At 28.0% G+C, this 144,179-nt stretch overlaps 4 protein-coding genes across 5 annotated transcripts; all 4 read right to left on the minus strand.

Moving 5' to 3' along the window:
• Window positions 1–26,322: 26,322 nt before the first annotated feature.
• LOC107455840 (splicing factor C9orf78) lies at window positions 26,323–44,431 on the minus strand. The gene is made up of 11 exons (XM_087159580.1): window positions 44,055–44,431; window positions 39,766–39,825; window positions 37,305–37,359; window positions 36,051–36,115; window positions 33,693–33,776; window positions 32,080–32,154; window positions 31,450–31,506; window positions 29,263–29,391; window positions 27,815–27,948; window positions 27,639–27,737; window positions 26,323–27,428 (listed from the first exon to the last, which is right to left on the minus strand). The coding sequence occupies exons 1-11, from the start codon at window positions 44,165–44,167 to the stop codon at window positions 27,340–27,342; spliced, it is 960 nt and encodes a 319-aa protein (XP_087015706.1). The 5' UTR covers window positions 44,168–44,431; the 3' UTR covers window positions 26,323–27,339.
• A 1,156-nt stretch (window positions 44,432–45,587) lies between these two features.
• On the minus strand, window positions 45,588–50,846 carry LOC147813897 (uncharacterized). Its single transcript, XM_087160145.1, has one exon. The coding sequence runs from the start codon at window positions 50,844–50,846 to the stop codon at window positions 45,588–45,590; it is 5,259 nt and encodes a 1,752-aa protein (XP_087016271.1).
• A 1,621-nt stretch (window positions 50,847–52,467) lies between these two features.
• On the minus strand, window positions 52,468–87,499 carry Ctl2 (Choline transporter-like 2). Of its 2 annotated transcripts, none has more exons than XM_087159581.1 (23): window positions 87,310–87,499; window positions 87,012–87,065; window positions 84,217–84,265; window positions 83,737–83,810; window positions 81,951–82,029; window positions 81,180–81,261; window positions 80,248–80,367; window positions 80,110–80,170; window positions 77,455–77,581; window positions 76,810–76,893; window positions 74,402–74,514; window positions 73,679–73,801; window positions 72,553–72,652; window positions 70,431–70,523; window positions 70,105–70,195; window positions 66,406–66,638; window positions 65,234–65,362; window positions 65,081–65,150; window positions 64,448–64,521; window positions 64,277–64,347; window positions 63,697–63,776; window positions 58,862–58,946; window positions 52,468–56,102 (listed from the first exon to the last, which is right to left on the minus strand). In XM_087159581.1, the coding sequence occupies exons 2-23, from the start codon at window positions 87,046–87,048 to the stop codon at window positions 55,978–55,980; spliced, it is 2,100 nt and encodes a 699-aa protein (XP_087015707.1). In that variant the 5' UTR covers window positions 87,049–87,065; window positions 87,310–87,499; the 3' UTR covers window positions 52,468–55,977. The 2 variants fall into 2 exon arrangements, with proteins under 2 accessions (XP_087015707.1, XP_087015708.1); XM_087159582.1 differs by having other exon boundaries at window positions 87,317–87,484.
• Window positions 87,500–96,476: 8,977 nt separating this feature from the next.
• On the minus strand, window positions 96,477–113,893 carry LOC107455858 (protein obstructor-E). The gene is made up of 5 exons (XM_016073578.4): window positions 113,673–113,893; window positions 104,164–104,382; window positions 101,958–102,146; window positions 101,711–101,873; window positions 96,477–97,736 (listed from the first exon to the last, which is right to left on the minus strand). The coding sequence occupies exons 1-5, from the start codon at window positions 113,722–113,724 to the stop codon at window positions 97,592–97,594; spliced, it is 768 nt and encodes a 255-aa protein (XP_015929064.3). The 5' UTR covers window positions 113,725–113,893; the 3' UTR covers window positions 96,477–97,591.
• Window positions 113,894–144,179: the final 30,286 nt, after the last annotated feature.

Raw genomic sequence — 144,179 nt, forward strand, 5'->3', positions numbered from 1 at the left:
GTTGCCAATTTTCTCCACCTTCCTGAGGAGAAGAATATTGAAGACTGGTTATCCTTTGTCAGACACCAAAAATATTCAGAATTCCTAAGAGGATTTATCGAAAAATTTATTCACTGTATTTTTATGAATTTAACAAAAAATCGATGGAGAGTCCATCAGAAAAGGTAATGCATTTGGTGGTATATATTTTGTTAGATATTTTGTTCCATAATCTATCCGCCTGTATTTACTACAAATTTTAAGAACATTTTTAACAATAAGATACAATCTTTTTTACAACCTACACAAACCAACCACAAAAAATAGTGTTTCCTGATATTGCAATAATATCACCATGAAATAATGTAAATTACAGCATATATAGACTAGCTATATATACTTAATCTACAATCTATATGAAACCGGGTGATTACTTTCTTTTTAATTACGTTTTTTAAAGTTGTTCCTTTAAGGATAAATAAAGGAAAAACCAACGTTAATTGTAAGAAAAAAATATTTATCAATTCAGCATTCCAATCTTGATTATGGAAAATCCAGACTAGCATGTGTTTACCACAATCAATAATATTCGAGTAATAATGTGCATAGTAAATTCTTATTTTAATCTTTATTTATTTATGTTCACCTTCTAAAAATGCTTTTTGCTTAACCTAATAACGTAAAGGCACCAAGGAATGACACAAATAATAATAAAAAGATGTAGGAATTATTTTCACAGATTTAATTGAGTCAGTGTATTATTTTTAGTTTTATACATTATTGCGTAGTGAAGATTCATATCGAGTTGTAATTCATGATTCTTGACTTTCTTTATGACCTCTGTGGAGGAAGTGATCAGTTCAATTTTAGTGGTTCGTTTAGGTAGCATCACTGTAATATTAAGCATATTTTAGGCCGTGTGAGATACATTTCAATTTGAATATAAAAAGTTAGCAGTTACACTGACTGTTAAGAAAAGAATAAAATATTCTATATTCGCTTTTTAAAAATTGCAATAGAAATTTAATAATTGGTTTAATTTAATTAAAGTTCGATTAAGAATGATTTTAAAAAATAAATTAAGACAATAATAAATAAAAATAATTTAAGAAATTCTATAAACTTTAAAAGCTAGGAAATATGTAATGCCGATTGTGGCATCACAACCCCGTACGAAAAACGTGTATTCAAATAGTAAAAAAAAAAAATTTCATATTTGTGTAACTTTCATAATTGAGTGTTGTCCCTCAATGTTAAAAAATAGATGAATTCCACAGTTGACATTTTCTATAAGAAACAAACTGCATAAAATTCCGAAATTTAACAAAATCGTAACACTATAATAGTAAAACTGTTGATCACTAATAGCTTTTTATAATTTTTTTTTATTCAAGTTCGAAATTTGAAAATCCCAAGGTATTAATTCCGGAATCTAAGAGTAGACGGCACTTTTTAGAAAATTTTATCGCAAATAACAAAAAAAAATCTGAAAAAACTAATTTCAAATTTATTTTTAAACGCTTTTTACTATTTAAAATTTTATAACTTAAAAATTTATTATTTGCAAAATAATTAAACTTATTTGAAAATTTTTCTGTGGGATAAGATGACTTCTCAAATTTTTGTTATTTTAATATTTTGTAGAGTCAGCATTCAGAACAAATTCTCTATTATAAACTGAAATATGCCTGTATGTTTATTAGTTTTTAAATATTTCAAAACAATGCAACTAATAATTATTAATAATGATTATAACTTCTTAGAAGATTTTTGAATCATTATTGAATATTAATCATTATCATATCGTTATAAATCATTAATCACATTTTGAATCATTATAAAGTTACGTTCCTGAGACAAATCTTTGCGACCGAAGAAAACATTTTATGAATATTTCAAATGCTTATCACGTTAAAGTTTAGAAACATCAACAAACACAAAATTCTAAAGTATAATGACATAATAAGAAGTAATTTTATAATTTTTATGTACCTAAATAATCTGTTGAATACCTATTATTTTCCCGATAGATATAAAAATTGCTTCACAATAATTCTTTATCTGAAGAAAAATTCTAACCAACATACCAACTCAACATCTGTTGCATAACATGTCATGATACATAGCAGAAACATTTCTAAAAGCACATAAGTTATGTAAGGTTCATGAGGAAGCGAAATATTTCTGAAACAAGTCTGACACTTTACATGATGTCATAATATTCCCGACAAATGTAATTTATCCAAATGCAGAAAGGGTATACTTTGTGCTTTATATAAAAATAACGAAAGAAAATGTGAATAAAATACAAGTAAAGCCACAAAAACAGACATACTATAGTTTCGATTCTATGTAATATAAACATTTTCTACTGCGCATTATAGTTTTCATAAAACCATTTGAGCGTTTCCTGTTTTCCTAAAAGACCTATCAACAATATTCCTTCAAAATTTAAGTTCATATCAGCTACAATCTATTGTTTTCTATCTCTCACGTTATTATTATTTATTGATAGATTTTATAACCGGTGGTTAGTTCTTTATACATTTTATAACCGGCGTTGAACAGCTGACCCAATTTTGAGTTTACGACAACCAATGTACAACTCCGTATCTTTTTAATTTTGAACCCAAGCCAGAAGACAAAGGAACTCCTCAACCAACCATTTGGACAAACTAGACTTTGAGGAGTACTTTTTTTGATGGAACTCCCCCGCATTTGAAAAACGTGGACGAAAACCTCCCACTGTCAGTCCGACGGCAAGGGGATACTAAACCATGATCCGTCAATCACTAAGGATATTTTTATCAGCACTGTGGTGCTTAAGAGTCAGAAGCTGAATTCGTATCTACGAGCCAACTCTGGGATTCGAACCTGGGTCTCTTCATTTGGAACCTATCTCATGGAGTTAATCATCGACATCGTCCACAAAATACTTAAGTACGTAACTGTAAAAAATCACAGGCAAGGAAACATACTGCTCAATGGCATTGCTTTATTTAATATATTTTTTAAGAAAAGTGATAATCTCACAGAAAAGCCGTCTGATAACGACTCTTTTTAACATTCCATCGAATGAAACAAATTAATTCTCTCTGCCATTTTGGAGTGTTTAAATGCTCTTATTTTCCTTCCATTGCAATAAAACGAGACAATAAAAAAACGATACTCTCTTGTTAGTTTATTTTTATGTTAAATAAATATCACGCTTTACTACCTATTTTTCGTATTCCATCAACAATATCGAAGGTCCGTGACTATTTATTGAACGTATTTCCCACCATAGCGCTTTTCGTGCGGTATCGGACATAGAGAGCTTTGAATCAGCTTTTAAAATACGGACCTTTTGAAAATTCTGACTGACATTTAAGGCTCGAGAGAAAATTTCAGTCACTTACATTTTTCATGGTATCTATTCTATTTTTATCACTCAAGAGTAAAATACGAACGAAGATTTCCGGATCGGTGTCTGTTGAATTCAATGGCATCTCTTTTCACAGTCACTTCCCATAAATATACGGAAAAAAAGTTCTCAGACTGTATTCCAAACATCCACTTTCGACAATCTTGAAAGGAAAATTCCAAAGAAATGGTATAAACATTCTCCACCGATGCATGCGAGATAAAAGAAATGTTTTTATAAAAATGATTCTGTTTTCATTGGAGAATATTTTTGATCAAAAGCGTTACGTCGCAAATTTTCACCTTATAAAAATAAAGGATTTTTCAGTGTTTAACTATGAGAATTTCAATTTAATTTCGTAAACTTCAGGTGTTCCGTATTGACCACTCTTAATATTTAGTTAATGTTTGTTTTCTTCAAAGGAAAATTCGGAAGAAATAGTAAAAACTTTCTCCACCGATGCATGTAAGGTAGAAGAAATGTTTTAATAAAAGTGATTCTGTTTACATTGGAGAATATTTTTGATCGAAAATGCGTTACGTCTTAAATTTCTACCTTAAGTGCATTTCAGCCAGCTACAGATCGACCACACATGCTATTTTTTGTTTAACTGTTAGTAATTCTCTAACTAATAGTCAAACTTTAACCTTTTTTATAGCGTCGTTCTCCCTGCAGACATTGATATATATATATATATATATATATATATATATATATATATATATATATATATCAGGGGCGTACGCAAGGGGGGGTTTAGGGGTTTAAACCCCCCCTTGAGCTCAGACAAAGGGAATTTACAAAATAATACAGACAAAAATAAAAATTTAAGTAGAAATTATGCGGGTTATTATTTTTTAAGACTATATATTTTTATTTGCCTTATGCCTACTTTTTTTTTCTCACGGTATTTCTCAGAATACTGATAAAACATTTACTATAATAGGGTTGTATTTTTGAAACCAAATTCACGTGATACTGTTACGGGCGAGCCCCGATCACTGGTTCCTTTCTGACCTGCCAGTCGCGATAGTTTTCGAGACTGGCTGGCATTCGCGAGGTCTGGAATCCTAGACGTTCTATGTCTTTGAGACAATTCGAGAATTTTGTAGATGCGGTTAAAAAAAATTATATGAAAGGGGGTTACATTTATTTTCGATTTTAGTCAGACTAAGATTTATCTCTGCCGCTTGTCCTTCGGAGCTTGTTTCCAAAGATGTTTTGTTTTGGAGACTCTGTGCTCGTTGAAGTTATTCATTCCAGCTCGAAACTTTGAGATCGTAGCTTAGTGGATATTTCTGTGTCAATATGTATGTATATATTTTTGCTGTTCTTGGATCTTTAGGATGTCTAAACGCAAGAATTTAACAATTTTTAATTACTTTGAGAAAAAATCACGACCTGAAATTAGTGAGGTGACAGCATCTAGTACCAATGTAAGTTTTTCTGTTGAACAGAAATGTGATACTTCCGTTGAAGAAAACGTTTCTAGCGTAACAGAATCTGATGAATGTGAAAGCGGCCCTCAAAGTGTTACTTCCCAACCCATATGACATTGGACTTTTTTCAGAAGATAATACATGCGAGGATAAAAAACTGGATATACTTAAAAATGTTTGGGAACCCAATCCAGCATTTTTTTTCCTGAAAAAGGAAAAAGAAAATTGAAATTTCAGTACAAATGGCTTTATCGCTGGAAATGGCTTGCATATTCAGAGGTTAAGGGTAGTGCTTTTTGCAAATTTTGTGTACTTTTCGCCCCAAGTGGTGCCGGTTCTGGAAAGCAACCTTTAGGCCAACTGTGCAATGTAAAATTTGACAACTGGAAAAATGCTGTAGAGCGATTTTCTGAACACGAGAAATGTCTTTATCACAAAAAATCGATCGAAACTGCTGGGACATTAAACGATATTTTATTTGGAAAGATGAAACCTGTGGATGAACAAGTTGACAGTGCAGCAAGCAGAAAAAAATTAGAAAATAGAAAAAACATTACTCCAATCATTGAAACCATCCTATTTTGTGGAAATCAAGGTCTCGCTCTAAGAGGACATAAGGATTCGGGAATAATTGCTGAACAACCAGGTGAGGAGAACGACGGAAATTTTCGGGCATTGCTTCGTTTCCGGAGTAAGAACGATTCGACTCTTAAGAACATTTTAGGGTCAAGCAGAAAAAATGCTCAGTATACCAGCCCTCGATTTCAGAACGAAGTTATTGAGGTTTGCAATATTTTAATCCTGCAAAAACTAGTCAGCAAGATTAATGATGCAACTTGCTTTTCCATTCTTGCAGATGAAACAACTGATATTGCAGGTATAGAGCAATTATCGTTATGCGTTCGATATGTCGATAAAGAAAATTTTAACATCACCGAACAGTTTTTGCAATTCATTCCGGTGCATGACTTAACCGGAAAAGCAATAGCAACAACAATATTAGACCAATTACAGTCTATGAAAGTTGATATAAAAAAGTTACGTGGACAGGGGTACGATGGTGCTGCATCAATGAGTGGAAAAGTTAATGGTGTACAAGCCCACGTAAGAAGTATTGTCCCATCAGCACTCTATGTACATTGCTCTGCTCATAGCCTCAATTTGGCTGTATCAAATGCATGCGAAATAACTGGCATTAGAAATTGCTTAGGGACAATTAAAACATTATACGACTTTTTAAATACGCCAAAAAGACAGTATGCCCTATCTTCAGCAATAGAGGAGATGGAAACCAGCTCTAAGAGGGAGAAAATTAAACAGCTATGTGCAACCCGTTGGATGGAAAGATACGACTCAGTAACCGCTGTGGTGGAACTTTTCGAGCCTATCGCCGAAACACTACAAAAATATCAGAATGGAAGGATAAGGAATCAGCTACCCAAGCTAATTCTTTACTGTGCACAGTATCTAATTGCCAGTTCGTAATATCTCTTTTGTGCATTTACAATGGTTTCACCATAACAATCCATCTCTGTAGATACCTACAAAAAACAAACATAGATTTGATAGAGGCAGTGAGTCTTGCAGAAGATGTCATTAAAGATCTAAAATTAATGCGTGAAAATGCCACTGAAACATTCTCTGAAATATTCAGCTCTTCTTCTCTTATGCTAACAAGCATTGGATCTTCCACTTCCATGCAAATCCCTAGAATAACAGGAAGACAGAAAAATCGCGATAATTTTCCCTCATCGACACCGGAAACATATTTCAGAGTTAGTGTTTTTATTCCATTTATTCCATTTTATAACACAATTAAACTTAAGATTTGTATCGCATCGTGATATTTTGAGAGGATTTCACTGTGTTCTACCTGCCGATCCTTATTTCATCCCGATTTCATTTGCCAACCTTCAAACATAAAGGCTTTTGAAGCATTAGTGGAATTTTACGCTGGAGATTTGGATACCTGTAAAGAAAGCCTTAAGTCTGAACTAAAACTCTGGTATAAAAGATTAAAAAGGATTAGTGAAGACGGAGGTAGTGTTCCAAAAACTGCGGCGGATGCTCTTGGAATGTGCAATAAAGATATAACACCAAACATTTTCAAACTCCTAGAAATATTGGTCGTTCTACCTGTTTCAACGAGTGCAAACGAAAGATCCTTTTCGACTTTGCGCCGTTTGAAGACTTATTTACGCAACTCAACGGGAAATAATAGAATGAATGGATTGGCGCTCTTAAGCATTCATAGAAAATTTACCCCAGCTGTCGAAGACATTTTAAACGAACTTGCAAAAAAAAACCCGTCGTTTGGATATTACAGCATAAATCAATAAATTTTTAGCGTGTTTGTATACTGGTTTAACTCCCTATTTGTTGGTAAGTCATTTTTTAGTTAAATTCATTGGTTTTCTATGGAATATTCACATTTATATGGTTATTATTTAGGTAGCTGTTACAGTATGAGTAGTTTTTTCTGGCTTGATTTATTCCTACTTTTTAATAAAAATAAAATATTTTACCTCTTATTATAAAAAAAATTATTTTCTTGAACTTAAAAAATAAAAACAAAATTTAACTAAACAATGTTGTCGAAATAAAAAGTCAAAATTGTCAAGCTGTCTAAATTAGGGAAGTAATAGTGCTTTATTACATACTCGAATTTCTTTTAGTAATTTCTGAAAATTATGAAAAAATTCCCACTTGAAAAAATTCTGCGTACGCCACTGATATATATATCAATGTCTTGAACAAGAACATTAGACTACAATATTTCAGCATTTGGTGAATGAACTGAGTATGGGTCACGATGGGATACAAAAAGAACTGCAAGTCGGAGTTATGCAAAATATTTCGACTACACTGTTAAACATTTCTCAGAAAAAATGGCTAAATAGCAATTTATTTAAGTGTTATTGTACCATATATTCAAAGAAAATAGTCAAATAACCATAAATAAGGTGGTATTCTGACTGCTGACTGTGAGAAGAACAGTTTATTTCAGACCATGCACTATTAGAATACGATACTCTTACTCACGCACTGATGACAGCACCATAAAGCTACTTAACACAAAAAAGTCTAGTTTTTTCCCATGTTTTACAACTAGGAAAAAAAAACAAATAAACTAATTAAACTATATTCCGCTGTTCATTGGATAAAACACAACTCAACCGCAACCTGAATTCAATGCCCAAATTCTAACGTAAAGCCTAGTGCCACGGCCCAGTTAAATTTCTCTTTTTACGGTTTGTAACCATACCAGTGATAAATGGATTAAAAAAAACAGTATAGTTTTGTATGTATGTTTTTTTAACTATACTAGCTGTAAACGGTTTCGAAACCATTAAAGTAAAAATTGTTCTTTACCATAAAATATACGATTAATTGGATGGACAGACTACTGCTGGTTATTTTACCATAATTGTTAATGAAAGTTCTAACAGTGTACGGCTTTTGCAAAATTGCCTTCAACTCCTCTACACTGGCTCCAAAGTTCTAATTTAATGGCTAAATTATAACATAAAAAGAAGGTAAATCATATGGAATTTGTTTATGTGTGAAACAAATGGAAAGAAAATTAAATAAGAATTAGAAAATTAAATAAAAAAAAATATCACGTTTTTTTACCATGACAAAGTAAAAAGAAACAAAAAAAAAGGTTTTTAAAATCAATTCGGATGAGAAAGACCAAACTTCTATCTCAAGGTTGACAATTTATGGCTCAGTAAGAAAGTTGCGCATAATAATTGCCTAATCATCCGATAATGAGATGAAACCCCGTAACGACGCCCTACATTGCAATTTCTGACGAAAACTTAAAAACAACACTTATATTCGCAATACTGCTAAAGTTTTACCTCGAATTATTAACGACAATTTTCTAGATCTTGCACAATTTATTATTAATTTATTTCTCAATTTTAGAAATAAGCTAGGACTCATGTTCCAAAGTAATATATTTATGATACTTTGCACAACAAGTAATATTCAAACTTTTAAACGTAACTCATTTAATTTTCAACCCGCATTTCTTATAAATATGTGTTAAAAATTCTTTACAAAAAAACTTGTACAACAAAATGTTAATTCGCATTTTTAATAGTTTAAAGCTTTATTTCAATTTAAAACCTCACTAATAAAATATTCAAAAAATCATATAGTAAATCTTAGGCTTGTGAATAACCGACATAGAAATCAATTTGCACGGCATGACAAATTCTCCATTCCTTCAGAATTCAATACTTTAACCCAAACTAAAGTATCTAAATGGCTAGATACGATATCTAAATGCAATATTAAAAATTATAGCCACCTTAGGTGACTAACTTGGTCACCTTTCAAAATTATCTTGTGCAACAAATAAACCTTAATTATAACCACCTGAATGCAAAACACCACTGTGTTTAACAAAAATAGATAAGATATCTAGATGCAATATCAAAAATTATAGCCACCTTAGGTGACTAACTTTGTCACCTTTCAAAATTATCTTGTGCAACAAACAAACCTTAATTATAACCCAGCCGAATGCACAACACCACTGTATTTAACAAAAATAGATAAGATATCTAGATGCAACCAAAAAAATTATAGCCACCTTAGGTGACTAACTTGGTCACCTTTCAAAATTATCTTGTGCAACAAATAAACCTTAATTATAACCCAGCCGAATGCACAACACCACTGTATTTAACAAAAATAGATAAGATATCTAGATGCAATATCAAAAATTATAGCCACCTTAGGTGACTAACTTTGTCACCTTTCAAAATTATCTTGTGCAACAAACAAACCTTAATTATAACCCAGCCGAATGCACAACACCACTGTATTTAACAAAAATAGATAAGATATCTAGATGCAACCTAAAAACTTATAGCCACCTTAGGTGACTAACTTGGTCACCTTTCAAAATTATCTTGTGCAACAAATAAACCTTAATTATAACCACCTGAATGCAAAACACCACTGTATTTAACAAAAATAGATAAGATATCTAGATGCAACCTAAAAAATTATAGCCACCTTAGGTGACTGACTAACTTGGTCACCTTTCACAATTATCTTGTGCAACAAATAAACCTTAATTATAACCCAGCCGAATGCACAACACCACTGTATTTAAATATTCTAATTCTTCAATTCCTCCTTTAATTCTAGCATCTTAATTGGTTTTAAACAGTACATTACCGAATTGCTTTCACCGTCTAGCTGTTGCCCACGTACTTTGATTTCAATTCTGTTTTCACAACAGATGTCAACGATATTGTCTAAGTTCTTTGTGTATTGAATTTTAGTAACAATTTAAAATCTGCTGGGCAACCATTCAATTCAGGCAAACCACTGTAAGTATAATTTCGCGGCATTTCACTATAGTAGACATCATAAGTATAAAATTTATTTCCATCTCCGTCATGAAATAAGATAAAAAAACTTATCCCAATGCTTCATTTCATATTCTATCACGCATTATACAGTTAGTCTGACGTCAAGGGTACGTCAGCACTGTGGTTGGTGTGAGCCGTGTGCCTTATTCGTATCGACCAGCTATCGATGGGAATCGAACCCGGTTCATCTTATTGGGAGGCGAACGCTCTATCCCCTGAACCACCATAACTACTATTGCTTGGAAAAAGTAAGCTCCGTCACCAATAGATAGTATGATAGAAAGCCGTTTATGTGAGAAAAAAATTTCAGCCGTATTTGAAGGATGATAGTGCTAATGATGATGGTGGTGCTAAAAAATAAAGCTAAGAAAAAGCATTTGACCATTGGACAACCAATGATCATAATAAGGAGATCACAACTTTTATTTAATGTTTGAAAATAATATAGTAGTTACATGCAAGTCCACGTGCGTGGTACGTATAGCGAAATTTATGACAGCGTTTAATAGTCGAGTCAAATCTCATAACACTATGAGTATTTAGTTCTTTAAGTTTTAAAAGTACTTTTATTTAAATAAGTATTAAACTAAATGGGTATAAATGAAATTTGTTTATTAAACAGCAAATTATCTTACATAAACCTCATTAAAAATAAATTTTAAAATTTTCATGCCACTACTATGACACATTCAATCTCTCTTTATTTATTCTATCTAATAATTATTTATTTTTCGCTATCTAAAAAATCAAGTTTATACAATCAAACAATCAACATATTAATTTAACGAATCAATCAGTTTTAAATATTATTATAATTATTTTATTTTTTTCAATATCTAAAGAATCAACAAATTAGTTGATAGAATGGAGAAAAAAAATTGAGCTTTAATCATACCGAAACCATTAATGCTCACGTTACCTAGGTAAATCGAGAAAAATTCTTGATTCCGCACTTCACTGGGCTACCCTAGTTAATCTGCAGACTAACTATTGCGTATATTAACGGCTTTCGAGCTTTAGCGGTAACAAATAAACCGACATATAAATCATAAATACGTATGTTATAATTTTACTGTATAAATGTTTAAATTTTATTGTAAGCCTTCAGAATTTTGAATTTTAATTTAAAGTATATTCTTGATTAAATTACTACGCACATGATACGTGATACAAGAATGTACAAAAGTCAAAACTATCCTTCGGCAGCAATTTTATTAATCATTCAAAGAGCATTATAATACTTTGTTCAACGCAAATTGTTCACTAGCACGCACAAATAAAGAACAAGAAAGGAAATTATACATTTAAGGCAATATATACAAATCTTCGACATTTCTCAATTTGTAACGGAGGCAGTTTTCGAACTTCTAAACTTTATGGCTTCAGATGTATAACGCAATCATGTACCTGGTTTCCATTTTTTATCTTCTTCCTTCGTCCGTTACGTTGCGATTTCTTTTATTTTCTTTCTGGAATCACGTGCACTGTTGTAGATAATGATGCCAGATATCGATCTGGACATATCGAGGGTAATCGTCATCGTAGAACATCTCTGACTTTTGAGCTCCGTGGTATTCGTAATTAGATTGGCTCTTTTACGTTTTGCAGGAAAGTGTCATTATTTATATCGATATAATTGCAATTTTCGATTCAATATTTAATAACTGTTCCATCGCGAGGAAATTAACCCAAATAAATCAGACATCTTTAATTTGAGTGGGGAATTTTCGATCGCATTTTAAATGCTCCTCGTTTGTAAAATCAACGTCTTTGGAGAATTAAAGTATCATCAAGACGTTCTCTTTAAGTGACAAGAGTATATTTTAAAATTGAAAAGTGAAGTGATCAAAATTGATGATATGGAAAAATGATTTAGTATTCCGATAAACCGATGAAGATTAAACTTTCACTTTTGTTAAGCCTAAATAATGTCAAGATTATCTTTTTTATCTGTCTTCTTTATCGATTTTTAAATTGAAAAGCGTTTAGGTTGAAAAGCATTTGGCAGAATTTCAAATACGAATCAAGATATTTAACGATTTTTTAAATTAAATACACTTTTAAAAAAATTCTTTAATAACATTCAAAGACTAGAACGTAAATTCGATTCTAATAAATAAAAATAATGTATGTTTAATAAAATATTTATGATAATAGTTTGGATAAAGCTCTTCTTTGATATATGATATAATTCAATAAAAATTAAAAGTTCCAATTGTATGTCTGATAGAACATAAACAAACTTATTTTTATCCTCAGACATTATTAAAAAATATATAGCTAACTATGAAAAGAGTCAGAGCTTTTTTTTATTTTCTTGATTTAACTTTTTAAAACCCGATATTTTGATAAACCGAACAGCTATCTGAGCAGAAGCAGCAAGGTATATTTTATAATTCACAGAAATGAAATTGATTTCATATGTTTAGTTTAATAATTAAATCTAAAATTAGACAATATTTAGTTTATTTATAAATGTCGTCTTAAGTTACGAGAGAGCACGGTACGTAAAAATTTATTAAAGTGTAATTTTTTGAAAATTTTTATAGCAGCAATTAAAAAGCAAATCAATAGCAGCAATTCTTTTTTTTATTGATTTATGCGGTTCATTTGAGTAATAAAAAACTACACTATCGGGTTAGTAATATGCTGATAGTCGCCAGAAGTGAATTAGTGTACAGTGTACAAAATAAAAAACGGACCATCCGGAATAACTTTCGATCTAATGATCAGATATTCACATTCTGGAAACTTCAGGAATTCAATCAAATTCAGGAATTTAAGAATTACATGAAATTTTGAAAAAGTCGTACTATTAAAATTCGATTTCTCAGGTACCATTCAATCGAATTTAGCTCAAATTTTGTACTTAGCTATTTAAAATTACAGTCTCTAAAATGAAGTAAAAATATGCATACCTTACACTTCAAACTTTTTCAGACTATTATTAAATAAAATTATAAAAAGTAATAAGTATTAACTTAAAATTATATTTTGCATGGATTTGTCTTTAGATAAGTGAATTTTTAAAGTAAACTTAACATTACAGTGGTCCAAACTGTGGATCGCTCTCCTAAATAAACTATAGAAACAATATTTATGTAGAAACAATATTGAAACGAATTTATATTGAAACGAATTTATATAGAAACAATATTGAAACAATATTGCGGCTACCCCTATATTTAAAGGATAAGAAATCCGAATTCATCGAAAAACCATATGTTTAATCAGAGAAAGTACGTTTTTGTGTCTGATTTTGTAACTTAAAATATTGTCAACACTAATCGTCAACACTCATAATTAAAATATCGTCAGCACTCATGAACTATTAAGATTGCGTCCCAGAACTTTTCCAACCATAATTTTGCTATAACCTAAGCAATTTTACCTGAACTTTGCACATAGGCTCATAGTAAAGCATAGAAAAGAACTAGGCGCATAGCAAAGCATATAAGGAGAATTAAAATTTAATAACACGCCTCCTTTGTGACACCGAAATATGCATCCTCAGATAAGTAAAATTCACAATAAGGGGACAAACTTTTCAAATGCTCTTTTTGATTAAGCTATAGTCTAGACTATTTTTTCCTAAACTTTGCCCAGATTGTAAATAACCCATTCATATTTTTAGAGTAAAGATTTGAAATCCTTTAAAAAAAAATGAAAAGAGAATGACATAAAAAGGATGTTAATTTAGCACGTTTTGGGGTTTGATTCGTGGGCTTGAAATATCGTCTACAAAAATTAATAGCCAATACAAGGATTCCGTAACTTTTCTTGGCGAAAACTATGCTGACGTATACATGAGACTCGTATTTTTGATTTCTTGATAAACGGAGGTGTCCTGTGGGACTCATCCCTGCAGCCACACTGTACGGACCATTTTCCAAATTTATAATTTGATAATGTATATTCATATTAAAAATAGAGGGTAATATTTAATTTGGAGTTCTACATAAATTATAAAAATAAAGCATTTTTATTTATTATACTTTATTTTTCACTAAGCAATTTATGATTTTTTATAAATAATTGCTTGCCTGCATCACTCTGGAATAAAATATGGACAATTGGAAATACACCATTCATATTTGCCATTATTCATCATTCATAATTCGTCATTCACCATTCATAATTGCTTGCCTACATCACTCTGGAATAAAATATGAACAATTGGAAATACACTATTCATAATTGCCATTGTTCATCATTCCATTCATAATTACTTGCCTACATCACTCTGGAATAAAATATGGACAATTGGAAGTACGCCATTCATAAATGCCATTATTCACCATTCATAATTCACCATTCATAATTGCTTGTCTACATCACTCTGGAATAAAATATGGACAATTGGAAATACACCATTAAAATTGCCATTATTCACCATTCATAATTGCTTGCCTACATCACTCGGGAATAAAATATGGACAATTGGAAATGCACCTTTTATTATTTTCAACTAATGGTAATTCATCGAACCTCATCAATAAATAGTAATTTCTTTAAGCACCAAAAATATTCCTAGATAATAACAATATTCAAACCCGATTGACAGTTTTATGATACATATATTTCAAAAATTAGCGGCAAAAACCAAAGTTGGCACTGTTATGTCCATTTCTATGCTTTATTTGGAAAGTTCATTATATACTTTGTTAACTGAGATTTTTTTTTTCCAATGACAAAATCAATTATCATGGAAAGTTAATGAGAAACTTTTTTTTAAGCACAAATTTTTACGTCTTAACAAACATCAGGATGAGCAAACAAAAAAATTTATAAATGTCGAGTACAAGTAGAATGTTTTTTTTTCTTTAATTTTATTTTTTAAGCTAGTTTTATTCGTAAAAGTACATCAATTTCTTAGTTCTGCTTGATTTACGGCAAAAATATTCCTTAACTCCCTATTCAGAAAAAACTCCAAAAATTTAAACTGAAATGAAAAGTTTTTTTAGCCCAAAGTTTTTTTTTCTTTTAATGAGCTCCAAAATTACGTCGCATATAAAATAATTAAATACAGAACTTCTATGCGACGAAGCGTAACAGGTGATGGAACTCTTTTTCAAATTTTGTCGACACTTTAAAAAAATCATTAAAAACAGAAAAAAAAGTCAATACAAGACAGCAGAACAAAAAGCCCTTGATTAAAACCACATTTTTTTTGTTAGTTTTTCTCCACCTAAAAAATGTAGTTACTCTCTAAAGTAATTAGATTACGTGATAGCGTTCATTTTTCTTCCAGTGTGATTTTTAACACACTAGAATTTGCCTTAACGTTTTTTTTTTATTCGGGTTCTCTTTTTTTTCCCTCTTAGAAAATGCTTATTATTAATGAACATCAGATGAAGCGAATTTGAAAATTATATTTTCTTAAGTTTTTTTTTTTTTTTTTTTTTGAAATTAAACTACATAAATATATTAGTTTATCTCATGAAAGATTGCGTTAAATTTTATTTCATTAACACTTTTAACTTAATTTTAAAAAAAAGAATTTTTAACTTCTTATCAATAAGTGGCAAAGGGAATGATAAATAAGAATAGCTGAATTTTATTCTAAAATTTATATTGAGCACCCAATCTTCAAATGTAACACCTAATAATAACAGGCATAATAAGTGCAGAAAAATAAATAAATTCTAAGTACATTTTTACTTATTAATAACCCTAATGATTTGACTACAAATCAGTAAAAACAACAATTTGCTAAAATAGCTGGCATATTTTATGGCTGATTGTTTTGCTTTTTGTATAAAATATACAATTTTGTTAGATTTTTGAAATCAACAATAGTGAAAGTAAAAATTTTACAAATAAACCAAAAGTACATACAATCATTTTTTATGGAGAAACACTTCATGAATTTATTAATATTTTTAAAAATGGTTTTAATCAAAATATCTAGGCTGGAAAAATAAATGAACAAATTATATGAGATTTTATAGGATGGGTAAAATAAATTAATTTATAAAATAAAAGTTCTCCAAATTTAACAAAGATCGAAGAATTTTCGACCGAGGGGAAAATTTACTTAACTAAAAAGATTTTCTAATTTTTTTTTTTTTTTTTTTTGGACTTATCATTTACAACATCAAATATTTTTTAACCTACTATATATAGTTGAGACCGAATTCGAAATATCATTTTTCACCAAATGTCAGAATGGACAAGAGCGTAAGTAATCCCATGGTAATCACGTATTTAAATATTTTAAAACTACGTAATCTACCTATCGCCACTTTATTACAGCTAAATGATATTTATATATTTACCTTTGGTATGGATTCCTTTCAATGTAAATACGTAAAATGCGTTATGCTTAAATTCAGATGATACTTTTTTGTAGTTACTTTTGTGATGTTATTTCTAGTATTCATTCAAAAAAATTCTCGGAGCGAGTATTTTTTTGTTGTCCAAGAAATTTCTGTAGTGTGTTGTTTCTAAGTACCACTTGCCAACCAGCAAGCTTGTTTGGTGTTGTCAAGCGAATTTAAGACAGAGGGAGCCTTTCTTGTTTTTCAGTGGGGCCATCTATGGTCAAGAATACGACTTCAGCCACAGACACGTCACAGCCAGTTTATAGGGTGGAACCATTCATACATCCATTTATTCATCAACAGATTGTAATTTTGACCTGCACCAGAGAACGATCAATCTCTATTTCAATACCCGCAGGGGTATTGATTTGTTATGTGAACATGGAGGACTTGGTGATCAGAAAGATTTAATGTGCTCCAGTCACCATTTATTTTTATGTTAAAACATGTCTTCGGCAGGCGGAAATCGAACTCACGACCCCTTGGATATGTGCCCAGCAAAACCTAATATGTAACATTATGAAGCTAATAACAACATGAAATTTGCTATATATAAACATTTAGGCTCTTTTGAATTTACAATAAAAATCGTTTAAATAGTATCTAATTTGTAAAACTAGATTTTTTTTTCTCCCGAAAAGGAGAAAATTCTTGCTTAGATGTCTCTTAAAAAAAGTACGTTTAAGAAAACCACCAAGTAAAATTTTTGCGTAATTCAGTGCAAACAAAAAATTTGTATAGTATTTTTGATTATACTTTCTTGGAAAAACAATAGCTAAACTTGGCAATTTCTTGTACAGACATTAGTTTCCTGTTTAACTAAAGCATAATAAAAATATTTTCATTCAGAAAAATGTACCTAAAAGTTCTCATCCATCTTTATTTGCATCATAAATAGTCATTTAATAACAGTTTGATTATGCTTTTATCTTTGTTTAACCGCATGAATGTCGATAATATAATTTCGTTATTTTCAGGCATGTTTCTCAATTTTACATAAGAATTCTCGTCGGCAAGTAGCCTTTTTTTATTAATTTTTTTAAGGTACAACCCAAATTTAACTATTAATTTTTTTATGTTTCAATTGTTTTATTCTGGACAAAATTGCACATTTTCTTTAAAATCCTTTTCGAAGCTAAAATTATAGCTAACAAGATATAATCCTGATAATTGTTTCAAATTCAATAATTTTCTAAAACAATGGATAGTTTAGAAATCGCAATGAGCCACAGGAAGCTGCCTGAGATCGCTCCATCGCTTCTTAGATCAAAAACTAATTAAAGAGTGAGTGATGAAACATCATCGTAGGTGAATCGTGGCATTTGTCGATTTAGAAACCAATCAGGTTCGACATACGCGCGTGACGTCGCTTACAGGTATCCAATTAAATATGATTTACATTACATGGTTAAGCTTCTTCTCAAGTTGCAAGTACCCAATTGCCACTAATCATAAAGAGAAATCCATTATTTATGAAAAAACAAACCAAACCTGATGAATTAGTAGCAATTAAAATGTTTCGGAGAAAGATAAAACATAACGAACAATTTTATACGCCAAACATATTACCGCAAACTCAGTTTTCAACGTTCATTGAAAAAATCTGATTTGAAAGGTGCGTATGAATTATAGATAAATATTTTTTGAAATGTGAGGCATGGATGCGGCAATTTTTTCTATTACATTGAGAGGTTAAAAATGTCGAGGAAAACATCCAAAACAGAAGATAAACTTCATTTGAAAAAACAATACACCTTTCATTTTATTATTTTTTTTCTTCTTTTTTTTACAAAATTTCAATTATTACAATAAAGTTTTTAACTAAGTTACCTAAATATATCCCTCAGTGATTCTTTAAGTAACGTTGAGTTGATTTTAGAAACTGAATAATCCATTAAATTTGTCTTTGTTTTGTAAAAATTTAGCAGGAACAGAATACGGCTCTTTTCGAGTCTAATGAATTAAGGGATAATCAAGTATTAGCTGCTAACATAATTCTCTGAATTGAAAAAACAGGCAAAGTTGCATGGGAAAAAACAGTAGAGATAATTTAATCTAGATGAAAATATATAAATTATATGGTTTTCCGCATATTTGCACAATTTGCTGGGTACTACTCATTATTATACAATATCTATTTCAAGAATAACAATTCACGCAAAATGTTTTTGCGAGAAAATATTAGAAATATATTATTGAGCATAGGATTAGAGGATTAAATATAAATTTAAGAGTTAAATCAAGCTGAAAGGCTAAAAAATATGTTATGCTCATTAACTACATGACATTAGTAATAAATGTAACTTATAGTAGGAAAACAAAAGGATTGGCATGTAAGAATTATAATAGCATGTAAGAATATACTTAAGTATGAAAATATCTTTTTAACACGTGAAGAGAGATCTAAATGTATATACATATTCCCCAAATTAATTTCTATCAATGAAAAAGAGTGAATATTTTCAATTTGATAGTTAAAAGCTTGTAGTAAGATAATGTTGCCAAGACATTAAAGTAATTTAATTTTTTTTTTTTGGATGACTGCCAATTTTATCAGATAGGTCATAAAAATGGAAGGAATATTAATTACATGTAGAAAAAATTAACTCAGTATAGCAAATTCATTACTAATAAAAAATCTTAAAAATTTTGAATTGAATTCTATCATCAATTAAAATAATTAGATTTTATTCTTGGTTTAATGTAGAAGCATTAATTTAATAGTATTCCGGTTAATTCTCTACAACACTTACTAATGTTGATGAGGGTCGCACATTTATATAAAATTTTCTAAATGAAAAATCTTTAAATATAATTTAAAGCTTTAAATGAATCCATTAGCGTAATGAAAGAATCATCAGGCATACAACTCATTTAATAATAGTTTTCTTAATTGTTGATAAAATCAATGAATTTGTTTGAAAGCCTTTACGTAAGAAAACTAAATGCGAATCATGCATATGAACACAATTAATAATCATAAACTACATTAGCTGCCCAGCTTAAAACAATATTTTGATCATTCTAACATAGAAAATTATTTTTAAAAAACAGCTCTTAAAGGCAAAATTAATGAAGATGATTATACATAAAAAAGAATCACATAAAACTTCGTTCTACAATATATATATATATATATATATATATATGAAAAGTTCTTATTCAAACGAACAAAACAAATGAAAAGATCTTACCAGCAGTCAGTGTTGCTTATTTTAAAACTAGTAGTGTCAGGCTTTTATAATCAAATGCATTTTCTTGGAAATATTAAAGATTAGAAAGTTTCCATCGATGAATAACGGTGTGGTATAAAAGCAAAAATGCTTACATTTAAGAAAAAAGCTTCGATGGATGCTATATTTCAGATAGATATTATTTCAATCTTGACTGAAATCTCATACGAAAGAAAAATGGTATTTCAAGAAGAATTTATTCAGAAACGCAAACTTATGTTTATGTAAACACTCATGCTAAAATAGTTTATTCTTTTAAAAACAATTTCATAAAGTTGAAAAGTCAGCAAATTTTCAGCAAAAGAATACATACAACTGGTAAGTTCCAAATATGTTTCTTCTTTTAAGGATGTTGTTTCCTATTGTTAGGCAAACTTTGTATTCATATTTTCAATAAAACAAATGTTAAATTATATTTCAAATTTTGTAGAGCTTAAAATACACTTCATCATTTATCATAAATCGTCGAATTATCTGTTACTCAAGATGTCGTTTGTCTTCTTCAAAACTAAAAGATTTAATTTGAAATTTAGAAAACGATTACTAAAATCTTATGATTTGTCAATTCGTTTTCAAAAATGTGGTTTTCTTTTTTCTCTCTTTAAATAGAGATCTAGACTAGCATTTACGAAAAATAGACACTACCAGTCATAGAAAATGGCCTCCTTTGCACTTTTGGTAACCAATTTTATGTAAGTATTCGCACAGCACTAAGGAGGTTGATTTAATATATTCTTTGAGAGGGTGCGGGAATCGATTTATTTGAAAGAAATCAGTTTTTTCTTACTTTAATCATCATTTTTTAATATTTTAATGATTTTTTAAAGATACTAAATTTATGTTTTACAGATTAATGGTAATTAGTTTATGTTTCTTTTTCATCGCAAATCTAGTCTATCTAAAAGTAAAAGTGACTTGATATTTCCATGTCATATTATCACATTAAGACATTAGGATTTTAAAAAAAGTGCAATTTTGAAGAAAAAAAAAAGTTCCGAAACAACGATGGAAATAGGGCATGAAACTACGATGGAATTGTCACAAACAGAGCGTATTTTATTTTTTCGTATTAAATCTGTAACCTGGTCACCACTTTTATCAACTAGGAATTGATATTCTTGCATTATTTACCTAGCATTATTTTGATAGTCATTTTATATGTATTGATCACCCGTTGGCAACAAGTTACCGCTGATCTAGAGCTCTACCTTTAAAGTATTACTTTTGAATAAAACAAAGTATATTGAGATGGGAGATACACTTTTCAATCTCAATAATTTGTAAGTTGAGCAAAATTTAAATCCTGATCCAAGCTTATTTTTATTAACAAAAAATAGGATGAAAATATTTACCAACAAATTATAAGATTTAAATATTTTTCTTTGAGACTTAAGAACAGATTCGTGAAAATAACTATGTTTATTAACTAATTCATTACTGTTGAAAGTAGAACAAAAATAAATTTCGAACTTAGAAAAACCAGCGAATAAGAAAATGGTTAAGTAGAAATTTTTAAATAGTTATCCTTAAAATAAATCTACAATAAATATTCATAACAGGGAAAGATAATCTATAATAAAATAATTAATTCATTGAATAATAACAGAATTAACAAATTAAATTTTAGGTTTTCTTATTTGCTAAGTGCTTAACATGTAAAAATTGGAAAAATATGTAAAAAACGAAAAAAATATATAGTTTATTTTCTATTTTCTGAAAAACTGTGTCAATACACTACAGCAGCATTTCGATTTAACTAGATCGCATCCCGTAGTAAGAAAACATCTGATGAAAGAAACTTGTAAATTAAAAAGACTGCATCGAATTTAAACGTTAGTTTCCTATTTTACATTTCAGTAGAGTTTAAATTATATTTTATGATGAAACTGAATTTAATCTTCTTAACAGTATAAAACACATTTTAATAAATTTTTTTTACTCGAATTAAAAAATATATTTCCAATTTAGACAAAGGACAACTGAAAAACTATTTCTGATTGGTTTTCTCATTTTAATAACACAATATAACTACTGGAGTATGTAACGAACAGTATTAGTTCACTTTTACGTTATTAAAATATTTGGAAATTTTTAAATAATGAGATATAATATAGCTTAAACCTATATTAACCATTATTTTTTTTATTTATTTATTTATTATAACTCTAAGATTTGTTCTTTATATCATAGAGTCAAGAAATTTTCGTTTGTGTTCTCATTTCCTTAAAATCCTCAACACAAAACTCCCTAATACTAAATTAATGAAATTGTTTTCTCTTCGTCATTTTATGTCTCATTAAGAGGTTTTGTCCCCTGCTCACTACACTCACCAGCCGCCGTGGTTGCATTATCATTTCTTTTTTTTTAAATCAATATTTTTCAAAAAAAAATAATTTTGTATATAAAATATATTATTATAATTTTATGTTGAAACAGCTTGTTAATATGCTAATTGTAACGAAACTCTAAGATAGCTGGATTTGAAAAATGATCAACTCTACTTGAAAATAATACTTAAACTTTGAAATATAGATTGCATACAATACGAAGTAATAAATGAGTAATAAGTAATATTATTCGTAAATGATATAAAACGATTAACTTTATCATTATAACACTTCGTATAGGCAACGGTTTTTTTCTCACGTGGGTTATTGATTTTTTTTTTTTTTTTAAATTAGGTTTTATATCTGGTAACATGTAATCTCTCTCTCATTAATTTTTTTCTTCTTAATTAATTTATGTCTTGTTACTATTGAAAACAAGTTAAGTCCGAGCTTAAAAAATTAATATCTTGTGAGAGATGACTAAAAAATTTTCTCCCACAATGAATGAATAGTCTTTTTTAAAGCAAAAAAAGCAAGAAAACGAGAATAAAGCATTTAAACCTGTAATACCTGCCGATAAATCCGTTAAGATATTTTTTACTTACAAGTTTAATAGTTTATAATTCTTAAACTAATTATTGAATGCTAATTTATTTTATTTCATCGTACTTTCTATACACTTTTCTGATTTCGAGCTTCGAAGTCTTACACAGTTTGCACGACAATGCAAAATATATCGTAAAGTTGAGCACCCAAAACAGCGATGGCGGCGCTTACGATTTTTTTAATTTTTAGAGATTTGCAAATGAATAAAATAATTCGAAGGACTACTACACTTATTTTATCTAAACTTAACCCGAGCCGCAATGGCTCAGGGGATAGAGTGTTCGCCTTCCAATGAGGTGAACCGGGTTCGAATCCCAGTCGATACGAATCTCGCGTCGACTTGCGCAGGCTTATCGTGGGAGGTTCTCGTGGTCTTCCTCTCCGTGTAACGCAAATGCGGGTTAGCTCCATCTAAAAGTCCTCCACGAAGGCAAATTTCTCCTAATACTCGATCCAGGAGTTCCCTTGTCTTCTGGATTGGGTTCAAAATTACAAGGCTACAGAGAGGAACATTTATAATCGTAAACCCGTAAAATTGGGTCGGCTGTTCAACGACGGTTATAAAAAAAATAATTAAAAAAAATTAACCTGCATTACCTTCATCAAAGAAAATAAGTTTTAAACTAAAATATAACTATCATACTCTGCAAAGAGCTTCCAGAAGAAAAAAAAAATTCTTTATTTTTACACCATTTGTTCCCAAATCCAAGACTTGAAAAAAACTTTTAAGTAACCTTTTAATGTTAAATAATCTTCTAAATTTAAACCTGAAATTAAACTTAATAATCTTATAAATCAGAAAACCTGTAAAGAGCAATCGATTAGTTCGAACTAACTTTTGATGATGTTAAACATGTTCTAATGGATCCGATTTCTGGGGCTACGTACAGAAAGTTCTCAAGAGCGACACTCATTCTCTTCTTTCTAGTTTTGAATTTATATCTAGAATTCTTAGACTCTTATTCCCAGGAATCTAGAATTAGACTCTCATTCCCAGAGTTTGTCCTCCTTTGGCATTTATGTCTTTGTAATTAGAAAAATAATTTTTCTCTCAGCAATGTATTTTTTATTAAATTAAACAATTATAGTGACGGATGTTTAATTTATTGCCTAGTTTATATATTTTTGCTACGCTTTCTTTACCTTTGTTTATTTATTTCATTCATGTATGTCTGATGCTTTGTGCGCTATTATATTCTACATACTCTGACCGGATGTCCCAAAACTAAGCGATGTTTTAATACGGAGAGAGTATTATTGTTTGCTGCATTCTGCTTAAGAAACCAATTGTTAATTCATTTTAAGTTCTAAAATTATTCACATATATTGATAACGAAAACTATAAATCAATGATTTTTACTGTTTGTCAGACCTTCCCAACAGAAAATATTTGCAACGACGTACGTTAATTTTGTCCACATGTTGAATCACGTTGTCTTTATAAATGAGTTATTTTGAAAATAGTGGTTTATGGTACTCACCAGTCGGCAGCTTTATCAGTTGAAGAAATTTGTAATGAATTTTAAAAATTAGTGAAAATAAACTATTTTGTTTCTAAAGCAGAATGCAGCTAACCATACACTTTTAACTTTTTCTATTTTTTTAGATAATTTTTCAAATCGTCAGGCTTTTTATAAGACACACTACTAATATAAATTGTTTTATTGATGATGTAAAACTTTGAGAAACTTTAAAGAAGCTCCCTGCTATAAATTATATGCAATCAGATGGCATATATATTTTAATTAAAAACAAATTTGTTATTGTATTCGTTATTTTTAAATCAGTTCTTCCTTTGGCATATCACAAACTCACAATATGGTCTTTAAATTTGTTTTAACCCAAAAATATATTAATTAACACAATAGTGTTTACTTATTTTAAACTTTTATTATTTAATTCATACTAATATATTTTTTTCTTTTCATTTATTAGGTATGCAAACTTAACTGTTGAATTACAATAATAAAATTTGATTCAAATTAATGAAATATAGTTTGGAAGAAATTATAAATAAAAAGTGCTCCAAATCCTTAATAATAATAAAATGTCATTTTTTAAAGCATTATACTGCAGAAGCTATTAAATTGACTCATTTCATATTATGTAAAATTGCATAGTTGAAAAGTTTTGTTTACCATACATATTAAAATATTTGCTGATCATTATTAAAACAAATTACTTTTTGTTTTAAACACAGATTACACAGGTTTAAGCTGTGCCAGTGAATACTGAATCGATTTAGACTCCATCTGGAGTATGATTTTAGATGTATTAATAGTTTTACTTTATAAGGTCTACTTTTAGAGATTCATTTCATAGCTAAGTTGCAAAATATAGGATTTTCACAATGCAGATTTAAAAATGCAAAACTGGTATTCATTCAAGTTTGGGACGTGATTTGAAAACAAATAATTTCTTTACTAACTCTATCTTTAAAGACTTGTAGTGAGTCTGAAATTTAAGAACTTTTTGATCAGATTCAGGAAGCATAAATATAATAAAATTCTGAAATAAAAATAATTTTTACATTTGATATAACCATATCAAATATAGTCGAAATCAGTTAAAATTATCTAAGAGCAGTTCTATTTTTTTTTCTCGTTTGTAGAACAACCTGAGATGATGGATGGTCATAAAAAGTAATAGCCTATAATGGCTTGAACAACTAATTTAAACTGACAACACAAACCCTGTGAAAAAGCTTATATTTATGAGTGTAGGATGCAGAGGCACACTTTTTGTTTTAAGAAAACTGTTCGTTTATTTTAAGTGTTATATATATAAAAGCATGTTCATTTTTTAGATGTATTACGCATATATTTATGCATAAATGCATTTATGAAACTTAAAGTAAACTAACAGTTTTCAAAAAAAAAAAAAAAAAAATTGTGCTCTACCCCCCCCCCCTCACACTGTCCATTGCTCATACTTATTAATCGTATGAAAATTATAAAAAAAAGAAAGACTACCTGTCAGTTGCTTCGACTCTGTAGAAAAAGATTTGAGGATCATCCATTTGGAAAATGGGCAAACCTTGGTATAGAATGGATTGCATTGACCAGTGACAATGACCTTAGAAGAAGATTCTCCAAAAGTATAACTGACAAAAGAAAACTCATTGCATAGTTGAAATCAGTGTAACACACATGATCAGAATAAGTTTCAAGATTTTAAGAACCGAACAGAAGAAAAAAAACGATAGGCCATTGTTTTAAGGGTATATGAGGTTTGATTGCATGTAAAATTAATGTGTTTTGTGCACTAAGTTCCAAATATATTAAGTAAAATGCAAAAAAGTGAAAGAATCAGAATGCATTTCAACATGAAATGCACAGTCTTCTCTTTTACTGAGAACTTATAAATGATAAGATCCAAAAAAAGATTTTAAAAAGTAACGACAAAACAATAAAATCCCAATAATAATGAGCTGGCTGAGTTAACCAACAAGATATTAGGTACAAAAACAATAAAACACATTATGATACAAAAAGGCTATTATTTTACATAAATATTTTTTCCCCTTTATTCTCTATAAATTTATTGATTTCTAACATATTATTTAACTTCTTAATAGATAAAATACAGTTAATATGCATTTTAAACACAAAAGCATAACTTTAAAAACAACAATATAACTTTTATTTCTTCACAAAGTGAATACATACATTTTAATACACAAATGAATTAATATACATATGTTTCTTCCACCTGATGATTATTGTAATATGCAATAAAATTAATATTTTCATACTTTCCAGTTACAATTCCATTTGCACTTTCAGAATACATTTCAGGAAATTTTGAAATGCCTCATATAAAAAATAAATACATCAACGTTACATCATGCATCCAAAAAATAAAGAATAGTTTCAGAAACCAACTAATAAAAAATAAATAAAAATTATAAAAATCAGGAGGAGGCAAAATTGTACAGTTTTCAACACTAAAGAAATTCAAGAACATATTCTTTTCCAGCTTCAAAACAGATGAAGTGTGATATAGCAGCTGACCAGAAAAACAAAAACAAAAAAAACAATGTTTTCTATTGCATGACTCTTTTAACTGAAAATTTGTAGTCAGACTGACTATGCCATATCGTTTCGGCTATGAGTGATTATTTTGAAACTTTGTTCTACACTTTTCTCAGTTAACAGCGGACAGTTAAGTTTCTCAGCTAAACGTTTGGAGATAATTTTGAAAATTACTGGCAATAAATTAGTTAACGTTCTAAACAGCACACACCAAACTGTAAATTTCTATCCCTTTCTATTTTCCTCAGTTAACTTTTTTAAATATTTAGTCTTTTTTTTACAACGAACCAAATAAGACAGTGACTTTTTTAAACGAGTTGGTGATCCTAAGAGATGCCGACCACCCATTAGGTGGCCAGACAGAGGTATAATAGATCTCCAAATGATCAGTGTTGGAAGATGGAGGGCAATGGTGACTATTAGGGCAAGACAACGAAAACTTTTTGAGGCAGCCTTGACCTGTGCCAGGCTGTAGTGCCGAAGAAGTCTTTTTTTGGTACATCTGCTATCCTGATCAAATTAATTTAATTGATTTTCAAACAAAACTTTTGAAAAAATTAAAATTAAATAAAAACAACGCTTCCATTTGTTTACATGAAATATTAAAACCGTCTAAATTGCTTCTTAAATTTTTCAAAGTGAAAATCATCCGTTGCTTTCTCTTCATCTTCTTGTTTCCCCTTAGTAGAACCTGAAAATAAAATAAATGAATTCGTGATACAAAAAGCAATTAAAAAAAATAAAATTAGAGATTCCTCTAATCAAAACCAGTGTGAAACAAGAAAAAAAATCTATTATTTGACCACCATATTTATGAAATTCAATTTTTCGCAACTGCATTATGAATGAAACGATTATAAATGAAATTGAATCCAAATAAAATTTGTTTAATGAAACTAACCTGATGGAGCAATAATCTTAGGAGGGCTGTGTCGATCTGTAGAGGTGACTTCTTTTTTCATTTTTTTATGCTTTGGATTGTCTGTCTCATCAACATTGACTAAAGAAAAAATAACAATTAGCCAGAAATAACATGTTTATGATTGCCAACAAAACAAAGATAAACCAAGCACTTACATCGGTTGTGTTGTACAAAATTCACAGCCATATTTGTGGGGACAAAAGACATGCTCTTTTCTTTTTTTTTCATTCTCTCTCTTAACACTTGAAGTTTAGCTTCTTCAGTAGCCTCAATGTTTCGTATCCGCTCCCTTAAACAATTTCAATTGGATAAGTCAAGGCTTACTTTTTAAACTGTAGCAATATTTAAGCCAGTTTATGAAAAAAAAATACTGGTAACTAAACATTGATTGAAACTTTTACAACAAAAATGATACACTTTTAACAAAAATGTCAAATGAATAATAAGGTTTTTTAAACTATTTTCATAAATGCTGTTTTTTGTTCAATCAGAGCAATAAATAACACATCAAAGAAGAAAATTTAATAAATGTTAATAAGAAGTTTCGTTTTTTTAATAAGAAAGAAAAGTTAGAATCATTCCATATTAACTTAATTTTTAACTCATTAAAACAACATGTATAAATGAAATAGAAATTTGCAGAAAGAGATTCTTAGGAGTTTTTAGGATATATTTTAAAACATACGGTTAAATAGTTCAACTTCAACTTTTTAAAATTTGTAATCAAACTTTTACAAAATCTGTTAGTTATGAGACTACTAACAAAATTACTACAAAAACTAATAACAAAATGAGAAACCTCAAAGTGTATTGTTGAATTAGAGAATTTCTATTTTTTAGAAAATGATTCAAGAAAATGAACATATTTCTCTTAGAGTTCTGATCAAAAGTAATTTCTTTAATTTTTATTTTGTTCAAATTGTATAAATAAATTTTTAAACAATATGTGAAATTTTAAGACAATTACTGAAACTAGAAGTAAGAATACTAACTATACAAGTACTCAAAACCTAAATACTACAGATTGTTGCAATGAAAAATCTAATGCAATTAATTAAGAATTTTAATTTTTAAAAATTCATTTATTAAACACAGATTTATGCTTAGACTCAAAGGCTATTAAATTTCTATACTCAAAAAGGTTTTTTTCCTTCTTAAACAAGTGCAAAATAGCAGATAACGTAAAGAATTTGAACAATTGCTACAAATAAACATATCATTATACAAAGCATTTCATATTCCTAAATCCAATATTCTCTGATAAAAAACTCTCTCTCTTACTACAAACATAATTTTTGCAAAAAGAATATAGAGGTAAGCCAAAAGAAGCAATAATGAATTTTGACTCATATAGTTTAAAATTAACTGTTTAAAAATTCATTTCTAAAATACTATTGTTACAAAGAATTAGTAATTTAATAATAATAACTCTGCGTGTAATATGTAAACTTTTTGTAAAAATTCAAATCATATCATTAGATTAAAAATAATTTAAAATACTTTTTCATGATGTACATTAAAATTAAAACAGTACTTAAAATTACATAAAAAGCAAATAAAATTTAAAAGAAAAATATAATTAGGATTTATCCTAGATACTAACTCAATCCCTAAATCTACTTCAGGAATTCCAGAAAGCATCTGATTCGATAACATTTCTTCTGATTTCTTTGTCGTTGAATGTCGTAAATGTTCAGGTACTTCAAACAAGACATCCACATCCTTAAGAGGACTACACATTGGAAAAAACGTAATATTGTTATACCTAGCATTGTAATAAAATTGTAACATTGTAAACATATTTGTTATTAAGTGTTTTAATCAGGTATCAAAAATTAACATAAAACGTGTAAATCCTCTACTTAATACATTTTTGACCAATAATAAAAACGTACAAAATTTAAAATACATATAGTTTTTAAAATACACGAAGATCTACACACATTTCTCTTATGTGGTACTATGAATTGAGTTGTATTTCATAGTCGATGTTGTCAATACTAAAATGTTTTGCACTCTGTTTCAATTGCTGAAATTTCGAAACGGAAATGAGCTCATAGAGAAAATAATATGCTAGTCATATTATAATATTTCGAATATACATGATATATTTTAAGTAAAATAAACGCTGATGCAAATAATATTAATATCGGTACTTTTCAATCAGCCGGGAGCATGCAAAAAGTTTCCAAAAAACTTAGACCCAACCAAATTTTTTCATTTTGTTTATTTTTTAAACACATAAAAATTAAATGAAATAAGAAAATTAAACAAAATAAAAAAATAATTGAATTTCCTTTTTTCTAACCGAAAAGTACTCTAATAGAACCGATACCCTAATAGTACTTAATATAACCGAAAAGTACTGATAAAAAGAAGTGGAAAATAATTCTGTGTGTTTATGATACTTACAAATTACATAAACATTAATATAACATAATTTGTTTGGCACATAATTAGTTATGTGCATCATGCTAACAGTTATTATCAAACTATAACTATAAAAAAATTGTGATCATACTTAGAAGTAAAATCCTAAATAAAAACAATAGAATATGTTTACAAGAAATAGTGGTTTGTGCTTCTTCCACAAGGAACAGCACACATCATATCTTAAATAATGAAACCTAATTTGGATCACAAATAATATTTTATTGATGTCAACAATTAACTTGTCTGTAACAACTGACAAAGATTTAGCAACAGCATGAAAATATTTCAGTTAAGTTATATTATCGCTCAGGGGATTTAACTGCGTTTACAATATTCATTGCACAAATTGCTAACTGGTTGAAATTGTTTGGAAATAGGAAAAATCAAACTCAGCAATGCTTAAGTTACACTTTTTGAATTAATTTAAATATCAGGAAAAGTCATCTAACAATTATTTCTGTTTTAATTTAGTTATTCCAAATTATTACCTATGATACATCTCAACTAGATTAACTCAGCAAGATTAACTTACTAATGAGCAAAGCTAGCTTGATTAGCAAAATGAAACACCTGTAACAACTGACAAAGATTTAGCAACAGCATGAAAATATTTCATTTAAGTTATATTATCGCTCAGGGGATTTAACTGCGTTTACAATATTCCTTGCACAAATTGCTAACTGGTTGAAATTGTTTAGAAATAGGAAAAACCAAACTCAGCAATGCTTAAGTTACACTTTTTGAATTAATTTAAATATCAGGAAAAGTCATCTAACAATTATTTCTGTTTTAATTTAGTTATTCCAAATTATTACCTATGATACATCTCAACTAGATTAACTCAGCAAGATTAACTTACTAATGAGCAAAGCTAGCTTGATTAGCAAAATGAAACACCTGTAACAACTGACAAAGATTTAGCAACAGCATGAAAATATTTCATTTAAGTTATATTATCGCTCAGGGGATTTAACTGCGTTTACAATATTCCTTGCACAAATTGCTAACTGGTTGAAATTGTTTAGAAATAGGAAAAACCAAACTCAGCAATGCTTAAGTTACACTTTTTGAATTAATTTAAATATCAGGAAAAGTCATCTAACAATTATTTCTGTTTTAATTTAGTTATTCCAAATTATTACCTATGATACATCTCAACTAGATTAACTCAGCAAGATTAACTTACTAATGAGCAAAATGAAACATAAAAAGAGATGTTATCTTTTAAGTTGGTGAGTGTTAGCAGGCAAAAGACGAAAGCCCACAAGATTTTAATAATAAATATCTATAATGTATAGTTAATTAAAATAAAAATTATTGCAGAATAACTCTTAATTGATAAATCAATGATAATTACCCATCACTATCTACACTCTCTTCACTTTCATGAGCCCTTTCATTTTCAGCTATTTTTCTAAAATAAAATTTTAAATTATTTTACTTTTTTTTCGTTGAATAATACACATTTTACATGCACAAAGGCAGATTAATAATTAAAATTGGGATAAGTTTTTATATAAACTTATAGAACTTAAAAACGTTCTGAGCACTTAATTCATTTTTCAATACATATTTTAAAAATAAGGAAAACAAAAAAAATTTATTCAGTCATTATTAAGAAATAATGTTGCCATTTGGCTTAGATTTTTCAGTTATTAATAAATATTCAATTATAAATAATTATATTCATTTAAAATTATATATTTTAAATGACAAAATAAATCGTAAAAGTGCATTGTTAAAAACTCCTATTAGTATTTTTCTAGCAAAGGCTTTTAAGAAAATATTCGATAAGTTAAAACATTGAATTTCTAAAAAGTAACAAACTTCATTTATTATCATTTTCCCACAAACATTTTCAAAAAAAGTTTGTTTTTATAAATACACCATTCTGATGAAATTTTTAGTAGGTCCTCAAAAAGCAAAATCATTACAGGGGCAAATTTTAAGAACTTAAAAAAATATGAACAGATATATAAGTACTTACGATGCTATATTTGTTAATGCAGGAGTACTAGAAACTCCTTTTCTTTTATTCAATTCCTCATCAATATATTTCATCCTGCAAATAAATAAATAAAATAAATATACTAAAGCATTCTAAATAAGTATATATTTTGATTTTTAAACAAACTAAATAAATTTTGTTTCTAAAATTTTCCAATATGGAGTTAATTTCAAATATGGAGTGATAAAATGCAAAATAATAGTATCTTCTCAGTATCAAGAAAAATTAAAATAATTCTATTAAATTCAAAAAAATAAATAATTCAATTAATTAATTCAAAATGACAACTAACATAAAATAATACTGCAGAGTTCTTTTAGTTTGGAACTATGAATTTTACTTTTTAATATCAAGAAAATTATTTAAAAAAAATTTGATCCATATAGTCTGTACCTCATTTTCATGAAAACCCAATTTATTATTTGACATCATATGAATTCAAAGTGAGCATCACATCACCTTACTTCTAAAGCTATTCAGCTGTAATTTAAAGTGTGTTTAAACCTACTAAGGATAGGTAATCATTTACAAAAGTCATTTTTTTTAGATTCAGCAAAGTTAAAAAATTTCATGGTTTTATAAAAAAAATAAAAATATTTAAACTTTTGACAATGCATTGGAATAAAAATTAATAAAGCATTTATATAATTAAAAACAATTTAATGAAAACTAATTAGCTAAAAATAATAAAATATTAAATATAGTCAATTCTAAAAGAGCAAAAAATATTATTTCATTGATGAAAAATTAAACTGAAAATACATGAATACAAAGCACAGCACATGTAAATTTGAAACTTCAAAATGTAACTTTTAAAAAAAATTTTACCAGACACTTTTAGTTATTCCATTTTAATAACACGTATTTGAATTTCATACCACGAGTAAAACAATAAAATTAGTACAACAAATTCCTTTAAATGCTTGGAATTCGATACCAAAAAAAACTAATTTTCGTTATCATTTTGTAAATTCCAAACATATTTCAAGGCGACAAATTTGTCGCCCATGTCTATGATTTTAGCGACATTTATAGAACATTTGGTGACAATTGTCATCATACTGGCATATAATCTACATATAAATACAGTTTTGATCAAAAACAATTTTTTTTTTTACTCTTAACATTTTTAAGAAGTAAAAGTTATAACTATTAGTCTTAAAATTGTGGTGATTTTTAATGTGACAATAATAGTTAGTTCACATAAAAAAAGAAATCAAAATAACAAAATACACAAAAGATAAATTTGTAAAAGAGAAAAATAACAGTAAAAAATTTCTAAGAATTTGTAGAAGAGACTGCATTAATATTTATAAACACTTCTAGAGCAAAAAAAATTAATGTGTAAATATTAAAATAAAATTAATGCAAAACCGTACTGAAAATAAAGTTAAAACTTTTAACAAAACAATAAAAAAAAATTCATTTTTTAAAATTAATAAAAATTGTATGAATATATATTAAATTAAAAATGAAATTTGCAAACAAATTATTTTTAGCTAAAATATATATATATATTTAAAATAAACTGAACTATATTGTATATAAATCTACCCACACTGAAAAGTGTAAGCAATGTTATATGCACTTACATGTCAGCATCCTCATCTCTTCGATTAGTCTCTGCAGAAAAGACACTACCTAAATGAACTGCATCCAATTCCTCCACACCAGATCTAAAATATAAATATTGTTTTAAAAAAATCATTACCGAATCATTATTTAAATTTTGTAACAAGAAAGTGAATAACAAATATAAATTAAAGAGATATTTAGTCATCAACTGAATAAATAGATGATTAAACAGCACAGTCAATTCTTTTTTTGTATTGTTTTATAAAAAACAAACTTTTTAAATACTGTAGAAAAAACAGTGTAGTAAAACTTTCAATTAGTAATTTAAATATCAAACAACTTAATAAGTTTGATATAAAACTTTTCTTATAGAAACTTTGAATAAAAAATAAATTAATGAATTAAATGACCTCATTTTTTGTAATTTTTAAAAAGCAAAAACAAGAAAAAGGCATCTTTTTATGAACATTTTAACAACACAAAGCTGAACTAGGATCTTTAAGCCAAGGTGAATGTTTAAGTGTGTAGATTTTGCATTCTGTTATAGTTAAGATAAGGAAATAAACTATTGCAGCACAAATAATTTTAAAATGATTTATATACTATTCGAAACTATCTCTGTGAAGTTTTCATCAGAAGAAAATAAGGTGCACTATTCTACTTTATTAAACAAACATATATCTTAGTCAGGGTTGGGTTTTTGACGTCAAAAAATGGTTTTTGACATGACAAGGGTATAATACTGGTTTAAACCGTCAAAAACTGAAGTTCGTCAAGAAAATATATAAACTTCAAAACTACCAACAGTTGCCATGCATTATATTGAAATTTAATTATACTATAGGTAATCAGCAGGCTTTAAAATATTTTTTAATTAAAATTAAGATAATATAACAGATTTAAAATCTCAGAAATTTATATTCAAATGCATGTGCAGAAAAATTTTGCACAAAAATTTTTTAAATATATTTTGAAAAAAATTTTTTTTTCTTTTGATATTCAAGAAAATTAAAAGTTTATTACTATGCATTTTTGACATATAAGGAACATATAACTAATATTTATAAGGAACTTACAAGTTATGTTGTATAAATACAAACTTGATACAAATGTATGAAAAAAAAATTTTAATGTTATACCGAATATCTTTATTATCCAGTATGTTAATTTGAATTTAAAAGTAGTTATATTTATGAATAATGATAAATATAATTTATATTGTTTATTATATTTATTTATAATTATTACACTTATCATTTTAAAATAATTTTTATCTTTTAATTTTTTTTCTCCACTTGTATTAAGAATACAAATAATGTATATCTTGAAAGCAAGCAGTAATTATTCAACAGCTGAATATTTAGATATTCAACAAAACTATATATTATTCAGCAAAATGAAATTCACAAGTATTTGGATAAACTAAATTTTCAGCAAAGTAAATGAACAGGCTGAATATACTGTAAATCGACACTAACTATTCTGTATATTTAACAGAAAGCACTTAAATTTGTATTGTCTTACGTTAACTATGAATAAAAAAATTGAAGATTTAAAATTCAGAATTACTGATTTTTCTGAAAAACTAACAACCAATCGCAAAAGTCAAACTAAACAGATGAACATTACAGTCACTGATCCATGAAATATTTAAACAAATTATTATGGAAATTTTTTAATTATCCTAATTAAATACATAATTTTAAAAATTAGAACATGCATCACATTAAATAATCAAAAAGAAAATGATGGAAGTAGAAATTTAATTCAAAATTAAATATCTATCTTTATCAAAATTAAATATCTATCTTTAATTCAAAATTAATAAAAGATTTTTCTTTAAAAGATGTCTAATGTACAAAACTGCTAATGTTTATCTTTAAAAATGTCTAATTTTTAGTATAATCTATACTATACACTAAATTTGGTTATAAATAAATTTCTTAATAATATCACTGCAGATTTTCAATAACACATGAAAATGAATACATAATATTACAAACGATGTGAGTTTTCAAAAGTACAAGATTTTGGTTACTATTCAAAATATAAGTGTTTCTTCAAAATTTTAAATTTATTTTTTCTAGAACATATTTAGAAACACTATCCTTTATAAAAAATATATAAATTTTATGTATTAATTAAATTTCACATATAAATATAGGTTTTTGACATTTTTGACAGTGAGGTTTTTGATGTGACGGTTTAAACCATGGTTTAAACCGTCAAAAACTGTCACATGTCAAAACCCTGCCAACCCTGATCTTAGTCCATCCATAGTATTTTATAACTTTATTTACTATGACAAATTGCAAATTTGATTTTAGCTAAAAAAATTCTTAAAAATAACAAAATGGAGAAAAGCATTTACTTACTTCCCTTTTCCTTTCAATGCTTTCATATCAATAAAACCGCCAGTTTTTAACTTAAAAGGATCACTCTGAAATTAAGAAGAAGAAAATTAAATAATGCACTATTAATAACACAACAAACCAATCTAATCAATAGGTAGCTATAGGTAACGTTTAGAACATAAGCTTAATATTATTGTAGTACAAATTTATACACAAAGATAATACAATTTTTTTAAAAATTCAGTAGAACTAGAACAAAAGTTGGGTATAACAACAAAGTTGGTATAAACAACATTAGAAAAATAATTTAATATATTTAAAATTTGTGGCATTAAACACTGTCACACTTGTATTCAATCAAATTAATATTGATAACTTCTGAGAATTGAACTGAAAAAAAGGGAAAAAAGGAATTGTAGGCATACTTTGGGATCGATTATTCTAACTGCTAATATGCAACAAGACAGCTTTATAATGCATTCAACTGCATTTCAATGAAATTAATAATTTAAAGCAAGAGTATTTTATAAGTAACAAAACATTATTAAAACTAAACAAACAAATAGCTAATAATCTAAAACTCTAAAATGAGACTGTTAGATGTAATAAAACTCACTTAAGGTAATCAATATATTTAATACAATTATGAGTATTACACATTTAATTAACTATTAAATTACACATACACATTTAATTAACTATTAAAATTTTGTTCTCTACAAGGTAATATACTAACTATATGTCCTATTTTCAGTTCAATTGTTTCATTCAAAACTTTTTGTTCAGAAATATTAGAAGAAATATAATTCATGAGAATCATGAAATTACATTAATGAAATTATCATGAAATCCTGATATTATGATGAAATTACTTTTTTAAAATATGAAATAACAAAAAATTTTACACCAAAGAATCAAAAAATCTGAAGTTTTTTCAATCAATATATTAGACGAAACAATAAATGTCAAAAAATAATTTTGATACCAAATAATCTTAGAGAAAAATGAATTTTATAACTGTGTGCAAAACATCTAGATTTACAAAATTTGCTTCACAGACATATAGTAAAACCCTAAAAAAAAAAGAGGTCTGAACTTTGAAATATTTTTTTCACTAAATAAGTGCATCCAGATATCTTCCTATTTTGAGAGTTTACAGTCAGAATTCATCGAAAAATTCATAATAAGTAGCATATTTTAGATGTAGTAGCATATTTCTTAAACCATTTTAAAACAAATACTTGAGAAAATATTTAGTATAAAACTCATACTTACTACAATTAATTCTTCTTCAGTAGTTAACTTCTTACCAAGTGCTAGTCCAATAACACTAAACGTAATAATTATAACAATAAGTGACAAGATAAAAATTTTAAAAAGTATAAATTGTATTTACAAAAATATCTGTTAAAAAAACATGTTTACAGTTTAATTATGATGTATATTCCTATACTATTATGATATAGGCTTCGATAATAGATTGTTTATCACAACAAAATTTAGCAATTTTCATTTTAATTTTTGCTCAAGCAACAAACAACAAAATACTTTGGATTATGAAAAAAATTCTAAAATTTTCTATGAATACCTTCATTTCAAACTGAAATTAAAAAAATTTGTGTTGATTTAAATATAATCTTTTAAAATTTAAAAATACTGTGAATTTTTATAAAAATGTATAGATTTTCACAGAGGATAACACATAAAGCTGCTTGCAATTTAAATAAAAAAAAAACTATTCTATTGTCTCTTGAGACTATAGAATACATATTTCTTAAAAAAGGAGAAAAAACTGAATAAATGAATAATCACTCAAAAATCTCTATATGCAGCCAAACCTTGATATCTTAAACTTGAAAGACTTGAAATGCTTTTTGAAATGAAAATTAAAACAGTTGAAATGCCAAAAATTTATGTTGTCTAAAAGTGCATGTAATCCACAATAGAGAAAGGGAAAACACTGAGCAAATGAATAAATTATTCGAAATGTCTATATAAAGTCCAACATTGATACTTTATTTTTGTAGAGTGAGAGAAAAAATAATTCCAAATACAAAAAATTAAAACCCTCAAAAATCACATGTAATCTAAAAAAAAATTTTTTTTTAATTCTTTTTTATATGAATATTATATACACTAGTGTTCTTCCTAAGCGTTTTTAGAAGGGCAGTCTGCCTTTCTTTCCCTTTGATCCCAATAAATGTGCCCTCTTTGTCTTTTTTTATAAAAAAAAAAAGCCACCATTCCTCAAAAACACTGAATTTTTATTAATACAGTTTTATTAATTTTTACTAACAATATATAATAATAATTTCATTTTTACGGTGTTAAGTGATTGCTGTTTCAAAACTCAAAGTGCCCTTTTCAAAGAGAAACCACTCTGCCCTTTTTTATTCCAAGGTAGAATTGCAAGGCAATCAGCTTTTTCTTTAATTAAATGTCCATATATAGTAAGATTTTAATTTCCACTTAGCCCGATTCACATCACTTAGTACTCCTTCACAGTAATTTTACCAGTTTTAAGTTTTTTCCTCTCCTGACGTCACTGAACTTTTCTACTTTACTTTTAAAAATTTAATTTCAAACTCTCAAACAATTTCTGTTTCTCCAACATTGAAAATTTGCTTCTCAAATATAAACCTAATTCAATCTTGATTAAAAAAATAACCATTTTGAATTGATTATTCGCTGAAGATCTCACCTTCTCATAATGATGGTTTCAAATGATTTTTAACTTTTTCTGGAGATGTACTAAATAGCTAAAAAGCAAAGCACCATGGGTATTCATATTCAATCATAAGTTGTTTCTATCACCTATATTTTACAGTCATTAAAAATGATAAGAAATTCTTCTTCAAATCCTACCAGGATGAACATTGAACATTTCAACAAGCATTGAAAGAATTTAAAATCATACACTGTTCATGTCTTCATTACTTATTTGGTTATTGCCCCGTCACCTCTACAATAACCTTGAAGAATAAAAAGACAATAGAAAGGATATGTGGTCACTGCAAATGCTTTGCAACTAACTCAAAAAAGAAAAGAGAAGCAGTAAATAATAATTTTTAACTTTCCTCTAACACATAACAATAATAATGAATTTTTCATTGTGTAGTTTTCAGTTATTACATCCTTTCATTTTACAGTATATGGTGGGTTTTCCCGACCTAGTTTTGAATGGCTTTTCCATTACTTTTTTTTTTTTAAATTTCAGTATTAGAATGTGTTTTTAATTAAGGCATTTATTTAATTTATTTGCGAAAAATTCAAATTTTAAAGAAGAAAAAAAAACAAGTTGTTTAATTTAAGCATAAATTGAATTAAAATTAAAAGCATAAGAAATTTGTAGGAAATTCTATTCTCAAAGGTATTTTAACTAAGGAATTTATTTAATTTATTTATAAAAAATTCAAATTTAGAAAAAATAATAAAAAAAATTCTAAAACAAGCCAAATAAATTAAAAGTTTTGTTAAAATTAAAAGCATAGGAAATTCGCAGGAATCTCTTTTTTTCGAGTTATTGAAAAATTTGGGAAACAGATTTAGCCATACTACTAATCTTCAGTTACTGATGTTACAAATATTTTCACTACATTTTACAAATCAATGTTAAATAACTGCTTGTCTTACCAAAGATAAAGAGTGTTTGCAATACATAAAACTTAGAAAAGTACTTATCAGAAGAAAAAAATTTTCGACTCCACCACCCAATTTCAATGAAATAAGAGCTTACCTAACACCGTTTGGTCGTTTTCGCAGTTTTCTTATTTCTTTGGCATCTTCTAAAACTGAACTGAAAGATACAAATAATTAAACTATGTTTTTAAAATAAACTTATTAGAACAAAAGTAATGGTGCTCCTTAAGTCTGGAAACTATAAAATAATAGATTAAAAAAATATAAATAAATAAAAAACATCATAATGGGATGCATTGGAATTAAGATTTATAATAATAGAATACACCAAACATATTGGGATAGTCAAGTAAAGGTTTGAAGCAAAAAAACTTTCTTAATATGGTCATTTTTTAATTGAAATGTTCTTTACAAATTAATTTACATATTAAAAATTGTTCTTCACATATTAAAAATTGAAATCAAACTCATTGGTCTCTTAAAGTAAAATTCACAAGATCAATTGATGAGAGATAAGTGTTAAGCCTTTTTCCACAATAATAGTTGTTTTATTTTTAAACAGGAAATTTTTTTAAAGGATTCAGAATCAAATTTGCAATTTGAAATTAAAAAAAGAAACAAAAAAAACTATTAGTGAGATTTTATTGCATAAAAGTTGCTATGTTTAGTAAACACTAGGTAGAAACCACTGCTTCAGATAATTCACAATTTGAGAATTTTATAATGAGCCTCATACAGGGTATCTGCTACATTTTAGATTTTCAAATTCATGACTTTTCATGATTTTCCATGACTAATTCCAAGAATTTTTTATGACTTAATGAAGTTACTATTTTCTCCGACAAAAACGCAACAATGCATTTAAAAAAGCATTATAATAACATAATAAAAGGCATAACCAAAACTATACTCTGCATCTTCATATTTATAGATTTTAAATTTAAAAAACAGAGTAAAGAAAGAATTGAAACAATAAAATAGCTAGAAAAAAATGCAAAAGCAAATAATTTTTTTTCTGTAGAATTATATTCTAAAGATACTTTTCTTGTTCATCTGAAAGGAAAGAAATACTCCTAATTTTTCTGTTCTCATTTAGGAATTAAAAAAAATTTGCAATGACTGGTTTGCTTCAACTAGAATTTTAAATTGATAAAATTAAATAAAATAAATAATAAGAATTTTTAAATGACCAAAGAGTTTAAAAGATAATTCGATCTAGAAATTACTGTTGCCAGATATCTTATTACCTTAATAGAATTCCATTCTCATCACAGGATGCAACAATTTAAGATGGTATAGTAACCTATTTTTAAGAGGCAATGCTTTTAATAACTTTTTTGCACGTGCCATAGACCTGGCACCTAAATACATAGAATTTCTTACTGAAGAAGATAATGATGTCATCGTATTTGTGGTATCTAGTCCAACATCTATTAAATTTGAATTTTGCCAAATTTCTGCGTTTTCTACATCCAAAAATTTTAAGTCCTTTCCTGTCAAACTAAGAAAAGCAGAACTCTTTTAAAAAACGCCCTAACAATGCTTAAACTAGAGACACCATTTTATAATACAGCAAATGAATCAATGGTGTCTCAGTTTGGAAAAAACCTAAACATTTATTTAATATAGGTGAAATATTACTTAAAAAAGAGCTTTTGGCAAAAGCAATTTAAATAAATTCAATATTGAGTGGCTCATACTATTTTTTAAATTAATAATTACTTTATTTAATTCTGTAAAAGGTAATTTAAAACTCTAATTAATTTAACTATTATTTAACGTTATTGAGTATATTTTTCTTAAAATTTAAAATTTTTTTATTTGTAATAGTATATTCAATAAAACATTAACAAGATTAATATTGATCATACGGAATTTATAAAAATATGTAAAGAATTAAGCAAACTTTAATAAATTTATATTACAAATGTAAATTAGTGAATGACCCCTAATTTTTTAAAATTAAAATTGGTTACCCAGTACAGTATTTCATTAATGAAATGATTAAAAAAAATAATTTTTAAATGCAAATTCAATAGTATTGAAGCTATAATAAAATGCAATAAGTATAAAAAAAAATATTAGTAAAAAAAAGTAATAAATGTTTAAAAACAATATGCAATTAGTGGATGGTCCCTCAGAAAAAAATTTACACTTAAGAAACTCAATTAATTTTTATCTTTATTAAATTAAATGAATAAAAGGGAGATGGAAATTTTGAGGTTATGAAGCTTTTTGATTCTTGACTGCTCTGAGGATCAACATGAAAATATGTACTTAGTGAATGGTTCCCAAGATAATTCCAAGAGTACTATTCTATAAATAGAATAGAGCAAGAAGGCCATAAGCTTGCCATTGACGAAGACGATGGCACTTCAATAACAATGAAATTAAACAAGAGAAATAAAATTTTCGTTTGCTATTAAACTTTGGCAATGTTTAGTCGGTCCCCGAAAATTCCTGGGAAGTTTCGGTTCCATTTCAGAGAGTGGAAAATGAAACCTGAAATTGAGAATATCTTGTAAAATGAAGCAGAGTTGCACATGAGAGTGCAAGAATCCTTCCCACTGAATCCAGAGCAACCCATCACATAGCAGTAGCTTGGTTGCCGCAAAATTGTGACTTCTAGGGATACCCAGGGGAACCAGGATACCCAGGGGAAAATATCCCTTTTGGCTCAGATCGGGGCAATTTAAGCCTACTACTTCAATTTGGAGCATATAGGCTCAGGTTTCCACAATTGGCGCAGTACTTGCAACACTGGAATACCAAAATCCATGACTTTCCATGATTTTTTTCAAAAAAACAGCAAAAATCATGACTTTTCATGACAAATTTTGTTCGATACTGAAATTCATGACTTTCCATGATTTTTCATGACTTTCCAGGTGCGCGGATACCCTGCTCATAGCATAAAATATGTTTACTAAATTTTTCAGCATACAGTGAAACCTTTGTTAAATGGACACTCTTGAGAGCAATAAAATTGTCTGCTTACGAGAGTAGTCCGTTTATGAGAAGGGTACCCTAATAACAAAGCTTAACACCGTAAATTGTTATTAGAATAGCCACAATGATATATAAAAAATAAAATAATTCACAATAAATAAATATCATAGTAAATAGTTAACTTTAAAAAATAAGTTTTTCAATACAAAAAAAATATATGAAAACATTTGATATACATTTATACATAATTCTAGATGCAGTTACAGAGAAATGAGTATGTTTTTCCTATTTACACAGACACTCAAGTTAGTTATATGATACTGAATAGGAGCTTTTAGTCTGTCACTTCCTCAGGCGGTTTGATTATAAAGGTTCACACCCCCTAACACCTCCCTATCACGTGATAGAAAATGTGGTAATACCTCCTTGTAAGTAAACTTCCAACTATGTACAGAAAAAAATAGTACCGATGCATACCTCTAAGGCACAAGGCTTTATGGAATTGCTATATTCACAATTGATCATCTGACGAATGTCTCAATAAATGTTTCATTTATATGAACATCTCAATGACTAAATTTCTGTTCTCTTTTTTAACTCAGTTGTGTTAAATATAGTCGTAGAAGTAGAAAGGAATTTTAAGATGGGTAGAGAAATTGAGAGCATTTAAGGCTTTACATCAGCTTGTGGGGGTCTCATAACCAGAAACATCCAGATGAAAAGAAAGATCAAAAGATGCCACTGTCTGAAATATTTTAATACAAACTATCTTGGTGTGAATGCAGCAGCTAAATTAGTAATGTGAAGTGGACCAATTGAACTTGATTACTGATTAATCTTCCTTTGTTTAATGTTTAAATTGAAGAATTGAACAATATTAATAAAACATTAAGCTTTTAAAATCAAATATTCTCTAGTATATTTACTTATATCTTATAAGTTCTATGCTTATTTTACCTTTTAAATATTGTTCAGACAAAATTGTGACATAATTTGAGTAAAAGGGTTTTGGACAGTTTAGGACAAAGGGGTTGTGGACAGGACGGTTTAAACCATGGATTAATCCATTCCGTCCTAAACCTTGCCAACCCTGCGAGAGACTTCAATATACTTGAGAAAAAAATGTATGAAATTTATTGTTTGGTCAGAAAAAAAATAGCTATTTAAAAAAAATTATCAAGGTTTCAAAGAATGCAAATTCAAGAAGTCAGCAAATACAAATTACTTTTTACTAATAAAGTTTATACCGTAAAGCATTTAACTTCACTACACCAACTAGTAAAAACGATTTCAACTACAATATCTTTCATAAATAGAAACAAAGCCTACTTTTTTATTCATAGGCTTCATTTCATTCTTATAATCATTTTTTTAAAAAAAAACTAACTTATTCTTATAACGATTTAAACTGATACTAAGTAAAAAATATCTCTTTACCTCATATCATCATCTTTATCGTCTTCACTATCGGATAATCTTTTAGTTCTTAAGCATTTATTTTTTCGTTTAGATTTAAACACAACTTTCCCACTGGATTCCTCTTTTTCCATTCTGATTTTAATAGAACAAGATAAAGTAAGATATAAGTTTAAGAAGTAATATTAATTGACTCAAGCATTTATTTACAATCGCGATTAATTTATATTTGTCAGGGTTGAAGCTGCCTACATTTGTACGCTTTATAACTAACTCTTAACTGAAACTCTCAGCCTAAAATTTAGCTTGTAGCTTTATCTAGTATTTTCTATAAATATTGATGGCGCTTAAGACGTTGTTGTTGCTGTTGTTGCTAATTCACGTCGCACTGGAGCTGCACAATGGGCTATTGGCGACAATGGGCTATTGGTCTGGGAAAAATCCCGGAGGATGATCCGAAGACATGCCATCACAATTTTGATCCTCTGCGGAGGGGATGGCACCCCCGCTTCGGTAGCCCGACGACCTGCGCGCGAAGTCGAGCACTTTACGGTAGCACAGTTTAACGAGGACCAATACCGCACACCCTCGGTCCCTACGCAGACTGACCCAAGTGGTCACCCACCCGCACACTGACCGTAGCCAGTGATGCTTGACTTCAGTGATCTGCTGGGAACGGTGTCTTAACGATCAGTCCACTGCGGGACCAAGACGAAAGGCAAATGCTTTTTGGTTTCATGATTGGCGATCGGTAGGTAGGTACTTTATTTACGTCGCACTCGATCTACACAATGGGCAATTGGCGACGGTTTGGGAAACATCCCTGAGGATGATCCGAAGACATATCATAGCAATTTTGATACTCTTCAGAGGAGATGGATTCCCTGCTTCGGTAGTCCAACGATCTGCGTGCGAAATCGAGCAATTTACGGAAGAACAGTTTAAAGAGGACCATGCACCCTCAGTCCCTAAGCATGCAGATCAAAGTGGTCACCCTTCCGCTGTCATGACCACAGTCATGTTCACCTGGGAACCGCGTCTTTGTGATCAGTCCACTGCGTGACGATTGGCGATCGCAACTCTCGAATACGCCATCTGGGGAGAGATCGGTTTCATGCCATTGCCCCTTTTTCTCCTCTTTTCAGTTGTATAGGAATGTACTACGATATTTTCCCTTTTCTTAATATATGTCATTTTCATTCAATAAAAATATTTTTTATTTCCGAGATGCTTTTCTTTAGAACTTTAACAATACTATTTTTAAATATAAAAGATGGGGTTATCCGATAAAATCTACCCGATTTAATTATATTCGAGACTGGGAAAAATGGCATATTATACACTCATTGTAAAATAACAAATGAGACAAGCACACAAGGGCTTAATAACAAAACAGAACTTTTAATAACAAAGAGCAAATAATTTTACATCCGCCGTTGGAGGTTTCCAGAAAAGTTATAGAATAATAATAATGGTAGTTGAAAATATTTTCCTCAGATGGCGCTAGCTGTATCGCAACATCCTCCCCCCCGTTTTGAGAAGGCTGTGACCAACTCAAAACGAGGTTAAAAATCTTTTGGGCACTTTAATCGAACGTCCAAAGCGGGTAACTTGGGCAGAAGACTGTTCAGGTTTTACATCAGCAGGAACAGAAGGCAACATCTTATCAGCATTTTGGTCTTTCATATTCTGATTAACTGCTAAAGAAATGGGTATTTTGGCCCTTTTCTGTAAAAGGCAATTTAATTTGTTAGCAGAAGGGAGTTCTAAAGAATAAATTCTTTGAATGGGCCTCAACATTTCTCCATTTTGAGCTTTCAGTCTTACAGTTCGAACTTTCCCATCTTTACCAGGGATAAGCTCTATCACCCTGGCTAATGGCCAATTCAAACGCTTCTTAAAGTCATCGCCAATGAGAACGACCTCACCAACCGAAATATCAATATTTTTGCCCTTTAAATTTTGTTTCAAAATTAACTGTCCCAAGTACTCCTTTCGGAAACGTTTTCTTAAGGATTCTATAAGCTGGACTCTATATCGAATTCGCTTGCGACAATGCTGAGCATCGACCATATCGATATCAATTACTTTAGTTTCTGAGTTATCTAAAAGAAACATAGCTGGTGTAAGAGGTTTTAAATCGGTTGAGTCTTCGGACAGATAGGTGAGCGGTCTAGAGTTCATAATTGACTCGATGTCGCATAATACCGTTTGAAACTCTTCATAGGTCAAAACAGCTCTTCCTAGCGTGCGTTTCAAAAGATCTTTAAGTGTCCGAATCAGGCGTTCCCAAAAACCTCCCCACCAGGCTGCTGACGGAGGGTTAAATTTCCAATTTATATGGTGTAACTCTGCCTCTCTCAAAACTTTATCCCAATCAATTTCATTCAAATCATTGTATGCCCCCTTGAAGTTAGTGCCATTATCTGAATACATTTTTCTGGGACGACCTCTTCTGGCGACAAAATGTCGAAAAGCCAAAAGAAATGAATCTGTACTTAAAGAGGTCACTAACTCTAAGTGTACAGCGCGGTATATTGCGCAAGTAAACAAAACAACCCATGTTTTGCTACCTTTCTTAATGTAGAGGGGTCCCGCAAGATCCACTCCTACAACCTCAAAAACATATGCATCCTTCACACGGTCCTCGGGAAGAGAAACAGGCTCGGTGAAATGAGCTTTAGCGGTATACCTTTTGCACTTTATACAGCTCTTTACAATATTGCGAATTGCTTTTCTACCTCTCACAATCCAAAATTTTTCGCGAATGATGCTCAACAATATTTGAGTACCAGCATGATAGTTAACACAATGATAATACTCGATTAATCTCTGTGTAAAAATACATTTTTCGGGCAAAATTATAGGAGATTTAAAATAAGGGGTGTCGATTCTTTCAGTTATGCGAGTTTTTACTCTGATCATACCCTCTGAATCTTTGTAAACATTATATACAGGTATTTCATTAGGAAAAGGAAAAAACTTTGATTGAACAATGTTGATTAAACTCTTTTCCGCTGATTCAGTTTCTGCTAGGGTCAGGTTGCCTACAATTCTAGATTTCTTTTGAACGCGACAATTGTTAACGAAGCGCAATACCCAAGCAACAAGTCTGATTATTGATGGATAGCTAGAAAACTGTTTTGCGTACCAAGGTGTTTCCTCCTCAACCGAATTAAAATTACTAAGCACTACCTTTCTTCTCTCTAAATCTACTTCCTTTTCGCAAAAAATCTCATTGCAAGGCCAGTTACTCGAAGTTTTTAACAACCATGACGGTCCTCGCCACCACTGTAACCTTGCCAACTTTTTGGGAGAACATCCACGTGAAACGAGGTCAGCAGGATTAATATCTCCCGGGACATGCCGCCAATCATTAGGAGAAGTAATTTGCCTAATCTCTTTAACTCGATTAGAAACGAAAATGGACCACTCCCCCTGCTCTTTTATCCACCACAACGCAACCATTGAGTCGCACCAAAAATACGTTTTCATAGTAGGGATATCAAGAGCTAAGCGAATGGAAAGGGCCATTCTTGCTCCGATACAACAAGACATAAGTTCGAGTTTAGGAATAGACATTTCTTTTACGGGTGCGACTCTAGCTTTAGCGCGTAACAATTGAATTTTAACATTACCAGAATTTTCAGTTTTCATAAATACACATGCACCGTATGAAGTTTTGCACGCATCCACAAATACATGTAATTCCGAAGAATCATTAATTTCGACATAACGAGGTATTTCGATGTGCTCTAAAAAGGATATTTCACCTATCCACGTAGAAAATTCTTTATTCATTTCTGGCGGTATTAAGGAATCCCAACTAAGCTTATCCTTCCACATCTTCTGTAATAATAATTTAGGCTGCAATGTACTCGGACACAATGTACCTATAGGATCAAAAAACCGCTGCACATACGATAATACAGTTCTTTTTGTAAATGTTTCGTTACGATCTAAATCATTAGTAAAGTTGCATCGTAAAGCATCTCGATCCAAATTCCACTTAATACCCAGTAAGGAAGTATCACTAGAAGACTTGGATAAAAGAGGATTTGCTATATTACCTTCCCAACCTCGCAAATTAAAACAAGCTGTTTTCATTAATTTTTGAGTCTTAATAATAAAGTTTTCTAATTCTGTGACAGTGTTAACTCCCGTGACGCAATTGTCGACGTAAAAAGCATGTCGGAGCTTGGGAACAACATCGGAAAATTCATTGGAAGCGTTCTCCAGGAGATGACTTAAAGAAGCCATTAGTAAAAAGGGACTCGTGGTTACACCAAACACAACTCTACAGTGTCTATAAGCAATGGGATCACCTGTCTCAGATGGAAAGAAAAATCGTAAAAAATCTCGGTGCTGAGGGGATATGCTTAGCTGCAAAAAGGCTTTTTCTATATCAGAAGAAAGACCTATAGGAAATAATCTAAACCTGTCAATAATATCAGGAATCAATTCGATCAAATTTGGGCCTTTGACCAAACAGTCATTTAAAGATGGTTGATTGCACTGTTTGGCTGAGGCATCAAATACTGGACGCAATTTAAATGTCTCGCTAGATTGTTTGATGACAGGACGATGGGGCAAATAATGGCAAGGTTCATTAATTTCACTTTCAGGAACCTTTTCTATAATATTTATCTCCTGCCAGTTTTTAAAAACATTGATATAATCATTCAAATAACCATTTGCTAAAGAGCGTTTACACATATTCAAGTGACGCTTTAAAGTTAACTGTTTGTTATCAAGCAAAGTAGTTTCACTTTTAAATGGAAGTAAAAGTTCATATCTTCCATTCGGAAGAATAGTTAAGTTATCTTTATACTGCTCAATAGCTTCCGAAAACATTAGTCTCTGTTTAGAATTATCATATGGGTCTCTAATACCTATTACATCGAGATCCCAAAGCTTATTTACATTTAAAGTTACTGAATGCAATACACATACATTATCACATAGGATACAATTGGAATCAACAGATATTGATTTACCATTATTTATATCTGCATAAACATTATTTATTTTACCAGTAAGAGTATTACCAAGTTTTGTCTGAACAACCATTAAACCTGATTTTAATGCTATTGATTTACCAGTAAACAATTTAGAGGTAATGTCTGCTCCAAGAAGCAGATCTATTTCAGAATCATTAAAATTAACATCGTGAATATCTATGTTTCTTTGTTGCAATTCTTTTAGCGTAACAGAATCGTTAGCTCGAGGAACAAAACCACAAATTTTTTCTTCAGAGAGGACTTCTAGTTTAAAACAAAAAGTGTTTTCCAAATTATAAACTTTAATCATGAACCACTCATGGTCTTTAGGTTTGGTTTCGTTACCTCCAAATAAACCATGAATAAGTGTTTGTTTACCCTTGGGTTTCAAACACAATTTTTTAACAATTTTAGTATTCAAATATGAGCGCTGCGAGCCAGTATCTAAAATGGCTCGTATATTACACTCACTTTTCTTATTTTTAACTTTTACTATCAGAGTCATAAGAAAAACAGTTTTAAAATCATAAGCAGGGGCACTGCTATTGGCTAAAGATGACACTTCCTCAGTTTTAGGTTCATTGTTCTTCATTTCTCGATCAGGACACATCAAAATAAAATGATTTTTATTACAAATAATGCATCTAATCTTCATCCTACATGTACGAGCAGTATGTCCCAATTTAAGACAGGAGACGCAAGCTTTTTTGTTGTAAATTACCTTTCTCCTTTCTTCTAAACTTAGCTTTCGAGCAAAATAGCAATCTTGGGAAAGGTGCTTTTTCCCGCAAAAGAGACAGATAAAATTGATCTTACCTGTATTATCAGGCGTAGTGCTTACCAATGCAGCTGTGGTAGATAAATCCATTTTCTCTATAACAGGCTCTTTCTTCTTAGTAGAGGTTCCAAATCCAGCCCGAGCGAGGACGACAAGCTCCTCACCCTTCACCTCTTGCTGTAAAAAGTTCATTAATTTTTGCAAAGATCTTTCCCCTTGGTCAGAAGAACGACTTCTTTCGTATGCAATCAAAACAGTCTCCGGCAAAGAAGATTCTACTAGTGGCATTAGAAAATCTCCGTAATTGCTCTGTGTACGCCCTAGGCTTTCCAAGGCCCGTATCTTTCCTTCCAATTCATCGTACAATGCAGGTAAATCAGTTTTGGATCGACCAGATATAGCATTTTTCATTACAAGTGATAATAAGTCCCGGACATAAACTTGCACCAGTAAATCTGTCCGTCCGAAACGCTCTTTTAACTGTTCAATGGCTTTATCGTAGTTCTTAGCCGTTGCAGGGAAGCTGCCGACAACCCGGGCCGCTTTTGACTGCGGCTCTAAAGACGACAACAAATACTGAAACTTATCCTCCTTCGACAAAGTTTCGTCGGAATGAATTTTTTCATATTGGCTCCAAAAGCCTAAGAAATCTTTTAATTCACCACTAAATTTACGTAGCTCAATCTGTGGGAGTTTATATTTTCTTTGAACTACATCTGTTTTACTTAAATGTTCAGTTAATTTGGAACAAATTTCGTGATATTTGTCACGATATTCCTCCGCTTTTTCAAAGTCCGACTCATATTCTGTGTCGGCATTTTCCAAGAGAAGAATACAATTAGAAACTTCCTCTTGGCAGTTTGCCAACCGCTCAAATTTGTCCTTCAATTGTAGCTCGTAAATCGAAAGCGTTTTTATATTACTTTCCTTAGTATCCAATTCAGCAACATTGAGCACGTCTTCAATATTTTTCACACATAGCGAAAAAGAAGTTCTTAGTCCTTTTCTTTTCGCTTTTAATTGAATTAGTTCCATATTAGCACAGTTCAGAAAAATTCAGTCTCGAAATTAATATATCAAATATCGGGTCCCTGTTCGGGCGCCAGTTATTTAACAATACTATTTTTAAATATAAAAGATGGGGTTATCCGATAAAATCTACCCGATTTAATTATATTCGAGACTGGGAAAAATGGCATATTATACACTCATTGTAAAATAACAAATGAGACAAGCACACAAGGGCTTAATAACAAAACAGAACTTTTAATAACAAAGAGCAAATAATTTTACATCCGCCGTTGGCGGTTTCCAGAAAAGTTATAGAATAATAATAATGGTAGTTGAAAATATTTTCCTCAGATGGCGCTAGCTGTATCGCAACAAGAACTAAGTTGAATGTAGTTTTCAGTTCCATATAGTTTTCTAACTTAAAAGATTTTAATCTATATGAAAATCAAGAGAGAAACTAACGTACTTCCGTCTTCTATGACTCTCCACACGCTAATGGGGAAAGCATGCGAAGTGTTGCCATAAGTAGAGAGTTCTGCTTTACACCACCTGCAACCCATTTTGATAGCCAGTAAAGATCATAGAAGAAAGTACGTTAGTTTCTGTCTTGATTTTCAAATAAATAAAAAACTTTTAAGTTAAGAAACTAAAAATTGCATTAAACATAGATCTAAAAGAAAATGTCCTGGAAATTTTAAAAAATACTTTTGACAAGTAAATATGAAAAGTATTAAAATATCATAGTACATTCCTTTACACCTGAAAAGAGGAGGGTCAAGAAATGAAACTGGCCTTTTCCCCAGAAGGCTAATTCAAGCGTTGCTATCGCGAATTGTAGACTCTTGTTTTTTTCGTTTGGCAAAGGAAAGCCTTTCCTATGCGAAAACATATTTTATTTTTCAATATAAATCAGAATTAAAGGCTTATTAATTTCTGGGTGAAACAACTAGATTTCTTTTTTAAAAAATTTGATTGATTTGAAACACAAGTTAATTACTGTATTCAACTAGTAGTAAATTATTAATTCTAACTTGCATTTTTCGGTGCAGTGTGGCAGTGAAAGTCAAATAAATAATCTTTAATATACCTCTTTTTTAAATCTAACATAACTGACAAATAAACTGCAATGCAGTAGTTTCAGTAAGTTTATGTATCAGCTTGAGGAGGCAAAAAAACTGCTGTTTCCCATGTTTTATTCGCTGTTCCAGGGTCCGTTGTAGCCCAGTGGTTGGCGAATCAGACTCCGGTCGCGGATCGATTCTCAACCCCCGAGTACGTGCAATATACGTGCTCGTAAAATCGAAAGTTCCGAGCTTAGTCACCGAGCAGTATCATGGGGTACAGGAATCTGGAGAAAATTCAGATCTGTCTAAATTGAGGAAGCGGCCTCATGAACGAGTGGTGCTGCCATTGTGGTGTGTTCTTGTCAAACGATAGGTACATCTTCCTCACGTAATTCGTAAAAAACCAATAGCTGGTGAGCTTTGTTTTGAAAGATTTGGATTATTTTAATTAAAAATATTTTTTGTTGTATGTTTTTATTGGGGAAAGAGCTAGGAGGGGACTCCAACCTGGCTTGGAACTTAAATTAAGTAACAAATTCATGAAATGTAAGACTTAAATTATAATGTGTTAAATGAAATAATTCTTTATTACTTTGATGAACATTTATTAAAAGAGCTAAAGTGAAAATACATAGACATTTTCTACGAATTTTGATTTAACAAGTGTCACATGAATAGTAAATATGTTAAAATTTAGCAAGCAAAATATCAACAGCCCAATATTTAAAAAGTAAACAACAGGAATATCTTACAATCCAATAATACAGAGTCGCCACCAATACTTAGATAAAAAATTTCCCTGATTTTTGAACACTAATTTTATTAAATTTCCCTAGTTTTTTAACTGGAGAACTATTTTTCAGAGAAACCTTATTCTTAAAAATAAAATATATAACAAAACACTATTTGTACATTTCGGGTTGAAAATATATTTTAAAAAAAAATTTAATTATTAAAATACCAATTTTTTTTTCAAAAAAAATTTTGAACATTTCAGGACCTCAAACAAATTTATTCCTTTCTCTAGGCATTTTGGTTAAATTCTCTGACATTTCCCTGATTTTTTTAGATAGATAAAATTTCCTAAGCATTTTGGTTTCTTCTGATTATTCTGTTGTGTGGCCACCCTGCATTAGGACAATGTTTCTTTCATTTCAATGTACACAAATTCAATGTTGACAGTAATAGCTTTAGAAGAAATAAAATATTCATAGGAAAAATAAAAACATATGCATATAAATAAATCTGAAATTCACAGAAAAATTATATAAACTTTTAACAAAAATCTAACATTAAAAATTCTCCCAACATAAATACAGTATCAAAATTACATAAAAGTGATATAAACATTTTCTCTGGATTGATAAATGTAATCATACAACCCATGTATTTAAGCACCAATAATAAAACCAGTATTTATCCTTCAAACTTGAATTAAATATAAAAAAAATGCAAAATAGGAAAGAACATCTTCATTGAATTACTTTAAAACAGAAAGATTTTTGTATAATTCAATTCCATCGATAATTTATAATAACCATGCATAATATGGTTTTAAATAGATTTTCCCCCATATTTTAGTTTTTTAAAAAAGGGGTAAAAATATTACATACACAGTTTAAAAATTATGTCTTGCTATTTATGAAATTTTTTTAATTAATTTGCAAAGTTAATCACAAAATACTGGACTATTTATAAAATATAATTCATTTTTTTAAATTTATATAAAAAGCTTAGGTGCTAAAAAAAACATTAAAAAAAAAACAATTGCTCTTTTAATTAGGATATTTTGAGGTAACTATATTCAAAAGCGAAACAATTTTATGATATATAAATTGGGATGATGAATGCCCTTTTATAAAAAATATATAATTAAGAAGTAGTAACATTTGGAGCTATATTTGTCACAAGTGAAATCAAAAAGCAACCTGATTCCAATGGAAATCTAATTTCATCAATGAAAAATGTGCTGCTAACTAGTTTGCATAAAATATATATATTCATATTTTATAAAAATTAAGGCCTCATTTATATATTTTATAAATATAGTAAATTGAGAATTCTTAAGATGCACAGTACAATGATATTTACAAAAAACTTTCAGATATAAAATTTAATACTAGTATTTTAGTTTTAATTCAAATTTTGAAATCACTATCTTATCACAAAAAAAATCAAAAGCAAGCAAGTTAAAAGGAATTAAAATGCATTTAATAATATTTTCATTTTACTGAAATTTATTAAATAAACCTAAATAAAATATTGCTATTAAAGTAGCATACATTAAAATTTTATTTTAAGGGAAAAAAACTGTTTTATACATTTTAGTTATTAGAATTGATCGCTGTCAGATGTAACAATTTTGCTCGTTTGGCATTACTAAACAATGTAGTTTAAGGAAAAGTTCAAAAATAAAATATATTAGCTTTTAAGTTTAAGAAAAAGCAATAAATTTTATATTTTGTATTTAAGGATGCCAATATGCGATAATTTTCTTTAATAATGGAGTTATTTTTCCGCAGCAACAAGGATAATTTATAATACTACTTTCAAAATCAATAATAAAAAGCAAATTTGAAATTTAAAAAAAAACATTTAATTGATATTTTTTAAAGTTATACAAACATAAAATAAATTTTCAAGCTCTTGATATATAAAGATTGCTTTGAATTAAATAAACTAATAATTTTATTAGTAAAATATGCATCATTCAAATACAAAATCAAGAGATTACTAAAATAAACATGTTCTCCACAAACAGAAATGAAAAAAAATATGTACCAAAAAATTTAATGCATCTGAAATTTTTGAAAAATTTCTAAAATTCGATAAAAGTTGGCATCCTTGGGTAAAACATAATTTGAATATGTTATTAAGTGCTGATTTAGAAATAAGATTTAAAAAAATAAGTATATTTTGTGCAAATTTTAAAAAAATGATGTCACCCAAACATCTTAGAACAACCTAACTCTACTGAAAATGATAAATAAGTATCTTTAACAGACAAATGGGTCAAAGTATTTTCTAAAACAGTTATAATTTCTATTTAATGATCACATAGAGATATACTACTCATATGGAAGCATCTGAATAAAAATATCATAGTAAAGTTTAAATTCTACATTTAAAATAATTTTTGTTCAGAAATAATGGCATAACACAGATTTTACGAAGAGTTTTTAAATATAAAAACTTAATTGGGTACAAAAAAACTAGAAAAACTTATTAAAAAGACTTCCCTATATAAATAAATAAAATATTTAAAAAAAAATTAACACTATGATAGTTTAAACAATTTCTACTACTTTAAAATGAAACATATAAACGAATTTGAAAAAACAACTGAACACATTTATTAATACTGTTTATCACATGCTCTTTGTAAATCCATAACTAAGCATTATGGGTCAGATTCGAAAAATGTTGAGTACATAAGATAATTAATCGAAACAAAATGAGAAAAATTAGCACAAAGTATTTGTATCACACAAAAACAAAATTTAAGTTACTGCACTGTGCATATGAGGAAAAAATTGAGATGGTTTAGGTCATAGAAACAACGTTTAAAATAAAATTAAAATACAAATCGAAAAATGGAAGAAAAAATATGCAGTTCAGAACAAGGTTGGCCTTTTGACATAAAAAACTATTTCAACGGTCCAATCAAAAAATCTAGGGTGGGGAAAGACATGTGAAAATTGCTAAGCAAATTTACAGCATAAACTCTCAAATACTTTAAACTGAACATATAGTTTACATTAATTTTGTTACAAATATAAATTTAAGATACTTATACAGTTGCAAAATTATTATACCTGAGGTTTTTGACATAGGTAGAAATTTACGAGAAATTTTTGACACAATAGATATATTCTGGTTAAAACAGTCAAAATCTTGCCAATCCTAGTTCTGCAGGTACATATGTGATGAGCAAATATAGATCACACTAAGAAACTGAAAATGATACTTCAAAATATTTTAATATAAAAAAACAGATCTGCTAGCAGAGGAAGACACATCAAAGATGAAGAGGAAAAAGAAAACTTGGCTGTAAATCTTTGACAAAGGCATTAGTAATATTTTTTAATCACTTATTTGGATGAGGTAGGAGATTGAAGCTCTCGAAATTTGTTTTTCTTATGCAAAAGCTTCATTAAATCTTTGGACATGTAGTACGGCTTTTCTGGAGATCCATCATTTCTTTCACAGTCCTCCACTAAAATAGTTTAATCATAAACACTATAATCTGCAGTATTAAGTGAATATTTCATCACAAAGCAGACAAAGATACTGAATCATAGCTGCCAACGTAAAAAGAAAAAAAAATACTAGCAAATTTCATGAAATATACATTGGGAACTTTTTTCTCATTTAAATACAAAAACTAAACATTAAAAAATATAAATTAACAGAATATTTTCCATTTTTGATTCATATTAAATGGACTTAAAAAGTAAAATAGTGTTAGGTTTTAATTATATTAATTATACTATTAAATGCTTTTAAGATGATTTATAACATATTTACTTAATTAAAAATAAAAATTTCTGAATAAAAAAAGTAGAACATTTAAAAAAATTAAAGCTTCACACTGAGAACAATAAATGAGGCATATTACTTCATCATTTAGCTGCAATACTTATCTAAATACTCATGCCAGCAATAAACTGCAAAAAATCTATTTAGATGAGGGTTTGTTTTCCAAAAACATTTTTAAGACATTTTCTTAAATATACAAAAAAAAAAAAAAAAAAAGCTTATGATTAAACTAGGAGAAGCAGTCAAAATCTAGTACAGTTTGCAGCTATGACTGAATATATTTCACACATTTCAACAATGCATTTTAAATTAAAAAAAATTATATTGATAAATTTTTGTTAAAATTAAGTTTTTAATCATGATTAAACCAATAGTTTGTTTTTGCATGCACATTTGTTAAATTAGATTTTAAATGCAGACACTATCGATTTTTCCAGCAAATAGCTATTTTTATTCTTTAGTATACAAGTAGAAAATTTTTAGAAAAAAGAGAAATCATAGCTTTGAAACTTCAAATGTCGCAAAAATTATAGATTAAATGAAAAATCCAAGATTTTCTTTTAATTATATAAAAAACTTCTGTTAGCTTAAAAAATATATCAAAGATTATGTGAAAATTCAGGCTAAAAAAAATTAACAAATATTGATTAAAAAATTTGGATTAACAAATATAAATAAAAAAAACTTCTCAAAATTTTTGACACATTCAAGATTAATTTATATTTTTTTATTTTTTGCTTTGTGCAACAGCCTCATTAAATCTCTGGACATGTCCTTCCGAAGATCCCTCTTACCTTTCACAATCTTCCATTAAAATAATTTTGTTATAAATATTGCTAAACATAATTTGCCAGGTGTTCCAAAATTTCCAAAATTAGACCAATCAACTAAAAAAAGAAAAGTACAATTTACTATGTTCTGCAGGGGTTACCAGTGTATTTTTATCACTAGGTTTTAAAATTAGTTACCAAAGACTGCCAGCAGATGGAATGCTGATGTGAGTCCAACATTCAACTAAAAATATTTGTATGAGTATTTATAGTTATTTCCCCTCCAGAATACGCCACATTGTTTCAGGAAATAGTGGTAATTTTTAAAACAATGCTTTATGACTTTTCTTAGTTAGCAGCAACATCTAATCACAAAATTTGTTAACAGTTCCGAAAACTGTTTTTAAAAAAACCTTGCCATTCTTAGCAAAAGTTCCTCAGCTCAGACATCCAATCAACAACACTCTATAAATGATTAAGAGCAATGGGATTGAAAATATTATAGAGAATGCACCTAACAATAAAGCCAGAAAAAAATATGAAATTTTCTTTTTTTTTTTTAAATTTAGATTTAAACAGTTGCTTTATAACTCTCTTTGGAATCACTTAATTTGTAACAATAATAAAATATTATTCATTTTATTTCAATAAATTATGAATTTTAGTAGTATTTGTCCAGACAAAGCTTGAGGGTTTTATTATATTTTTCCCCACTAACACAGCCTATTATGTTTATAGTTATAATTATAATAGCTATAATTTACTAAATTCTTCTGATTATTTTTTAAATGATAAAATTCAGCTTATATTCTTACTTTATTATTGAATTTTAAAAAAAAGCTGTATTTTAATCATTTTCGCATTTCAATTAATATTTCGTATTTACATTTTACTTTTTCTTAGTAAGAATAGGGATATATTTTTGTTTTTATATCTCTTTCACTTTCTGCTCACTAATATGTGTGTGCAATGCATTTCCCCCTTGCAAATCAAAGAGAAAACGAAATCAGCATGCTCTCCTTTAAGTTTGATTGATGGAAGCTTTAAGAAAACAACCAATTCTTTCGGACAAAGAGGTGAAAATAAAAAACTTGTTTCTTTCCCTGCCCCCTCTTAACCTAAAGATCTTCAAGGTTACGGAAGAAGTACTAAAGTTTTCTAATGACAAATAGGGAGAAAAATAACCCCCCTTCCTCTACTTAACTTCAAGGATGAGTAAAATTTCTGGTTTTTCCTCAATTGTTCCAAGCTTAAAATGGCAGGAAAACAAACCACACTTTTTTCCAGGTTTCTGGATACAGGACAAATGATTCTGTACTGTATAAGCAGTAGGTTTAATTTTAGATGAATTCTCCAGAATTTATTAGTTAAGCACTTTATAAAATGAGAGAAAGTTAATCAATCACAAGAAAATCACTTAAAATACCATCATATCTGTATTTTTATAGCACACATTTAAATTTGCAGTAACTATTAAAAATTAATATAAGCTTATTTAATAGCGCAAATACATCAAGTAACTGCAAAAGTGCATATAATTAAGCAAAAGAAGCAAACAATCATCTTTACGCCTGCTTCATTGTTACTCAGTATCAAAAAGTATATGCTTAATAATAAAATGTAAATATTTTAAGATACAAAAATTAAAAGATTTGAATTTACTTACAGAAACATAAAAATAAAGTATCTACAGCCATTCCATAGACACTGAAGAAAGCAGAAGCAATAATATAAGCTCCAACTGTAATAACCTATGCAAAGAAATAGAAAGTTATTTTTTTAATAAGTGCTGAAAATGACAATCTTATTAGACAACTAAGAGACTTCTCATTAAAACATAGCATTTTTATACATAGTTTGTAATATATTAAAGTAAAACTTACAAGCTTAAGAAAAATTAGAAATTAAAATTTTAAGTCACTAGAACTTGAAAAGAGTTCTCCATAATTATCATAAAGAGAGAGAGCACAGCTTGGGATCAAGTCATCATAGTACATGGTAAAGATGCTCACCTCCTTATAATAAAATACACTGGACAGCCCATTTCAAGAAACACACATTTGTTTGTTATTTAAGTCTCTATTTCGCTAACAATCAGTCTTAGATAAAATGAATATTTAATAAATTTTATTTTATTTATTGTCATTAATCTATTGTTTATAAATATAAGTAATTTGACTTATACATTATATTTAATTCATTAGATATTTAAATTACAGTAATTATCTACTCTTTCAGTAAATAAATAATAGGCAGAATCGCGAAAGTGATCACAATTGTTGGAGTGTCTTCCTTTGAAATTACTTTTTAAAATCCAGAACAAGTATAAAGGTGTCATCGGTACTGATCAAACTGCTTCTAAAGAAATTGTTGAATAAGGTTTTGAGTAACATCAGAAAAACGGGAATGAGTCTTGCTATGAAACACACAATGTCTTAACTGAGCATTCCCAGTCATTTTTTTTGTTTTTGAATTGTACACTATATCTCGAAACTATATAGATGATTTCACCTCTAAGAAAGAAAACAGGCAGAATACTGTTCCAAAATACAGTGCACATGATTTTGTGAGCTTATAACATTTTCTTTTTTCGTAGAAGCAGTGAGTTCCTTCACTCCATTAGCAGTAGTTTTGATTCTGGAGTGACATAACAAACCTGAGTTTTATCAAGGGTCATAACCTTGTTTAGGAAATCACTGCCCTCTTCAGTGCATTAGATAAAAAATGTCAAAGCACTGCCAACTTGCTTTGTTTTATGGATATTCACAAGCATTTTTTAAACCCTATGGTAACACAATTTGCAAAAATTAAAGCTATTTGTGACAATCACATTCAGTTTTTGAGATTAAAGAAAACTTATTGCAAATTCGCAATCTCATCGTGCCTATTTTCAAAACTTTTTGCACTGACTTTTACAACCAAATCCTTATTGAATTTTTTAATCCACTTTCTCTCCATTTCATCATTATATTTTCTTCATAATTCTCTACAAGTCGACAATGAATTTCAGCAGGCTAAATTTCCTTTGCTTTCAAAAACTGTATTTTTTAAACCCTAATAAACACATGTAAACAAAACACAATCTGGTTGTAATAGCATCAAACAATCTAACAATAACACATATGCTCATGCACAAAACTGTAATACTACCACTATAATTATGATCGAACAAAAGGGTACTATCCAGATATGGCCTCATACATTTAGCTTTTATTTATAGGGTGCGTTCTGAAAGTAATGTGGATTTTCTAGGAAAATTAGATTTATTGATCCTATGGGTACAAATGGTTAAAATTCTTCAAAATAGTTCCCTTGTGCATCAATACACTTGCAGAGACGATTCTGCCACGTTTGGAAGGTACCCTGGAACTCCTCGTCAGGAATGCCTCTCAGGAACCTTGTAACATGAGCTCGGATGTTCTCCACCGCTTCCCAGTGCTTTTTCTTCAGTTCTCTTTTCAGTCGGGGGAGCAAAAAAAAGTCACACGGCGCCAAGTCAGGGCTATAGGGAGGCTGAGGCACCAACTCATCAATTCCAGCAATTCTTCACTGCGCAAAACTCGAACTTCTTTTTGCTCCTCCGTCAACACCTTTGGCACAAGCTTCGCACAGACCTTTTGCATTTGCAAATCCTCCATCACAATCCCATGTACCACACATTTTGACAAGTTTAGGGTGTTAGCGATTACCTGAATACTTTACCGACTGTCTGACTTCAAAACTTCACGCACATGCTCGACGTTTTCATCGGGTCGGGCGTCCAGAACAAGGCTCGTCGGTGACCTTCTCCCAACTCTCCTTGGAGGCCTTGTGCCACCTTCCACACTTAGATCTCGAAATGCATTCCTCCTTAAAGTCGTCTTGCAGCATGTGATGAGTTTCCGTCGCATTCTTCCCAAGTCACACACAAAACTTTATCGCGTACCGCTGCTCCAGCGAACGAACACTCCATCACGTTGTGACTCGCGCGAAGACACATCCTACCGCTCCTACTGCTCAAAGCCACCTGAGACCAGGCTTGTTTGGAAGGAAAAATCCCCCACCACATTTTTTGACCAATCTGAGTGCGCTGCGATCAATAGTCGCGTCTAGGACTGGGCTATAAATCGATATATCGCGACATATCGATTTAACGCCTATATCGGCAAACCGATACAGCAACTTTCATTCCGAGCGATGCATCAGAAATCTGATTTAAGCCGTCGAGTGAAGAAGACGATATAACGATATAGCGATACACGCAAGGACTTTCTCTTACGTTCCGATGCCAACTCGCGCTGTGGAAGACGATATTGTTTCGTTATGTTGAGACGGCCTTGACTGATGAGCGGTAGAATCAGAATCACTTTTGAGACCTTATATCGTTATATCACATGTTCGTTTTCGCACCTTCGCGATTTGAAATCGTTTCTTGTAGATAATTTTCAATGGGATTAACTTCGTGATCGCCGTCGTAACCTTGTTCTGAACGCAATCTATTATTGAAAAGAATTTATAAAGAAAAGTTTCTTCATTAATTAGGTAAGTTTTTTATTTATTATCTGACAAAACTTTTTTTATATTTTTAAATGTGAAAATTATCGGAAATCTAATTTAAGGCATCCATAAGGAATTAAATTACAAAGTAAATAAATTTGTTAGGTTATTTTTTTACTTTCTTTTAATTTATTAAAAACCTTTCGGATAAAACTTCTAATAATTTAATGGGCTTCTATTACTGATTTTAAATTTATAAATCTTGAGTTGTTTTTATTTTTAGAAATAAAGTTAAAACAAAACTTATTTTTTGGACATAAGTAACAACAATAAGTTTCTTCATTAATTAGGTAAGTTTTTTATTTATTATCTGACAAAACTTTTTTTATATTTTTAAATGTGAAAATTATCGGAAATCTAATTTAAGGCATCCATAAGGAATTAAATTACAAAGTAAATAAATTTGTTAGGTTATTTTTTTACTTTCTTTTAATTTATTAAAAACCTTTCGGATAAAACTTCTAATAATTTAATGGGCTTCTATTACTGATTTTAAATTTATAAATCTTGAGTTGTTTTTATTTTTAGAAATAAAGTTAAAACAAAACTTATTTTTTGGACATACGTCAATAAACTTTATTTGCTCAAAAGAATTTGAAAAGTTTGCGAATTTTATTAATTTCTTTTTTTTTTTTTTTATCAATTACTACTTCGTTTTATTAGAGAGTAAAATCATTATTTTTTTTTAATTTTCGTTTTATATTATTAGTTAATTAGCTAAATATATTACCGAATATCACAATTCTTTTGTTTCTATTTTTAAGAATTTAATTAAGAAACTTTGCCTTACTTTGTTTTTCGTTCATAATTCGGTCATTATTTAATTTAATTTAATTATTTATATGAAATAATAATAAAAATAGTGTTTAAGAAGCATTTTTTTTCTAAAATTTATTTAGCTCTTTGTTTTAAGCATACAAATAATTTTTTAACGAACTTATTTTTTAAATTTAGTTCCTATGCTGTTAGGTAAATATATTGATAAATTTCACTTTTATTTATTTTTTTATTTTTAAACTAAGAAATCTTTTGTTATTTGCGTGATCATTTTTAGAAAATATAACAAAACTTGTGTTTACTTCTTCATTAAGAATTTGAACATTACGATTGAACTTAATAATTCTGTAATTATTTACGCATAATAGTACAAGCAAATATTGATTTGTTAAAAAAAGTTTCTTTTTTAAAAAAAAATATATATATTTTTAACACTTTGTTTTAAGTGTATAATGAATTTCTTAACAAACTTTTTTTTAAATTTTCTTTCAATAATTTCAGCTAGATATCTTTATAAAATTCCCTTTTTATTTTTAAACTGAGAAATCTTTCAGAGAACGAAAATTTTAAGAAATTATTACAAATCTTATGTTTACTTTTTAGTTTAAAATTCGAACATTTTTAATTTTAAACTTCGGCTTTTAGTCAATCTAACTTTTATTTTAATTAAAATATATTTTGAAATTTTAAAATCAGCTTTTGTTTAATAACAATATTTTTTTCATTAAGGGTGTTTTAGGGGTTAACTTAAATTAAGGCTGCTTATACCTTATAAACGATAAAGAAGTGCAAATATTTCATTCTGTATCTACACACATTTTTTCAATAAATATTTTAAGTAAGATTTGTACATCTTAGTCAATTTATTTAATACCTTTCTTTAGCAAAACATATATATTTTCAAATTTATAAATTGATTTAAATCAATATGCGTATGAAGTCTTGATAGAAATCTGACTTTCTGTGCCTTAAAGTAAATGAAATTCAAAAATACTATATTGCGATACATTGCTATACCGCGATGCAAAACCGACGATATATCACGATATATAATTTCTGATATCGCCCAGTCCTAGTCGCGTCACAATAAAATCATGTGCATTACTTTCATAAAGCACCCTGTATATTATACAGTAAAATAATTGATATTTAAATGCAATAGCAGGGTGTTTAAGATAAAGTACTTACAATTGGTGGTGTAATCTTATAATTCAGTTGATCTTTGGTACTGCCAGAATATGTGGTAAAATAATAAAATGATAGCACACCTAAAAGGAAAACAAAGATTAAACACAAATAATAAAAAAATTTAAAACATAAATAATAGAAATTTTTTTTAAAATTTTTACAACACAATCACATGAGATCTGTTGCAACACTTTAAAAAAAATGCTCTAACAATTAAAATTACATACTTATCAAAGATCTCTTATATTCACAATTATTGCCTTTTAGTAAAAATAGATATCTTTTAACAAAAAATGAATATACATCTTTTTATTAAAAAAGTAAATTTCAGTATTTTCAACAGGCAAAAATTCAGGAAAGATTTTATTAAAAAGTAAAGGCAACGATGAAAAAAAATTAGTAAAATTTTAATCAAAAGTCTAAGAGTGGACTAATAAGCCACTGTAAGTAATACTGGTCAAAAGACATGAAAGATTATCTGTAGGTCATACATACTTATATAAATGAAACGAAAATACATTAATTATTTAAAAAAAATAGTATGTTATATTATATCAATAAATAATAAAAATTAATTTACCAACTGTAACAACAACTACCAATTTTCCCAAGAAGAGCAAAAAGTCTGTCAATTTATCAATTACTATGACCCTAAAAAAATTTAAGAAACATTTTAAGTATCATAATATAAGGCATTTGTTTTATAATAATTGAATTGTTTTAAAATCAGTTTTAATTGAATAAAACATACCTTAAGACATTCCTCATGAGTAGCATAAATGCCTTTCTAGCTGATCTGCAAAAATTTTTACCATACACAGCAATCTGAAAAATAGTTTATATTTATAACTAATAATTAAAATATATTCTGAAGATTTGAACAGAAAATCATCCACACACAATCACAATGCACGACAAAACTAATTACAGCATAAAAAATATTAGTAGTTGAAAAATATGCAAAATAAAACAAATATTTTCACCTTTTTTTATTTAAATCAATACATTTGTTTTACTTTTTTAAATTAATCTAATTTAAATCCAATTATAAATTAACTTTATAGTAACTAATGTTAAAAAAATTCAAATTAAATAAATAGACATTAATAATTTTGATAAGAAAAAAATTCTTACAACCAAGTGATGCGGATGAAAGCTAAAATTTCTAGCATGATGTAATGAATTGATTAAAAAATTAATCATTTAATTTAGTTTTCGTTCTAATTTTCTGATGTATAAGACCTATAGCAAGATTTATAATTATTTAACATTATGATTTTCTTACCAAGAAAATATATATTCTTCCTTAGTGGGAGTGTGATTTGTTCAAAATTCAGTAAACATAAATTATGATTTTTAAACAGTTTAAAGTATTTATATTTACCATTATGTAAGCATTTTTGCTGATAAATCTCAAAAACTTCTCCAAACAATAAAAACAGCATTTCATGCACCTACAGAAAAAAATTTAAAAAAAAGTTTCATATAATGAAAATCAAAATTACATTTGTTATAGTACTTTCGAGCAAAAACTTACCAAATGATACATTTAGTGAAGGCATTATCATATTTTTTACATTTTCGATCAATATACTCCAGCATGACACGAATCATTCGCACACAAGCAATTAAAAGAGACCCAAAAGCAACCGATCCCAGATGGTATCTAGGTAAAAATGAAAGATATGACAAGTTTAATAATATCTATCACAAATAATAAGCCTATCTAACATCGGTTTGAAATTTCTTAATTCAAAATGTTTCATCGTATAGGACAAACAAATTAAAAAGCATAGCAAGAAATCATAGTTTTAAAAATTATGCAAATAGAAATTATTACTATTTTAGAAACTTTTTTAAAGAAAAAATTAAATTACTATTTTAGAAAAAAAATGCAGCAAAGACATAATTTAACAAATATAGCATATTACTAAAATCTTGAAGTATGCATGATTTGGGAGTTTTTTCAAGCCAGCTGATGATCAAAATATAAGAATCAACAGTTATAGAACAATTCAAAAATAACTAAAAATTTGATATGACATCAAAATTTTCAAGAAGTAAATGAAATATCATCACCTTAAAATCATTATTTTTCAATTTTATGACTAAAAGGCATATTCATATATATAAACACTATATTATAAATAAAAACCATCAGATGCTTTGGTTTTCAATATTTTTTTCAAATTTCTAAAGAAATACTGGTATGTTATAGACTTTATGTTAACATCAAGAGATAATTAAAATTTGTTACATAAAATAACTTTTTAAATATTAACAATTAAAAGTGCAACAAAAAAAATTATTAGTGTCGATAAACATAGAAAAAATATATCATTTGCACCCTTCTCACCCCCCTCCAAAAATGCTTTTAAACAATATATCACATTGAATTGAATTAAATATGATTTTTAAGATTCGGTTTAAAAATTAAATTGGACTAAAATATAAAATACAGCTTCACTAAGCCAAACTAAAACATTAGTTATTCAAAGTAAAGGAATATATAAAGGTAAATGTAGAAAATATAACATCAAATGGTTATATAAACTGATTTTAATAAAAAAATAATAAATGGAAGAAAAAAAGATAGCTATTAGTGGAACCTATATGGTTTTGCATATATTCATGTGTAAAACTATTCCCCAGCCAAATTTGTAAGAGCAATTAGTAAGATCAAAACTTTAAAAATTGAAAACTACTTGCCTGCAGGTACGACCCAAGCTTGTTCCAACAGCAAAAAATGGAACATCTTTTTTGTTATGTGTCCAATAATAGGATGCAAAAGCTCCAGCAAGAGAAAGTTGTCCAAGACCAATAACAAAAAATTGACTCCAGAATAAACCAAATAGGTTATAAACATGTGCACTAAAAAGATTATCTCTCAAGCCATAAGACTGGAATAAACATTTAATTCCCTCTCCGGTGGAATTATATTTCTAGAAAAAAAACATTATGCAAGATTCTTTTAGTTGTTCTGAAAAAACACTTTTGTAACATTTTGTAATACGATGATTCACAAGATATATTAATCAAATGTATACCCAAAATGGTGTATACATTAGTTCTTAACAAATGAAGTGAAAATGTTTATAGATCTTAAAGAAAATTGCATTGCTGCGAATAATCAACACAAAATTGTGAGTTAAATTAAATACATACAACTTAACACATAATTGACTTCTAGTTTAATTTTACAAATCAATCTCAACATTATTTCATTAAAAGTAAAAGGAAAGAAAGGGGAAAAATACTGAATTGAAAAGCTTATAACTGTCAAAATCATGTTCTTGTTTAAAAATTTCTTATTAAGGATGCAAAATACTACACTTGCCGTAACCCAAAAAAGACAGAACTCATCAATACTTTCACTTATTAAAATTTAATTCTCATTAAAATTTAATTCTTATCAGAAAACTTAAAAGAATACATCTAGCTATGATTTCATTACCGTAATGCTATTTTAATGTCCCTTAAAACATCTGAGATTAATAATTTATTCTAATATGTAGAACAAATTTTTTTCTTCGCATTCCTATGAAAAATCACCTCAAAAACAAAAAAATTCTTTTAATAATTATTCTCAACAACAAACTTTCTAAAATATGATTTGAACTATTATTTCTTAGGATGCATTAAATATAAAATAACTTGAATTCCTTTTGATTGAAGGGGAAAAAAAGACAAAACTTTCTACATTTTTATCCTAGATGGTTAAAAAGTTAGTCAAATCTTTCTTGCTTATCGATGACAAAAAGAGGACATTGCACTTTCATAAGGAAATGGGAAAGATACAATAAATGTATTTGGCAGATTTCAAAAGATGTATTCGAAATCTTGGTAAACTTCTTTTTAAAAGGTACAGTAAACTTATATCCTATTTTTTAAGGTTGAAAAAGTTTCAAAGTTCTCCTTGGCAATTTATTTTACTGTTTAGAAATGTAATAATTTTTTGAACATATGTTATTTAATAGAAATGGCTGCTTGTAATGGGCATGCTTCATTTTGAATAGTATCTGCATGTGTATTAATATAAAATGAAAACGTGTTACATTATCATCAATAATACAACTGTTTTTCCAAAATTTTGTTAAAGTTAGTCCAATACTTATTAATGATAAAATATGTATAATATTATTGTACAATCAGGATACATGAACCTTAGGGCGCTTTTTCATTACACGACACGATACCGACAAAATCGGACAACAAATATGTGAACGACAATGCCGTTGCCGGATCGTTCAAGCAATTGTTTTTTCACTTGTCCGATATCGTTCGTCCGAGAAGTAGAAATTCTTGTTCATTCAATGTTTTGAGCTTGAGTTGCTTGTGTTCTGTTTTGATTTTTTTCTGCAAACTTTAAATATGCCGGATGATAATCGTCTCCTCAAACTTTTTACTTTATTTTAGAAGAAGAAGGCTAGCAGTGCAAAAACGTTTTTGGGTGCGCGAAATGGTACTTACGTATTAACGCCACCGCAGTTACAGATTTGGCGGTTTTTAAGTGCCGCCAATCTACACCTAAAATTTTTGCGACAAATCATGAAATAAAACACTCTATTTAAAATTTAAAAATTCAAAGCATTTTATTTAAAATCTAAGTAGTCAATCGGATTCCGGTGGAAAATGGGCCGATATAGAGTTTTAGATATATTCAAAACAGTGTCTTTTCTTTCACCAGATGTTGTCGCTATATGAACTCTGATAAATAAGATTCCAAATGATGTCTCGCTGTTCCCCTATGTCTTTTGTTCCTCCATTTAGCACTGCCCCTTATTCTCTCAACTGTTTGTGTATGATGAACTCCTGTATCAGGATCAATAAAGTTGTATTTATGATAAACTTTTACAAGTAGGAATCCTTCTATTCTCTTTGTTTGGTAACCTTTCCAACTGTCAGAATAAATTGTGCTACCATCTAAGTCCCACTTGCTGATCACACTATCTTAAATTACATTTCCAAAACATACGTTTACCAAAATAAAGTTTCATGTCATGGAAATTGGTACATTTTCGTTTTTTTTTCGTTCGTTTCGTTTTCTTGAAAAAATAAAATTGCATCTTATTCTGTTTTTGGCAAATCCCAAAGATGCATTTTCGTAGCACTAAAAAATGGCGTCAAAAATCAGAAAACAAGGCAACAACGAATCCAAAAGATAGCTGCGTGTAAAAACGGTGCTGCTGTGTGCGAACAACAGGAATGCTCTTTATTGGCGCATTAGCACAACTTCTGCAAGAACATAAGTACCCACGAAACAAATGAGGCAAGATATGTTGAAGAAGGTTTTTATGCGCTTTTCCATAAGCTACAAAAAGTTCCAAATAATTTTTTTTAATTACGTCCGAGTGAAAGAAACCGAGAACAAGAGTGATGTTAATTAGGAATAATTTTTATATGGTTTTTGAATTAGCGTCTGCTCGGTAATTTAAGTCTGTAATCACTTAACATTACTTAAATTCTTTAAATGTTTTAAAGTATTAACGTTTCTTTAAATCGAATTAAAATATTAGTTTTATTTAGAACAATATTTTTATATGATTTTTTAAGTGAGTTTTATCAAATTTATCTTATGAAGCCGCTCTTTCATGTTTAAAAAAAAAGTGTCAGTTGAATCCGGGAGCAGACTTTTTATTATTCAATCAAGCAGAAACCAGTAGTTAGATTGAGTTCTGTTTGAAATACATAAGGGTCTTTATTTGCCTTCTTATCAAACCATTACTATTACAAAAAATATTATCTCTTCATTAAAGCATATAATGAATTTATAAAAATTTTCAATAAAACTTTTATAATTGTTTAAGTCTTTTAACCTCATTATAATATAAAAAATGCAACATCATAAAATTAAAAATTTATAACCAGATATGAGAATAAATTATATAAAACCTTTATTTTCAAATTTTACATCTGACATGATCAAATGAACGATTAAAATTGATTAAAAGAATAAAATAATGATATCAAAAGAGGAGATAAAACAGGAAAGATGCGTAACAACAAATAAAATCGCCACGATTTGAGGAGAAACTTGCTTGCCTAACCGACATTTGATTCCGACAAACGATATCACCTTGTCGGATACGACATAATCGTTATCGTATTGGTGAGTGAAAAAGCGCTCCGTTGCTGACCATGTATTTTACTTGACTCTATGTCGTTCGTCGACAATCGGATCCGTTTTGTCGCTATCGTGTCGTGTAATGAAAAAGCGCCCTTACATTATGACGTCTGTCTTTGCTTGGGCCACAGGAATTATTATGTAAAGTGGTGACTAAAAGTTTGACAAGTGACTTAAGTTCTATCAATACCTCAACATTTTCATGTAAGCAATATATAAAGATTTAAGTCAATGCATTAAAAAATAATTAATATCATCTATGAAAAATTTTAAATAATTAAAACCTTTGGATTGCAGTGAGAACCATTTGCGTGAGATGAACCTGCTGGAGCATCAGCAATGACGAATGAAGCTTTTCCTGATGATGCAATGTATCTAATGATGGTTAAGGCTTAAAGGTAAGTAACAGTATTATTCAAGCAAATCTATAGAAAACTCTGTTTCGGTAAAAAAAAATTTTTAATGGTTAGGTTTTAATTATTTTATTACCAAAACAGTAGATTCCTTTCCTTAACAGCAAAGAAATTAAAAGATAAAACATGTGCATTTAATTAAATAAAGCATTTATATTATATTAATTGGACAAAATATAGTACATTTAGAAGGATACAAGGCTATGGCTATCCAAAATGCAAAGAACGCAAACTGCAAAATGTAAGGAAATATTGGGAAGAATAATGTAGATGACATACAGCCAACAGCCCTAGAAAATAGTTTTAAATATATAAAGTAATATACAGAAAAAAAACTTAGAACAGTAAGAATTTTAATAAAGAGAAAAGATTAAAACTTTAAAAATATTATTCTTGCTTGATCCTCAAGTGATCATCACATTAAAATCTAATTTAAAGGAAAAAGAAAAACACCATCTTGTCCTTTAAAGAATAAGCATAATGCATGCTTATAATCGTACAGATAAAATTGTCATCTAAAAGAACTTTTTTGACAAAGAAGGCAATTTATAAATCATGATTTATTTTTTATATTTTTTTCTAGAAACCAATATCATTAACCTGTTTTGTCCACAAAAGTTCAATATACTTATCTATTGAAAATTTAAAAATTAACTGACTAATGTGATAATGTTTAAGAGGAAAGATTTATTTGCAACAAATAAAAAATTTATTAAACAAACAACTATAGAATGATTAGCGATAATGTGCACGTTGACCTTCACTAGTACAAGTCGATATTGTTCAAATTTTGGTCTTTCATGGTCACATGCATAAATGGCCACCAACCAAATTTTTCAGATAAGTGACAAAAAAGTTTTTTTTAAAAAATAGGGGTGATAGAAATAAAAAATTCCCTTAAATCAATCAACTTTATCAATTTCATTAATTTTTATTTCAAAACGTACAAAATAATGACTTAAAAGTAACAGTCAAAATGATTAATGAGATTAGAACAAGACATAACCAAAATAATAATTGCTTTATTATTATCAATTTATGAAGTTTATTTGAATATTTGGAAGCCTTTCCTTATTATATTGTTCAGTTTAAAAAAATTATTTTAGAATTCTAGCCACTTATACCAGATTGAAGAGTTTTTGGCTTTTGTTAAGCATCACTAACTTTTTTCTTGTTTGTAAGTTCTGTTATTTTTTAGTAGAAGCTTCATTCCTCCTTGAAATAATTCTCAAAATACTAAAGCTTTTTCCATCTTTCAAAACTCTACGAAATCATTAATTTCTTTCTGTTAAATGAATTTTGATTTGTTAAATGAATCTATTTCTTCAGTAGCAGTTTTTAACAATTCATTGACATATACATCTTTCAAATACAGTAGAACCTTAATTTAATGTTGCTCAATGTAGCATCTGTTGTGAGTGATAGATATGAGAAAATGGTGAATGTAGGCGAACATAAAATATCAAATAATGACTTGAAAATGCATGAAAAGTTAATTGAACTTTGAAATTGTTAATTGTAAAAAAAAATTTAATTAAAAAGAAGTATGCCCATGATTTAAAAATAATTACTACTACTCATAAAAAGTAATCTGTAAAAGTAAATATTACTTGTGAAAAGTAATCTGAATACACATATTTATTCAACATATTTGTAAATCCTAATTTGCACACGCTCTTCTCTTCTAATTGCAAACAATAAATTTTTGACGTTTGTAATAAATTGCTCTTCATTATTTGCTAGTTCAAGTGATTACAGAAAGTTCCTTATTTCTTCAAAGGCTTTGGGACCTTCCGAAAATCTTGGCGTGGTTCTGTGTCTTTATCTTCATCGACATGACTTTGCATTTCAGCTTTTGCAATCATTTCTTAAACATGCAACATCACAAGCTTCAACATTTTCATCTACTGATATATAATCCTGTAATGAGCAGTTTAAAGCATTTTCTGCTGTGTTCCACTGTCTGCATCATTCGCATCAGAATTATAATTTTTCTTCTCAAAATAAAATAACTTTGATATTGATGGTAGAATTTCTGACAATGGACACGAGAATATGCTGAAAAATAATCTAAACGGGTATTATTAGCATTATAAATACCCAAATAATAAGAATTAAAATAAAAGACAAGGGCATCCAAATAAAAAAGAATAACAGAAAAATATGAGGTCGGTGGAACCCTGTGAACATATAAATATGTGAAGTGTCGTTTCATAATGTGAAAGATATTTTGCATAATGAAAAAACACCTTTAGAAAAATATGAAATACTTTAAAGAATTAAAAGTTAAAAAAAATTTCAAACATAATTTATACATACTTGCTAGATTGTACAATTAGAGCAATTGCTATGTAGATTCTCTTTCTTAGAAATACAACAACCAAAAATAAAATACCAAATATTACTCCACAAATAATAGCTGTAAGATAAAATTTGTGTGTAAGGATGGGGAAAATATAAGTTAAAATGCTATAGGAAAAATGAAACATTAAGAAAATATTAATACATAATCATCTACATTTTATAATATTAAAAATAAAAGCGACAAATCATAAGCACTAAATTGTGATTAATAAATTTCTAATATTAATAGTACGAAAGAAAAAAAGAAATAACAGAAAAAACAAATTATCTTGTTTTTGTATTCAAAAAATAATACAATAAAAATTCTATAATTAATTTTAATTAGATGTCTGGTGTAATCCCATTACAAAAACATCAAAATATTCAATATTCATCAAATAATCCATGATATCTGGATACTTTTCAAAAAAAGAGTGAAATAAACTTTACCTAAATTTTAAAACTAAATAGAAATTTTTCATTTTAATTCTTTAAATAATACTCGCAACTTAAGTTCTAAGGTTAAAAAAAAAATCTCAACAATGAGGCTTTCAAAAATATCTAAAATTATTACGAAAAGTAACATGTGAGCCAAAATTGGAAAAGACACAGATAAAGTAAAATTTAACAAAATATACCAAAAAAGCTATAACAATTATTGTGAATGGAATAAAATATTAAGAATTGAGAATTGACTACTAGCAGCATTACAAGATGAAAAATGCAAAAAAAAGTATTTAAACTATAAAAAGTTCATCCAAGTTAAGTGGTGGGAATTTTCCTTTCTGGACTTTTTAGCGCTGTTACACCAGAAATTTGTGGTCTTCTTCAAGAATAAAAAATTGGTGGTCAAAGACTATTTCTCCACATTTATTTTTCTTTTTTGCATTTTAGAGCTTTACAGAACATAAATTAGGAATTTTTGCTTCAGAGAGAGATTTCATAACTTTAATCATGATCATTAAGAAACCAATAATAACGAATTTTAGTGCCCTACAGAAAAAGAATGATAATTAGAAAACGAAAAGTTGCGTCAACATGTGAGATAAAAAGAAAGTGAACTGTGCTACACTTCTGAAGAATAATGTAAAAATAAACTTACCTAAGGCAAGCCAAGTTTTACGTAGTTCTAGATAACTTTTAAGGTTCAATGTAACCTCAAACTTTCTCTCCGAACCAGCCACATCTTTTAGTTTAATATATCTATCAGTACTATAATAACATCCTAAGGATAAAAAAATACTCAGTTTATTTTTGTTATAAAAACAACTACCAATATCATTTCTTAATTTAGCCTTCAAATGAGAAATAAGATATTTTTCTTATTATCACTTATTGTATCAACATACTGTTGTATAGAAAAAAATAAAGAATTTTTTTTTCTGTATCTGTTAAAAGAGATTATCCATAAACATTGCTAGATAAAACAATATAAAAATTAACTACACCTTCTATCAAAACATTTTGCTACATTTCATATTGCCCTTTATGTAAAGGATATTAAATGTTACTAAAATACTTTCGCCGAAAATTTTTTAACTAGTAAAATGCATATGATTTCTACTTACCCATAAAATATGATAGTTAAGAAAATAATTGTAAACTTATATTTTATATGTAATACTTAATACTTTATTATAATACTTTATGAAAATTATATATAATAAACGATTGTGTTGTTTTTGTTGAAACAGTAAGACTAAGAAAAATTAAAACTACATTCCTTTTGTAAAACAATTCACACTTTTCCAACAAAATGTACACTCTTTTTAATATGTTTAAAACTACTTTAAAGTAAGATTTCATAAAAAGAACAAATGCTTACCAAAAACACAAAATGCCAGTATAAGAATAATGCTTAAATATGTCATAGGACCAGCAAGCCATCGCATTAAGACAATCCATATTAAAGATAGAACCATGGCAGCAACTAAACCACTGAAAAATATATTAACAAGTTTTAAATAAAAATAGTAATATACACATCAATCAACATTCACTTTCTCAAGATTTTATGAATCAATGTTGAAAATTATCTTAACATTATAAAGAACCTTGGAATTTATAACTTACAGCTACAGGTTCATATCCTTATGATCGTATCAAAGCCTGGATGTAAGATGCTTTTTGTTTCTCAGATAGAATTTCTTAAAATGGATTGATGTGAATTTGGCAACAAATATTTAGTTTCCCTATTTTTCACTCATACATTGAATTAATTTAAGCTTTAAAGGACTGCATATTTCTTTTTTTTTATTTTAATATATATATACACTACCGGTCAAAAGTTTGAGAAAATTTTGAAATCTAAAAAAAAAAGGTCCAAATTCAAATGTTCATAGAACTGCGAAAAATCATTCAAATTACATGAAAATTTGATATGTTCTAAAGTGAACCCTCTACAGTTAGTTACATATGATCAAATTGCAATACTTTGCTTTTTGAGAAATGAATCCAGCTTTTCATCGCCGATTGTTATTATCGTGAAAAAATTTGCAAAGTTTGAGCACTTGCCAAACTTGCAAAAAAAATTTCCGTACTTTCTGTTAATAGGAAATAGTTATTTGAACCGTTATATGTAAGCCCTCAAAATTTCAGATCGACTCTATTTTTTTTGACGAAGTTATAGAATTTTGAAAAACATGTGTACATTTCTCACTTTTTTGAGCATTCCACATATGCGGTCTTTCGATCAAGACATCGTCTACCAAAGAGCTTTTTAATTTTAATGTTTTCTATATTTTCAAATAATTAATATTTATTATAAAACAAATACTCTTATTCATTATTGTAATTATTATTGTTTATATTTATTGCTTTTATATATTAGTTTTGTTGTGATATTTTTACTTTACATTAAATTAAAATGAAAAGTTATAAAAATAATTACATAAATAATTCTAAAAAAATAATAGCAATAGTATAAAAAATTTGCATTTTAACTAAACTATTTTACTTACAACAGGTCAAATATTTAACATATTCTTATTCGTATTTTGTAATTAAATAAATTAACATTTAAATCTTAGATTCCTCGAACCATCCACCTTTTGCTTTTATTATAACCTTACATATGCGTAGCTTTCGTTATAACAAACCATTAATCACTTCAAGTGATATAGAGTTCCATTCCTGTTGCAAAATGTTCCATAACTGATTTCAATTCAAAATATCAGAGCATCGTTTGCAAGAACAAACAAATTTTCGATGAAATGTGACATCCATGAGATATTGTTTTAATTATATTCATAATAAATTCTTTGTAATAACAATAATTACACTAATGAATAAGAATATTTGTTTTATAATCAATATTAATTATATGAAAATATAGAAAGCATTAAAATTAAGAAGTTCTTTTTTAGAAAATGTATAGACCAAAAGACCGCATATGTGGAATGCTCAAAAATCGAGAAAAGTACACATGTTTTTCAAAATTCTATAACTTCGTCAAAAAACATCAAATCGATCTGAAATTTTGAGGACTTCCATAGAACGGTTCAAATAACTATTTTCTATTAACAAAAAGTACAAAAAAATTGTTTTGCAAGTTTGGCAAGTATTTAAACTTAACAACTTTTTTCACCATAAAAACAACCCATGATGAAAAGCTGGATTCAGTTTGCAAAAAACGAAGTATTGCGATTTGATCATATGTAACTAACTGTAGAGGGTTCACTTTAGAATATACCAAATTGTCATGCAATTTGAATGATTTTTCGCAGTTCTATGAACATTTGAACTTAGATCTTTTTTTTGCAAAATTCAAAATTTTCGCAAACTTTTGACCGGTAGTGTATGTATGTATGTATGTATGTATATATATATATATATACAAAATTTTAAATTCTTTTAAAAATAAAAGCTAATATTTTGAGAGCAAAGGTCAATATATTGGTCCCCAAACGTCAGTTAAAATACAACTATAACTGTAAAATCAGCAGTTCAAAAATAAAAATTTATACACAAGCTTATTTATATATATAAAAAAATTATTTACTTACTAATTCTAATCTAACTTTGGTTAATTAACTAATTAACCGAGCATGAGAGGTTTTCTGTTAAATCTTTCATTTACATTGCATTTAGTTCTAGCTTTTCTTTATAAATAATTATATAATAATCCAGGACACTGGCAAGTAATAATACCAGGAATAGAATCTTTTATTTTAAAAGTTTGAAATTTAAACAAAATTTTTTTAAAGAACAAGAAATTAAAGCATATATACTTACACTAGCATTTCTTTCCATGCTATTACAAAGTCTCCAAACACTTTCGCACCAATTTCAGTTAACTTTAAGAATTTTTCAATATTGCTATAAAAGGAAAATTAATACTTCACAAATTGTATTCAAAACTAATACTTTGCAAATGATTAAAAATATATAAAATAAAAGTTAAATATTTAAGTTGGTAAAATATAAATAATAAATAAACCTTCAATTAAATTATGCATTATTAAACCCAGACTTTAAAATAAATATTGTATGTAAGGAATAATAATATAATTACAGATATAAAATATAAATAAAAGTCATAAAAGATAGACATTTTACTTTACAATATAATTTTTTATCTTATTTAGGTCTAAAAAAAATTATAAATTAAAATCTTATTTTAAAGTATTTATTTAGTAATGTTAAACAAAAGTCTTTAATCTTAAAGTGCTTAATCTTTTGTATGCTATTTATGAGATAATAGACATTATTTAATACACATTTATGTTTGAAATATAACATTCTTATTTGATGGTGCGTATTTTAACAAGCAAAGTCGTAGAGAAAGAAATAATAATTATGATGTGACAATAAATGAATAAATCTATGTAATCAATAAGTGAAATCAAAGAGAAGGTTAAAGTAACTATAATTACTTACGCAGTGGCGTTCTTGATTTGTTCAGCAGTAATTTTATCACCTTCATCTTGCATAACTTTCCCATGTTTATCTGTTAAGTATTTATCTATGCCCTGTTTGAAAATATCAGGAATGCACCGCCCAAGTACTAAAAACAAAAATAAAATTTGAGCTAAAATATTTTTTCATTAAAAAAAAGTAGAAATTATCAAAAACTAAATGAAATTTTAATCTGTCTTCACTACTTTTATAAAAGAAATAGTTGTCTACCATGTCTTTTAAATGCAGACAAAGTAGAAAGGATTAAAGAAAAATTTGAAATACATAAGTTCTCTAAAACAGATGAGAAAAATAAAAACATCATCTCGCAGATACGAGAATAAACACGAACTTTTTATAAGAATATTAATATTTTTCACTTCATTAAGTTAAAGACAGCTAAAAAAGTTTTGAAAAATTTGTATCATCCAAAGTATATTTATAGTGAGTTCAAAGAACTGAGTAAATAATTTGAGTTTGATTAGAATAAAATTATAAATTTTGAACAATTATACACACTAAAAAATACATATAAACATATAAACACACTCAATAATTCTATGTTAAGGAAAATATTATTTTTATTTAATGGAAATATTGCACTTGATTTCATATAAGTTTTATTGATATTTTTAAAAAAAGTAAAAATATTTAAAAAATTGCAAAGTTAAACAGGTTTTCATGGCACATTTTTGTATCAGGTGACACAAGTTTGAATATGTGCTATGAACTCAAGATAACACTGACATATAAAAATAAAAAATGATAAACTTCAGTATCATCAAGATCATGAAGTGAAGTATTGAGGTTCTCTTCTCCATGCAGCAAATATGTGGATTAGTTTCGTTATAAAGAACCTCCAGGAGGGATAAAAAACTTGAGCTCAGAATTTCAGTTGAGCTTAATTCATGGTCAGTTCAGCTCAAAATTACAGGGGTAGGGACTTTAAGAAAGCATTAAAACTATGTAAATTGGTCATTCAATTCACTGTTACAGAAATTGAATGGCCAATTTCAGTGACAGTAAAAAATAGCAATTAAAGTCAGAATAGAAATTAAATATGGAGGACATCAATGTTAAAAGAACCAACAAGTTAAAATTTTATTCAGCTTACACTTTACTAAATCATTTAAAAGATGTTAGAGAAGTACATAATTACGAAATTATTATTATTAAATAGATCTAAACTATTTAATTACTTCTAAGTTTTATTACTTCTTTTAAAATTAAAATAAACTAGCTTACATAAAAAACATTAAGTAAAACAACAAATAATAAATATCTACTAAACATAAGTAACTCAAAAATTTCAGATAAAAGTACATAATGGCTACATTATATTAAGAACATAAAAAAGTACAAATTGAATACATATATATATATATATTACTATCATTAAAATGAAACAATTAATAAAAAGTATTACTAAATGAAAATAATTTTAAGCAATCCAAACATAAAAATTAATAAAAATTATATGTAAATCAAATCACATGCAACTTCAACTAAATATAGTTTGTAACTTCAAAGTTTGAACATTTTAGCATTCAAACTGTAGTTAAACATTCCACAAACAGTCAAACGCTTAACAACTTAATGAAATCATAATACATTCCAAAAAGAATATATTTAATTACTAATGGTTAAATAAAACTAGTTATAGAACATTTTTTTCTGTCTAGATCAGAAAAAATCATGCTTAAAGATTAACATTATTGGTGTAAATGCAAATTGGAAATAAAACACTGAATTCATGCAGAACTGCAGTATAATACTACTCACAGACTTTTACTTTAGGTACCAAATGCTTATCTTCAAAGTTTGTTGCTCCAACTGATATGCAGTAACACAAGAAGAAAATAATTAATTAAAACTGATTTGATTTCTCATGAAATGATAATCAAATCAATTTACTCAGTGTGACAGAAAAAATATCTAAGAATAACGTATATCAATTTATTCCGTATGGCAGAAAGACAATATCAATCCCCAAGTGGAATATAAATAAATATGGATTTAAAATATAAATAAATATCAAATGGGAAAAAGGAAAAAAGAAACAATTACTATACTAATATAATTTTAGAAGACATTTAAAGAAGTCAATAGCATTAAAATCAATAGCTCATAAAGAAGACAACAGCTTGAAACATTATGGCAAGTTTATGCATAATTCCAGTTTGAGACAGGAAAAATTTGAAGTGAATACGAAATTGAGGATCAAACAATTTTATTATAAGTTTTTCTTCATTCTCTTTCAGATTAGTTTAATAGGATGAAATGACATTTTTCATAATTTGATACACTTTATAATTTACACAATTTTTTAAAATAAAGTAGCATTAGAACATCTGATCTTATAAAATGTTTCAAAAGATTTAAATTATTCATCAAATTTTTCATCAAAATTTATTTTTAAATCTAATTTTGAAATTTAATAAATAATGATACTATACATATTATATAACTATTCATAAAGAAAAAAACACAAATAATTGGAAAAAATTTTGATTTTTTTTTCATCAGCAACATATTTTTAAAAAATATCATCAGCATTCGTATACATTGATAAAAAAATTCAACAGATATTTTTTTAAACTTAAGAAAAAGTTAAATTTACTTTAGGAAGAAACTTACATGGAGAGCTTTTAAGATATAAAGTAGCACAATGTCCTTCATCGAGTAATTCTTGCAAAGTCTAAGAGAGATAGAAAAAAGTCTTATTTAGATAGCCAACTAAGTGTAAAAAATTTAAAAAAATAAAACAGTTTTTACCTTTGAATCCTTATTAACATCGTACTCACAAATTAATTTTTCCTTTGTTCGTTTATCTTTTTCTGGATCACCTGATACAGTGGGAATAAAATTTTCTGTTGGGCATGTAGAAACACAAACCTAATACATAAACGTAAAATATCTTTAATACAAAATGAGAAGCTTGATTTTTTTCTTCATTCAAATGTTTAACAATATCAATTTAAATTAAAAAGATTCAACAAATCTTGTTATTTCTTTGTCTTATTTTACTTCTTTATTTGTAACAAAATGCATTCGCATAATTAATATTTATATCTGGCATTTACATCTTTACTAGAGTGACAAACTGACTAATTCTTCCACTTATCTAATGGACCTAATTTAATTACTTCTTCTCTTTCACCATGAGGTATAACATATGAAAGGGAAAAACTTAAGAACTTGTGATACTTTCCGTAAGATAAAATTCAAGCATACCGATTTTAGAGTGCAATTTGTAACTCTTCTAATCCTCTAAAATATAAAATAAAGTTATCTAGCCATGTTGCCTGATTCCTGTGAGCTAGAACATCCACAGTTGTAATAATATATATATCAAAGACACTTTTATATTAAATACCTGAATATTTACATAATTATTTTATTTCTTAGTATATAATGAAAAAGTTAAACTTTTGAAGAAACATTCCAATCTAAGATTGAAAAAAATACAAAATATAGTCTGAGAATGTTTTAACTTGATTTAGTTCAGAGAGATGTAAAGCAAGAAGAAAAAAAAGGACTCTTTCCTTCTCAGGAAAAAACATGCAGAAAGAGAAACCTAAACTTTGAAATTCTGTGTAAATTATGTATGGTATATTCACTACTAATGCAAAAAAGAATTTGAAAAAAAAATTTTTTTTTAATGTTAAAATAGCATTAAAATGGTATGATAGCATAATTAAAAATACCTGTGGAGTAGGGCAACCAGAATATATCACTTTAGGGCTGGCACACTTTCGTAAATCAAAAAAGAGTAGGTATGATTTATTTCTGAAAAAAAAAAGAAAAAAGAAATTTAAAATTTTACAAAAAAAAATTTTTCACACTAATATGCGCATTATTTTCATAAATTTCAAACTAGAAAATAACTATAGTTTAAAGGTAAAATTGGGAAACTAGTTTCACGTAATGCAAAGAATTATGTCAATATTGTTCCTTTGAAAAAGAATAAAAAATTATTGAAATAATTCTTTGGATTATACAATATGTAGGCAGGCGTTGTAGCGGTTTAAAATAAAAATTGGAACAATTATTGTGCAATACATAGATTTTAGTAGAGCTAAAGAACAAACAACAAAGAGCTAAACAAATAACTTGATCGACTGCCTTTAAAATTTGGTATTGCGTGACATATTTCTTTTAGTCTTCACAACAATGAAAAAAGAACACATGGGCAACACGGAACATTTTCAAATAAAAAATTAAGACAGGAACAAGATGATCAGAGGTGATTTTGAAAAAATAAAAAGAATAAGCATTCCAACATGACTAAGTTTTAATATGTATCAATACTATACAATCAAATATAAACTAAACTAAGTAACTCAATGCACGAACCAAAATTATTTAAGTTAATTTAAAATTCATCAAACAACAAAAAACTGTACCTAAACTAATATTAAATCTGTCAAAAAGTTATTAATTTTAGCAAGTTATAAAAATGTTCATAAATAACATACTTAAGTTCATCCACACCACACATATTTCCTTCGGAATCCGTGGGATAAAAAAGCACTTTTAAGTCCCCTGCTCGAAATGCTATGATGAATTAAAAAAGGACATTTTAACAAAAATTTAAAATAATAATAAAAATCTTAGAAGGAAAAATCTTACAATGCTGAAAATATAAATGTGGATTAAAAAATCATTAAAAAAAATTATACAACATGATTCAAGTTTGAAAAAAAGCCTTCAATGCCATTAATGAGATTTTAAAATGGAATGTAATCAAGTAAGGAACTTAGGAAAATCATACTTTTAAACTTCAAACACTAGGACAAAATTTACTTAATCGTTAATCGTTCTGTTCAGCAAGGGAAAAAAAGGCACTGCACATTTACATACTTATATATAAGTCATGTAAATGTGCAGTGTCCTTAAACATACATACTTATATATACACATATCAATGAAGACAAAAAGGATTTTAAAAAAAATGCGAGAAAAACGAAGAGCATTAATAAGTTTTATTTACTGCACATAAGCTGCAAGTATATAGAACTCATAAAATAAGTTTAAATATTGAGAAAATATAGAAAATAACAAAGATTTATTAAAAGAGTAGAAGAAAAATTATAAAAAAAAAATTATTTTTTGAAAACATTTTTAAAAAATTTTCTTTATGTATCTTGAAAAAAAGAAGAACATTCAAATTGTAGAAAACAAAATAAAGAAAGAAAGATACGTTTTCATCAGCTCGCACGGTAATATCCAGACTATTGTATTGATATATTTTGCTTTGGCTACATTGATACAATACTAGAAAGCACTCTTTTTTGTGGATATAACCGTGTGAGCTGATGAAGAAGTTATATTTCTTTTTCCCTTTATTTTGTTTTCTGGAATTTGAAAATTTTTTTTTTTCCTTTGAGATACATAAAAAAATTTTTTTTAAATGTTTTTGAAAAATAATTTTATTTTTATAATTTTTCTTCTCCTTTAATTAATTTTAATTATTTTCCATGTTTTCTCAATATTTAAACTTATATATACTTAATATATATATATGTGGTGATGGGTCCGCCGCTCATCGTAAATGTAACGTATAATGTAAATATGTTCAATAAAATATTAGTATTACAAAGGAGCTATCCTCGCTTACTTCATATATATATACAAAAAAAGAAGTTTTTACTGTTCCTATGCTTCTTCTCAAAACTTTTTAATACAGATTTGGCACAGTTTGATATCAAGTACTTCTAATTATGTTTTAAATTAATTTATATTTCTATCATAATACAAGATTACCACAAAAGAGTGACCAAATTTAAATGTTTATTTTTTTTAAAAAATTATTACATATATTACAATTAATATACATGAAATTAAATAAAAATATACCAAGATTTTTTCAATTAGAAATGTTTCATATGAATTTTTTCCTTTTTTTTTTTTGGCCATTAACATCTAATGTGTAATCTAGTCAGTTTTACAACAATGTCGATGTTTTCTAATGCAGTGCAAGTACTTTTGCAGAGATTTCTTGCAGTACATCGGAAACAAAAAACTTGACATACTTTTCTCTAAGTTTGTGCGTCACTTATAGCAAATTCTATAAATGAGGCTCGGAAAAAAAACATAATTTTAAAGCAAAAAAATTTCAGCATGATTTTTAAATGAACGAAAAATATTTTTAACTTTGAAGGTTATACTTTCCAGAAAAAATATGTCCAAAATTTTATTTAAGTTTAATGTGATTTCAATAACAATTTCAGTTGTAATCTAAATAAAGGTAAATATTATTACCAAAAACTCCAACCACTATCCATCCTGCTATGAAAGCAATGAACAAAAATAGACAAATTATGTCAGTGCAGCTCCTGAAATCAAAAATATTTAAGGATTTATATTTTATGTAAATAAAAGTTATTACATGCAACATTTTTATTTGAAAATTTTATGAATCAATAAATAATATTCTACAAACTACAACAAATGATAATTAAAAATAAAATATTTAAATAAGTTAATAATAACAGAATATTACACATAAAGGGAAGAAAAAAACTATATTTATAAAGAATTTATTAATGAGAGATTTTAGCATCTTTTGAGACATCACAAATTTATAAAACTGCAACGTCTATTGAAACTGTAATATAAGTTAATTCCAGCAATAAATTTTTGTAAACATCATTATGCAAAACATTGTAAATAAAGCTTTTGAATAATAAGAATACATCAATCTATTTTCAATACTAACTTATGTTACGCAAATTAACTTACCGGTTTTTTATAGGACCTCTGAATTCTGGGTCATATCGGAACTGTTCACCTGAAACATAAAAATCAGTTTTTAGATTTTCATTGTTGATTCAATTGAACCTGCATTAACACTTTTTGGGGAGTTATCAAAAAGCAGCATAATCATAAAACGTTTAAATCAGTAGTATTTTGTAAAAAGTTAAAAATTTTCAGACTTCTCAGAAAACCCCAGAGGTTTTTTTTCAGATTGGACCAAGTTGAAAAAATCCATCTTTATACCCATCAAGTGTTTTTTTTTTCACATTTTATAATTAACAATTAATATTCTTAGACAACAAAACTGTTCTTTAAAATTATCAACATTTTTTTTTATAAGTTTAATATGTTTATACAAAATTATGAAGTAAAACTTTTCAGAAATCTGATTTTTTTTACAAACAAAATTTAATATAAATAAATTTAATACGTATTAAAAGTAAAATATATGATTAAAAAATATATTGCTATGTTATAATTTTTATATCTTAAATTAAGTTTTTAATCTAAGTTTTTAAATCTAAATACTTATTTATTATTTTGAAACTTTATTATTTGATTTGCTATTAAATAATCAGAATAAGATTTTGTTCATTACAAAAGAAAGATTAAATTACATCATTTTCATATAATGAAATTATTAATGAATGGAATGTGAATGCATATTATAGATATGGTTGTTTATGATATTATTCTTATATAATTATTATTTAAATTTAATGAGTATTTCTACATGTTCATTAAGACTTGAAATTACATTACTTGGAATGCTAAGAATATAAATGTTTAAAATTTATTTTCTCTTTTGATTCATTTCAAAAACAAAAAGTATAATAAAGGTGAAAGTTGATAATTTTTTGTAGACAGAAAGACAAATAAAGAATTCAAACACTGAAAAATTCATATGAACATACCATATGCTATAAAATGTTATATGCTATTTAATTTCATATTTACAACTTAAAACTATTCACATAACATATTAAGCTCATGAAGTTACAAAGAATAATTTCAGTAACTTTATCATTATGCAATTCATTATAGAGTTAGAAAGCAAAAAAATGAATGACATGATGGTTATTCTTTTATAATGGTTACTCTTTTAACCATTTCTTTTATTAATCCCTTTAATAATCAAGCAATATTTTTTCAATATATACATTTTATTCTAATATTTAGTAAGTATTAGTATGCTTATAGAATAAATTGAAGAAAACTTTATATCCGAACGAAATTGGAAAATTGGAACGGAATCTTTTTGTCATCCCCATCCCTCCCCCCAAAGAAATCTATCTCTGGTCAAAATTTGGGTCCCCCCCCCCAAAAAAAAACTTATATGGGCTAAGTTATTTTTTAAAATCTCTGTTTTTTTTAAACCCTGTTTCTTAGTAACACAACTTTCTTGAACCAGTTGAAGATATTGTACCAGTAGAAGAACCAGTTGAACCAGTAGAAGAACCAGTGAATGAAAAAAATCACTTTGAAGTAATAGTGTCCTATGATGACATTGAGTGAAAACTTACTTTTATAGACATGTAGAAAACTTTTTGAAAATCAATACATAAACTATTTCAATGAATAAAAAAAAATTATAAAACTTAACAATGCCTGAAAAAATTCAGTTGAAAACTAACCTACATAAATGTATAGGTTTATTCTAAGAAAAACTTACAATATCAGCTTTTGTGAAGAAAAAAAACAAATTAAAAACAGTACAGAACTTAACTTGTGTTTATTGTTAACTTGTGAACATTATGTAGTGCAAGAAACTGTTTCACAAGGAATTTTTTAGCAGCTTTTTTTCTATTTACATTTATATGGATTAGTACTCCAGAAACAATATATAATTCTCAGTAAGGAAACAATATAAAAAAAAAACTACCCAATTTCAAGAATTGTTTAAAAACTACACATTCAAATACTATATCATTACGCTCTTTAAGATATCTATTATCAGCAAGATTGACAAGTTTTTAACAGGTTTTAAACTACGGATATCACTGTCACATCAAAAATTTCAAAAATTAAGTTATTAAATAGCATATTGCATACCTTATTTAATGTCAAATATTAAATAAAAAATTTCTAATTTTTAATATATACAGAAGAGAAAATGCTTTAGAAATGAAAACTGAGATTATAATTTAGAAATAAAATTATTTAAATGTAAATTTGATACAACACTGGTATAAACATAAACCTGTCATGTATATAAATCAACATATATATATATATATACATATTCTTGAGGTATCAACAACTAAATGCTAACAGTAGATGCAGTGAAGCTCTAAAATTAAAGGATTACCAAAAATAGACGATATATGTCCATATCAGTATCTGCGTAGTTCAATTATAATCCTTAGGGTGCGAAATGGATTTTAAACTTACAAAATTTAAAAAAAATTTATATCAGTTTTCCCATGGGTGCTTGCAAGTTACATCTCTCAAGTTGAAGTTTCTTTTTTGGACAACTTCTCAAAAGTTGTCTATGCACAGCAATTAGTTTGACAAAAAAGTTTCCTAAATAATTGAGGAATGAGAACTAATTATGAAGTAAAATTTCTACTTAGACATACTCCTTGATAACTACATATTTTTGCGTTTATATATGTTAAAAAATATTTATGATAGTTTAATGTTTGAGTACAATATAAAAAACTGGACATGTTATGATTTCTTATGTAAATTTTGAGGATTTAAGTTAATTTTGGAAGTTTAAAAGCTCAAACTCGGTTTAAAAGTAAGAATTAAATAAATATTTAAATAAAAATACTTACCAAATTTACCATTATGCTCGCTAGGAGATGAAGGCATAGCTGGAGATAAATTACCTATTTCAATACAGAAAAATAAAGATTTTATTATAGCTAATTAAAAAAAAATAATTTCATAATACAAAGAAACAGGAGATTTCAATGGCACTTTTAAATACTATATTTCAACCTTAAAAAGATGCTGAGAAAACATGAGTAGTTATTTTACATTTCAACGTTAAAAATTAAAGGGAATAAACCATAAACATTTTATCAATAAAATAACACGAGAATTTTATTTATAAAATTAAGTATTCATTACTTCGTACAATGCTTAGCACGAATAAAATAAATTATATTCAATAAACATGCTTTCTTAATACATATTTCGACTATCGCTTTCTCTTCTCAATCAACAATATCTGTCAAGAAAAGAACAAAACAACAAGCTTTTTGTTTTTCTTTCTTTTCTCTCCAATGTTTCTATTTTCACAATTATCATTGCCAGATCCATCTTACCATCAAAAAACTAGAATAAAAAGAAATGGTGTAGCAAATAGCTTGGTTTTGCATTTGCATATGAGGTAAGCTGTAGGGGTCATTTAGATTAGGGCGACTTGAGGCGTGAGTAAAAAATACATTTGTTTACGCCGGTTCGACTCTCCTTGGCCAAAGGATAAGCATATATGACACACGACACACATATGTGGCGTTGCTTGTTGTCATAGTTATGCAATTGAATCTGATTCATAGTAACTAACCAAGCTGAAGCGTTAAGGGAGCATTCACAGTGCATGCGATTAAAAACGCATCTGCGAGTGTTTATAAGCTACATGTCAACTGCGTGATAATATGCGCAACCATGCGATTTCTGCGGTATTCCTCCGGAGTTGCAATTACCCGATCCTTTTGAACCGGTACAGCTTAACTGATATGGTACGACTGCATTTGATTGGCAGGAGACGTAGTGCAAAATTAAAAGTATGTGATTCAATTATATCTTTCCGAACAGAATATCTTCAGAGAGAGAGAGAGAGAGGGGAGTGAGAGAGAGGTGGGATAGCTCGGCTGGTAAGGCGTTGGACTCGTGTTCATGAGAACGGGAGCCAGAATCCAGCTGACCGAAGAATCCACGTGATTTAAATGGTGACTGGTGCACGTTAAATCTGTTGGGATCGCAAAGTCCCCCAAGTTCCCATAATAAATCAATACTTCTGGGGGTACTGATCCAAGGGTTCCCATGTTTTCTGGCTTATGTTCAAAATTACAAGGTTATGGAGTTGAACATTGGTAGTCGTAAACATATTTGGGTCGGCTGTTCAACGACAGTAACAAATAAAATTAAAAAGAAAATTGTTGCAGTTAACTTGACCAATTTTGCTCAAATTTTGGATCCTATTATTAAAATTTACATTAAAATAAATAGCAAAAATGTTTTTGTAAAAAAATTCATAAAAAGACAATGAAAAATATTTTTACATTTTGCAGTATACTTTTTTTTCATAAGAGGGAAGAAAAAGGATTTTGAAGCTCATTTTTGATCTTTTTCCTAACTCAACTCGCAGTATTTTAAAGAAAATTTTTATGCTATTTTTTATATTTAAAATTCGTATCGTATTATTTTGCACAATTCAAAGTATTGAAAATGATGTAGGATTACGATGCACATTATTTTTTTTTTTTTTTTTTTAAAGCATTCAGAAAATAAGTAGTACTTAAAATTATTAATAAAATATGTAGGATACGCACACATCATGTGTATTATTTTTAAAAAGCAATCTAATTTTTTACTATTATTACATATTAAATATATTTGATTACCTTTACTATTGAATTTATTTCAATATTCAAATTTTTAATTTGGTGCATAAAAAATAATTTTTGATATTTCAAATTTTTTTGATAAGTCAATAATCTCAAAAAAATACAAAATAAAAAGTAACATACCAAATTTGCTGACTAAAAGTACTCCAAATGCCTAATGTTGCTGTTTAAATTCTTAAAAAGAAAAGACGAAAAAAAGAAAAAGAAACACTATTTAACCCTTTTGACGGTTTTGCACGTAAAAAGTATTATAACCTGCAGTCTTCTCTGACAAGGGAAACTAGGGAAGTGTGACTCACAAATTTTGAAATAAACTAGTGGGATGTATGCCTTATGAGGCATAATTTTAGGGGGCAACATTCGTTTCGGCCCATTGAAGGTCCTGTGAGGGATAAGAAATAATTCAATATATAGAAAAATCGGTATTTTATTACTTCAACGCAGACTATTAGTTATTGTAATTGTCTCATACTCCAATTAACTTTGTGGTACTTTTACGTACTATATAATGCATATTTATTGTCAAAATTGATTTCGAAAATTTTATATATCTATAGTTTTTCAAAAAAACCTGTTAGGTTAATTTAAAAAAGAAATTGACATCAAATTTTTTAAAATATTTTTTCAAAAAACATTCCAAATTAATTGGAGTATGTAATTGTAAATCAATTAATCAATTAATAATTAATTAACAATTAATTAATAATTAACAATTAATTGACAATTAATTTTTTGATTAATTTGTTAATTAGCAAATTAATCAATCATCCAATTAATTACAAATTAATTGGATTATGAGACAAATACAATAACTAATAGTCTGCATTGAAGTAATGAAATACCGATTTTTCTATATATTGAATTATTTTTTATCTCTCACAAGACCTTCTATGGGCCGAAACGAATGTTAATTAATTTATTAATTAGCAAATTAATTAATTATCCAATTAATTACAAATTAATTGGATTATGAGACAAATACAATAACTAATAGTCTGCATTGAAGTAATAAAATACCGATTTTTCTATATATTGAATTATTTTTTATCTCACACAGGACCTTCTATGGGCCGAAACGAATGTTGCCCTCTAAAATTATTCCTCATAAGGAATACATCCCACTAGTTTATTTCAAAATTGGCGAGTCACTCTTCCCTAGTTTCCCTTGAGTAGCAAACCCGGTTTTCTCATGTTATTAGGTAGAGAAATGGTGTATAGGGAAATAGTTTATTTTTTCGCATTTTTTAACACTTTTGATACTAATTTAGAAAATTTTGTTTTAAATTTTTAGAAATTTTTTTTTTTTTGGATTTTCAGACAATTTTTCTTTTAGATTTTCAGTGTTTTGATAATTTTGAAATTAACATTATTTTAAAAATTTAATGAAAATTTATTCTCATTTTCTCCGAATATAAATGTTTTAGTACAATTTTATGTTCTATGAAATTTTAGGAAGGAAATGATGGTTTCTGATTGTAATTTTCATTGAAACACAAAGGATTTTTTTTTCTTCATTTTAAGGATATTCTACAGATTTTTTGGTCATCAGATTCCGAGTTGTAATCATAATCAACAATCATCAAACCTTCATCTGCAATCATAGTCTATATTGCTTTCAAATTTACTAGATTTTTCAAAAAAATAAAAAAAATAAACACATTTTTTGAAAATCTGGTCTTACAGCTAACTTGATTTTTATTACCCTAACAGTTGGAGCTTTCCTTTGAGTCGCCAAATGTCAGATTGTCAATTATTATTACTTGTTTTGCTACAGAATAAGTATAATTTTTGTATAAAGAAAAATTATTTAAACTTTTGATTTAGGTCCATTTAATTTTCATTATTAATATCTTTTTTTCTTTTCGTCTCAAAGTAAATGCAACTTATTATTATTATTTTTTAAATGTGATCTCCTTGCTAAGCCTAATTTTCATATTCTAAATTGTAAAGATGTGAACTTGTAGACAATATAATGGTAAACAAGGTATTCAAAATCTCCATATATAATGTCTAAACTATTAGTTCAAAGAAAAATATGAGATAAACTTATATACAAAAGTGATTTGTTAACAAGCATAGATATTCTTAAAAAAGAAGGAAACGAAAAGAAAAGAAAGAAAGAACGAAAAATCATAAAAAAAGAGGGGAAAAAAACTTAACTGATTTTGTGCAATTTTTTAGGGAAATAAGATGATTTTTGTCACTCTAAAATTAAAAATATGGGATGTATTAATTGGAAGACGAGAGGCAGAGGATTTTCGTTGATGATAGAAATTCTTAAGGAAAACGATTTGGAATACATTTTCGTTTTTGTACCAAAAATAAAATTATTTTCATCTTCTACGTCCTCTTAAAAAATGCAAATTTCAAAATTTTTGTATTTAATTTTATATTTTTCTTCTTTTCTGTTCTGTATGTGTTTGCTTCTGTTTGTGACGAAAAATAGACGGAATTAGAAGGGAAATATTAGATGTCGGAAAATAGACGAAATTTTGATTGGTGAAAAAAAAAGCGATAAATTAGTCATTGAATGCAGAGATGCAGTGTAAATTAAACACTCTAACTAGTCAATAAATGTTTGACATTTGCATTTACGATTGATTCTTTTTGTAATGCTTAAGAAAACTAGCACAGATTCTCAACTCAAATTTAAATGCTCTAGCTGGCCCAACAATGTTCGAAATTTTGATTGACGATAAATTTTATTTGTCGATAATACAGCGATAAATTCTGCTTCTAGCCGTCAGAAAACAATCGACATTTTAACTGCAATTCGGCACAGAATTCATGCTAAAATTTGAGTGTAATAGCTAAACGGAAACGGCCAAAATTTTGATTGAGAGCCGCGATGGCTCAGGGAATAAAGCGTTCGCTTTCCAATGAGGCGAACCGGGTTCGAATCCCAGTCGATACAAATTCTACATCCGTATTCCACATCCGACCACAGTGCTAACGTGAAATATCCTCAGTGCTAGACGGATCATGGGTTAGAGTCCCCTTGCCGTAAGGCTAACCGTGGGAGGTTCTCGTGGTCTTCCTCTCCATGTAACGCAAATGTGGGTTGGCTCCATCAAAAAGTCCTCCACGAAGGCAAATTTCTCCCAATACTCGATCCAGGAGTTCCCTTGTCTTCCGGATTGGGTTTAAAATTACAAGACTACGGGATTGAACATTAGTAGTCGTAAACCCATAAAATTTGGTCTGCTGTTCAACGACGGTTATAAAAAAAAATTTGATTGACGATAAATTTTTTTTGTCGATAATATAGTGATAAATTCTGTTTGTAACGATCAAAAAACGATTGACACTTTTATTGCCATTCAGCACAGAACTCATGTTAAAATTTGAGTATAATAGCTAATCGGAAAAGGTCACAATTTTGATTGGCGACATATTCCCCTTTGCGATAATGTGGAGATAAAACTCTGTTTGTAGTGGTCGGGAAATGATTGAAACTTATGTTGTCATTAAATACAAAGCTGAAGTGGAGATATGAGCATTCTAGTAGGTTGAAACGCTTAAAGAATTTTTTTTTCTTTATAAATTCCGTGGGGCAATAATGTGATGATAAATTCTGCTTGTACCTTTTAGGAAACGAGTAAAACTTGAATTGTCATCAAGCAGGAAGATCATATAAAGATTTTAGTGTTTTAGCAGCGTGGAGAATTTGTCAAGATATCGATTGAAAAATTTTATCCTTACAGACCCAAAAGCAAATAAATAAAAAAATAATTCAAAAAAATTCATAAGCCATAATAGTTTTTAAAAATTACATTTGATAAATCAATGCTTTTTGATAGATAATTAGAAAGGAAAATTAATGTAACATTTAAATTTTTAAAAAAAAATGAATTGTTTACTAATTTAAAAGTGCTTGAGGAAATTCGCACTCTGCCTTCTTTCAGAATTCTTTTTTTTTTTAATTTTCAAATATATTGTTGAATTTCATTTATAAGGTCTGATAACTTTATTTATCTGTAACTAAAATAGAAAAGCCAGAATTCTACAACAGGAAATAATGAGTTGTATATTTCCTGTGCTTCATATGGAGCTATAAATAGTGCGACATGTATTGTAACATACGGAAAAAATATGTATTTTTATTTTTAAAAACTTTTTTGAAAAGATACTCATAATATTTAAAAACTTTTATAAAATGTTATAAAAAATTAATTGAAATATCTGACATGAAGTACGTGTCATACTCCTAAGAAAGAATGCCTTATTAAGTAGTTGGTTACATTTGGAAGGGAGCTACTTGATTATAATCTCGCTGCTTTATTATAATCTCTTTTCCTTATAATTTATAATTATATTAAGCAATATGTAAATGTTAATTCATTGAAGAATAAGCGCTAAGAGATAGAATTATAATTAAAATTAGGTTTTATTCAAATGAGTTGTCTATGAAAAGAAAACAATCCTGGGAAATTTTCCGTACATTTCTGATAGCAATGACATTTCTGATTTTCTTTTTTTAACTTAATGTATACAGTATTTAAATAATTTGGTAATTTTTTCCGTCCGATGGTAACGGTTTATCGAACTTTCTGTTTTTCAAACTTACAGTTTTTATTACCACACATTTAGTAAAAATATAAAACTGGAAAATAAATTTAATCAACTAAATGATTTTTATGCCATGCTCTAAGAATTGATATGATAAAATTAGCAACTATTATCACATTTACTATCAAACAGCATGGCAATAAAGCCATAATTTTTTGTTAATTTTATCAAAAATCGTAACCAAAGCGCATCGTTAAAAAATACCGCGATTTTTGGTACGATCATGGAGCCAGAAACACGATAAATATTATCATAATCAGGTAGTTTTGACTATTCTTTTTTTGATGAATAAATAAACTGTTGGAAAATGTAACATTCATAATTTGTTTTGAAATTTTTTTTTAAAGAATGCACTTTTTTTTGCTTCCAATGTTCTGCATAACTTCAAATTTATTCCTGGCATACAATTTATAAATGTAAAATTTAATTTTTCAACCAATTTTTCTGGAAATTTCTAATTAAATTTAAGCACAAAATTGTTCATTCTAATTCGGAAAACGATTCCAAAAGTTTGCCATTTTTAGAATCGTTTTCTTTTAAAATGCATTTTAATGATTTTTTGATAATAGTTAAATTCTTCAAAAATTTTAATGGTAATTTTAGCATATATCTTATAAAATACATGAATACAGGTAGTGCTATATGAGGAGAAACAGTTAGAAGCGTTTAAATAAAATAACTTCGTTTCTAAACTATTTATAGTTTTACTTACATTATTGTAAAGAAAACATTAATTTTGGTGTTATTAAATACAAAAAAAAAGAAAGAAAACTAATTAAATTCGACAACAAATTTTTACTTTAGCTTTTTAAACAAATATACATTAAAAGGTTTATATTTTTGATCACTGTTGATGTGTACTATTACAAAATAATTATCAAATACAAAAAAAATTAATTCGACAACAAATTTTTACTTTGGTTTCTTAAAAAAAATATGCACTCAACGGTTTATATTTTTGATCATTGTTGATTTGTACCATTACAAAATATACCGTGAAATCATCTGCTGATTTTTATAAGATGCATGTGCAAAGTATAATAATTACCAAACATTTATAGAATTTAATTTTGGAAAGTTGAATTGTATTTGTATTTCTTTTTGAGTACAGAGATTTGATGACTAAGAAGTGCTGATAAAGAAATTGCCTGTTTACAAAGGAAATCTTCTTTGTTATAAAAGTATCTGTTTATCTTTCTTACTAAAATGTTAACTTAATATATCAATTTTGATGAAATGTTTGCATAGTATATGTATTGACCAGGTAATTATAAAATATTATGATAAAAAAATACTTTTGTGACACCCCAATTAAGAAGATTTTGATGTCGAAAATGTAATGTTAAAAAATGATATTTTATGAAAAAAAGAACAATTTTTCTAGCTATGAATATATCTGAATAAATCTTTTTTCCAATACCTTTAAGATGAATTTCTAATATCTTAAGATAATATCTTAATATAATAGTTAAGAGTTTAAAAACTAACCGGAAGATAGATCAGTAATCTTAAAATGAAATAAATTCTTTCATAAAAGCAACAAAAATTTTAAAACAACCATGCTACGTTTGAATGACTCCTTAATGTCTCTTAGCAAATTTTATAACTTGAAAAAATTTCGTTTTTTGAGTTCATTTGGTCTTAGATTAAAAACTCGTTGAAGACTTGTATAAAAAAGTTTCAATAAACTTTTACAATTTGATTCCATTATTATTCCTATTTATTAAGTTATCTATTCATTTTATGTTTCAAATTCTATGTTTATTTTTGTTCTTTTAAGTTTTTACTCATTTAATGTACGCTACATTAAAAATGCACAATTTTCAATAATAAAGATTATAATATTAAAATATTTAATAAATATTTCTAACTGAAATATTTTTTGAAATGATTAAAATATTTTTTTACTAAAAAAATTTTATAATGTCAATGAAAAAACGAAATAATTTTCCTTTTAATCAAGTCTTTTTACCTGAATAGTTTTCAAGCAAATATTTTAAATGCTTTTATAGTGAATCTCTAACAAATATTTTTCCAATTAAAACCTCAACATCAAAAAACTTAATATTTGCTTTAATTTCTCTTATGATTAAAATTTACACGTTTATTATGAATTTCTAATTCCTCATAAATATATCATAACTAATCAGCTTGTTAAAAATTTCATTTATTCAAAACTTAATTTCGGATTAAAATTTTTTTTTTAAAAAATTATTTCAGAAAAACTAAGAAATTTTAGCATACATGATCAAGAAAGTATTTTTAAGTGATGGAAAGTAACTGAATATCCCGAAAATGTGCGATGATTAGAAAAATCAATTTAAAAAAAAAGGGTGGTAGGAAAAATATGATTTGTTGCGTAATGCTAAGGAAACTAATGAAATTCTAAAATTATTCACAAAATTCACTAACAGATAGAGTGTCTAATTCAAAAACTAGAAAAACAAATTTTTATAAAGCATGTCAGGTCCTTAAAACTGAAATATTTGCAAGGGTGGTTGTTAATTTTGTTCTTGGACATTGACACGCTGTTGCTGCAAATGTAGGATAATTTGAAAACATTGTTTTATAGTTTTTCTTAGTTAACAGCATCGCATAATAATGAATAAGGAAATTTATTTTGAAATAAATTTGTTCCCATTAGTTTAGTCAGGAGGGTAGTCCAAGATTTGAACCCCTTAATCAAAATTTTAATTTTTGCGTAAAAGTTTCGCTCACAATTTTACGATTCGTTTTCCCAAAGATAATTCGATACAAAAATAACATGGGTGAATGTTTGTTATGTTTTATTATTAAATAATTGTCATCAAAAATTTCATGGAAAAAGTAGAATTTTTTTTCAAAATTACTACTTCTTTTGTAATACAGTTTGAAGCGAAATGTTTTAATATTTTTGATTTGACTCAATTTTTTTTATTATATACTTTTGTTAATTTTTCCACAATTTTTATCTTGAAGATGTTCATATTTCCATTAAAAAAAATTCTGCTGAAAAACAGGCAAAAACAAAGTGGCATTTCATTTCCAAAACTTCATATTTTATTAAACACGCTATTTATCAATCCATCTAAGACACAGCAAAATTAGACACAACAATTTGGTAAAGAGTTTTATTATAAATTTATTTACAACATTTCATTAGTTGAATAGTGAAACAGAGGAGTGCGAAGCACCTACTACAGATAACAGCACAACCGTGAATGCAAAGTGAAACGTGCTGTAAAACAATACGAAAAAACAAAATGATATGAAATTTAACAGTCAAATATTTATTCGCTAGTAAGTATGAAAAGTGCTTGAATAGATCACGAGGAGGTCTTTATTTTTTTGTTTTTTTCTCAAACAAAGTGAAAACAATTTACATGAATGAGATAGCCTTCACCGACTCCGAATCTTTTCGAAAAAGATAAAACGTTTTTATCGCACCTGTCGATTTGAACGGTAAGGACAAAAGGAAAGCTTTAAAAAAACTGAAGGTTTAAGTGAAATATATTTGTAGCTAACGACAATAGCAAACATATTTACAGCTATGAAAAGAAGATATATCCGGTTCAATAGTGACTGATATTTATAAAGATTATTTTCCTCTGAAAAATTGTAGTTTTAGAAAACGACAAAATGTACCAAAAAATTACATTCTAAATAAATAAATTAAGGGGAATTATTTATTGTAGCATTAAGACGATATATTATTAAGTTTAAAACCCTTCGAAAATAACTTGAAAAAGAATTACACGATTGCTGAAACTAGAAATTAATTGCTTCAAATACCATATAAAGTTAAAATAGAGCAGCAATAGGGTTCATTTTTTAGAATATGGCCAATTTTAAAATATAAGAAATATTATTTTTAAATATAGTTAATTTATACGCTTTACGAGTATAAGTTAAATAAGAAAAAAAAATCAATTACTTTTTATTAAAATTTTTCAATCAACTTAAATATGGCAATAGAAGTTTTTAATGTCTCTATGAAAGATTTAAAGTTATTGCTTTCTTTTGCTAGGACGAACCGGTATTTAAAACGAACAATCGAAAATATATTTCGTTTAAAAAAGGGCAAATTAGTTAAAAACCGGATTCATATTTTTGGCACTGAAGGAGTGGGAGGGACGATAACGTACCAAATGTAGAGGTAAGTGATAATTAAATAGTCCATTGAAATTCACAATTTTCTTGGTAAATGCTAATCTTTTGTTAAAAAAATGAAACTATTTTCCGTTTTGGGGCCTGAACTGACCAGCAGGTCGAGCATTACTTCTTCGGGGTGGAGCTTCACCGCCTTGCACTTGGTTTCCTGAAACTGCAGGTTTGTCATCATCGTCATCAGGTGCTGGAGTTGTTGGAGGAGGCTCACTGTTAAAATGGAACGAAATACTTTAGTAAATGACTATACACTAAATACGATCTATACACTAAAATGTGACCCAGAGTGTTCTGCGATGTCCACCCTTAATGTATATTTTTAGTGTCTTCGTAAAAAGTGAAGTAAAAAAACTATAGATCTTATCTCCACAGATTTAACAAAAATACAGAAATGAAAAGTAAATTTATCGAATTAAATGGTTTTTATGTCATGCTCTAAGGTATCGTGATAGAACTAACTGAATTTTACCACACATACTACCAAACAACATGATAATAAAGTCACATTTAATGTACCTAAGTTATCATCAAAGCTCTTCGGTAAAATTTACTGTGCTTTTTTATGCACCCATATCACGGTTAATTTTGCAATATTCTTATAGATTTGATTATGCTTTTTTTTCCCAGCGAAAAAACGTAGTTTACCACACGTGCGATAGTAAATTCTAAAGATACTTGGATTAATTAAAATGAATTCATATGAGTTTTTAATGCTGTTAACAAAGAATATATCATTGGAGAAGCAATGGATATCTTTTTTAATTAACTATAATTAATTTTCAATAGTTCGTGCCAAAAAATTTTTCCTAAAAATTTTGATCTTAGTTAGCATACCATAAATAAGGATTAACATTTTTAGGATTTAACCCTCAAACCTCTTCGGTTGGATAAAAAGACAACAATTATTTTCTCAGTCCGTGCTGTTTTCTTAGAAGGAAAAAAAAGAACTAACCCTGCTTTCCTATTTTTTATATCAGTTAGCAAAACTATGTCTAAAAGCAACAACATACAAGATATTATTAACAAAATTTATTATAGTGAAAGCGTAATAGAAAATCATAGCTTATTCAAGATTTCATATTTATTTCGAAAAATATTTTTAAAAAAATAATAATTTCACTCAATGGTTTGTTCATAAAATTGTGTTTTTTTCCTCATTTGAAAATATTACTTTTTAATGAAATAAAACTTGTCTAGATTAATGACTAAGTTTGAATTATTTATTTATAAATTGAGCAAAACTTGAACGATAATTTTATGACTTAGAAAAAAAAAATATCTTAGCAGTCTTAAAGAAAAACTAGTTATTGAGATAATAACTGGCAAGAATTTCCCTATACATCATTTTTACATAAAAAGAGCTTTAAAATGGCTTCAATCTAGAATTTGGAATGAAAATTTGAATCAATATATTTATCTACATATTTACTATCAGAATTGTTTCCAGTATCAAATATGGAATTTTCGTTAGTTTCATTGCACCATTCAGAAGCAAATATTTTATCTATTATTTATCAACATGCCGTGAGAAACTGAAATTGTGTGAATATTTTTTGCCTCAAATGACTTTAACAAAGATGGATAAACATTTCTGTTATAAATTATTAATCTATTTTATCATCAGTAAATGTTTTTTTTAATTCTATGGACTATTTATTATTAACTAAAGTCATTACTTTCTATTTATTAAATGAACAAAATATGTTGAATTTCGCAACAGAACATTTTTCACCTTTTTCATACTGTCCTCAATTTTTGATAGAATAAGTGCTATAATTGGATTTCCTATTCAATTATTTCCAGACTTCATTTTGATAAAAATATTAAAAATTGCACTTTCGAAGAATAAAACTATTGACAAAAGCAAATTTATGGGAATAAAAATGTGAAATCTTTCCAAGCTATTTTATATTTAAAAATTTGGTAAATGGCAGAATTTTCATAAGTCAGAATAGCAAAAAACACTGTTTAAACCGACAAAGAATCTAGTTGTGCTTTTAAAAAATGTGAAAATGATGTCTTTATTGTAAAATCTAGTTATCAAATAGTTCATTAAGAGAATTAATAAATAATAACACATTTTTTGACTTTTAATTGAGTAACATTTGACAAAATCAACGTCAACACGATTGTTCTGTTTCACTAAAACCTAATGAATTCTCTATGTAACTATTAATTAGACAGAAGAATTCTGGTTCGTAAAACAAGTCCTGAGGATTACGTATTTAATTAAAGGTTAGCGGAAGAAATAAAATGGAATAAAACTTTGGAAGTATTAATTAAGATAGAATATAATGGCATTCATACTGAAATTTCCAATGCATTGATAGAGGAAATTGTTCGAAAAATGAAATTGTTCTAGTTCTGATGGCCTAGTCAGATAAGAAACAGAAGTGGCAAATAGAAACCTGATTTATTCTTCACCAATTCCAGAAGGAACTGTTCTGAAGAATATAAATAAGGATTTTGAATTCTGAAAATTCTTCAGAAGTTACAAACGTTAAAAAATGCTCTTTTGTCCAATACTACTCCAATTGCTCGAAATTTTTCTTAATACTTTCAAACTATCTCTAAAATTTTTTAGATAGTTGGAAAGTAGGATTTTATTTTGCATTAAATTGTTGTTTACTTTATAGCAGTGTAAATTTTGGGTTAAATCGAAACAACATTTTTGTCATAAAACATTTATTGACTGATTATCAATTTGTCCGCGTTCATTGATACTTAAACTTCTTGATTAAAACTTTCTAATTTAAAATACTTTATTATCAAGAATTAAATTATTTTTTTAAATCATAATTTCATTTATCATGTATCATAATAACAATTACATTTATAATATTAAATAATTATTGAGAAGAGTGTGATTTTTATAGATTATTCAACCATTATTATAAGTAATTAAATTATAATTTTTATTACAGAGCATAATATTTCTAATCATTTTTTTTGCTAATCAATAAAGTATAATTCCATTAGTTTTTATTATTAAAGTTTATTTAATTGCAATTTCTTATGCTTTAATATAGGTATTTTCAAATACAGTTTCATCGAATGAATTTTAATAGCGAAATAAAATTATCGTAAATTTTGTTGTTTTCATTGTCAGTCAAATATGTTTTGAAATTCAGCAAAACATTTTTTACCTTAAATCTAAAAAAAACTTAAAAACAAACTCTGGAATGTCATAAATGATTCAAATATATGCTTTTAATTATATCATTTATCCTTGATACATATTCTTGATCGCAAGCCTTGAAGTGCTTCGATACACCAGAATTAAAAATTCAAGTTTCCTCATTATTAATGGAATTCGTCAATAGCTTTTTTAAATGACCTGATTTCTTTAAATGTTACCTGTATAATTTTTTCCTGCTACCGTAGTAAAACAATTTCTAGTTAATCTAGAAATTAGAACGTCCTCGATAAAATTACATAACTTCCGTTCCTTTTATTTATTTATTTTTTTGAATAGGTAATTAAATTAATGGTTTGTATTTATTTTATTTATTTTCCTGGTTGAGAGTTTTATTCAATCAAAACATATTTTAAGTGTATTCGTTTCAATTTTTAAGAAAATTTCATTTAGTATTCGATTATTCAGTTTTATTCTAGTTTCAAAACAACGAGGGAAAAAGTTTTATCCACATTTAGGTTATGTAACTACTATAGCTAGTAGTACATCGTAAAAAATTTCAATTTACTTTATAAACTTTCTCTGTATTTTTGACGGTTTAAAGTTGCTTTGTTTACAAAATGGTTTTTCTCTGTTTTTCATCCTATTAATCATAAAAAATTAAAACTGCCAATTTAAAGTCTGGCTTTTGCTACGCAGTTTTGCTTACCGTACAATAATCCTACTTTTTTTTCAAATTATTTTACGTTTGTTTTCCTTATTTGCTCTCATTTTTCAGAAAATATTTTAGGGATCTGAAAATCCTATAAATAAGACCGTGATTCCATTTTATTTCTAAAATGACCTGATTGTTTTATTTCGTTCGATTTGATTTTTTGGTAATCTACATTAACAGGCCTTTTTATGCAGATGGGTCTCTACAGTTTCCAATGTTTTTTTATATTAATAAGTAAGATTTTTAAGATAAAAAGAGTTCAAGATTTTTCTTCACACCGAGACACTAAAGAGAAATTGGGAAAATGGGAAGAAAATTTGTAAATCATCTTACCAGCCAGGAACAAGTTGAGACAGTTCACATCTTAAAGCAGTTTGGCTAAAGGCCAGGCCAGCTGGACACCTTTGCAATCTTGGATAACCTCCAACGCAAAGCCAAAATCTTCCACAGGATTTTTCAATTGGGATGTGTCCGTTTGGTTGATCCTTGCAAATGGCTGAATAAAGAATAAGAGTTATGACACTTTTGAAACATAGCAATGAATGGCATCAAGAACAGAGTAATTAATTAACTCTCTTACGATGTTTTTGGCAATCTGGAACATTGTCGGGCCAGTCGCAGGAGTGGAGAACATCATTGTACAGAAGAGAGAATGGACACTGTTGGATTGTTGCTGTTCCATTCCAACATTGCCAGTATCTTGTGCAACTTGTCTGATGAGCGAAGACACCATATAGCCAAGGACAATTATCAGTTCCAATGGGTGCCTCTGTTAAGGAATAATTTAAAAGTTATTAACTTATTTTATGTCATTTAAATTTTTTCGCTCTTTGCACAGAAAATATTTATGGATATTATAAATTAAATATGAATATTAATCAAAACATTAATGATTTATTGAATTACATTATCTTCGATAAAGCTTTATAAATGATGGTTAATTCTCGGGAAATACCTTCAATGACTTTAGCAATTTCAAAACTCAGAAGTTAAGGTCATAATTTTTTTCACACTTTGTAATGAAAATATTTATGTATATTACAAATTAAATGTGCATGTTAATCGAAGAAATTATTTTACATGACAAAGCTTTTAAATGATAGTGACTTTGGCAATGTGAGGAATTGCAGTACGAAAAATCATTAATAATTTCAACTATTAGTTATTGCACTATAATTTTTCTCCGAAGCTACAATAAGACCATATTAATACTGAAGACAATATGAAAAAATATAAAATAAAAAATAAATAAAATAAAATTTGCTTTTTAAGATAATTAGTAGAAAACATCTACATTAGCTAAAAGATTTAGAAGGAAAAGATGTTTTGGTATATGTCTTTTTCTAAATTAAATATTTAATTACAGGAAAGATAGGGTACAAAAATAGTATTAAAGAAAAATCGCAATAGTTCTATGGTATACAAATAACATTTTTGTTAATAAAAATATATAATTATTTCATAATTGTATTTTGTTAATGAAAATATATAATTATTTCATAATACTGTAGAACTTGAATGCCCTGGGTATGTGAAATTTTTTTTTGACATCAATAAGAATCTTTTAAATAAAATTTAAAATAAAAACAATATTACTCTTATTACATGAAGGATTACAGTACCTTATGGAAAAAATTTGTTTAGTGTAAAATTAGTTTGGCTTTGAGTTAATATAAAATTTGACTGACTTCGCAATTAAAAAATAAAAACTTCTTAATTTGTATGATTAAATATGTTAGAACAGATATTACGATACAATAAGCATTATAAATTTATCAACTAAATTGTTACGAACAAATTTTGATAAAAGCTTATTCTTTGAAAAAATTATTACGTTTTTAAGTTTTATGGCAGGCTTTTTGTAACTGGCATTCAAAAAACTTTGAAATAATTCCTTAAGAAACTTCCTTAAGAGAATATTTTGAATATTCTCAAACAGTATATTATGCTTTATAAATTTAACAGTTAAACTGCTAGAAATACTTCAAATTTGGTTGAATTAAGAATAACTTTTTTACGTTCATCGAGAATGCGATTGTGAATTTATATACAGGTTGTGTAATTTAAAATTACCACTAACCCTATAACATCAAAAACATAAAATGGTTTTTATTTAAAACTTTTATACAAAATTATAAATTTAGATATTGTTTTTCTTTTTCTCACTTGCTAAAGTTCAATGAAGTGTTTCTTTTTTTAGAAAAATTTCATATTAAAACTACATAAAAGGATACCTAAATATGTATTTAGTGCCTTTCTTAAAAAATATGTAACATTTTTGGAACGAAATAAAGGATTTTATATCGCCCAGTGTTAATAAAGAGTGCTTTCTTACTTTCTATTATAGAAACAGTGAAACAACATTTATAACTTAAAGATTAACTTAAAATTTCAATTAAAATTTTAACGTAAATTAAAATTTTAATGTTAAAAATGTTGCGATGCCTTGCTAAAATATCACTTTAAAAACTTTAATGTTTCTCCAGAAACAATTAAGTAAAAATTTCTACCGAACTCTTCTGCGAAAATTCTATAAAAACGATTCTGTCGCTAGCGAATTTCCATCTCTCTTTTTTTCTTCAATTTTTAAATATTTTTCTTATTAAAATATATTGCTTAATATCACTTTTTGTTTGACAAATTACTGTATTGTAATGTTTTGTTTGTCGTGTGTGCCTTTAAAAGTCAATTCCAACATACTTGAACAACTAGTTTTATTATAACTGTAAAAAATAGTTTCAAAAATCAAAATTTTTGGTATGAATAAATAAATAAAAAATACTTACGGCCCATTACTCTTCCATCACTATCAGGACATCCTACTCTATGGGGATAATCGCAATTCTGCATGAGGCCTCGTCCTTTTCCAGAGAAAGCCAATCCATTTGGACAGGCTTTTTCTTTTGGCACTCCATCTTCACACTCATAATAATAATCACAGTACTGTTCATGCATGTAAAGACCATTCTCTTTCTTACATTGGACGTTGCTTCTTTGGGCACTAGCTGTAAAATAAAAATCAAAACATGAATTTCACAATGATAGACCAAAAATTAGCGAAATTACGACGCATTCATACGTTTCTATGATAGAACACTATTAATAATTTAAAAAAGTGAGGAAGTGAAATTTGAGATGTTTTTCGGAGTGAAATTTGGCAACAAAAAAAAAAAAATTATGAATTACGATATACTGAAATTCTAATTTCTATCTGAAAATGAAGGTTGGTAGCCTCAATGAGAACCAATTTAATTTCGGTAATACTAATTTTTAAAGGTTAGAATGCATTTAGCAGCATTGAATAATTATATTCATCAAAATAAATAACTTTTAAACGATATATAACGGTTTATTCATGCTTTTATTGATTTAACACCTTTGTACAGTATATATTTATTGAAAGTCACTTAAAATGCAATTCTATTTTTTTATATATATTTTTTTTTAAATTTTCAAAAAAATTTTTTTGTGAAATTAAATTCTGCTATGAGTTTATTTAGGCAACGTACTAAGATCTGCATGTTTAAAAATGTTATCTTTAAATGTTCTCTTCAGACAGTAGTGAGTAATTGGAGTTACTAGAAATAACATTTCACTGACATGCACAGTAAAAAATAATGGATCAAATTACGACATGAAGTACCAGCACTTTCGGTGTATCATTCGTAAAATCCATATTACTGTAAAATCTATTTTTACAGAAAGAACATTACACCAAAATTTCAGTAATATTTGTATAAGTGATTCAGAGATTTTACGGTAATTATGGTAAAAATTACGGTATATCAGATTTTTTGTTCCTTTAAATGCTCCTGCAAAAATGTTTTTTACTGTAAAAAGTACAGGTAACCTGATTGCCGGTGCTTTTTACTGTAATTTGATCAGGTAATATGCACTGTACATGAAATGAGCTTAAACAAATAGATTATGGTTAAAAGAAATTGCGATTTTTTCAAATGTTTCATATATTTATTTACCGAATTAGATGTAAAATAATCAAGTCATAAAATATTCTTATAATTTCATAAATGTGACGTTGCTTGTAAAAATGCAAATATAACTCTCAAATTAATTTTTATTTTATGCCTTTTTTATGTATACTAAATATCAAAATGCATTACTTTGAATTTTGATTATTTTAAAGAGATGAGATATAAAAAAAAATAAAACCCATTATTTTGAGATAAATTTCATGTTTATTTCTTAACTTCAAAACCTCGAAAAGATATTTTTTAAAACAACATAGAGTAACATTTGATAAAATTCATTTACCAAAATATTTTAATTTTTTCCTATTTGAACTCTAAATAAATATATAATAATGCAACATTTAGTTTGCCTTTCCCATACTTTAAAAATATATTATTTATCCTTATATCCTATGTAAAAACTATTTCCATGTAGAAACACTGATTAAAGTTTGGTATTATTTTTATTAGAGAATCTATGCCTATAGGAAGTTAAATACACTTAACTTCAATTAATTTAGCCTACAAACTATAAACTAATGCGTTTTTTTAACACTGATACACAATCTATGAGACTTAAAGTAAAGGTAGATAATTATTTGATTTTTAGCTAGTGACAATGGTTCTTTATCAAATACAATAATGCTATAGAGAAATTTCATACAAATAACTGTTTTTTTTTTTTTTATAAAATATGGATAAAAATTCGCTTTAACATTTAACATATTTCCTTCTCATTTCATAATGAAACTCAATTTTTAAGATAAAGTGATGTCTTATAACTTTTGTGTATAAATTGTGGAAATTTATCTCGATTCAGAATCAGATATTGGAAAAATAAAGTGGAAAATTGATTATATCTTTATCGTTTCTGTTATGTTTCATAATTGTCTATTATCTTTTTAAACATTTTTCCATGGTGATATCTTTTTAGTCATGTCTGCGAAATTAAGAGAAACTTTTTTTACGAAAGAATTATCACACATTGATTTGATACAATTGCGTAATTTAAATACATTTTATAAGTTTTCTAGCAATAAATCATTGAAAATAAAATATTCAATTTTGTTTCTTTTATTTGATTTCAATAGGTTGACAACAGCTACAGACGGTACTACAATAAAAGCGGAAGAAAATTGCCATTTGAGGGATTTCTACTAAGGTATAAATTGCTGAAGAATCTAAGTGATAAGCTTTTTTTTTCTTAGGAAGAAAAATATCTGTATATCGATGTACTTTTTCATAACACATATATCTGAATTACTGATGAGTAAAAACGATTATATATACTAATCAATCCTATGGAAGACAATAGTTTTACACATTTTTTTTTTCTTTAAAAAAAGTGAGTCATGTTGAAATAGTTTTTGTTCAGTAATTTCCAGTAAAAGTGAGAAATAGTGAGTCATTCATGGAATCTGAGGTCTATACTATAACTGCAGTTTATCTTTTTAAGGAGTTTGAGGCTATAAATATTTAAGCTGTACCTTGCCATTTTAAACTCAAATCAAATGATAAGAGAAACTATTGTAATCTAGCCAACCTCACAGAAAATATTTTTGAAAGAAGCTCAGTAACATTTATACTTTATGAAGAGGAAAACCACTAAAACCTTCCAAGGTTAGTCCAACGAAAATGAGATTGTAACTTAACTTACTGTCTTTCACTATGGATATCTTAGGTAATACTATGATCAGAGCTTATTCTAGATACAGAATTGGAGTAGACCATAGCTGTTAATTGGATTCTCAATTGAGTCACCTGTCTCAGAAGCACTTTATCTATCAGAGTTGATGCATCAATACCAAAGATTTCATAAGCTGTCTTTAATTTTAAAAAAATATCCTTTCATAAAATGTCTTCATTATTAAAAATGTCTCGCACTTATTTTCCAACTGCAATTTTTTTAACAGCATATTTTTACAATAATATTTTAAAAATGATGTTGAGTTGCTTTGTATGAAAGAGTTATATCGTTGCAAAATTGATTTATCATAACGATAATCTTCATAATTTGAATTCCACGTGGGAAACTGGAGAAAGAAACCGGTTAAAGAAATGATGTAGTGAGAAAGCGTTTTTTTTTTTTCAAGCCCAACCGGTGAGTGGTTAAAGTAGGTCACAGGTGACAGCGAAACCATATCCTAAGGCTTTCCTAACTATCTCATGAGACATTGCATCCATTTGTGAAAGTAGAAGAGAGAAAAAAAACGAAAGTTCTAGAAATCAATGATCCAGGTGGTGACGGGTTATATATATATTGCTACTAGCAAGGTTTCAACATGATTGATCAATTAAATATTGAATTTCATCATATAGGAAATTAGTTTGATGTTCTGGGCAAGAGTTAATTTCCTGGTGTTCCCACAGAATTTATCCTTCCGTAATAACAATTATATCAGTCATTTAAGATGATACACATAAATATAATTGACGGTGATCTGATTTCATTGATTTTAAAATCTGGCTATGAAGTTTCCTTTTACAGGAAATGATTTTGCAAGAGATTTTTTTTGGAACTTATTTAGTTGGATTTCTTAATTTATTGATATAAGTTGTATCTTGTTTCATTTCGTAAAGGAGGTAGTATTTCGAGGAGGAATTTCAAGTTTTTAAGGACTGTTTTTTTTGTAACCAGGAACTACGACAAGGACAATTTTAGAGGTTTAAATAAACTTCTATACCCTTCAACTTATACGAAGTTTTAAAAAGGCTAGTGAGCTTCAAATCAGCGTTAGTGCGACGTACGGGTTAATGCAGTTTTGGAGGGACATAAAGTGAATACATTATTTTTTTGACACAAAATACTTAACTTTTTAAATAAAGAATTTTATACTTTCAAGGACAACTGTTTTATTTATTTATTTTTTATGATTTACTAAAAATATATTCGGTTAAAAAATTGTGGTTAGTTGAAATTTGAACTCCCTATGTATCAATTAAATAAAACTTTGGTTTATGGCTTAATATATATAATGACACGTGCATGGTTAGCTATATAATATGTAACATTTCGAGTTTGCATTTTTTAATGTTTTAAAATTATAAGTTTTTCTTACAACTACTGTTAAAAAGTAAAATACTTTTAATTTTTAACCAAAATAAAAAGGAATTTTAGGGGTGATCAAGAACTTTAAAATCCAGTTTATAGTCTAAAGTTTTGGAAAAGCTATTAAATTTTAAAATTGCAAAGAATTTTAATTTCTGGGCGAAAAATTTTTTTTGGATCAATTGTCATTACACTGTAAAAAATTACGGATCAAATTAATCTATAAAGTACCGACACTTTGGGAGCATTATCCGTAAAATCCATTTTTACTGTGAATTTATGCCGTAAATTTTTCAGAAATATTTACTTAATTACAGTGATTCAGTGATTTTACGGTAATTATTGCAGTAAAAATTACCGTATATCAGAGTGTTTGCTACGTAACATGTTCCGGTAAAAATGAATTTTACAGTAAAAAGTACCTTTACCCTAAATTACTTACTGATATCCAATGATTCGTTTACATTTAAAAACAGAAAGAAAAAGAAATATACAAAATCAGTAACTTCTTGTACTAAAATTTTGTTTAAATGTGAATCAACTCACGGTAAAGAAAGCGATTTTGAAACTTCAGTACACTGATAAAAATAATTCCGAAAAATGATTAAATAAAAGTTTTGTTATTACACCGTATTCAACCAAAACAGTCAGATAACCGTAAAAAAAGGTATTTAAACAGTCAACTGCGAAAATCATTTATTGACTATTTTCACCTAATACTGTTAAACATTCAAAATGCAATGAGATTGAGCAAATGAGAATCAAGAGCATGTTTTTCTAAAGTTAATAGCTAAAAAGATAACGAATTCATATTTTTATTTTACATTATCGAATGCCTAACGCAACAGTTGTTGCCTAATTATCTTATAGTAATAAGTGTGTGCTGAATACTTTATAAAATCGCTTAGTTCTTTGCAGCTGGGTGACATAATTTAGCTGAAAGGGCTAACCTGTCAATTCCATGACCAGTTGAACAAGAGTTCGAATCTCTGTGTTGAAACCACAATTTATCTTCCCTTCTTGCAACATATGATAAGTTTCCAGTGTCTTCACTTCAATTAGTGACCCTGGACTATTGGAAAACGAAAATCTCATTCACTCATAGATGGCAGCACCACAAAGCTGCTTAACAGGAAATTTCTATTATTTCCTATTCCTCGTGTTAAATTGCCCTACTAGACAAACTAATTGAACCACATTCCGCAGATCACTCGACAAAACGCAACTCAATCACAACTTAATTCTTGAGTTCGTTACCTAGCGAAAAGCTTAGCATAACTTATCTCCAATATCCAGTTAAATTTTATTTTTACGAAATTGAAACCCAGCTAGTGGTAAATGTTTACAAAACCAGTAGTTTTGTATTCATAGGTTTTTAACCATACCACTTGTAAACGGTTTCAAAACCGTAAAGGTAACAAAATGTTCCTAGCCTTAAACTTTACGATTGGTCCAATGGACTGACTGCTGCCGGTTATTTTACCGCAATTTTAGAATGACGATTCTTACAGTTAATGGGTAACGACTCACAAAAGTCACACAAAAAAAGGATCTTAAAAGTCAATGGGTAACGGCTGCTGTCAATAACTTCAAAATAAAAGAATTGACTCAATGAAAGACTCGGCTCAATTACAGCTACTTTTCCCCTTTTTTAATTTTTTCTTGAATGTGATCTTTAAAATATTTCAATGATAATTACGAAAAAGTGAATATTTTTTATCTTATAAGGTCTAAATAAAATAGTTAATGAGACTTTTAAGCAATCTTCTTGCCTGACTTATATGAAAAAATTTCTAGATTTTCTTTTACTGGAATTATAGTCTGCTGATGATATACATACATATTTTATCTGTTAAAAATTATATAAATAAGGTTAGGATAATTAGTTTAAAAGATAACTGAGTTTTGGGATAATTCTATAATTTTGTTAATGTACAGATATATTTCTACATATATTTGTATGCATATATTTATTACATTTATTTTAATTACAAATTATTTTTAGAAAGATACACTTAAGTATTTAATAGTTGTAAAGTTGAGTAATTTAGATTCTTTTCTTCAAATATTAAATAAGTATTGAGTAGTTTCTTTTAACTTGTGAAATAAAAAGAATTGTAAACTTAATTAAGATAATTAGTTACATTTAAAAAAATGTGTTTCTTAACGAAATAAATGAACAAAACTTCTTATTTTACTATTCATTTCGATACATTAAACAAGATTATCAAATTAGTCTGCAAATGCATTTTAAGGACAAATAGAAATACGATTTAAACTCTGTAGACTAAGGATTACTTTTGAAATATTTTACTATTTTTACTTATTTATGACAAATGAATAAGTTATTTGTTCACATACTATGAATACATATGAAAGAAAAAGCCAAATGAAAACAAAATAAGTTTTAGAACATGCCAATTTAATAAATTCGCGATAAAAAAAAAACACATTTAAAATATTTTCTGAATGAGCTACAATTCCTTTGAATATAACTCGTCCATAATAAATATTTTAATTAAGTAAATAAGCTTTGTGATGAAGTTCTTTCCATGGTCATAAAACAGGTTAAATATATTATATTTAAGTGAATAAGTGTCATGAACAAGAGACCAAAAGCAATTCCAACAATTATGAATGAAGGAATAACCTCCACCGAATCATTTCCTCAACGTTTTTCTTGAGCTCATTTATCAAATCGCCACATTTTATTATGTTCTTCATTCATAAATATAAGTAATATTTTTTTTAAATAAAATAAAAAAAAAAGTATCATCCTAACAAATGATATTATGATACTATTGTAGATCGTAAGATATGATACTATGGCAATCTTAGTAAGAAGTAACAAACAAAAACATTTTGTCATGATAAAATTAAAGAATTGTCTGAAACAAAAATGATTCTGTGCTTTTTTTTCAAAGAAAATATTTAATTATAGCTTAACTTTTAGGTTATTTTTAAGCATTTTATTATCACCTTTACATAAACACCTTTACATAAAAAATTCCGGATAAAACTACGATAAAAAGTACTGGCACCCTGAGAGCCGGTACTTTAACCGTAAAATCCATTTTTAAAGTAAAATTTTTTAGAAAAATGTCTGATGCACCGTTATTTTGAGAGTAATATTAGCTTTCTTACTGTAATTAAATAAGTATTACTGTAAAAATAAAGTAAAAATGGATTTTACCGATACTTCACTGAGAGAGCCAGTATTTTTTATCGTAATTTTATTTAAATTTTTTAAAGTACAGTCGTCATCTTTTGATTTTGTTTGTTTGTTTGGTCGCAATTTTGAATAATATTTATACGAGATAATTTAAGCGGATTTATCACATATGCTGAAAGAAATGAATTATTCAGAATTTAAAATAAAAATAAATGTTTAGAGGTTTGAAAATGATAAACGGGAGTGTCCCATAAAATAGATTTGTAAGGTTATTCAACTCGAGTAACATATTTTATTTTTCTGAAGTCGAAGGATGAAACGAATTTGTTTGGAACTCCACGCACTAGTTGTTTTTGATGAATATTTCTCCCAATTTATTTCTCATGCATCGAAATATTTAGGTCAAAGGAAGATGAGACTTTCTAACAAAAATTTTTAAGTTAAAGGAATCGATATTAGCTTCAATTTTTATCAGTTGATTCTCAAACATGGAATTAATGATAAAGTTATCTTGATTCTCAAATATAGAATTAATAAAGTTATACGATTTGGAGTAACAATAAATGATTCTGAGTAAAAATGATGAAATTATTATAAAATAATTATTATTAAAATAATAATGAAATTATTATAAAAAGAATCTTTCATTGGAACTCGTTTATTCTTTAAAAAGTTCAATAACGGATAACATTATTTTATAAAAACAACAAAGTGGTGTAAAGTTTTTTTGCAATAAGAACGTTATTATCTCCGGTTGAAAATATTGGGAAACATTATTTTAAACACTATCATTTGGTGGATATAAAAAAAATTAGTTGATGCAAACTAATAATGAAAAATGAAATGTAGTATTAGTGGTTGAAATTAATAAAACAAATTGGAAGAATCATTTAGCAGAAAGAATATAAGGTAATATAAATAATAAGAATATAAGGATAGAAAGTAGTAACAGTTTAATGAATTAATAAGGAAAACTGCAAAACAACTATATTTTCATATAACTATTTCGATTGAATATTTTCAAATAAAATTCAAATATTTGCCTCAACACTCTGAAAAGATTCACTTAATAACCAGTAAAATAAAGAATGAGTAGGCTATTTTAGAAAAGTTTAAATAAAGAATCAGTAGGCTGTTTAAGAAAAGTTTCAATAAAGAATCAGTAGACTATTTAAGAAAATTTTTGATAAAGAGCCAGTAGACCATGTAAGAAAAATGTCAATAAAGAATCAGTAGGCTATTTACGAAAAGTTTCAATATAAAGTCAGTAGGCTATCTAAAAAATAAATCTTAAGTGTTTATTTACAATTTGACAAATGGCACTTTATTATCAAGCTCTTAATTAAGAATTAGAACATCGTAAAAATCACTAACTTTGAGACTACTAACACACATTGTTTATAGTATATGTCAAGCATTTGTAACTAGCTATTTTTACGGCAAATTTACATTCATATTGGTAGTAGCATAGCAAAATTTTCGCAGAAACTATTTTCATAGAAATAACAACGTTTTTCAAATAGATTTAAACAATTTTAACAAAAAGTTATAAAATATCTATCATCAAAATTGTTTCAAGCAAAGTGATATTCAGAAATTAATTTACACCTTAAAAATACAAGTAACAAATAATTTTCAGTCAGACACTTTCAATTTTTAGTTTTAACTTCTATCAATATTTGAAGAAAATGATGAATAAACTAGGATTTTCATACATTTATTGTTTACTCTATATGAAACTAAAACTGAAATCTTATTCGCATATTAAAATAACTAGCATAGAAAAAAAGTATTGAAAATGGTGGGTTCAAATATTCCAAATCATTGATTACATAATTTCTTACTTTTATAGCGACTGTCTATTTATATCATTTAATCACAACCATGTATAATAGCTGTAAAAGGTAACGGAATTATTGCTTACTCATTGCCAAACAAACCTTTAAAATAAATGCCTTATCATTGCAAAAAACTTAATAAATATCGGTTTCAAGTATTCCAAATAATTGCTTAAATGAATAAAACAACTGCCATACAATTTTGAAAATCGTTTGCAGTTTAAATGTGCTTAATGATTATTTTGCATTAATTAAAATGTCGTCTTACCTGTGCAAAAGAACAATGCCAAAATCGGTAGCAATGTATACACTCCCATCATGAAGTGCTCTGTTTTTTTGATGGAACAATTCAAAAAAGTTGAGTTTTTATATAGCAAAGTCCAGGTTAGATCCGGAGGGTATCGTTTGGTGATAAGTTCTGAAGCAGGCCAGTGAGAGGAATATCTTTTTGTACCTGGATCACTGCTGAAAATGCAGTTAGTAGGGCGAGACACATTCTCATTGGTCCGTTACACTTTCTTAAAAAGATGCACAAAATAAAAATAAAAAACAAAAAAAGAGCCCGGCAATGCTACTAAACTCGTTCACCGGTATAGGAAAAGTGAAAAAAAATGCCAGCCACTCTAATAATTCATTCCATACCTTGTTTCCTTTTTGTTCCACGTAATTGGACTCGTTCTGACATTGAAATTTTGCGGATGATTTCGAATTTGAAAGTGCATTCACTTTGATTAGATATCGAAAAAGTTTCTTTTGTTTCGGGGGTGTATTTTTCACGTGTACAAATGGGTGAGGGAGCAACTTGACCCAGTTAGAATGTCCGATGAACTTTCTTTTTGTATGCTTAAATCGTGTGATGATTTAGAAATGGGTTAGTGTCACAAGCTATTTTAAATTGACATTGCTTTCTATGTTTAATTTTTGTTTTTGTTTCCAGACCGCGGAAAAAAAGCTTTTTATTTAATCTAAGCAAATTTAAGACTTACACTGGTGTTTGATTGCTAGTTGTATACACAAACAAAATGGTTTTTCATTGAGTTTCAATAAATCATTGAAATTGATATTTTGACACTTTAGGAAATACGGCATAAATGTTTATTGGACGCTCAGAATTGAATGTATGGGAGCATATTGAAATAAGCCACAAAATTTTCCAAATGTGAAGTGCATCTAATTTTCCTTAGTACTAGACAAAATGCACAATATGTATTGATTACGCACAGAAATTGGGATGTTTTTCACCAAAATCGCTTTTCTGAACATTTAAAAATGTGGCTATTGCCCCACACTTATCAAATATACATTTTTATGTGTGTCTGGTTTCGATTGCTGAATTATTATTTGATAATATTTTGATTATTACACATTTGTATTAATTTTCAAATGTGGTTATATATAAAGTATGTAATCTGTGAAAAGACAGAGTTCGTGATATTTTACGGAATTTAATACATTGGCGATTTAATGTTATGATATTTTGATACTCAGAATTTTCGTAATGAAAGAGGTAGCTTATATGTATACATTGCATCATTTTAAATATTTTACATTTTTATAGACTATTGTTTTTCATGCAAAATTAAATAAAGCTATTAAATAAAACTCCACTCGTTGCTATTCCATACACTGAATAAGAATTTCGGATCAATTTACAGTAAAAAGTACCAGTACTTTGGGAACCTTATCCGTAAAATCCCTTTTACCATAAAATCCATTCTTACCGTAAAATTTTATGCTATAATTTTTATAGTATTTATTTAATTGCAGTGATTCAGAGCTTTTATAATAAATACTATTGAAAAATTACCGTACATCAAATTCTTTGTTCCTTAAACATTTTCAGTAAAAATGGATTTTGCGGTAAAAAGTATAGATACTTTTTACCAGGTATAGGTACTTTATTGGTACTTTTTACCAGAATTCTTTACAGTGTATACAGTATTGGCCAATTCCTTACGATAATTGAATTTCCTTTAATTTTAAGCTTGGAATGCCATTTGATGTATAATACTTTTAGAAGTCATAAAATATTGCAAATTATTTGTAACGGGTTCAGATACATGCCTAGCAATTATCTGAATTTTTTTATTACAGATCAAGAACGTTTTTACCAGAATTTTGTAGCAATTATTGCACAATTTAAGATTCAGACATAATTTTCAGCTATGTCGGTAATTTTTTTAATATCTTTTGATGTATATAATTCTGTTCAGGATAAAGGGTTTTACCCTTGCATTCATTTCTTATAAAAATATAAAATTAGGACCTCTCTACCTTAGCGTGCCTCCGAAAGATGCAACCCAGGTTCGTATCCCAGTGTTGACAGGTCGATACAAATTCTGCAAACGTAAAAGACATCTGCAGACATGTGATGCGAGATATACAAAAATCAGATTTATTTCGAAAATTTCACAGAGAACACTTCTTCCCATATAGTAAACGACATGGTTGAGAAAACCGATTTGTTTCTATTGTAAAAACTTGTTTTGTTAAGGTAAATAAAAACTAGCCTTACGGTTAAAAAAAAAAGATTTTTTTGTTGTAATTTTTACAAAAAAGAAGTTATAGTTATAGGGATTCACAATTTGTAATTAAAGGTTAGTCTATGGAACCAATAGTTCCGATTAATTTCACTATATAAACGATTTCCAAATTTTTAATCAACGTGAAGTTATTTTGCAAAAATAAGTTATTTTTACTTTTTTTGTTCATTTTGTTTTATTAGTTTATCGCAGCTTTCCCCAACGGTAAAATGTTTCTTTAAAATAGTGTACAGAAACATTTCTCTTGTCGAAAATAACATTGGTTTTATGGGTGTTTTTATTATTTTATTTTTTCCGTGATTCTTATCACGCAAGTCTTAAAGTTCTGATGATGGTTCTCAGTTAGTAAAAAACTCATACAGGAAATTGCGTATCCATTTCCTTTGCTTCGAAATAAAATTCGATTGTTAGATTTCTAATTGGTTGCACGCGACACTTTGTTGTTAAATTGCAACAATGCATTTGGGCTCAAATGAATTTTGACCTGAAATCTCGATTAAGTCTCTGTGTTCGCGTTATCTCGACGAACACAGAGAAGAAGAAAAAAGTATCATCAAAACTAACAGATTATGGTAAAACTTTCCGAGTTTCTGTTCTTTTTTGGGTTCTCTAAGGGAATCCTAAAAAGGTCGGTAATTTTTACCGAAGCACTTTGGTAATAATTTTGACAAAATTGGCAATAAAATGTGGTTTTATTGGTAAATGTGGAAAAATTTGGTAATTTTATGATGACAATTTAGAGCATGGCATAAAAAATAATTTATTCGATTAAATTTACTTTTTAGTTTCGTATTGTTTACTAAATGTGTTGCAATGAGAACTCTTGAAAATCAGAATTGCCCGTAAACTGTTTCCATACGAACCGAAAAGTACCTAATTAATGGTTTAAATACCATATATTTTGGTTTTATTAACCAAAATTATGGGTCAGAAAATTAATTATCATACAACATCATAATTTTTGCCATAATTTTTTTTTCAGTAAATGCTTTCATTTTTTGAGAATTATCTGCCTGAATGAACCCAATGAACCAAATTATCCAAATGAACCATACGTTCTTAATATTTTAACGCATGTTTGAAAATTTGTAAAGAAAAATTAAATTTTATGACTTTAACAAGATCTATAGAGAATTTATTCTAATTTTTACTTGCTTCTCACATTTATTTAATATAAATAATGTTGTGATAGTTTGAAAAATTATTTAAAAATACAGCATTAGTTAAAAAAAAGTTTGCAAAATTTTATGTATTTATACACGGAGAAAAAAGTTCATGCAAAATTACCGTAATTGTATGATAAAAATATTTATTGTAGAAGAAAACACCATAACTCTGGTAGTTAAACCGTAACATTCATTTGATAATTTTTCCGGTTGCTATGATTTATGCAGTTTACCGAAAATTTTAGTTTCCAAAACTATAGTCTTATTACCACATATTTAGCAAAAAATACAGAAATGAAATGTAAATTTAACCGTATAAATGGATTTTAATGCCATCCTCTGAAGTATCAATTTAAATTGACCGAAATGTTTTTCTGAACTATCATTAATTTTACCATTTATTTGATAATTTTAATCTATTAATATCTTTGCCTTTTTGCCAAAAATAATATTTAATGGTTAATAAATTAATGGTATTAATGGTTATTTAAATGGTTGCTAAGAATTAGGAGGAAATTAACCATTTCTTTTCCAATACCTCTTTAATATAGCAAGAGGAAATAGGTCATGAATGATGACTTCAAATTTTAATATAAAGTGCTTTAAATATACTAAACTGAAATATATGTCTGTTTTATCCATTTATGGCAGCGATTCTCAACCTGTGGGGCGCTCCCCCCTAGGGGGGTGCGAGCACACCAGAGGGGTGGCGCGAGAATATTCAAGAGAAAATATTATTTAAAAAAATTGATTAACTGGATGAAGGGAAAGCACACATATACATAGAAAACAAAATACATTTTGACATATTTAATAACTTATTAAAGTGAAACAACTTATTAAGTCAAAATTTAAGGTGGGGAGCCAAGGGTGGCTTGGCCTTAAGGATTTTTTTATAATTTTCTGATTAAGTCTGTGTATCTGAATTTTTTCTATAACATCTTACACCTATATCTAATATATATCACGTATACTTTTAATTGTAAAATAAAATTTCATTTATTTTATAGTACAATTTTAAAGTTTTAGCTTCTGCACCTAAGGTTTCGCACAGGTTCCAAAGGTGAGCCATGTTTTGAAATCACTTTTTCACTTACTCAAATTATCTTTAGAAAAAACACTTGGACTGGCAAACTTCTTTTAAAAAGGCACTTTAAGTGTCCTGCTGGTAGGAACAAGTTTCCCGACTTTAAAAAAGATATTTGTTTTCAGAGTGTATAATTTGTTTATTGATTTTACTTTGATAGTTCCTGTGTGAAGTCACTAGCGATTCTTTTGAGTTCACGCATTAGAATTAATCAAGAATTGTTGAGTTAATTTTTTCAGAAGGATTAGCCAACAAGTAAGAGTTAAATAACCATACTAGAGTTAACTAACTAAACCCATAACTAATCTAAAAATACCCAAATTGACCAGAATCGACCACAAAAACACTCATAACTACCACAAAAATAAAAAAAAATACCTGAAAAATGACTTTAAAATGCAAACAAAACAAAAAACTTGAAACAAAATATCGCAAAGTCTACTAAAGTGCACGCCTGGTGGCTGAGTGGTAGTGCTTCGCGCTGTCGTGCCACAGGTCCCTGGTTCGATCCTCGGGATGGGCAAGGTTGACCCAGCCTTTCATCCCTTCAGTGGGTCGATAAATGAGTACCAAGCATGCTTGGGAACTAAACACTGGGGGTTCCGCGTTCGACTGACCACCTGACCGGAACATCTGCTCCTGCACCCCAGAGCCCAAGGTCAAGAAAACTGAGATGGGCACAGTAGGCCTTGGCCCTCTATGGGCGCCAAGACTGTCTGACTGTCTGACTGTCGCGCCACTGAGTTTAGTTTTTACTAAAGTGCAGAGAACGTCAAAATATTATAAAAATTTAAAAAATACCAAAGTTCCACATTTGCTTAAAATGAAATAAATCAATTGGCATTTAATTCAAGCATTCCTTTTTGAGAAATAATATGCTACGTAATGATTTATAATTAACTCTTTTAAAGATTTCACGTTTGCTTCCGAAGGTGGCCCGATTGTCGCGCCACTTGGGAACATACATAAGGTCTCTCTTACCATTTGCACGACATTAAACTATTAATCTGATAGATTAATTCGAATTAAAGTAATGTGGTTAAAGAAAAAGAAATAAACTTTCAGAAAACATATTATAACTCAAAGTTCTAAGAATTTAAACACATTATCTTCTCAACTGGAAATTAGAACGACAACTGCAAATACGTGCACCTCAGATACAAGATTTACAATGCAGAAGGGACATCTTATGATTCAAAATAAATTTCATTTTACTTTGGGGGGGGGGGCTACGTTAGGAGCACTGGCCACCTTTGGCTTACCCACCTTACTTAATCAAACATACTAAATTTTTTAAAAAAATTAATTATTTTTAGTGACTTCCTTGGGTCTGCCCTGCAGAGCAAAGTTTTTTGAGGTGAGGCTTAATATTAAAAATAGCCACTGTCAGTCCTGTTTCTATATTTAGCCGTGATCTATATTTTATCTTCAAAGAAGCCGCAGCAGAAAATCCAGTTTCACAAAGGTAGGATATTGAAAATGGTAATAGAATGCGAAATGCCCTTTGTTTCAGTGCAGAAAAATCCTCCTCCTGCCAAAATTAAAATAGTGATTTATTACTAAATTGCATTTCAGTTTCGCCACTTGTCGTGAAGTCTATGAATTTTTCTTCCTCATCAATTGAGAGTTCTTCGGGAGTCTTATGAAATGGATTCCTAACCCACTCGTAACTTGCTAGCAGTTTGTCATGAGCAGGAAAATACTTTTTCAAATTCTTTGCCAGCATGGCTAAATGGTTTTCAATGGTTACAAACGTAACTTTCATATATTCTTCTTCAGCCTTATAAGTTTTAGTACAAATATCCACATTTACAAGCATTGTTAGGTTTTTTTGCTTTAAATTTCTGCCCTACAATTCTAATTTTCCACAAAAAGCATTAACTTCATCACTCGTATCCAACATATGTGTATTTGCTCCTTGGAGTTTAAGATTCAAGTTATTTAATTTCTCGAATATGACGACCAAGTATCTCAATTTCATCACAAATAAACAATAGTGTAAATTCCCGGTTTCCGGTCTGTTATCTTCTAAGAAAATGACGATTTCTTCTCTTAATTCATGAGTACGTTGCAAAAATTTCTCACGTGATAAACATCTTGCCTCACATTTAAATAGTAACTCTGAATGTAGTGAACCCATGTCATTACAAAGAGCAGAAAAGATTCTCGATATCAGGGTTCTCATTTTTATATCATTTGAAACGGTTACAACCGCAGTTAATACAATATTTAAACCAGGACGAAATTCTTTCGAGCCCAAAGCTTCTCTGTGGATCATGCAATGTGTCCAGACGCATTGAGGCGATTTTTGTTTTACTAGTGCTTGTATACTTTCGAACCATCCGGATATTGAACAATAAGCATATTCCGATGCATATTCCAGTGCATATTCAGATGCAATTTTTGCATTCTGTGTTTGCATCATTCATAACATCATTTAAAATAGCAAATAATGCTAGCGCTGTTGTTTTGAGTTCGATTGATTTGCAGAAAAGTAGTTCTACTACTGACATATTATCACAAAATCAAACATAGGCAATGAAATGAGCATCTTTATTAATATATCTTGCTTCAAAGTTTATTGAAAACATTTTGTCACGTAACATCGAGAAAAGCTGACACTACATTTTCAGCTGTATCACCAATTCGACGAGCAACAGTATCATTTGAAAGAGGTATGGACTGTATTTGACTTGAAAAATTAACTCCAATCATAGTTTCTACAATCTCAATTGCTGCTAATTTTTACTTTACTTTTGTTTTGGTAGTTAGTTAAAAATAATTTAAAGACAGAATTAAAAATACTCAATATACATTATTGTTGCATACATTTTACTGCAAGTGGGGGGCGCGATGAAAATTATGATTGAAAACTGGGCCGCGAATACTGAAAGGTTGAGAAACGCTGATTTATGGAGTCAAAATATGGTGTCTGTTTTATCCATTTTCTAAGGGTGTAGTGAAATTTATTGATTTATTCACGTGCATAAGTGGGAGTCATTGTAGATACAAAGAATGGCTTAAAAACTTTTTTCAATTAAGTTTGTTTGAAATGATCAGTCAAAATCACATGTTTCTGGAGAAAATAGGTTTCAATTTTAACTTTATTAAAAAAAAATACTTCAGGAATTAAATTTACCCTTTTTACATCAATTTACATCAGCATTTACAGTGTGAAATATTTCTTTGAAACGTGTGAATGTATTTTTCTAAATTTTGTAGATGATCTGTTATTTTTTCTGGGAAATTGTTAATGCCCCGTGGGAAATTAACTAGAATGACGAAATTAGAATGACTACTGGACGATCGAAAATAAAGTACCTAAACAAGTCAACCTACATATGGTGGTCAAGGAGTTGGCCTCTTATTTGGCTGATCACGGGCTCGAATCCCGCTTTGGGCATGTGTGTAATTTATCTCTCTGTTCAATCTGTTTTTCTTGTGTTGTATGGGCGAGATTGATCCACCTATATGAGGTCCACGATAAAGTGATTATTGAAAAATTTAAATACGTAAAAAATTAGCAGAGAATTATAATTAGTAAATAAGTTAGATGCTTTTTATTTATTTATTTATTTATTTATTTATTTATTTATTTATTGAAAAAAATATAATAACAAAATATTTCGTTTTTTAATTTTGACGAAATTTGTTTCCTCAAAGGAGTGACGATAGTTAGTTCGTCACTGTGACGAAAGGTTTGCTCGGAGCATATTAGCAGAGGAAACGGTTTCGTCAAAAAGAAAGAAAGTTTCCTGAAATTTGAGCATCCATTTCTCACTAAGAAGAAAATAAGACAGAATTTTAACGTTCCACTTCCCATATTTGCAACAGGAAACCTATATTTTTTGGACATCAATATTATTTGCATGAGTTTTATTTTATATGATGCCTTATAATTTGGTGTTGAGTTGTAACTTCATCTAAAATCGATTGTCGAAATCTCATTTTTCTCTTGTTGAATATAAGACAAAAATTTACGTCAGGTACATAAATAACGCACATCTACACCGAGAGACCTATATTTTAGGCATTAACATTTTCTGAATAGTAATTTTTGAAAACTGGTGAAATCACGTGAAAGTGATTTTCTGCTTTCTCTTATTCAATATTTTGACCGAAACATAATTCGTAGAAACATAGTTCTGAAAGTTCAAAGTGATAAAATAAAAATAATCATAAAATCTGTATTTTTCCTTAAGATTACAGCTGCGTTCCGTTATGATTTCAGGTAACAGCTATTTTTGAATCTAACAGAAATCTTCAATTAATTCCTGTCTATTCCTCATCATATAATCTTCAGCACGGGAAAATAATTTATCATTTTTTGTTTTATAAATCTTTTATATATTTATTCATTTTTTAAATTAAAACTTAAAATGTTTATATTTACCATTTTTGTTGCGTGAAAATGCAAATAAATGAATAAAAACTGACGTTATGTAATTTTTCAAATCGAATTTAAAATGTACAATTTTATAACATACTTTAAAGAATACCAAAGTAAACTTTCGCCAAATTCAATAAATATTTTTACATTATACACCGTAAAAAATGGTTAAATAACAATTTATTTAGCTGTTATTTTACTATATTCAAACAAAACAATCAAATCACCATAAATAAGATGGTATTCAAACTGTTAACTGTGAGAAAAACCATTTACTATCTGCTTTAACCTAATACGGTTAAACAAACAAAACTTTATCCCGCCAACTAGGCTCTCCTAATGAAGCCACTTTCTTCCTTGCAGTCGGGTACATATCATAGCCAAGAGGGCTAATCTGTCAATCTCTGGACCGATAGAACGGGGTTCGAATCCCAGCGTTGACACAACAATATTTCCTCTATTTTCTTTAAGTCATGAAGAGTTTTCAGTGTCCTGCACTCCTCAATTTGTGATCCTGGACTAATAGAATACGATACTCTTATTTACGCATAGAGGGCAGCACTATGTCTAGTTAAATGCCTAAACCATGATAATTGTAAATGGTTAAAAAACCGTATAGGTTTGTATTTATGGTTTTTTAACCATACTAGTTACAAACCGCTTCAAAACCGTAAAGGTAAAAAAAGTTCTTTACCGTAAATTTGCCGGTTAATTGGAGGAATAGACTGCTGCCGGTTATTTTACCGTAATTTTAAAATAGAAATTCTAAGAGTGTATCATGAAATGCTTTCAATGAAACATTTCTCCACAGTCACATTTATCTTGGGTTTATACGCCCTTTCAAGTAAGCGAAAGAAGAACCTAAGTAAATGGGATTTAGGCGGCTGCCCTCTAAAAGTAGGCTAATTCTAAAATTCCACCATTCGCACACATAACCTCGAGTCTCTTATTCAGTATCGCTCATTTGTGAAATTTGGTAAGTAATGCAACAGTGATTCTTTTAAAAAAAATTTCAGATAACGCCCTATTATTTTAACGCCAATATCATTCTTTTTCAAACAATTCAATTTTCTAAACATTTGACCCAATAGCATAGCCAGATTGTTGAAATTCCTTTTAAGACTAAAGTTATTTTAGATTCTTTGTTTAGAGAAATTAGAATTAATTACCTGAAGTATATCATTTTATGTTAGTGAAATTAGTGAAATTAATTATTACATATAATTTTGAACAAATTATTGTATTAATGAAAATTATTATACTCATTTTAAAACTTAATAAATTTATGAAAAATTTCAAGATTTTTTATTCGGAGAAAGAGTTTTTGTTTGGAGAAATTAGAACTAATTACCTGTACCTAAAGTTTATCATTTGATGTTTATAAAATTAAGAATTATTGGTTCAAATTTTAAGAACTATAGGTAATCATTTTATATAATTTTAAATAAGTGTATAAAATAATGAAAATGATTATACTCATTTTTAAACTTTATAAATTTACGAGAATGTGTTATATACTGTAAAAACTATAAAAGTTGCAAGAGAGAGGCATTTAAAACTTAAATTGTTTGCTCGAGTTTTTTATGAACATAAATAGAATTATTATTAGATTACTCAATTAGTATTAAGATTCTTCCGATATATGTATTAAATATTCCTTAATAAATATATAATTAATATTTCTGGGTCATAGATGTTTTAATACTTTTGAGCCACAATTCAAAATCGTGCAATCGCTTTTTGATAGTAGATGCAAAAATGTCAAAAGTAAAACTGTTTTAAAGTATTTGATAAATTTAAAAATATGACATTTATTGAAATAGTGTAGTAACTTAAAAAATATCAATAAAGAAAAATTATACAAGTTTATTAAGTACATTAATTTTACGATCAACTAACTTAGTAATATGTTAAAAATATTTTTAAATCTAATGTAAATGCTTATCTTTATGCTTTTCTGTACATAATAACATGCATGCATAATTATCTTGAACAAAATTTTATAATGGCAATGGATTCATTTAGTATAGAACAAAAAATATACATGTATAGTTTCCATAATTTTATTTGTACCAATACAAGTTTGAAAAAAAAAAAACAATTTCCAGCTAATATTTGTAGAAATTTTTTCAACAAACAGAAAAAACGCAAATATTCTGGATTTGCGCCAACTAATTGAAAAGAATTAGTTTTACGTGCGTTAACACAATAATTATATAGTCAGCTTGGTTATTGTTTACAAAACTAGTTTTTTTATACTTCTATTTAACAAAATGTTTAAGTTATTTTTGATTTGTTAAGAGGATGATTCATTTACAATTTAATTTGCTTCTTTTTAATTTTAAATTGGAAAAAAATCGAATAAAATTTGGAAACGGAAAACTACAAGAATAAGAGCTAGTTATTCTTTTTTCAATTTTTTAACTTTATTTAAAGCTAATTATCTTTAAATTAAATTTTCAAAAGATTTAATTACACCCTTCGAGGTCAGAATAAGATAAGATGTCAGAATAGAAAAAGAGCTACTTCTTTTTATTTTTAATTGTTTTAACATTATTTATAGCTCATTATCTTTAAATTAAATTAATACAAAATTTACTTATACCTTTAGAAGTCAGAATAAAATAAGAGCTAGTTCTTCTTATTTTTAATTGTTTTAACTTTATTTAAAGCTCATTATCTTTAAATTAAAGTAACAAAAAATTTAGTTAGACCTTTAAAGGTCAGAATAAAATAAAAGCTAGTTCTTCCTATTTTTAATTGTTTTAACTTTATTTAAAGCTCATTATCTTTAAATTAAAGTAACAAAAAATGTAGTTCGACATCGAGAGGTCAGAATAAAGTAAGAGATCAGAATAGAATAAGAGCTAGTTCTTCTTATTTGTAATTGTTTTAACTTTACTTAAAGCTCATTATCTTTAAATTAAAGTTTAAAAAAATTTAGTTAGACATGGAGAGGTCAAGCTGGCAAAAAGTATCATTTCGAGCTGCGTTGCTCTTTTCGTAGCAAAACCACTTGTGCTTAAAATCCAAACTGCTACTCGGGGAAAATCTTTATGACGAAAAATTTTCACTCAAAACAGTCCATTTGCGTGACCACTAGTGGCTAATGACTTACTTTGATGCTAAATTAACCAATCATATCTCCATAGCTATAACAAACTAATAAATTAGTTAATCACTTGTTAGTGTTCTACTTAATAGTTCTTGTTAGTGTCCTTCCTGTCTGTATCCTTTAGTGGCATTCCAAAAAATTTTCGCTTTTTTTAGCTCTAAATTTTTTTAACTAACTAGCACTAGTTCACTTTCACAAACAGCATTTAATTATACATTATAGAATTTAAAGGGAAAAAAACATGTGTTATTTTTTACTAACATTTTTATCCAAAATATTTTGATAGTTTATGCTTCATAAGTTGATAAGTGGCCCGTAAAAGTACAACTAAAACTTATTTTTAATCTGTCCTATTTAGCCTTTCTTTGCTTATTCATTTCATTGTAGGTTGAGACTGTATCAGCTACATAACCTTGAATTTCGTTACTATTATCTATCACAAAATGTTCTGCAACAGCGAAAACAAAACTGACCTCTAGTATTCTTAACTATTTTGATCGAAGAAGAAAAATTCAGTCAGTCGTGAAATCTTTAAAACTATACTTTCTTTCTACTTGTTCCATTTCTATTTCACTCTTGCTGAACGCACAGATGCTTTGAAGAATGCAGACGAACTCAATCTTCTTGAAGCTTCTCAGAAGAAGATTCTTTTTCCTCTTACATCGGAAAGCATATATTTATTCCCTTATTAGAATAAATATATGCAAATAACAAAATGTTACTCTGTTTTAAGCATTTTTATTGAAGTATGCTGTTTTTTATTGGCTTAAAATAGTTAAATTAATCAGAGCCCGCGCTAAGCATTTGCCACTTCACCAAATGCGGTAAAATCATGAATTTGGCGAATAAAATTGTGTTTTAGCGAAAGTATTGGCGAATGATTTCTTCCAGTGGAAAGAAATTAAAATTACGTCAAAATGAATTTTTCTAAACTAATCAGTATTTTTTATTTTATTACAGTAATTTTCGGTAGGTGCGGCTTTTAATCAACTAGAATTGAATCCAAATAATATTAATCTCAAACTAACTACCATAAAATAGTTTTCTATGAGAAAAATAATTAATCATAAAAAATTGTTAAGATTTGATCTTGTCGAAGGCTTTCGAAAATTGGCGAATACTTTCGATATTTGGTTAATTTACTGGTTAATAGTTTAAAATTCTATACTAAGACAATATCAAAACAACTGACAGTATTGCACTATTATAGTACTTAATTTTAGAATTGCTCGTTTGAGAACAATTTTATTTATATAGAAAGCGTTGAACTCATTGTTTTATTGTTGAAATATTTAAATTTTGTTTTGGGTTCAAGGATTTATTTCTTATTGTTTTGTTATGTATTACACATTCACCTAAATCTGAGATCAGTTAGAAGTAAAGTATTTTGACAGTTAGTACAAAATTATGGAAAAAAATTTTCTTCATATTATAGGACACATAGCAGAATATTATACTTACAATGGTAGATAAGGAAGTCATCACAAATATTCCTTTGATATTGTTTACCCACAACATTAATTTATATAAAAATTTTGCATGCATATTTCTTATAAAAAAATATTTCCTGGAATAATATTTAAAATTTGACTCAATTTGATGACTATTATTGTAAATTATCGTCATATCTTAAAATTATCTTTTGAAAACTTGCATTTGATTAATTTTTCAAACTGCTTTAAACTTAAAAACTATTACAGCAAAATTCCTAAAAATTTAATTAATAAAGCTAATGTTAAAACAAATTTTAAATTTTGCTTAACATAAAAACTATAACTTTAAAGCATTTTTTACATTAAAAGTATTTTTGCGCATTTTTTAATTGCTATGTTTTGTTTTGAAAAAGGAAAGGTAAGTAAAGTTAAAGTTTAAGTGTTTTAGAATAAATGTTTTAGATAAGCAATTTTACATTTTTAGTAGAAACTTGTTATTGCTTGAAACTTGGGTTAGAAACTTAAACTAAACAAACCTTGAAAACTATAACTTGTTTTACTTACTTTCTGTACTTTTTTATTAAAAAATTATAGTTCTAAACTATAAAGTTTCTTTGTATGTCCTTTTCCAGTAAATTGATATTTTTAATGTGGAAACGTTGGTAAGGTTTCAGCATAATTGCCTCTGTAAAAGAAACTTGTTATGATTTGAAATGAACTAGAAATTGAAATAAGTTGTAAGTAGTTGCTCGAGTTATCTGAATTACAAACTGTAGTTTCAAAACTTCTTTTTTAGCTACACGCAGAAAAAAATTCTTGCATAATTTCCGTACTATATGCTAAAGATGTTTCTGGTTTAAAAAAAGGAAAATTGCAAGTTTTACCGCAATCTTTACCAAAGCGCTTCGGTAGAAATTACCGAGCTTTTTAATAAAGCGTGTAGACACCAGTCCTAAACCAACTGCTCCACCAGAGCGTATTTGGTTATGGAAATCATTACATTTCAAAATATAGCTCGTACGGCTATGTTTGTTGATATAGGGTAAATTTTAAATGTCATACTTTTGAAAACAATTTATACTGCAACCAGTTATCTCTGTTTCTTTCATTCTTTATTTGCTTTCATTCATTATATTTTTGAATTGATCTACGTGAAACACATTTAATGCGGTTAAACTGACCTATTTTAAAAAAAGTTTGCTCATCTGTTAATAAATACTAATTAAAAGTATCCCATTATTTTATTTCTGCAAACACTAAAATTTTTTTCAACTTACTACAGTCCTAATTTGATCGCTTCAAAATTTATGAAATTTTGCTTTATATATGATAATATAGGGCTCTAAGAAAGTTTCACAGACAAAACCATGATTAATATTCACGTAAAATAGATCAAACAGATATTTTATTCAATTCGCTTCCAAACTAATATATGTATTTAGATTCTGTCAAAACCATGAGTGATTTGTTTTCTGGGTCATGCTTGTACTGATTTAATTTGATTAGCTTTAGTAATTGAATGATCATTTTAGATTTGAAAACTGTACAAAATTGGTTTTAAAGAGGAGCATAACCGAAAAATAATATTATGTCTTTCATTTAAAAATAGCTATGCTTTTCTAAAGTTTCTTCCTGTAATATAGATTTGATTAAGTTTAAAAAAGTTTTTTTTATTGTATTTTCACCTTTTTCTCCCACGAATTAGAAATTTCATAAATATTATTTAGGAGTTTATTCTAAGGAAATTTCAATATTTCTGGCAAACTCGAATTTTATAACTATGGGTAATTTATATCTCAGATATGAAATTCATATTATAATGAGGGTCTTATCCAAGAGGATAAGACCCTTATAAAAAAGCAAATTACTTGGTTATATTTTGCTCATCTGTAAATAGATATTATGCTTATATATACGAGTGCTTATATTATAAGCTTAAATGAGATTCGTGCTTTATTTTTTGCTTCTAGAAACTTATCTTTTTGTGCGTTCGCAATGCATAAACAAGAGACCTTATTTTCCAATTTTTTTTAATCTTACAAATTATCTAGATATTAATGAAACACTTTTTAAATTACAATGAATTAAAAATTCCCCTAATGATGCCATTTCTTAAAATAAGTTAAAATATATTAAACATTTTTGTAGCAAATACATTTAAGACAAATGGTATATGAAGTAATTTTATAAATTTTATGGGACTGCCAATAATTCTTGCTATGCTCAATACAATGTACGAAAGTAAGATATTATTTTTTGCAGGCATTTTAACTCAATGCCGAGTACTCAAAATAGTGGCAGCTACATTGATTCAAAAGGAAAGAAACAATGAAAGGTTTTTTTTTTAAGTTCACTTTCTGCCTCGTGTGCTGCAGAAAATATTACTTCTCTTGCCTAAAAACTGGAGTAGCACCTCAAAGGAAAAGAATCTGAATACTGACCTAATTTCTTCTTTATCAATTCATTTCTAAAATGCTATCACGTCACCATCACTTAACTAACAATCAGCCTAAAGTGTTGTCGATGTAATAACAAGATTATATTATTACAAAATTAGGTCAACGTGCTCCCTGTCCCTGAACCTGTGACACTGAAGATTGTCCACCGAGTATTCTGTGCTGAGAACACGTTTGGTCACTTGCCATTTTTTTTTACGGAGCATCCAGAAATATCGTGAATACATAATGTTCGCGAAATACAGTAAAAACAAGACCTGCGAGGTTGGGAATTTCGTACGTAGATACCCAAGGCTTTTTCTCTCAGGGACGGTTGTATCGTATCTGTTTTATTCGATGGACCAAGGTGAGATCTCAATGAAGATCTTACCGCATAGAATGACTTGAAAGGCGGGAAATTCCTACTAAAAATGATAAATTATCGTTTGTTTAGGGATAAGAGTATGTATTAATATTCTAAGTTATTCTAAAGAACGTTGCTGCTCATTTTAGGATTTGTTTCTAGAATTTCTTCCTCCTCTATCATACCAAACGGAAACTGCCACACTTTCGATGAATTGAAAAAAAACAATGTCATTTGCAGAATCCCTACTTCCTGATGATATTAAACGATATCATTCAAAATCCCTCTCACTCCTAATGATTGCTTATGCCTTATTATGATATTATGATATCCTAAGGACTCATAATGATTGATAGCAAATAATATCATTCGAAATATATATATTCTCAAATGATATCTAGCTTATTGACGAAATCAAACAACATCATTCTTATAACCCTCACATTTTCAATGATGACAAACAATATCATTTACAGAATTTCCCATCCTTAATGATATCGTTATTTATAACAATTAAACAAAAACTTACTTAATACTTCTTTTTAATTCGTGTCTTGATCATTTGAAACTATTGTTTGTGGGACGATAAATGTATATATTGTTATTCTGCCTTTTTAATGCTTTGTTTGTGCTCTCCTTAGAAAACATTGGAATTTTGAGGCATTTTTTTCCTCTCCCGGAAAACCAAATAATATCATTCATGAAGTCCACCCTCTCATTCCTAATTATATCAAAAACGAAGTCATATAGAGAATCACTCATATCTAATGATGCCTCATGGCTTCATTCAAAGATCTCCGAAATCCATATGAATACCAAATGATATATCTTGCAAAATCTCCTCACCCTCAAACATATCAAATGCTATAATTCACAGAATCTAAGATTATTGCTACTTAGTTTTCATTAAAAAAAACTGTTTACTTTTTTTAAAAATTCGCATTTTAATTTATTTAAATGAACATAATTTACTTTTTTCAACACCAGGCATCCCCTCCATTCCGTTAAAAATTTAATGTGTTGTCGTTGAACTTCAATAACAATTTAGATTTACAAGGTATGATGCAATTATCACTTAATATAAATGCAGAATCCTTGACAAAAATTACACAATAAATTAAGAAAATATGAAAAAAAGACATTATCAAAATCAGACGGATTATTAATGAGGAAGGAAGGATTTAAAAAAATTTAAATTAGTTATATTGCTAAATAATACTTGTAGATGCTTCTAATAATCCCCTTTCATTTGATTTTAGTTTCTTCCAGGAATCAAACAGGTCGTGATGATTTAATCTATCTTACTACGTTAGTAATTATTTAGGTTTTGATAACGTTTCTATTTTTTCTACTTTGTGACTCTTTATTTTTTTCACTTCGGAGGACGACTATAACTATATCCAAGACTGGACAAAGGTTTTACGGGTTCCAAGACGAAATTCCTCAAAGAATGAAAACCTTTATTTTCATACTTTGTAGAATTTTTTAAGACCCTTTATACAAAATTGTAGCTTTTATATATATGTAAAGAAATTATCTGCAATTTTTGCTTCAAAATTATTATAAATAAACACTATATTTTCTTTAAGAAATTTGGTCCGGGCCTCGTCAGTTATGGGTCTTAGGACATTTCTCCCCTTCCTCCCTTCAATATGGCTTTGACGACATTACTCGTAAATTACATACATGACTTTCTTAAATATCCATATAAAATAGAAATGTCTACTGCTTTTGCAATGATATTCTTGTATTTCTAAATTTCCCATAGAGCTAGCATGTATGTTTCCGGTCTTGCTCCTCTACCTAGTATGTTATAAACATACTTTTGCTTCCAGCAATACAATAGATAAAATTAAAAATATATTAGTTTTCCGTTTTCAGCCGGGTTGAATTCATGAGTGTAATATATATATATATATATATATATATATATATATATATATATATATATATATATATATATATATATATATATATATATATATATATATATATATATATATATATATATATATATATATATATATATATATATATATATATATATATATATATATATATATATATATATATATATATATATATATATATATATATATATATATATATATATATATATATACATGGTAGAATGAATGTGGTGGAATGAAAAACTTTCAAAGATTGAATGCGGATAAGGAAAAATATTCTTCATTCTGATTTCACAATTGAACATAAAATTAAACAAAAAAATTATCGGCCTTCATTAAATTGTTTGGTAAACAGAAGTTATGCATTATAAACTAACATTTGCCTTCCAGAACTACAATAGAGAGATTTAAACGAAGTAATAACTTTCAGCTTTTGTTCGGGATGAATTCACGGATGCTACAAATCTATAATATTATTTGTTCCACGAAGAAATACATCTGAAGCCAATAGGACAATTTCCATGTAACAGCGTGAAACTAAATCAACTTGGCGTGATGTCATTGCAGCGTGTGTATTTTTCAAATGCTTTTCGAAGTATTGCAATTGAAGGAGAGAGAAGAAAAAAAAACACGAGCTGCTTCTTTCCTGAATTTATGTGCGTCACTGGGTCATTTAGGTGAATAACCTGCCTTCGGGTGTTAAGCATTGTTTTTAGTCTAACGGGGCCACCTGGATACAGGCAGACACGATTAACCCTTTCGTGCGAAGAAGAGTTCTGTTTCTAAAACGAAACTATAAATCCTAAGAGGAAATCACAGAAATTACAAAAAGATTAAAGTTGTTGCCACAGACGATAAATCAAAAACCACACGCATAGGAGACAGTCGAAAAATATGTTTAACGCCTATGAAAACAATATAACAATGTGTGATTAATGACAACAAATTTGATGGATTAATTTTTAAAAAAAATCTATTAGAGTTGTGATTCGTTTATGAACAAAGAAAGTGTAGGTTTTTTTTATTTTTTGATTGATGAAATGTTACAAAAAATCTTTTAGTTGCTGTGAAATGTCGTGTTAATATTTGTTAGTTTGTGAAGTAATAGATTTATCATTTTTTCTTCTACTTCGAAAAGGGTGGTGGAAACTTCATGTTTTGTGTTGATTTCTCTTATATATATGAGTGTAAATTAAATGTAAAAGGATCATATTCAAATTAAATTTTAAGGAAAAACAATTTCTCATGTTAGAAAATAAAATAATATGGTTGGGTCGAATCGAAATTAAATAATTTTCCCCCAAATTTGAACTATTATTAAGTATGGTATTATTAAGTATCTTAATAATACCAAAGGTTCACCTAAGAGATACATTGTTATTAGTACTGATAATCAATTATGTTATGAAATCAGAAACAAAAAAACTTACCATAAAAAATAATTTTGAGTTTAGTAAAAGAGAAAAATGTAAAAAAAATGTTTCTTTCTATATATACCCTATATGAAATAGATGTATACAATCATTTAATGATAAAATATAAATTTCATCTAATCCTATTATCAATAAATGCAATGACTAAAACCTTTTTCGCGGTAATCGCATTTCAGAGAAAATCATTAACTCTTTTAATAAATATTTTTTTTAACTTATAATACATTTTGATAAATATGTTTTCGTTTGAAACAGGTCTCTTATTATTCCTCTCTCATCCAACCTACCCGTTTCCAAAGCTTATATTTAATGAGAATTATAACTATGGATAAAGTTAAGAGCAATCTAGCCGAATCTCCAATTCTTTTACTGTAGTGTCCATTCATCGCCAGCAATTCATCGTGGGACAATTTGTCGTGGCGACAGTTCGTAGTGGGCACAAATAGTAGCAGCAACAACTTGTCGTGAGCGCAATTCGTGGCAGCTTAATTTTAGCTTCGCGGCTTAAGATCGGAGTTTCGAGCCCTACAGTGTAGTCTCAATGATTTAAGAGACAGACTTTAATGTCAGTTACCTAAACACTGCAGGCGATAGATAAATAATGAAATTACATGAAAAGATTCCGTAAAAGCTGGATGAAGCGAGCACGACTTATAATGATAAATATGCTGTTGCGACAGTTTTAGTTCTGCTTATAAGTTAGCAACATTATACGAAAAAAGTTTAAATTAAAAATGTTTTTATTTGTTTCTGGTATCAATACACAAAAAAAACGAATACTGTTCCCTTTTTTCAATTTTAATCAATTATTTTCTTAAAGCAATAACGACCACCGGATACGTTATTTTTTTTCAAAAGAAAAATTCCACGGCTATTTTCAACGTTTCTGCCATGCACTGCAAAAGAATGCACCTTTTGTGGACCACAAGCCCCCTTATTTTCTGAAATTACAACTTACCATTAAAATTAACACTCACTGTTATCAATAACTTCAAAAGGTACTTATTTTTCTTCTTGCAAAAAATTTCTTACAATTTGGAAATTTGTTGTTAAAACATTTCTGTCCTAAAAATTTCTGTTCTTCAATATGTAAACAAAAACAGTCTATTCTACTTATGTATTTATTATCAAAATAGTTGTCCATAATAAAAGAAAAGAAAAGATTCATTATAACGGACACGTATTTTCTCTAAAGAAAAGCATCTATTTTTAAGTCAGTTTCAGATTTTTGAATCAAACTACAAGGAGTAGCCACAAAAATCTGATCCAAATAGGTAAGCACACAAGCCATAATTTTAACCTTTTTGCTTTTATATGATTAAAAACTTTTATATAATTACAAGCCATAATTTAACTTTTCGCATATATATATATCTAGAACTATTTTAGCAAATCACAAAATATTAGTACAGAATTTAAAAAAAAATCATTTGTCTAAAAGTAATTTTTAATAATTATTTAATTTAATAAAAACTTTTTTTTGACTTGTAAGGAAAACAAATTTTTACATTGCAATATTTTCATGGTGTCTTACATTACAAGAGGATTCTTTCTTATTCAAATCCTTCTTTAAAAAACAATATTTACTTATCTCCAATAACATTTGAAATTTTCACCACATTTTAATTCAATTTCTTCATGATTTCGGGGGAAAATGATATTATTTCTCCATTGTCACTGAGCCCCACTGGTCACAGGGTCGTATGAAAAATAAAATAGTGGCAAAAGGAATTATGGTAATATCCACGATTTTTGGAAGAATTGAAAATTTTTAACTACCACGGCATGTTAGCAATTAAAGTAAAAATATCTAGTTCTAAAACTGAAAACGGTTTTATTTCAAAACTAAAGCGAAATCTGAAAGGGGGTTGTTCAAATATTAAGTAGATATGTTTTCTGCAATTTAGTACCTCTTATAAATAATAAGAAAAATAAGAAAATTATGAAACCCTTCCCATGCATGCACAAGAAATTCACTACACTCCCTCTACTTTGACTTTTACTGCAGCAATCTAATTTTAGAATTAAATTTAAGCAAATAATGTTAATTTGCATGAAAATAAAATTTATTTTACAAAATTTTGTGCAGAATAATCTTTTGAAATTCTTCGTGTTTTCTTCGTGTTGTCAAATATCTTGAATTCTAAAACTTATAAAAATAAAAATAAAAAAGTAAGCTTTTTCCTGCTCAAGTTTGACTTTAATTTTAAAAATAAGCTTTACAAGCTGAATATTTCTCCAGATTTGATCGTTACACTTTTTTCATTTAAACAGAAAAGGAAAATAGGAAGATTTTAGTGTCTAACACAAGCATTTTATTTTATTTTATAACCGTCGTTGAACTGCCGACCCAATTTTTGAGTTTAGGACTACTGATGTTCAAATTCGCAGTTTTGTCATTTTAAACTCAATCCAGAAGACCAGGGAACTCCTGGATCAAGTGTTGAGGGAAACTTTCCTTCATGGAGGGGTTTTTGTTGGAAGTTATACACTTTTGCGTTACATGAAGAGGAAAACCACAAGAACATTCATAAATATTTAGTTAGCTTTAGTAGACAATGCAAGAGTTTAGTCTTCGTAAATAGTTCAGTGAAATTAAACTTTTCCATTGGAAGAATTAATACCCAAGATATTTTTCGTGGAGAACGCTTTGCTTTTTCCTGATAAATGATATCTGAAAAATCCCCTTCTCTCCACTGTGCGTTTTTTCATTTTTTCAGGGAACTAAGGGTGTCTTGAGGAGAAGAACTAAATTTTTTCTAGAAACGCAAATGAGACATTGTTTCCGAATTTTTTGTTTTACACTAAATGGAATAAAACCAATTTTGAGACGAGCTGCCGAAAAGTATCGAAGCCATGATATTCTTACGTAGAAAATGTACAATATTGGATCTGCGCACATTTACGCAACTGTCATTATTATCTAAAAAATCCAGGCATTGTTTCCGAAGTATTTTTTCTCATTTCATGGAATTAGACTATACACGAAACAATAGAACGAATAATTCAAAATTTAAAAGAGTTTTTGTACATAAAGAGTAATTCTTTTAACATGTACTTAAGTACACTTTTTACATTCCTTTGTAAGAGATATCTGAGCATGTAAGATATATTTTGCACTGTGACTTTTGATGCTGAATTGATTTAAACAAAAAAAAGGAGTCAGTAATATAAATAGTTAAAAAATTATAAAGGTTATGTGTACAAAAAATATGATCTTATGCTTGCACTTAAATACGCATCTCACGCTGCTATACAGACAAGTGAGGTATTGTTTCCTAAGTATTTTTTCTCGGTGAATCGAATGTTTAGAGCATGAGTGCTATTTTATAATTATTGTATTTAATTGTACTTCTTGGGGAGAAACTCCTTATTTCAGTTCCTTATCGAGTTGAATTTTATCTCATTGAATTCAGCATTAACACAGAATTACATCAGAAAATATTCCTTACATGCTCAGATAGCCTCTACATATTAATGTAAGTATGCATAAGTACATTTCAATATAAGTATTTTTTGCACAAAACTTTTAAACTATTTATTCTATTGACTCTTTTATAATCTTATTCGATTCAACGTAAAAAAATACATAGAAACAATGCTTCAATTGTTTAGTACTTTTGCTTTGTCAGGTGTGTAAATACGTACAGATACAAATTTATACTTTTTCTACATAAGACCACAATAACTTCTAAATTATTTGCCAGATAGTCTCAAAATTTATTTTATTCAATTTTGCGTGAATATATAGATTGGAAACAATACCTCACTTGCCTGTTTGGAAGAAATTCAATTATACCCCTCAAATCCCCTCCCCCGTTTCCTTCAAAAAATTGTGAAGCGTGCTTTGCGAGAGAAGAGAAGTTTTCAAGTATTATCTTAAGAAGTCTTCCTGCAAATAAATAAATAAATTAATAATTTTAATATTTTTAAGAAACACCCTTCTTATTGCTATTATTACTGGACAAAAATGTATTTCATCGCATTCGACGAACAGCTAAAGACGAATTGTGAACACGACGAATAACGCCCACGATTAATTTTCGTTGCGACGAGCTGTGCCCACGACGAAATGTGCTCGCGACAAATTGTGCCCACGATAAATTGTCGTTTCGACGAGCTGTGACCACAACGAATTGTCTTCGTGACGAGTTTAGCCCGTGGCAAGTTGTACCCACGATGTATTGTCGCTTTGATGAATTATGCTCACGGCGAATTGACGCAGTCACTCTTTATTCTTTCTTGACGAAGTATGGCGTGACATCTACCACTGCTTATTTTAATTTTTGACAAGGACGCTTTCTAGTTAACTATATTAACATTTTCAAAATTAAATTTTTTTGAAAAGATATTCATCTTCAATTTTTGAAAATGAGGAAAACAATTCCCTAAACGACGAAGATTCTAGATGTCTTATTTGTTTAAGATTAAAAAACTAATTCTTAATAATGCTTGCATGCATTGCTTTCTTTACATGATTTAGCCTCAGTTTTATATATTTTAACAACATCAAAATCTGGACTTTACTAGCACTATTTAGTTTGAAAGGAGCTTTGACTTTAACCATGGACTTAAACACACAGCAAAATCCATCACCATAACACATATTATATTTGTAGTTTCATAGTTGAGTTATGAAGTCATGAACCCAAAACTAAAAGGGAAACTTCAAAGCACATCCAAATTTAGAAATCATATATAAATAATCAAGGAACTTTTTTTAAAAAATACATAAAACAAACCAAGCATCTCCTTTTTAAAATAGCAAACAATCTTAACCTTCGTGAATAGAGGATTAATAAAAACAAAAAATGCATTTCCTTCTCTTTCTATTTTATGTCTTCGTAAAGAATGGTCAACTACCGCATTCACAGAATTTTACATATTCTTGTCAGAGCTTGATTGCTATAACCCGGAACAATATCCAATTTGCAAATACTGTATTCAAAACCCTGGACATTTGTCATCTAGTTGCTGAAGGATGGAGAAATAAAACAATCATTTTTTTTCTATTTGGGCTATACGAACTAAAACACGAGAGTTCTGAAACCCATTAAATATCTTGTTTATTGATTTCTTTTTTTTTTCTTTTAAAATATTCGTCAACGCCCTTTTTTCACTTTCTTTTACTTCCTACTTTCCCCACTTAACCCACCTGTGCTTCATGTATCAATTTTTTTCCTTCATAAATAAAAGATGAATTAATTTTTTTTTCTTAGCATATGTGAAAAAGCATTGCTCATGTGTTGTCAAACACTATTAATTAGTATTTTTCTGTAGGCTAGACAAAAGCTGAGGAAACAATTTGCCTCTTGTTCGTCAATAATGCAGATTGAATATCATGTTGAATGCTTTGAAAATTTGTTTCATTGCTACTAACATTGAATTTTAAAATGTTGCTAGCTAGCATTAATGTTTAAACGTTAATTAATACGTATATATGATGTGTAGTGCACGAAATAAAATTCGTAACTTTTGTTCTAGATATCAGGTTTTCATGTGCTAAGATGCAATCTTAATGGTTATGAGTCTCATAAGGGATTAGACTTTCTTAATACAGCTAATTTATGGAGACGAAATTTTAATAAAGCAAAAACAATGTAAACAAAACATAAGTAAAGGCACAAAAATCGATGTACCACAGATTTGGTTCTATAAACACAAAACGTGTTCAGAATTCTAAAAATGAGTATGATGCTGAGGAAAGTTCTTGTTTATAGATCTGAAACTATAGCATACCCATTTTCGTACCGTTATTTTTGTTTCATCCCCACTTTCGTTTTTTTTTTTTTGCTTTATTCATACGTAACACTAAGTAACAAAATTTACCCTGTCGCACTATAAAAAAATTCCGGATCAAATTACGGTATAATGTACCGGCACTTTAAATCATCCGTAAAATCCATTTTACTGGAAAATATTATACTGCAATTACGTTTTATCAGATTTTTGTTCCCGTAAAATGGTACCTTAACTTGGTGCCAGTACTTTATATCCTAGCATATAATAATATGCCTCAACAAACTTGCTCAAAAAAAATTCGCTTCGGAGTATTTTAATGAAACATTCGACACTTAAAAAACGTTCAACTTAAATCTCTTTAGTCTAGCGCACAGTGTAATTTTTTGCATTTATCTGAAATATCAATTGCTGATACATTTTATTTCATAATTTTCCTTTAGAGTTAACGTTTTATATGTATTTATGACTGGCGGAATACAGAAAGTGAATATTTAAAGGGCGTCGCAAAATGTTTTGACCAAGGAGTGTCAATTTTTTTTAAAGATAAAATTATGTATAACAACATCAAGAGTGTATATACCTGATGTACCATGAACCAGTCTAAATATTGTACCTTGGACAAGTCGAATGTGTGTACAACAGGACCATGTAACACAAATACATTTTCCCGCTAACATTGCCACTCACAATTATTCAATCAGTTCTCAGAATTTTGTAACTTTTTTCTCTATTCGTGGTTTATAAAATTAGGTTTTATGTATACGGTTTCGGGGTTTACGAACTAATAATAGCGGTGGGAGCAAATCGAACCTTGTACAACTTTGATCAACTTTGGAGGTGAAAAGAAATCACCTAACATTATAACTCGCACATTCTAACCATAAGCAAGCACATTAAAAAGAAAAATTGTAAAAAACTAGAGTTTAAAAATAATCAAATAGTTTCTACACAAACTCAAAGTATTTCCAAAAAGTAATTTGAAAAAAATATCATATTATTTCTCAAAGCGTATCTAAACTATCGTTATTCAAATGAGTATTTAAAAATGCATACGTATTTAATATTATTTATTTTTTCATAATTTTTTTATTTAAAATAAATGTGAGTGTCACTTTAAACACTTGAAAATATAAATTTCATCCCTAACATGCCGTCACATAAATCCATTAACCTAAAGGAAATTCAACAAATATAGTCATTTTCATCATTTTTCACACAATAACTTTTCATAGTAAAGGAATCGGAAAGAGAAACTCGACACATATCTGTCAAAGGCAACAAAGCATACTAACTCATAAAGTTTATGAATTGCTTATGACTCTTAAAATAACTCATGCATTGTTTGTTTGTTTTGCATTTTTCACCCGGAAAGGACACAACACTCAACACAAAGCATTAAAAACCAGTTTTGATACTAAAATAAATAATTCAAGTAGTAGGTTCCAAATTGAATTCTTTAAAACGTAATTAAATTTAGTTTAAAGTGGCTACTCAGTAAGAAATTGGGGATCAAATTACGGTTTAAAGTACCAGCACTTTGGGTTCATCATCCGTAAAATCCACTTTACCCAAAAATAATATACCGTAATCTTTATTTAATTAATGTGATTCGGTGATTTTACGATAACTAAATTGTAAGAAACAACGGTATATCAGTTTTTTTTTGTTCCGTAACATGTTCCGTTAAAAATGGATTCTGCGTTAGAAAGATTTTTTACTGTAATTTGATTCGGAATTTTTTATAGTGTACTTAGTACTAGCAAAGTCAAACACCCAATTAAAGTGCCAAACGTGGTCCTCCAACTAACCCACTAAGTACTATAATACACACTGTGATAAATGAGCACTTCTAAAAAATTTGTTTTGCTCCAATTTCATTTCGCTCCTATTTTTCTTTTTATTTCGATTAAATATAAAATTCAGAATAAATTAAACTTTAAAATCTATGTTTTAGATTGAAATAAATTAGAAACATATAAATATTTATTTGATTCATTGAAATAGAATATTATAATATTTGATATCTAGAAACGAGACATTATTTATGAGTAAATTAAAAAAAATATGAGAAATGAGATGAAAAAAATATGGAATGGATTTAAGAGAAAATGAAAATATTAATAAATACAGAAATAGTAAAGAAGTGCAAATAATTTGTCGAAAAAAAACTACAAATACTCGGGAGACAAATATAAATAATAAGAAACAAAAAATTAAATTGTTTCAGCAATTAAGGAAAACAATACCAGAAGAATAAGGTATATTCATGCGCTATGCAGTAAATATTGACAACCAAACAATGTAAAAGTAATTAAATCGTACAGGGTTAGTCTTTTAGAGCAAGCTATTAAACTATTTAAAAATTCAAACTTCACCAAAAGAACTAACATTTTTGAAAATGGAAGGAATAATAATAAGTAGAAGTCAGCCGTATAAGAGATGGTTAAACTTATAGAGTAGAGAAGAGTAGACTTAAGAATTGAAAAATGAACCCATACGCTCGCGATCACAAGGGTTGTTTTGAGCGCAGTTCACCAAAAGGGGGATAAGATGTTAGAAGCGCAATTCACTAGGTTTTAGAAAACTATTAGCGCAATACGCCATCACCACTCACGATGAAAGCCATGTTTCGTAGTTCAAGGCCAGGATCAAAGGATTTCTATTTATTATAATTGAAAAAGTTATTTTAACCACAATTATACAATTGAGCAGTTGGAATGGTGCCCTGTTGAAATGTGTGCTCAAAAACTTACTTTTCTTTACTCTAGCATTAATCTTTTAATGATCCATTGACTACATTTAATCAGAACAATCCTGTAAATACTTATGAAGTGCAGACTAAATTATTATTACTGCTATTGAACAATCAATTTGACAATTTTTAAACTAAAACCTTTTTTTAAAGGGCAGTAAATACGTATTTTAATACTTTTTGCGTCTAATTAAATATAGTAAATGGTATTAAGAGTATTACGCTACTTGTTCAATATAACTTTCATATTTGTTCATGAGCTTTTTTATATTCGTTTTCGTTTTTTTTTCAAACCTAGACTCACACTCTTTATAGATTTATTAAATATTCTAAATTAAATTCAATATGCTTTTATTATGAAACTCAACTCATCAACTTTATTTTGCCGAATTATTTGTAAAATCTCAAATAAAAATTCAATTTAATTCTAATTATCAACGATTAAAAAATAACTTTTTAGAGGAAGGAAAAATAGTTCACTAACTGAGATTCATATTTTATTAAAAAACATTTCAGATAATATTGTTGAAGCTCTTATACAAAATCTTCATTAATCATCTCATAATTCGATATTTGTGTTAATAATAAACTTGAAAGTTAAGAAACAAAATTATTGATTTATGAAATATTTTATTACCTAAATGACATATCGAAAAGGGACTGCTACCTACAAAGACATATAATAATGTGTAAAAAATTAATTCCATATGGCCATCTACAGATATTAAGAAATTTAAGCAAATTCACAAACATTATACATTTATTTCATTGTATAATTATTGAGTTCAAATGTCAAGATTTTTTATTGCCTCTTTTACTCATATTAATAAATAATCTACATCTTTTATAAAAGCCTGCTTCTGATAGAATATGGCACCAGATTGTGCTTATTTAATGTGATTATTTCATAGTTAATTTTCTCAATAACTGATACAATTTCAATAATATACTGCACAAATTTGGAATAATATATTTATCAATTTCTTCAATATATATTCTATAATTATTAATAGGAATACGTAGTCAACATTTTTAAGCCTCTTAAAATTTCTCATCATCTTATATATTGTCTTAATCTTAAAATAAATTTTTCAACCACCTGTCCGGGAGATTTTCGCAGAACTATTTTACCAACGATTAATTAAATATTCACATTTTTGAAAATCTTATTCTTTACGCTACTACGTATATTATTTCTTCATTAATATACTAATAAATTTTTTTAGTACTTTAATTTAGATTTTCTTTAAAGTGAAGTTCCTTTTTAAATTATTGTCAAGTTTTTTTTTAAAGAATTATTGTCTGCTAGGTAAGAATAAAACCTTGTTAAGAAATTAAAAACATTGCGCTGTTCAAAATTATTTCATGCAAAACAGCTGATTATTTACTAAGAATACTATTTTTTTCGAAAAAAGAATATAAATTATTGATTGTCTTCTTTTTTCTTTTCTTTTTTTGTTTCCTGCGACTTCAACATAGATTATCTAAAATACCGTTGATGTTTTAGAAGTCACTACACAAAGAGTATAAAGATACCGAACATAAGAAGCTGTCCAATACGTAGCCAAAATTTTTAAGCGTCTTAAAATATCTCAGTATCTTAAATGTTCTAACATCTTAATTGTGAAATTAAATTTTTAATTATCTAACCAATAGTGATTCACAGCACTATCCAACTAATTATTTCAGTATATCGTATACTCTTTTTTCATGATACCATGTAGATTTTTTTCCGGATAATATACAAAACTATCTTGTTTAATTTTTAACTTTAGCACGATTCCCAAGATATTATTGTAGTATAATTTGTTATTAGGAAAATGCCTTATTTTGTTAAGCAGCAAATACTGAAACTTGAAATTTGTAAAAAGATTTTGAAGCGGTGCCAATTTTAGAATCATCTGATTTAAAAAAAAAAATCGCAATTTTTGAACTTATTTTGATAAAGAAAAAAAAGCACGTGGCGAGAAGGTTAACATACTTTTTACAGAAACTGTAAAAACCAATTTTTCCTATATTTCGTCACAAGAGGATAAGAATGATATTGCTTCAAGGAACCTACTCAATAACTTCGTTATTTCCAGAATGAAATCTGTTGGATCGAAGCATATTGTTCCTTGAAAATTAAAACGATAAAAAATTAACTTTTATTATTTATCTAAGCTTATTCCATTTATTTAATGATAGCGGTATCAAGGTTAAGGATGTGTGATCGAAGCCCCGTTTGTATAGCCCCGTCCTGGATTACATTATGTTACGGGAAGCAATATTTTAAAGAGTATTGTAAACAAATTCACAATTGCCCAACAATAAAAGTATAAGCATAGGAGCCATTCTAAAGCAATATGACTGTAACATTAACTTCAGGTAATTGGTGATAATGTTTGAATACTTAATGCTACCTT

This window comes from Parasteatoda tepidariorum, chromosome 3 (genome assembly GCF_982258835.1).
Source record: "Parasteatoda tepidariorum strain Cologne lab strain chromosome 3, Ptep-v5.0, whole genome shotgun sequence".
NCBI lineage: Eukaryota > Metazoa > Arthropoda > Arachnida > Araneae > Theridiidae > Parasteatoda > Parasteatoda tepidariorum.

Excerpts from the sequence above, each read along its gene's own strand:
- LOC107455840 (XM_087159580.1), bottom strand. The coding sequence starts at position 44,167 with ATGGAAAAAGAGGAATCCAGTGGGAAAGTTGTGTTTAAATCTAAACGA. Across the intron at positions 29,392-31,449 it reads GAGAGTGTAGATAGTGATGG|TCCTCTTAAGGATGTGGATG; the intron begins GTAATTATCATT and ends TCCAATGTGTAG. Across the intron at positions 27,738-27,814 it reads TTTTGTACAACACAACCGAT|TCAATGTTGATGAGACAGAC; the intron begins GTAAGTGCTTGG and ends TTTTTTCTTTAG.
- LOC147813897 (XM_087160145.1), bottom strand. The coding sequence starts at position 50,846 with ATGGAACTAATTCAATTAAAAGCGAAAAGAAAAGGACTAAGAACTTCT.
- Ctl2 (XM_087159581.1), bottom strand. The coding sequence starts at position 87,048 with ATGCCTTCATCTCCTAGCGAGCATAATGGTAAATTTG. Across the intron at positions 84,266-87,011 it reads CGAGCATAATGGTAAATTTG|GTGAACAGTTCCGATATGAC; the intron begins GTAAGTATTTTT and ends TTTATGTTTCAG. Across the intron at positions 65,363-66,405 it reads AGCTTGGGTCGTACCTGCAG|ATACCATCTGGGATCGGTTG; the intron begins GCAAGTAGTTTT and ends ATTTTTACCTAG.
- LOC107455858 (XM_016073578.4), bottom strand. The coding sequence starts at position 113,724 with ATGATGGGAGTGTATACATTGCTACCGATTTTGGCATTGTTCTTTTGC. Across the intron at positions 104,383-113,672 it reads GGCATTGTTCTTTTGCACAG|CTAGTGCCCAAAGAAGCAAC; the intron begins GTAAGACGACAT and ends TTTATTTTACAG. Across the intron at positions 101,874-101,957 it reads TCCAGATTGCCAAAAACATC|CCATTTGCAAGGATCAACCA; the intron begins GTAAGAGAGTTA and ends TTCTTTATTCAG.